This window comes from Cyprinodon tularosa, unplaced genomic scaffold, assembly GCF_016077235.1.
Source record: "Cyprinodon tularosa strain WSP-4 unplaced genomic scaffold, ASM1607723v1 ctg720, whole genome shotgun sequence".
NCBI classification, from domain to species: Eukaryota; Metazoa; Chordata; class Actinopteri; order Cyprinodontiformes; family Cyprinodontidae; genus Cyprinodon; species Cyprinodon tularosa.
Genome location: NW_024039475.1, coordinates 102420 through 246598, shown reverse-complemented (window position 1 = coordinate 246598; position 144179 = coordinate 102420). Strand labels below are relative to the sequence as shown.

The 144179-nt window shown below is 40.7% G+C and overlaps 2 protein-coding genes and 1 long non-coding RNA gene across 7 annotated transcripts; 1 reads left to right on the top strand and 2 right to left on the bottom strand.

Moving 5' to 3' along the window:
• Positions 1–31049: 31049 nt before the first annotated feature.
• On the bottom strand, positions 31050–81339 carry slco4a1 (solute carrier organic anion transporter family, member 4A1). Of its 4 annotated transcripts, none has more exons than XM_038269124.1 (12): positions 81270–81339; positions 58748–59767; positions 55221–55311; positions 53710–53831; positions 53515–53626; positions 49305–49459; positions 39790–40060; positions 36056–36218; positions 34786–34961; positions 33949–34013; positions 33729–33877; positions 31050–32306 (listed from the first exon to the last, which is right to left on the bottom strand). In XM_038269124.1, the coding sequence occupies exons 2-12, from the start codon at positions 59577–59579 to the stop codon at positions 32136–32138; spliced, it is 2307 nt and encodes a 768-aa protein (XP_038125052.1). In that variant the 5' UTR covers positions 59580–59767; positions 81270–81339; the 3' UTR covers positions 31050–32135. The 4 variants fall into 4 exon arrangements, with proteins under 4 accessions (XP_038125052.1, XP_038125048.1, XP_038125051.1 ...); XM_038269120.1 differs by lacking the exon at positions 81270–81339 and adding an exon at positions 78811–78981; XM_038269123.1 differs by lacking the exon at positions 81270–81339 and adding an exon at positions 64333–64503.
• Positions 81340–97673: 16334 nt separating this feature from the next.
• Positions 97674–99771, top strand: LOC119772635 (nuclear factor 7, brain-like). Of its 2 annotated transcripts, XM_038269118.1 has the most exons (3): positions 97674–97783; positions 97884–98037; positions 98140–99771. In XM_038269118.1, the coding sequence occupies exons 2-3, from the start codon at positions 97957–97959 to the stop codon at positions 99148–99150; spliced, it is 1092 nt and encodes a 363-aa protein (XP_038125046.1). In that variant the 5' UTR covers positions 97674–97783; positions 97884–97956; the 3' UTR covers positions 99151–99771. The 2 variants fall into 2 exon arrangements, with proteins under 2 accessions (XP_038125046.1, XP_038125045.1); XM_038269117.1 differs by having other exon boundaries at positions 97723–98037.
• LOC119772636 lies at positions 98039–100996 on the bottom strand. Its single transcript, XR_005279288.1, has 2 exons — positions 100691–100996; positions 98039–98445 (listed from the first exon to the last, which is right to left on the bottom strand). It is a non-coding gene; the product is annotated as an uncharacterized LOC119772636 (long non-coding RNA).
• Positions 100997–144179: the final 43183 nt, after the last annotated feature.

The following is a 144179-nucleotide window of genomic DNA, read 5'->3' as shown; positions in this document are numbered from 1 at the left end:
ATAATAGGATTAAGTTTAGTTTAGCAAACTTCAGATTCATTAGAAATTTTCTTTCAACTTAAGCTGCTAATGTCATGAAGCGGTGTTTGTATGGAGGACCCAAACGCAGAGACCAGTAGGCAGAGGTGAATTAAAGTCTGTTTATTTTGGTTCACAGGTCCAGAAGCAGGAATCAGAGTCCAACTGAAAATTACAAACGTACCAGAACCAAGGAGACATCAGGGATTAACCCAAACCAGAAGCCAGGGAGAGACGAGACAAGGCAGGCAGATGATAGACGGGAAGTAAGACGAGGATCCAGCAAACAGGAACTGAAGAGGGAGGGCTTTTAAAGGGGACAGAGACAAAGAGAGAGCTGACGAGGAAATTGACAACAGGTGCAGGCAAGACAGAGAAACAGAGCAAGGGAGGACACAAGAGGGCAGCAGAGGACAACAAATGGATAACCAAGAAAAACAGGAACAAACAGACCAAGACTCTGACAGCTAAATCATATTTTGTTTCCATGATTTTATCCCACACAACATATTGTCTAATAAGTTGGTCCAATACTCACTCTACTACAATAAAACCATTAGAAACATTATATAAACAAGCATTAAAAATACTGGATAAAAAAACATACCGTTACCACCACTGTAGTATTCTGAGGAAATATCATTTACTTACCTGGAACAATCTTATCAAGTTGAAAAACATCTGTTTAATTTATAAAATCAGACATGGTTTAGCACCACCTCCACTATGTGACTTTGTACAGTTCAGATCCAGTGAGGTCAGGGTAACCAGAGGGGCAGTGAGGGAAGACGGCATCGTCCCCCAGAGAAAAACAGCCTTTGGTCAGGCTGTCTTCTCCGTAAGAGCATCTCAGCAATGGAACACAGCGCCAGAAACCATCAGAGACTCTTTGTCATTCTCTTCATTCAAAAAGAATGCAAAAGAAATGGCTTGTAGAGAGACACATTTGTGGGCACTAAGGTTTTCTGTGTGTATTTAAATAATTTATAAGTATTTTACATGAATTGTATTTCTTAACCATAATGTTTTTTTATGTAATTGGTATTGTAATTTTATCTTGTGATTTTATACTTGTATTTATTTTTAAGGTTGCCTTTTTTATACCTGGCTGGGGGACAATCGATGAAAATTAGCACTCTTTAGCTAACTCGGGTATATTTACATTGTTTTAATATTGATTCATGTACACTGCCCCCTTTCAAATAAACAATAAATAAATTTAAAAAATATATAAATGACATGAAAATCACACTTGAATAAGTTTGTTGTAGCAATAACTTATTTGTTATAAAATTATGGTGTTCTATCTTTGTCCTACTATTTCCTGTAATCTTTTTTCCAGCAGTGAAAAAAAAAGCATAATTCATTTCAAATCAATCGATCTATGTGCCTAAACTCAACAGGATTAACATAACAGCGAATAAGACTTGATGATAAAACGTAATAAAAAACAGAACTGCAGCTGAAACCACTTTAAAGTGATATAAAAGTATTTCATTAACTTTAGTTTTGAGAATTTTAACAAGTCTACTGCAGCAGTGGTACCAGCAGGTATTATAGAAATATGATTTAGCAGAATTGCAGCAGCCAGCAGCTCTAGGTTGCTTCAGGCTTACAGTCCATCAAGCCAATTATCAGGAGTGCAGAAGAATAGATCACCATGTTCTGAATGTCCAGTGGACACCACAGCCTGCGACCTTTAAAATATCCTGTCCGCATCATCCTGCTCCCCCTGGAACGTCTACGCTTAGTCAGCGCTGCAACTCAATAACCTTTTTTCCAAAAAGAAGCTGACGAGGACAAAGCAGAAAGCTTTTTGCCGAATACTTCTATAGATTTATGTTTGCCAGTCATTTGACAATATTTTTCGACAAAATAAAAGTTTTAATTCATCAAAAATTATCTGCAAATAGACCAATACTGTGAAGACACAGACAGATTTGCAAACTGAATAAATGAGAAAACCAGATGGTAAGAAAATTTGTGTTAATCAAAATTCTATTCTATTCTAAGAGCTCTCCATCCTTTCCCAATTTGCACCATTTCTCCACTTTGAGATAAATAAAGTCAAACAATCAATTTCCGTTTCCATTAGCCCCAAAAAGCTAAAAATCATTTATACAGTTTGCAATTAAACGGTCTGAAAATCAGATGTTTAAACTTGATTTTTTCCTTCTGTTTTTTTGTTTTTTTGATGTGCTATTTACTGCTGGGATTCCGGCACTATGGCCTCTGGGGTTGGGCCCCTCAGGGACCGGGCCCCTGGGGGTTCAGGCTCCAGGTGCTCTCCTCTGCCCTCCTCTGGTGGGTGTGACCATCCCTATGTCTGCCCTCCTTGTGTCCCAGTGATCTGACGTGCCTCTGGATAATGGGACTCGCATCACCTCCTTTTCTGTCCTGTGCCCTGTAGGGCGAGTCTGGGGCCGCTCACACCCGCTATTAAGCATAATTAATCAGGCGGAGCCTTAAGGCAACAGTCATAATGGTCTGCTTGTGAGAACAAAGCTGTTGGGCTATCAGCATATATTGCCAGAGCCATATTGTCTAAATAGGACACAAAACAAAGAGAGAAAGAAAAGTCACTTTGATTGATTAACTTGTTGTTACGTCATTTACAGATCTGTGAACAATAAGATTATTTAGATCATATAAGAGCCCTATTTATCACGGCAACAATGGGGCTGTTGCACATCTCCAGTGTGCAGGTGGTAGGCAGGCAGGTGGATCAGATTCACTGCAGAGTTCTTCAACCTGGGCTGGAACGGAGAGGGAGACAGAAGCTAACTCGAGGACATCAAGCAAAGATTCGCTAGGTTCTTGCACAGGGACATGCATACGTTCAATGCAGGACGGTGGACAATCTGGTGAGGAGATTTGGTTGGTCTGCTCCTTAAATCTCCAGCAGCTAATGAGCAGATCTGGACCAGGTGGACCAGCTGTCAGCACACTGCTCCTCCTCCTGAAGCAAGAAACCAACCCTTAGATTATTACACTCGGCAAGCGACCCACATTAAAATCTCCTCTGCTCTGATTGTCATACTATCGGAACATCAGAGCCGGATTGACTTGCTAGATGAAGTGATACCATTGAACACAACGTACGGATATCAACAGCCAGTCGCTTCTGATCTAACAAGCAGAAACAACATTCGATAAACATTGAGCAGCTCTGGTGAGAAGGATTCAGACAGATAAGAGAGAGAAACAATAACTTCCAAACATGTTGCTCTCCATTGTTTACTTTCCTGATTCTGTGGCACTGGTGACATCCTGGATGCGAAACCAGCATGATGGTGTCAGCAGACACGCAGCGGTGGGGGAACAAGGGCCACACTGCTGCCAGCGGGGAGAGAGCCAAATACCGATTGTTAGCATAAAGAACCATGTTTGAAAAACACTCATTAACCTGCTATATTCAGTGGGAAAGAGTTTTAACAGTCATGTTTTTGGACCATAAGAGGACCTTTTCCTACAAGCAACAGTTCTACAAACTGTGCCACCGTGGAGCTGACTGTAGAACACTATTTTAACTTATTTATCAATTTGAAATGTTTATGCGCTTTAAAATGCACCCAAAAGGCCTTGGAGAAGCAATTAGCAAGTCCTTTTAGACTAATTATACTGGATTTACTTTGATTTTCAAACACATATTTTAAACCATGAAATTGTGTTGAAACAGATCATGCTGCCTTTGCAAACAAATCAAAAGAGTTTGAAAGGTTAGCAATAGTGAAGGACTTAAATCAGAGAGAAGGATTCAGAGAGCAGGTCTCCTATATGGACATATTTTAACCCACACACAAGAACTCGGCTGCTACATCCTTACAAAATTACTGTTATTATTCTTTTTTTTTTATTTCTTGCCTCCATGGGGTGAAATTACTTATGGTGGGAGCTCCAAAGGTTTCAGAGCACCTCTGAAAATCATGGTGGGGATTAAAATAAAGGGAAATAAAATAACATCTGAGACATTTCAACATAAAAGGAATCCAATATTACTTTTTCCCAATCTAACTGAATGCAGAGAATGAGTTTGTAATTATACTAAGTTTGCTAGAAAATGAAGAGAAATTGATGAGTAGCTCCAACCTAACAGCAAGTCTGACTTGATTTTTAAAGATGTGTTTATTGCAAACTAAAAGTAAATGGTCTTAGAGTTTGTACTGGGAGGAAAAAAACCTTAAACTTTTGTTTTACATTTAGGGAACGAAAAGTCCAGTTATATTCATAATTTTATGACATCCTGTTCAATAAATGATCAGTGTTTTTAATTAATAGTAATTTTCATGTGAATGTGCTTTACTGGAGGCATCCATGTTTGTCAAAGAACACTACTGCCACCTACTGGTTAGTGACATTGTCACGGTGCGGTATCGGCTGTTGATCAAGTCCCAGTGCTGTATCTGCTGTTTGTCACAACGCGCTATTATCCAAGTCATCTTGAAAACATTCTTCTTCCAAATGTTGGCTACATATTACGGGTTTTTTCTCTGGCCAGAAGTTCGATGGCAAATCCTCCCTCTTCAAGTTGGCGATCCAACGACCAACCCGTCCGTGGAGGATCAGGAATCAGAAAGGTGGAATAACTCTTTTTTTCCACTTTTACCCGATGTATTCCAGCATCCAGCTGCCATGCACGTGGGCATTGTCAGTTTCACTATAGCTCTGGTGAATTTCAATGGTGAAGTCCTCTGGAGTGTAATTTCATCAGCTTTTTTAAATTCAGTCTTAGTCTTAATCACAATGACAAAAATCAATTCTAGATTTAGTCATATTTAGACGTTGCCTTCACAATTTAGTTTTAGTCTTTGTCTGAATGACGAAAATAAATTTTAGTCTTAATCAAATTTAGGTCATTTTGGTCATTTTAGTCAACACTGCAGAATAAAACTTCTACACACACTGATTCTCTTTTTAACATATATCCCACTGCACACATTGAACCTTTTGTCGGCTGGTTTCATCATATCCACAAAGTCTTCATCCTTAATGGTCCTTGCAGGCAGGCCAGAACGCTCCCAACATCTCTGCAACAGACTTCCTCTCCTTCCTGAACGTCTGATTTGGCTGTGGCGTCACTGTGTCAGGTGTCTATTTGGGAGGAAGAAATTTAAACGATGAATATCCAGAGATCAGTAGAACATCTTTCTTCTATGACAGAGAGACAGACACAGAAAGGCACACACACAGACATCCACATGCACACACACACACACACACGCACATATATATGACCACCCCTACTCGTTCTTCTATGTGTAGTGAGAACCATGTTTTGACTTCCATTGAATTTCAGCCATTTTCAACCCTTTCTATGCCCTAACCCTAAAACTAACCCTAAACCTAATGCATACCTCACCGTAACCCTAACCCAATTAACACCTGAAAGCCTGGTTATCCTCCTGCAGCAGTGTATCACAGTTAGCTTCTTGCAGGTATGACGCAGATATCTTTGGTTTATGCCCAATTTTGAAGCATGGTCTGCGCTCTGTTATTCCAGGGCACAACGCAAGAGGGACACTCAGGAACTAGCTAGGATTGTGGGTGTCCCTATGTCGGTTTGACGAGCTTGTCCGCCGTCTTCAACCCTTTATTCAACGACGGATGACACACACTTTACCCGTGAGTGTTCCCCAAAGACTGTCACGCAGAGCTACAAACTAGCGTCCTGCACGGTGTCTGGGATAGTGTCCCCAGGCGTTGTGGACGGCACTACAGCCAGAGTTTCTTCCATTAGGAACCAAACAGGAAACATGCATAGTGTAGAGCGGATGTAGAAATGTAGAATTGACCAATCAGAAGACTGAGGGCTAGACAGATACACCAACATACTCTTCATCGCTGCCAGGTTATTTCCATCCCTGCAGGTCAGGCTGTCTTTTCATTGCAGAATGGATGGATGGCACAGATCATCATAAGCAATCAGTTTACTGACATTAGAACATCAGAGTCTGTACAGAAGTAGCCATTCAATATTTCCCCACTTCTTGATGGGTCCTTGGCTAAGAGAAGCATCATTTCCTGGTCAGACCCTGTAATTTAGTGAAAGGGTGGAGTCAGAGTAAAAATATGCAAGAGGGGGGTCATTGCAGTGGCTGGAAGTTGGAGGGGAGTGGGCTGCCATTTGGCTGGAATGAAACTTCCCTGTTAGCCTCGGGAGTTTCATTTCGATTGGCTGCTAGTCTAGGGTGACCATATTTTCATTTGGGAAAATCAGGACACCTCTGAGCGGGAGAAGCGGGGGGAGGGGGGGGATCTCTGTTCCCATGCATAGAGATGTCTGTGGTATGCACTCACTCAACATAGACCTACGTAATCCTACAATAACATGATATTTACAGTTGATTTATTAAAAATGCTTTTCAGTAAAAGTCAACAGCGATAACTCTAATAAATGATAATTTCATTTAAAATGTATTTATTAAAAATGCTTAACAATTCCTGTAATGAATGAAAAGCACAATGAAAGAAATAATGTCTCATCTAAACATCCCTCACTTAACAATAAAAGTTAACAATAACTCTCAACTCCCAATAACAGATGATACTCAGCCTCAGCAATGAACGAAATAATGTCTGTTCTTTAGGCTATTGGAAAAAATAAACAAATGAGCTAATTAACAAAAAAAACCTCTTTTGAAGCAAAGATAACTTAAAATGTACCAAAAACGAACAAACATATCAATAGACTACCTTTACTTTCGGAGTCCAGTTGGTTTTTCAGATCCATGCACCTCCTTTGGACACCGAGACATATGTGCCTGCTTTGCACACTGTGCACAAGGCCTCCCGTTTGTCTCAACCCGGTCTGAAAGCGGGGAAACTCTTTTGTAAACCGTCGGTAAACATACATTTGCGCTTTTGCATGTTGTTGGCGTACTGACAGCCACACTATCTATCTTCTGAACAGAGCTGCCCGCACTGACGCGGCTCAGGGATTACGTCACATGCAGCGCCGTGCGCTGTGCCCTAGTGCCTGCAAATTTAATGGTCCAGTGAAGGTAATTTAAAAAAATCAGGACATTTCATCACTTTCTAAAAAATACCCGGGACGCCCGGGACAGGACGTGGGAAATATGGACGTTTGGTCACCCTACAGTATGCTACTCTACCTATTAATACTATGCCCACCCCCCCACTCACCCCCACCCTATTGTCTCTGCAATGTTCCCTTCAGTTATTTGGATTTCCTAATCTACATGATCATGGTTGAGCTGTCGGCTGGCCAGAGCTTTGTCCCTAAAAGCAAAACTCCAACAGCTTCACAGAATTCATTAAAATGTGACTGAAATATTTCAGAGACATTAAAAGAATTGCTCTTCATACAAAGACAGGGAAGAAATTGGATAAAAATGTCGTTGACCTTCTACTTCTCAAACCACAGTGCGGAGAAAAACAAACCTGTCCTGCAAATCACTTTCCTGCCTCAGCAATATTTGAACCGTTGTTAGTGATTACTTTTTCACTGTGTCCACAAATGGAAGGAGAAGATTAGCTCCGCCGGAAACATGGAGGCCTGTAGATCACAAACAAAAGGTCAATTATTTTACTGTTTTTCCTTTAAAAAACTTTTTTTATTTTAAGGATGATAGAAAATAAAAGGTCACCTCACCTCTGAAAACCTGAGTGGTGCTGCAGAGAAAAAGGCGACTGTAGATCATCTGAGTAGAGTTCACTATCAGAGCTAATAGAGACGCTGGCATCGTAAATATAATAAAATAAACAATTGACCAGTTTTACCATCCTCAGCTACTAATTCTATTTCTACAGTTGTGCCTGAAAGTTCACTAACCTTCCTGTGAAAGAAAAGGATAAATTCATACTAGTAATTAAAAAAACGAAAACTGAAAAAGTAAATATTTTCTAAATTATAATTTTATAAAATCAAACTATCCCTGACTGAAAATTTGAACATGGAGAGACTCAACGCTGATCTCTATTTATTCTTTGGATTGCTGATAGTCAGAAAAAAGTGAAGTCGTCGTCCGCCATGTTGGTACTCCCCACTCCCAAAGAGTAGCGCAGTAAAAATGCCTCCCTGTGCAGCATTTGGCTGCTAAAACCAGCAGTTTTCTGTCTGCAGGAAGACGTTCCACTGGTAATTTCCCAGTCAGTGGATGAACTAAGCAATAAATCCATCTATAGCCGATGGATCCTATAGTTTAGTCTGCAGACTAACATTAGTCTGTAGACTAACATTAGTCTGGCTCTCTCAGACTGACTGGAAGACATTGACTGAGTTAGACGCTGACATTGGGTCTAACGTTAGAAAATAAAAGTAGAGGAAATAGACAGTCATTCACTGTGAAATGTTAATCTAGGAATTCTTAATTAAGTGGATCATGATGTCGTTTTTCTAGAGTTTGTTGTATTTCTCATTAGAAAAAGTAATGAGCTGAAATACACTATATTGCCAAAAGTATTTGCTCACCCATCCAAATTATTGGAATCAGGTGTTCCAATCACTTCCATGGCCACAGGTGTATAAATTCAAGCACCTAGGCATGCAGACTGTTTTTACAAACATTTGTGAAAGAATGGGTCGCTCTCAGGAGCTCAGTGAATTCCAGCGTGGAACTGTGATAGGATGCCACCTGTGCAACAAATCCAGTCGTGAAATTTCCTCGCTCCTAAATATTCCACAGTCAACTGTCAGCTGTATTATAAGAAAATGGAAGTGTTTGGGAACGACAGCAACTCAGCCACGAAGTGGTAGGCCACGTAAACTGACGGAGCGGGGTCAGCGGATGCTGACGCGCATAGTGCGAAGAGGTCGGCCAACTTTCTGCAGAGTCAATCACTACAGACCTCCAAACTTCATGTGGCCTTCAGATTAGCTCAAGAACAGTGCGCAGAGAGCTTCATGGAATGGGTTTCCATGGTCGAGCAGCTGCATCCAAGCCATACATCACCAAGTGCAATGCAAAGCGTCGGATGCGGTGGTGTAAAGCACGCCGCCACTGGACTCTAGAGCAGTGGAGACGCGTTCTCTGGAGTGACGAATCGCGCTTCTCCATCTGGCAATCTGATGGACGGGTCTGGGTTTGGCGGTTGCCAGGAGAACGGTACTTGTCTGACTGCATTGTGCCAAGTGTAAAGTTTGGTGGAGGGGGGATTATGGTGTGAGGTTGTTTTTCAGGAGCTGGGCTTGGCCCCTTAGTTCCAGTGAAAGGAACTCTGAATGCTTCAGCATACCAAGACATTTTGGACAATTCCATGCTCCCAACTTTGTGGGAACAGTTTGGAGCTGGCCCCTTCCTCTTCCAACATGACTGTGCACCAGTGCACAAAGCAAGGTCCATAAAGACATGGATGACAGAGTCTGGTGTGGATGAACTTGACTGGCCTGCACAGAGTCCTGACCTCAACCCGATAGAACACCTTTGGGATGAATTAGAGCGGAGACTGAGAGCCAGGCCTTCTCGTCCAACATCAGTGTGCAACCTCACAAATGCGCTTCTGGAAGAATGGTCAAAAATTCCCATAAACATACTCCTAAACCTTGTGGACAGCCTTCCCAGAAGAGTTGAAGCTGTTCTAGCTGCAAAGGGTGGACCGATGTCATATTGAACCCTATGGATTAGGAACGGGATGTCACTTAAGCTCATATGTGAGTCAAGGCAGGTGAGCAAATACTTTTGGCAATATAGTGTATATTGCAGGTTATTGTCATAATTGTACTAAAGTTCAGACCCAAACAGGGAGACCAGGTATAAGGTTTAACAGGTTTTATTGAAGAGATAATGCAGAGAGAAGTGTTGCTCTGAAGGCAGCTCAACCGGAACTGAAAAGTGAGGGCACAGCGATTAGTTCAGGCTCAGTGGGGAAATAGATTTGTGAACTTGGAGAAGAGGATTTGGTTGCTGACTCATGTTTCCAGAGAAGTGGTTGAATCTTTGATTCCAGTCTGTATGCTGTAGTTCAAGTGTTTGTCTGATTCGGTGGAGGGCGGAACAGGGTTTACCCAGAAAACTGTTGTTTGTAGGTGAACGGAGAAACTGACTGCCATTCAGATTTCCTGCGGTACTTGAACGGGTCGTGATGGAGATGAATCCCTTTCTCAGTGTAAAGCTCAAACAATCTCTGGGGGAAAGTGGATCCAAACCTCCTGTTTGAACCCCAGCTCAGTTTGTAGCTTAGTTGATCCTTCCAGGGAGAGAAGGTCCGACAAATCCAGTTTGCAGGATGACTTCCTGCCGAGAGGCAAAGACAAAAACAATGTTAAAACTCAGGTTGACTCAGCAAAACTCAGCTTGGCTAGAGTACCCTAAACTGGCAAAAACTCTGGCGTCGAGGTAGGGGCAATCAGCAGCTTAAGAGCACTCTCTTAACGAGGAAACCATCAGCAGGTGTGTGAGGAGGCGGACCAGAACCAGGCGCCTCCTGGTGGAGGAAGGGAGACAAACACAGAAACACAAACACACAGACAGGAGTCCTGACAGTTATATTGATGGAAAAAAAACAAACTCAAACATTTTTTAATGTTAATGAACAGACAGCATAAAAGTGTATGGCATCATTCATGCATAAGTTGGAAATAGGAAAATACTACAAATGGACAGACATGTACTAGTAATTCAGTCTTGATGTATCATTGACTATAACTATTGACTAAGAGGGAGTACCAGGTCTAAGTGGGAGTACAAATATGGCGGCTGGTGGCTTCACTTCAACCCCGTACTACCAACAGGCAATTAGCAATCCAGTGGATAAATAGACATCAGTGATTGACAAAGAGAAAAGCTGCAATTAGAAAATAATAAATTTTTATATAAATTTATAGTCGTAATGGAATCATATTCTTCAAAATATTTCTATCTAAGAGAAACCAGCTGATTGCATCGACTCATTTACACTCTGCGATCCCTCGCACTGAGCATGCATGTAGCAACAGTGGAGAGAAAAACTCCATTTGAACAGGAGGAAACCTCCATCTAAACCTATCTGCTGAGGACGACTGGGGTTCAAGGAGACAGAAGAAGATAAAGACATAGACCAAATAAGTTAGGCACTTCGGCAGTAGTCTTTGATACAGTGAATCAACATTAGCTGGATTAGAGTAGTCTTTTCCCGGGGCCCGGACACTGTTGATGGAATAAGCCAGAGGGTGAGTTGGACTGAGGGAAGGAGTAGATAGGGGGAGGTGGGTGAAAGTCTGCTTGATGCATGAGAGAGAAGCTAAGCTAGGAGCTAAATGAAGGGGATCTTGAAAGATGATTGGCTTCAGAGAAGATGCGTTCCCTGAGTTGATTGGCGGGAGCTGAACGAGGGACATGGCAGGTGGTTCAGGTGAAGCTAAGAGTCTTACAGACTGAATTTACACTGAATCTTTATTTCCTGAAATTGATAGAAAACACCTGATTTCAGGGATTATTGCCTCAAAGTTTTTAACAAGCCTGTCTATAAAAAAACTAAATGTTTGTAAAAATTTTCGTTCAAATTGATTCTCATTTCTACATTTTGTCAGACAACAAGAAAACATTTCATTTTTGCCAAAAACAGCTGAATGTCTGACGCCATGATTTCCATCCAAATGACGTCTACACTTAGTTGAGAAGTGAACGGAGAAAAGACGTAATTCAATGAAAAGATGTAGAAAACTCAGTTTTTATTTATTTATTAATTTTTTTTTTTTTTTTAATACAGTGTCCTGTCTGGCAATGTGGCAATTAGAATAATTGTCTTGATGCCAAAAAGAGCCCAACAGATTTTACTTTCACAAGTGGACCAGTATGGCAATAAAAAAACAAAAACTCGGTTTTTAAACGTCTTTTCAACATCTATTATTAGACTAAATTGGTATAAGCTGGTGAAGATTTTGTCATCCAGGTCATCGTCATTCCAAAAAAAAGTTAAAAACAAACCACTGGACTTTGTTATCCAAGTTTGAAGACATTTTGCTTCCCATCCAGGAAGCTTTCTTGTTTTTATTTTTGAAATAACTGAAGTAGGGTAAAATAAGACTGACCAAACAGCCAAATTTTCAACAACTATTTCATCAACATTATGAAGAACCAATGTTGCCTGGAAACCAACGTCTGAACGACATCTGCTATGTAGGGGGTTAGATTTAGAGCTGAAACAATTAATCGGATTAATCGTGATTAATTGATTACTGAAATAATCATCAAATATTAACAACCAACTAATTTAGTAATCGATTAATCATTAACTGGGGTAAAAAGCCTTGAGCTGTCAGAGGAACCCATTGTAGAAAAAACATCTAATCATATTGCATTTAAGACTTTAGTTTTTTATCTTTGCATTTGAGTTTCACCTTTTTAATTTCGTAAAAAATCTTCTTTAAGGAAGAAGATTATTAATTAATTGACATATTATTTGATTTGCAGAATAATTGCTAGTTGCAGCCCTACTTGGATTGTTTATAGTAGCAGTAGAGTCACAAATGGAAGTAAATTCAGACAAAAAACAACAAAAAAAAGAATCCATATAAAATGCTTTAAATGCAGACACCAAACATGCAGTTAGACTTAAAAACTGTCTTTTCTAATGAGCTGTAAGATGCTGCAAATAGATCAACAATTAGTTAAAACTGAATTATCTTATTACTGATCAACCCCATTAGCTTCAGAATAAAGTGGCAACATTTTGATTTGCCGCCATATAAAAGGGCAGATGTAGAAACAATAGCATGATTCCGTTTAGTGTTCCAGAATTTCAGTGAAGCACAAAAACTGGAGGCAGACCCTGTGCAGCCGTTACTGGAAGCTGCTACTGTGAAAGAGGGCTGTAATTATGGCAGCATATCCGTTAATCGGGGATGGGGGGGTGACGAGCAGATCAATCAGTCACTGGGATGATCGGACGCACAGGGACGCCTTTGGGATTCATTTCAATAAAGCAGCTGGATCAGAGTTTCTGCAGATGTGGCTGATCTATGTAACCCGCTTAATGTTGCACGGGTTTGATCACAGTGCAGCTGCAGTGTGAGGAATGTTCAGCATGGATGGCTTCTTTAAAAATGCAAATATTAAAGGAAAACTATGAATAAATAAACATTCATCTTTAACAGTTTTACAACTTTACAGTCCAACCAAAGCCAGATGGTTTAACCGAGGTAAAATGGACCCAAGGAGAGGAAGCTGAAAGGAAAAAAAGAAGAAATCTTAAATGTTTAAATGGGTTTATTTGTGACATGGCACACATTTCTTTCCACTGTGGGGACTGAAGCTCGTTATTGGTGCCCACTGAGCTTTGTTCAGAAGCTAAGTTCCAATTTCTTAAAGGCTAATGGTCAGAAGGGTTAAATAAAAGAAAGACAAAAGGAAAAAATGAGTAAAAGAGGTTTAAGTTACCCTAAAAAAAATACTTTTCTGCATTGAAAATGTTATATTCCTAACAAGGCCATTTAATTTTGTAGCTGCTGATTAAGTTAGACCAGCTGCATAACGAAGAGAAAAATAAATGACTTATTTTTGTCATGACTAACTTTTTGGTTCTGTTTAAGTTTTCCTTTTGAGTTTTTCAGTTTCCATTTGATTCATGTTTTCCTGGATTTTCTGGATGTATTTTAGATTTTATGCATTTGCCTATTGCCATCTTGTGTCAGTTTCTTTTCCCCTGGCTCCCTTCTAGATCCCTCTGTCCAAACCTGCTCCCAATCTGCTGATTAGCCTGGTTTTGGTTCAGTCTGCCATTTATACACCTTCTGCTCAGTCACTGTTTGCTGGTTGCTTGTCGTTTCTTTGCCCTTCATGTCTGTTTTCCTTGATTTAACTCTTTTATTAGTAGAATTTTTCTTCTGTTGCCCATTTGGACATTAAACTTGAAATAAACCACCTCAGCTTCTATGTCTGCATATGGATCCTTCAAATCTCCACTAAACCTGACAATTCTAAATACAATCATTGAATCTTATAAAAATAAAAAAATAGCAAAATAAAGTGGGTGAAAGTCTGCTTGATGCATGAGAGAGAAGCTAAGCTAGGAGCTAAATGAAGGGGATCTTGAAAGATGATTGGCTTCAGAGAAGATGCGTTCCCTGAGTTGATTGGCGGGAGCTGAACGAGGGACATGGCAGGTGGTTCAGGTGAAGCTAAGAGTCTTACAGACTGAATTTACACTGAATCTTTATTTCCTGAAATTGATAGAAAACACCTGATTTCAGGGATTATTGCCTCAAAGTTTTTAACAAGCCTGTCTATAAAAAAACTAAATGTTTGTAAAAATTTTCGTTCAAATTGATTCTCATTTCTACATTTTGTCAGACAACAAGAAAACATTTCATTTTTGCCAAAAACAGCTGAATGTCTGACGCCATGATTTCCATCCAAATGACGTCTACACTTAGTTGAGAAGTGAACGGAGAAAAGACGTAATTCAATGAAAAGATGTAGAAAACTCAGTTTTTATTTATTTATTAATTTTTTTTTTTTTTTTAATACAGTGTCCTGTCTGGCAATGTGGCAATTAGAATAATTGTCTTGATGCCAAAAAGAGCCCAACAGATTTTACTTTCACAAGTGGACCAGTATGGCAATAAAAAAACAAAAACTCGGTTTTTAAACGTCTTTTCAACATCTATTATTAGACTAAATTGGTATAAGCTGGTGAAGATTTTGTCATCCAGGTCATCGTCATTCCAAAAAAAAGTTAAAAACAAACCACTGGACTTTGTTATCCAAGTTTGAAGACATTTTGCTTCCCATCCAGGAAGCTTTCTTGTTTTTATTTTTGAAATAACTGAAGTAGGGTAAAATAAGACTGACCAAACAGCCAAATTTTCAACAACTATTTCATCAACATTATGAAGAACCAATGTTGCCTGGAAACCAACGTCTGAACGACATCTGCTATGTAGGGGGTTAGATTTAGAGCTGAAACAATTAATCGGATTAATCGTGATTAATTGATTACTGAAATAATCATCAAATATTAACAACCAACTAATTTAGTAATCGATTAATCATTAACTGGGGTAAAAAACCTTGAGCTGTCAGAGGAACCCATTGTAGAAAAAACATCTAATCATATTGCATTTAAGACTTTAGTTTTTTATCTTTGCATTTGAGTTTCACCTTTTTAATTTCGTAAAAAATCTTCTTTAAGGAAGAAGATTATTAATTAATTGACATATTATTTGATTTGCAGAATAATTGCTAGTTGCAGCCCTACTTGGATTGTTTATAGTAGCAGTAGAGTCACAAATGGAAGTAAATTCAGACAAAAAACAACAAAAAAAAGAATCCATATAAAATGCTTTAAATGCAGACACCAAACATGCAGTTAGACTTAAAAACTGTCTTTTCTAATGAGCTGTAAGATGCTGCAAATAGATCAACAATTAGTTAAAACTGAATTATCTTATTACTGATCAACCCCATTAGCTTCAGAATAAAGTGGCAACATTTTGATTTGCCGCCATATAAAAGGGCAGATGTAGAAACAATAGCATGATTCCGTTTAGTGTTCCAGAATTTCAGTGAAGCACAAAAACTGGAGGCAGACCCTGTGCAGCCGTTACTGGAAGCTGCTACTGTGAAAGAGGGCTGTAATTATGGCAGCATATCCGTTAATCGGGGATGGGGGGGTGACGAGCAGATCAATCAGTCACTGGGATGATCGGACGCACAGGGACGCCTTTGGGATTCATTTCAATAAAGCAGCTGGATCAGAGTTTCTGCAGATGTGGCTGATCTATGTAACCCGCTTAATGTTGCACGGGTTTGATCACAGTGCAGCTGCAGTGTGAGGAATGTTCAGCATGGATGGCTTCTTTAAAAATGCAAATATTAAAGGAAAACTATGAATAAATAAACATTCATCTTTAACAGTTTTACAACTTTACAGTCCAACCAAAGCCAGATGGTTTAACCGAGGTAAAATGGACCCAAGGAGAGGAAGCTGAAAGGAAAAAAAGAAGAAATCTTAAATGTTTAAATGGGTTTATTTGTGACATGGCACACATTTCTTTCCACTGTGGGGACTGAAGCTCGTTATTGGTGCCCACTGAGCTTTGTTCAGAAGCTAAGTTCCAATTTCTTAAAGGCTAATGGTCAGAAGGGTTAAATAAAAGAAAGACAAAAGGAAAAAATGAGTAAAAGAGGTTTAAGTTACCCTAAAAAAAATACTTTTCTGCATTGAAAATGTTATATTCCTAACAAGGCCATTTAATTTTGTAGCTGCTGATTAAGTTAGACCAGCTGCATAACGAAGAGAAAAATAAATGACTTATTTTTGTCATGACTAACTTTTTGGTTCTGTTTAAGTTTTCCTTTTGAGTTTTTCAGTTTCCATTTGATTCATGTTTTCCTGGATTTTCTGGATGTATTTTAGATTTTATGCATTTGCCTATTGCCATCTTGTGTCAGTTTCTTTTCCCCTGGCTCCCTTCTAGATCCCTCTGTCCAAACCTGCTCCCAATCTGCTGATTAGCCTGGTTTTGGTTCAGTCTGCCATTTATACACCTTCTGCTCAGTCACTGTTTGCTGGTTGCTTGTCGTTTCTTTGCCCTTCATGTCTGTTTTCCTTGATTTAACTCTTTTATTAGTAGAATTTTTCTTCTGTTGCCCATTTGGACATTAAACTTGAAATAAACCACCTCAGCTTCTATGTCTGCATATGGATCCTTCAAATCTCCACTAAACCTGACAATTCTAAATACAATCATTGAATCTTATAAAAATAAAAAAATAGCAAAATAAAGTTGCAATATAATAAATGTCAAAATATGAGGAGAAAAAAGAAGTAGCATATGTTATATACTCTTAGAAGAGGTCTTTTGCTTGGGCCATGATCGTATTGTTACTCTGTGGAAACTCCGATTTAGTTTTGTGAAAGTTTAGGAGGTATATTTTTGTATAAGTTTGTTTTTTGTTATCGCCTTTGTTTTAAAATAAAAAAAGGCAAAACGTGACGTCAGTGGTGGCTATTGTTTTGTTTTTTTGTTGGATCCTGGAACACGCTTCAGCCACAAAGCTCCAACTTAATACCGATTTAATTGAAACTCTTGGATTTACCCTACAGCTTCAAACCACACCTCCACTAAAGCCAGTAGGCATCCAGAGTTCATCTTAGAAGTGTCTCCAAATCCACATCTCAGTCTGCTACCCAAAGCGCACGCAGTGGTTGCTCTCTCAGATGACACCTTTTCAACCCCCCTCCATCCCCTCCATGTAGCTAAAGCTTCATCAGAGCGTCATTCCTCCCGGACTCTTACTGCCTTACCTGTCCCATCTAAACTGGCCAACAGAAGTCCGCCACGTTGAGCCTGGTTCTGCCAGAGGGTTCTTCCCAATGTGGGAGTATGGCGTTACATTTATGTCATAACCAACGTGAGCAAAATAAACATACTCGCATGTATGTTAGACTACTTCTGCGCATGGTTTATCTACCGCCGCGCGAGAAACTGCTGCTTCAAGAGGAGAAAATCTCTCTCCGGGCGGAGAGCTTCCGCGCAACGTTTTTCTGTTGTTTTACCATTTGCAGATGGTCCCTAAGCACTCGCCTGGCCCCTGCCTGTGCATAGAGATCAATGTAATACATCCAGCTCGGAGAACGGCTCGTTTTTCTCGAAAATAACGCTTTTTAATTCTTGTAGATCATAGTCTGTGCTATCAGGACATGAAAGATGCGTCATTTGTGTTTCAACAACGTTTCGTGTGAGAGTTATTGATCCCGGAAGTCCGAATCTGTCTTAACTGACGAGCTGTCAGTCAAATGCTTCCTGACACTACTTCCTGTAAGATCGTGTCTGCAAGGCCCAATCAGGAGGAGGCTTACAGTTGTCTCCGCCCAACCTGTCAAAACCACTTTTCCTCTGCGCGAGGAGAAAATCTGCCCGAGCGCCGAGACGCTTTCAAGAGGGCAGCCGTCTTCGAGCGTGGCCGCTGAATAGAAAATTGTGGCTGGCGCGCGCGGAGAGAGATTTTCTCCTCTTGAAGCAGCAGTTTCTCGCGCGGCGGTAGATAAACCATGCGCAGAAGTAGTCTAACATACATGCGAGTATGTTTATTTTGCTCACGTTGGTTATGACATAAATGTAACGCCATATGGGAGGGTTTCCTCTCCACTGTCGCTTCATGCTTGCTCATCAGGGACAGGTTAATTGAACCTGTGTTATCCAAGCTGGGCCTCAGTCTTCAGGTAATCAAGCACTAGTATCAGCTCACGCAGTCCACTGGGTCTCTCCAACCAGCAGTCTACAGACTGACCAACTACATCCTCTCCACTCCACCTCCAGTTTCAGGCCTGGGGGGGAAACATCCCTGTTCTTTACTCCTGTTCATGCATATCAGAGCAAGATTCAGCGCTAATCAGCGGATACTGAGATTTAGATTTACTGCTTCAATATTTCACTCCTGCTCCTCTTATTCCAGCCTTTGACATTTGGCTACCTCAGACTTTCTGGGATGGGCTGATATAAGACGTGAGCGGCCAGACAGTAACTGTCTGAACCCTGAGAACATCCTAGAGCTGCTTCTTTAGCTTCTGAGCCCTTCGCCCTCACCAATGTTTCACTGTTTTGAATGTATCGTAGACAACCACAGCTTTTTAGGATTCACTGCCAGTTTTTCTCCATATCTGCCAAAGAAGCTCAGCCTCTGAACCGTCAGCTATCACTTAGCCAGCTGCTACATTTACGCTGTTTTCATGGCAATTGCATCCAGTATCAGTCCCTATTCTGCCATCAGAAGCATTTTAGCTGCTGTTTCTTTGCAGTCAGAATAAAATCATCGACAAAAAGGTGATTTTAATGCAAAGTCGTTTAAACTGCAGGGTGGTTAGAAATAACAACCTCTAAGCTTAAAAATAGCTTTGATTATGCAGACATTTCTCTCCTGCGAATGTGTTTTGTTTTTCTATTCTAATCTAACATTTCAATATGGAATATTTATTTTTCATTCTCTGTGAACTGAAAATCATCCTGGTGAATAGAAATAAAGGCTCTTCATGTATTAAATCTTACTTTCTATGCAGGTCATTAGCAACAAAAGGCTTCATTCATTTATCTCACACAGTCTGTGTCCATTATCTAAATAGAATTCAGCTGATTGGAAAACACATCTTATGAATTTATCAAAGTTAATTTTATTGTCATCAGGAGATGTGATGCACTCAAACAGATTTAGTTTTTGCTGCTTTTTGGAGTCAAACCTCTCTGCCATTTTCTGGACTATGTGTTCTTGAGTCCAATAGTTATTTCCTGTAGATCACATCATTGAAGGTTGGCGTCTTTTTAATCTGATTTTCATCACTCACCGTGTGTCGTGGCCCAAGCAGCAGAAAACTAAAGATTGTTCCAGCTGTAAATAGGCTGATGTTGGATTCAGAGCTGAATTCCACTGAACAGTTTAGTGTTCTCAGGAGGAATGATGGTCCAAAAGAAGCCTAATGTGATGCAGATCTTTTTGGACCACTAATTAATATTTTGACCGCACCCTGCAGCCAAATGTGGCTCCTTATAATAATAATAATAAGAATAATAAATCCAATTTGTACCGCACTTTTCATTAAGAAAAATCTCAAAGTGCTACACAGTGCAAATAAAATCAAAGATAAAAATCAACAACATAAAAATCATGTGGAGGCAGAATAGGCTTGCTTAAATAAAAAAGTCTTCAAGCCTCTTTTAAAATCATTCAGTGGTTGTGGAGCTCTCAGATGATCTGGGAGAGAGTTCCAGAGACGGGGGGCAGCGACAGCGAAGGCCCGATCTCCTATGGACCTTAATCTGGAGCGAGGAAGGTGAAGGTTATGATACATTCAGATCACACTCAGCAGAAGCAGCAAAAACGTGCTGCTTCCTTTTTGATGCTTGTCCGAGTTTAGTTCTGATGCACGGCTGAAGCATCTTTGCAGCTCTAGCTGCGCGGTCGAAACTTTCCAAACACATTTCTTCCATCATGCAGCGCTGAAGGGCAGCTGCTTCACCCTGAGGCTGCCCTGCTGCATTATATCTGTTTCCTACAATCATATAATGTTTCTATTATAAAAGTGTTTTTTTAATAGTTAAGGATTAAATGTAACAACCTTTCATCATCTTACTGTCTGACTGTTTAAATAGCTCCTTATGTCTATTTTCTTTTTTAGTGGAATCATCTACAAACACAACACTAAGAATGAGTCTAAGTTTATTCAAATATAAAATCACTTTTAACAATTATAAAAGACAATTTAACACTATCTTATCTGTAATGTAATGATATCCACAATAAACAGCCAGATTCAAGCATTATTTACCAAAAATTAATGTTTGCACTAATTTACTTACGGACCATGTGGAAATCTAGAAAAATAGAATTAATGTAAATAGAATCCCTCTTTTTGTCTTTATCCTATTTCTAGAAGTAGAATCATTTAAATAGAAAAATTTTTATGTGGAAAATAAAACATAGCAGATCTTTAGCATCGTGTTGTTATGTTCTACAAAAGAAATAACAGCTGTTATTTATTTAAAAATGAAAACAGTAATAGCAAAGAAATATTGGTGAAAGGGAATCAGAAATGTTGATAGTTTACAGTCTTTGTTCATTTTAACAGCAGTTTGCTGAACTCGTCTGACTCAGAATATTTAGTTTTAGAAAATAAATCCTAACGGTTACTTTCATTTCTCAAGTTCCACAAATCCAAACTCTCTCCTGCTTCTTTACAGAACTGCAATCAGAAGCTTTCGTCTGTTTTAGCGTAGATAATATTTAGTTTTTTAATTGGGACTAGTTTTGTATCCTAATGTTAACTTTGGAAACTGTCATTTTTCTTTATTTCGCACTACAAGCACATGCAGACAGATACAGACTAGAAAACAAGCACTCAGAAAGAGTGAAGGCAGAACTTAAGGCAGAGTGGCGCTGCTACGTGAAAGTTAGAGGCAAGAGCCGGCAGCTGCAGCTACAAGGCAGAGGAGCTGCAAGAGGAAAAGAAGCCACTGCTGCAACAACGCTGGATAGTAAATTATAAACATGTTGCTCACATCCAATTATTGGTAGGGACAAGTAGGTCGATCCAAAATTTTGGTAGGGACATGTCCCTATGTTCCCCATGCAAACCTACGCCCATCCTTTCACAGACCTGTCATCCTGCAGTCTCACTGAACGCATTCGTCCACAAGGAGAAAATAAGAACTGTCACAATTTGGCCCCAGAATTAATTTTATTTAGCCTTTTCATTTACATACGCTCAATACCAGATACTGATATTAACCCTGAGGAAAAGAAAATGGCGGACCACACGCCTCATGTGGAAAATGCAATATTTTAAGGAAAGCGTCTGCAATTTATATGAATTTTGATGACATTTTTAATAATAATGAGGCGCTTTATGATCATATTCTTCCTTCAGGGAAAAAAAATAATTGCTTAATAACAGATTTTGCAAAAGATTTCTAGATCTACATTTAAAAAGAGGGAAAATCCAGAGGTCATTTCTTTTTTCTCTCCGTCACATCTTTTAGTTTTCAGAATCAGAATCAAACCAAGGACAAACGCAAATGGGCATTAAAGCAGAGCCACACTGTTTACCAAGGCAGACCTTGGTGAGAGCGCGTGTGCTGGCATGAAATTATTCATCTGCTTGGAGAAGTGGATGCTAAAAAGAGGGAGAAAAGTGACAGAATTAAATCAATCTTTATTGTCAAACAGAGTTAAAAGAAGACATTTAAAAGTAGCAATTAAATATCAAACATACAAGAAAAATAGGTTAGAGGAGCTGAACAAAAAGCAGCACAGATAAACACAAACACTCCCACACATGTGTTTATGCGGGAAAATGTCAGAGTAAGCAGGTTTGGATCAAAACTTGGTTCATACGCTCTATGATCCACCTTAATAAGAATTTCAATTCAATTCAGTTTATTTTTATAGCGCCAAATTCACAACACATGTCATCTCAAGGCACTTTACAGTTCAACCAGATCATACAGTCAAATTGATACAAAGTTTTCTATCTAAGGAAAACCAGTTGATTGCATTGACTCATTGACTCAAATACAATCCCCCACACTAAGCATGCTTGTAGCGACAGTGGAGAGGAAAAACTCCCTTTGAACAGGAAGAAACCTCCAGCAGAACCAGGCTCAGTGTGAGCGGCCATCTGCCGAGGCCCACTGGGGTTCAAGGAGACAGAAGCAGAGATACAAAAAGCAGCTGTAAAAGGCGGCCCCGTCCAGGAAACACACAGCCAGGCAGACGAGCTCCAAGGCAGCTCCCATGCCAGAGGACGAAGAGAGCACATCCACTCAGTCACGGTCAGAGAAACAGGACCACACTGGAAAACCGGCCGATCTCCAACATCTATAAACAAGGGTGTTGATAGAAGCAGCACAGCTGATGTTTCTTTCCAGGATGACGTCACAGCCAAACAGGAACAGACGAGGCAAAGCTACTCTGAGGAAAAGCAGAGAGAGCAGAAGGTTAGAGATTGAACTAACAGATTCTGCAGAATAGGAGAACAGAGAGAGAATGAAGCAGAATGATGAAATGGGGGTCCCTATGTCCTCCAAAAGTCTAAGCCTATAGCAGCAGAACTATAGAGATAGCTCAGGATAACCTGAGCCACCCTAACTATAAGCTTTATCAAAAAGGAAAGTTTTAAGCCTAGCCTTAAAAGTAGACAGGGTGTCTGCCTCACGGACTAAAACTGGTAGTTGGTTCCACAGGAGAGGAGCCTGAGAACTAAAAGATCTGCCTCCCATTCTACTTTTAGAAATTCTAGGAACCACTAGTAAACCTGCAGATTGAGAGCGAAGTGCTCTGTTAGGAACATCAGGAACAATCAGATCTCTGATATAAGATGGAGCTTGGCCATTTAAGGCTTTATATGTGAGAAGGAGGATTTTAAATTCTATTCTGGATTTAACAGGAAGCCAATGAAGAGAAGCCAGGATAGGAGAGATATGATCTCTCTTTTTCATTTTCATTAGAACTCTGGCTGCAGCATTTTGGATCAGCTGAAGGCTTTTAACTACAGTTTGTGGACTTCCTGATAGTAAAGAATTACAATAGTCCAGCCTTGAAGTAACAAATGCATGGACTAGTTTCTCAGCATCACCCCTGGACAGGATATTTCTAATTTTTGCAATGTTCCTCAGATGAAAGAAGGAAATTCTAGAAACCTCTTTGATCTGGGATTTAAATGACAGGTCCTGATCAAAAATAACACCAAGATTTTTTACTTTATTATCTGAAATCAGTTTAATCCCATCCAAATGAAGTGACTGGCTAATCAGTTTCTTTTTCAGAGACTCTGGTCCAAAGACTATAACTTCTGTTTTGTCTGCATTCAGAAGCAGAAAGTTAAGAGTCATCCAGGTTTTTATGTCTTCAAGACATGCCTGTAATCTATGTAATGGGTTAGCTTCATCTGGATTTATAGACAGATATAGCTGGGTATCATCAGCATAACAGTGGATATTAATCCCATGCTGTCTAATAATTCTACCAATTGGGAGCATGTATAAAGTAAAGAGAATTGGTCCTAGCACTGATCCCTGTGGTACTCCACAGGTAACCTTTGAGCGTGTTGAAGATCTATCATTAACATGAACAAACTGAATTCGATCAGATAGATAAGATTTAAACCAGTCTAGTGCTGTTCCTTTAATTCCAACAAAATATTCAAGTCTTTCTAAAAGAATATTATGGTCAACTGTATCAAATGCAGCACTAAGATCCAACAGGACGAGCACAGATACAAGTCCATTATCTGAGGCCATGAGAATATCATTAGTGACTTTCCCCAGAGCTGTTTCAGTGCTATGATGAGCTCTAAAGCCAGACTGAAACTCTTCAAAAAGTTCATTATGGTGGAAGTGATCGCACACTTGTTTGGCAACTACTTTCTCAAGAATTTTGGATAAGAAAGGAAGATTGGATATAGGTCTATAATTGACCAAGTCATCTGGGTCAAGAGACGGTTTCTTAAGCAGAGGTTTAATTCCAGCAACCTTAAAAGCTTTAGGTACATATCCCTGTAACAGAGATAGATTAATCACATCTAAAATGGAGGAGGAGATCAAAGGGAATACCTCCTTAAATAACCTGGTTGGAACTGGATCTAACATACAAGTTGAAGGCTTAGATGAAGACAATAATTTAGCTAATTCAGAGAGTTCAACTGGATCAAAGCAGTCTAAACCCGGTTCAGATTCCATGACTACCTCAGGTACAATCACGGATAGAGGAGTGCTTATGATCTTATTTTTAATAAGATCAATCTTATTTATAAAGAATCCCATAAAATCATTGCTGCTAAAAGCAGGTGGAATGGACGGTTCGATGTTTTTCATGTTTTCTCTTAAGATCTTTAAATAAATACCAGGCTGTTCTGGGTTTGTCTTAAACCTTTTCATTTCTCTTTATCACTTTAATTAGGGGTGTTTTCATCGATTTAAAACAACAAACTCAGATGAATACATGCAACCCAAATATATTTAATAATGTTATTGTTTCAATCATTTGGTCCTTAATAAATGATTTAATCAAATCTATTTAAATTCTAGCAGACAGAATGCATTCTGAAATCCATTTACATTAAGATTTAGAATTTAGACCTTAATAAGTTTTGATTTATATGTTCTTATTTTATTTCCTCATTTGAGATATTTTTAGTTTTGTGGAAATATTATGAAGTAGTGCTATTCTCACATCAATACAACTATTGGATACTTTACCCAGAGGCAGTGCCAGACCATAACTGAATGCAATAATAACAGGTGAACTGCTGGGAAATTGGAAAATGACAAATGGTTCGCATAATTTGTTGTCTTTCTTTATAAAAATAACACATCTGAAAAGAACGTCTGAACATCAACATCTAAAACACACTTTTGCTTCCGTTACAGCTGGAGGCATTTTGATGACAGAATAATGAAATAAAAACTGAAGAAGAACTCGACCCGACAACATTTCAGTTACCCAAAACAAACCAGCCAATGAGGAGCTGAGAACGAGTCAAACATAAAACAAACAGATAAAAGATGAAGGAAGTTCATCGCCCCTTAAAAAAAGAAACTGATCCACATTCAGAAACCAAAGAATTTTCTAATCTAAATCAGGTTTGATGGAAATGTTTATAAAATTATTTCACCCAAAGAAGAAAATGCAATAAAGACTTGAGGTGTCGGCAGAGCGAAACACAATGTCTACTTTTCTTCTTCTGAGTAATAAAAAATTACCCTTGTTCTTAAAGTGTATTTATATCCCGTTTAGTTCTAGAGATTATAAATTAGATTAGACATCAAGTGTTGATGTTTTATAATTAACAGATATGCAGTGCATCCACTCAGGTGTCCCATTTTTTTTTAGACTCATTTTAGATTTTAAATGTTTTCACAATTTTCTTCAACAGGCATGGGGGGTAACTCTTTCAAGCTGGGCACTGTTTCATTCACAACACCTGTCCCATCAACCAGGAATCAGAACCAGAAATAGGTCAATAATCCCAGGGAGAAATTACTTTAGTTACATTACTCCATCTGTAATAGAGTGACTATAGGAGCAGTTTGATAGAACATTATCTAATACTATATATATAAGTAGGGGGTCCCCGCTCCATCGCCATCAGTTTGTGGTCCTTGGCCTGGAAAACGTTGAAGATCCCTGTTTTATGCCGTTTTTCTTTGGACCAACCATCATCATTATCCTTTTGTGTTTTAATCTTCAATATTTTTTCTTCTGACAACAAAACTTACTCTTACTCTTCACCATGACTGGTTTCGATTGTGAGTCTCCAATGCATTACTCCATTCTTCCTTCTTCACGTCCTTCTCCCCTGTGATGACTTCTATCTTGTCTATCCACGTTGTGCGTCGTAGGCCTGGTCCCTGTTTGGCATGAGCTTGAGCCACGATCATTTTCAAGTCCAGACGAGATGAGGTCTGGCTGACATAATCGCAGTATAAGAACTTTCTTTGGATGATCTTGTCTAGCAGAGTCGGTCTTTCTGTTTCCATTCTTTTTAGCACCTCCTCGTTGCGTAAAATCTCCATCCAACTGATTTTGAGCATTCGCCGGTAGCACCAAAGCTCAAAGGACCTTATCTTCTTCTTGGTCTGCTTTGTCAGGGCAAAACACTCGGAGCCGTAGCAGACTAGTGAGAACACTAGGCTGTCGAGCATTTTCTTTTTGAGTTTCAGGGAACGGTTGGAGTTCTTTGTACTCCAGAATGCAGCCTTTGCTCTTCCAATCGCACAATTGATGTCAGTTTGGTGAAAAACAAAACGTGGCTTTTTATTTTAAAAACACCATTTGTGTGTAAATGTTACTGAACAACGTGACTGCTACCAGGACATTCCTAACCACGGCCCCAGCAATAGGACTTCCCAACAGCAACTAGAGATGATTACGTGTAAAATATGTAAAATAAAGAATCGGTAGATCAGAATCCATCGACAAACTCAAGAACCAAAAAAAAAAAAAAACTAGGAGAAACTAGAAAGGAATAAACCTAAAGAAAGACGATGATCCAGCAATGAGAGACTGAACCGGAGGTGAAACAATGGGAGGAATAATTGGCTAATAGGCAGCAGGTGTGGACAGAAGTAACTAAAAGGAGCTAAGGAAAGAAAAGGACACTAGGGGGCAGCAGAGAATAACCAAGGAGAAACAACAGGATCTAAAAAATAACTTAAATGAGGCTAAAGTGGAATAAAGTTAATGACTACAAAATAAGGAATGGCCAAGGGGGAAATTAGAGGATAAGAGAAGGAACTGAAGATAACTGAAGCCATGGAAAACCTGACCTAAAAATGAGAGAAAGAATAACTAAAACTAGACTAAGGAACAAATAATACGAAGAAAAAGAGAAAACTGTCAGGTTTCTGTTTCTGTTATGTTTTACTCCTTGTTTTCTAGTGTTTAGTTTTCTTTTTTCCATGTTTTATAGTCCTAGTAATTTAATTATCATTTTGTTGTTATTTCCAGTCTTCCAGGTTTCTATTTGTTGCTCTCTGCTGCCCTCTTGTGTTCTCCTTCTTCCCTAGCTCTTTCCCTCTCTTGTTCTGTGCACACCTGCTTCTAGTTTCCTCATTAGTCTCCTCTTTGTCTCAGTCTCCTTTAAAAGCCCTCTCTCTTCAGTTCCCCTTTGCTGGGTCCTCGTCAAACTTGCTCCAACTCCTTCTCTCTGTGCCTTCCTCCTTATGATTGTGATTCCTCTGATGTCTCCATGGTTTCTGGTACGTTTAGACTAGTTTTCATGTTTTTGGACTCCTGGTTTCATGTTTGTTTGGACTTTGTTTTCATTTTGGATTTTTGGATAACCTGCCTCTGTTTTCTGTTAAGTCATTATTAAATCCACAAGAGATTCACCCCTGCCTCTGCTTTTGGGTCAACTAACCATAGCCAAATCATGATAAAAACCAGGAAGAGCAAAACTAAGAATATAAAAATGATCGAAATCTAGAGAGCATAGAACAAAACAAAGCTAACTATAGAACCCAAAAAATAAGTTAAACTGATATAAAAGATCCAAAATGTAAGGTCATAACAGGAAAAGCCCTAAATTCAGTCCTGAAAATGTTGCTTTGTGTCAAGGTGATGTTTTAGAACAATCAAATGAAAAAGATGCTCTAATATTTTTACATTTCTATAAATTGACTGAACAAAGACAAAAACACTTCAGCTGCAACTTTAAGATGTTTCCCTTCTTTTATTTATTATAAAATCATTCACATTTTTTGTCATTCAATAAAAAAGTCACAGATTTGAAATTTGCAGCTTCCATAAAAAAACAAACAAAAAACAACATATTAAAAAATGTTTTAAACACTTGATATTATGAACCAGGAGACAAAGAGAAGAACATTCAGAAGGTTTTACCGAATGTTTGACAGACGGAAAAGATTTTCTCCATCACTTAACGGAAAATCAAACAACACCCATAACATCACAGGAAAATACAGTCACATACATCACATACGGGAGAATAAAAACTCTGGTGGGCCTAACGGACAAACAAGCAAAGAGCATCAATGCTTTAAAAATTACAATTCTAATTCAAACTTTAAGTGCAAAACATCATAAATAAATGATTTGCATGAACGAATAAAGCTGCTTTGGCACATTTGGAGAGCTAACTGCAGGGAAATAATGGGCCCACATGGAGATTAGAGTGTAGGAAATATTTCTCATTGATTTCCTTCACTTTTTTAGGTTTAATGTTTTATTGATTAAAGATGCAGCAATGATCCATTTGAGTTTAACATCAACCAAAGAAATCCGTCAAACTCTCAGAAGTTACACGACCGATGGAGCAAAAAGCATTGATCATCTGTCCGAACGGTCAGTTAACTGACTTCACTATAAAGTTCACTATAAAGTCTATATAGTTCCCATTGATTTAGCTTGTAAAGCGGGGAGAATGGCGCTAGGCTTACCGCACCGTGACGTCACTGCTGGAAGATGGCAGGAGGGAGGGGCTACTATATTTGGGCAAAAATGGCCGCTCCCAGACTCAGTGATCGCCATGAAAATTTTTTTACTGATTAAAGCTAAATACATTAAATCACTGCAAACATATTATTTTTAGGTATAAATAATGATCCACTGATTATTCCTCGCTGACTTTTCCTTTAAAGCCATTTCTTCAAAAGTACATAAGGATTCAGGCCAGTTAAAACAAAACAATCCTTTTTAAACAAGCATGTCTAAAGTCAGTCAAACTTAACTCTCAGACATGGCGACCGGGAAAAGGCTCATATTCATGCAGGCATTGATTTGGTTCAAGCTGAAGATAATCAGCAGATCTATTATATTTTTATCAGGTTTCAGGTCCAGATTTTCATCTATCAGAGACTTTGAAGCGTATCTGGAAGCATCTAGGTTCTCGTCACCCGTGATGTCACTGTGGTTGATAAAAGCTTTACACCTTTCCCCTAAACAGCAGTAAAAAAGAAGAGGGTGACATCACAGATTTATTCCTACATTTTGGATGAGCTCTTCATTTTCTTCACTGTTTAAAAACAGTTTTTTGCTCCATCTGCTTTTGTTGTTATTCTTTTTACACCAAAGAGAACCATGAGCTTCAGTCCTTCTTATTCATCATCCAAACACCTGAACCAGGGGAGGATCTAGGATCCTAGGAGATCAGGGGCTTAGCCCCGAGGGTGAAGATGAGAGAGTAGACTTTCTTCTAAATCCCGTTCTAATGTAAAATATGACAGATTACTGGATTAAAGTAATTTCTACTATACTACATGCTATCACACATAACAATCCCCCCTCCATTACATGGGAAGAAATGAATTCACCTGCAAGTCTTTAACTGTGTTTATCCCTCTCTTCATCAACAACTAACTCTGTGGATTTGGACACATTTGATCATTATTTGCCAAAGTTATCAGAGGGAAATCATATATTTTAGCCGCCTGATATAATCTGTTTCCCCATAACATGGGAAAAAAATAAACAAATCCTTTGAAACTGTCATTATTTTTTTATTAACATTTATTATTTTATATTTTAAAATCCAAAATAGTGTTGGTTTGATTATCTTTATTTAATGTATTTTAATTCTTAATTCAAAATGTCTGCAGTAGCATTGCTCCAGACATTTTGAATTGAGAAACATCTTCAAACTTGGAAAACAATGTCCAGTGGTTTTGGTTTGAACTTTTTTTTGGAATATATGTGAATTGTTAGATAAACATTTAAACAGAAAATATATTTCATAAAGATCATCAAAGGGGGAACGGATTCTATCAGGGGGCTAAAATATACGATTTCCCTCTCATAACTTTGGCAAATAATTATCAAATGTCACCAAATCCAGAGGAATATGAATAAATGAATAAACACAGTTAAAGTCCTGCAGGTAAATTAATTTCTTCCATGTTATGGAGGAGGAACGGATTATTTCAGGCAGCTGAAACATCAGGTCTCTCCTCCTCCCATATCTTTGGGAAGTAAAAAGCATCTGTTTCCAGATTCTCAAAAATCGTTTGTGTGATATCATGTAGTAAACTGGGAATGTCCTTAATCCAGTAATCTGTCATATTTTACATTAGAACGGGATAAATCAGAAAGTCTACACTCTCATCTTTTCAGGAATATTTGTGTCCTGCTATCAGCCGGTTTCCATCCTCTGATATCAGCAATGAAAAATGATAAATACTCACTACTTGTTGGAAAACTGTTTGGTGACTGACTTTTATTTCTGTCAGGTTTAAGTGACAGAAGTTGGAAAAAGACGATTTTCTTGGCGTTTAAAATAACCCAAAATAGCTTTAAAGCACCTCGTCTATTTATTTATTTTTACAATTTTGTAAATTAACCTGCTGATTAAACTGGATGTTACAACCGTGACATGATTATAGCTGATTTTAGCGAGAAATCGATCAGACGCGTCGTGAAAATGGTCCCATCCGCCATGTCCGCCTCTCTGGCTTCAATGCGCTTCCCGACACAAGGGGAACAGAATTCCATAGAACACCGGGACAAGAGCTTCACATCCCTGGAACATCAGTCTGTTTAGCAACAGCCATTGGTGAGAACTTCTTCCTCTGCACGGGAATGCTACAGGCTGCTTTGCTGTGCATGCTGCCACCATCTGGTGAATTCCAGTACTGCACATTTTACTAAGATCAGCTCAGAAGCGAGATCCGGGGCTCTTGGGGAAACATCCGGGGCTGCAGCCCAAGTAGCCGCCCCCTAGATCCGCCACTGACCTGAACCTTTGCATCCAGGCTCCCTGGGAGCCGACGCCCAGGATACTTGTGCTTCTCAGATGCTGCTGTGCTGCACTTGCTCAGAGTTCTTGAGCAGAATTTCCACAACCTCTGCAGCCCAACAGGACAAAAGGTCCAAACTACAGTAGCAGCCATTCAAAATGGGCCAAATGGCAGCCCACTTCCCTGCAACTCTCAGCAAAATCCCCTCCAAATTCCAGCCACCAGCCTTCTCCTTGGCGTGCATAGTTATTTCCTCTGACTCCACCCTTTCACTGAATTACAGGGTCTGACCAGGAGATGGCGCTTCTCTTTAGATCTTAATGTCCACAAATCATGATAAAAAGAATATTTTATGTTAGAAAATGTACTGTAGGGCAGTGGTCTCCAACCACCGGTCCGCGGCCCGGTGGTTGGAGACCACTGCAGTAGGGGACCAGCCAAGGGCCAGCCAAGGGCCCATTAAGGAAAGTTGGGAAATTTTGAATTGCTACTACTGTACCAAATCAGCTGAACAAATGAAATGACTGATAATTGGTGGAAATGATGGACTGAAGCCACTCTGACTAGAAAGGCACATGGCCGCCCGTCTGAAGACGCGCTTCATTTTGGACGCTTTTTTTCACACTTTTTGAGACCCAATATGGCCGATCAAGGCAAAGTGATGATGATGTTAACATAATCATCAGATTGTGTTTATAGCGCTGGGATGGAGCCTGAATTTGAGCCTAAAATGGCAGTTTTACTGATGAAGCAAAGGGGGGGGGGGGGGTAGAAACTAGTCCAGATTGAAGCCTAAACTCAAGATGAAGCTGGAGCTAAGGCAGGTCCAGGAACACCCTGAGAAGGAAGCATCTGTTCCACATTCACAATGTCATTAAAGGCCAGAAGAAGCCAAACCGCAGACCAGTTCACCCAGTGAGACAGAACCTGCCAGGAAGACTGGACCTAGTTCTGTAAAGTATTAGAACCGTTTCTGGATCAGACACTGTTGGAAAAAACAGTCCAGCAGCCTTTAAAAAGCCGTGAGCTAACTGGAATAACAGCAACATTATGAATTTGGCATCAGGCTGTTTGAACGCCTGCTTTTCTGCTGATATGATGAACATTTGGCTACATTTTCACTGGCTGTGCTTCAGCATCTTAAAACATGGCTTCATGGGTTCCCACAGAACAACGCATCCGGTTACATTAAGGACGTCATAAAACAACCGTACTTTTATTTATTTTTGTAAAGTCTGATTGGCTTTTAAAACCAGGTTTAAAAAATAAATCTAATCCTAGCATCCAGACGCAGACTTACTGAACTGATTGGATGTGAGTTCCCATTAGAGACGTTCGTAGGAGAACTTTGCTGATTCACTCAAACAGATCAGAAAATGTGCATGAAGCAGGATTTCCCTCCAGGGGAGCAGCAGATTGGAAGCGTCACACACTCCTCTCTGTGTGTTCTTGCTTTTGTGCCTGAAGGCATTCTAGGTTTGGCGGCTCTGTGATGTCACAACCTGGTGTGCAGGTTGACGATGACGCCATCTTCTGGCAGCTCTTTGATGGGCAGGCTGCTCATGTGTTCGGCCCCCTGCTCTGTGCTCTCACAGCTGCTGTGAGGCGACTCAGGGGGGGGCTTGTAGAGGACGCCGGCTAACAGGAAGAAGATGGTCCCCAAACCCTGAAACAGACGATGGCGTTAATGGCTGAGAAAGTCACACAAACAGAACAATCCTTAAAATGTGGTGAAATGGGCCTTTAATGAACCGTCAGTGCATCAGTTAGTGTTACTGGTTAGTTTAAATAATTAGTATTTCACTGTGATCAAAAAGAAAGTTATATTAAAAAAAAAATACTTTGTCAAAACTAAAATACATGAAGGAGAATAGAATAAAACAGAGCAGAATAGAAGAGAACGGAATAGATTAGATTAGAATAGAAATGTTGAGAAATATTGCCACAATGGAGCCAAATCAGTTTGATGAACCACATCAACCCCTGGAATCGCAGCAGGAAATACTTCTACGTCATTCAGGGTTTAAATCCAAACACTGATCTGCCTGTTTTTCACTGGGCTTAACCGCCTGTTAGGAGAGGAACATTTCATGTGGAATACCAAAGAAAGCTATCTGTAAATAGCTTTGGTTTTCCTGCGTCTAAAGTCACAGACCGCAGAGTATTTATCGTGCATAGCGCCCCCTTCTGAACTGGGTGAGGAACAGAGACTCCAAGGCTGAGCGCTGTGTGGATTTTACCCCCTTTGTGAGGACTAACTGGATGTGCTCTCTTCATCCTCTGACATGGGAGCTGGCTCGGAGCTCGTCTGCCTGGCTGTGTGTTTCCTGGACGGGGCCGCCTGTGGAGCTGGTTGACAGCTGCCTTTTGTATCTATGCTTCTTTTTCTATGTCTGCTTCTGTCTCCTTGAACCCCAGTGGGCCTCAGCAGATGGCCGCTCACACTGAGCCTGGTTCTGCTGGAGGTTTCTTCCTGTTCAAAGGGAGTTTTTCCTCTCCTCTGTTTGAATAAACAGAGATAAATATTTCTTTGATTGATGATTAATAGCTCTGCTGATAACCCAGCCTGGGTCACTAGATTGGTGAGGATAACTGGATTTTAACAGCCGGTCCTGGAACCATCGAGAGGTGAAAGGCATAAACACTGGTTAGTAAAAAAATTAGAGCTACAATTATTCAACTAAAAACACTAAACTGATTTCACCTCCGATTTTCAATAAGTTAAATAATTAACTATAACTCCAGTTCTAGTTAATCACTTATTCATTATCTGCAGGATATAATATTTCGTAACAGAAAAGAATATATTCTAACATAACAAAATATAATAGAACAGGACAGAATAGAACAGATTAGAACATAATAGAATATAACAGACTAGAATATGTAGAATAGAGTATAACAGAACAGAATAGGATATAACAATAGAACAGGTTGAAATAGAATAGAATATATCTAAACAGAATAGAACAGAATAGAATAAGCATTCATTGATCCACAGTGGGGACGATGTGGTGTGAAAGTAAAGCAGAAAGAACGTTTTCATGAAGGCAAAAGAAGAAGTGATGTTAAAAGCAAAAAGTATCACCTTATAAAGGACTCCAGCGATCAGCGTGTAGCGACTCATGGCAGAGTTCTGATAGATGTAGCAGGATCCTTGATCGCCACACTTATCCTCCCACAGCAAGCAGGAAATATCAATCAGGGATCCAAAGGCGATTGGTCCTGGAATGCTGCCTGGAAGAGGAAAAACGTCCTTCAGCTGCGGTTCTGAGATGGACGTAAACTCAGACTGTCTAAGGACCTACCCAGAGTACGCATCAGTATCCACTGGATGCCGAGTCCAAAGGACCTCTGACTGTCTGGAACGCATCTGTTTATGGGACAAAGTTCAGTCTGATGAGGAAAACTTTCTGGAAACTTTAATCCAAAGCTGTGATTTGAAAACATTTGCAGCAAATGAACCAGTTGGGGTTTATCTAAAGGTCTTTGCTGCCACCTAGTGGTCAGAATTGTGACTTGTTTGGATTTTTTTTATATTTAAATGAACCATTTATATGTTCCACGTGTCCCAAACAGACTTTAATTTAGTCAAAACTAACAGAAAATGCTACAAATCAAACATTTATAACAAATCCATAAGTTTTTATCTGCTTTTGTTAAAAAAAAAAAAAAAAAAGGTGCCTAAACGATGGGAATGTTAATTTCCGACTGAGTTAACAAATCAAACATTATACCAAAGTAACAACAACAGCTGGATAGAGATAAAGATAAAAATATGTATTATAAATGAAAAATAAAGTATTTATAATAAATAGAGACACACTAATCAACCTTAAACAGTTTGAAATCAGGCTTGATTAAAATGTTCTGATAACTTTATTCATTTCCTCCTTCCAGCATTTATTTAGTTTCCTCGAACTTAAGCATCTGTGAAGAATCTGAGCAGGATGGGATCAAAAAGAAGAAATATTCTAATTATTAATGTCGTACTCCATCAAACGCTCCTTCTGTAATAATTTGGCTTCAGAGATCAACCTGTTCAATCCTTAAAATGTCCATAATAAACTGACATTTAAACTCATCAGCTGTCTTCCTTGTTTCATCGCTCAGGTGAACCAGCTGTGCTGCTTGCTGCCGTTTACCTGAGGGTGGCAGTCAGAGCCGGGATGCTGCTGAGGAAAGTGAAGCAGATGCTGATGAAGAAGAAGCTGATGAAGAGCGCCATGTGGTTGCAGGAGCTGCTGCACTTCCCTGCCAGAGTGAAGCCGCCGTCTCCCCAGGATCCGTTCCCCAGCACACAGCTGCATGCAGAGTACACCTGGAACGCAGAAATAGGTGGATTAGAAGTGCTGCACGCCGCAGGCCGACCTCCTTATCAGAGCTGGTTATAAAAGTTTCCTTATTCTTCCTGTTTGTTTTAATCAATTCTATTCAGTTTATTTCTAAAGCGCCTACATGTCATCTCAAGTTCACCAGATCATCCAGTCACACTGATTCAAAGTTTTCTATCTTAGGAAAACCACCTGATTGCATCGACTCATTGACTCTTCAGCAATCCCTCACACTAAGCATGCTTGTAGCGACAGTGGAGAGGAAAAACTCCCTTTGAACAGGAAGAAACCTCCAGCAGAACCAGGCTCAGTGTGAGCGGCCATCTGCTGAGGCCCACTGGGGTTCAAGGAGACAGAAGCAGACATAGAAAAAGAAGCATAGATACAAAAAGCAGCTGTCAACCAGCTCCACAGGCGGCCCCGTCCAGGAAACACACAGCCAGGCAGACGAGCTCCGAGCCAGCTCCCATGTCAGAGGATGAAGAGAGCACATCCAGTTAGTCACAGTCAGAGAAACAGGACTACACTGGAAAACAGGCCAAGCTCCAACATCTAGAAACAAAGGTGTTGATGGAAGCAGAGAAAGCAGAACGTTAGAGATTGAACTAACAGATTCTGCAGAGTGGGAGAATAGAGATAGAATGAAGCAGAATGATGAAAAAGGGGTCCCTATGTCCTCCAGCAGTCTAAGCCTATAGCAGCAGAACTATAGAGGGCCAATCTCAGATTATGTGTCATTTTTTTCAGAGATCTGTGTAATCGAATTAAAAAAGATCAAAGGTGAATGATAAGAAAATAAAACATAAACAGGAAAATATCAAAATATCAGAACAGAGCAGAAGTTTAAAACCGAACTTTTGAACTTGTACCAGATTACTTTGGTCTACATCAAGGGCACCTGCTGCACACAAGAGGAAGTGCATATTTACTAACCCCCCCCCCCCCCCCCCCCCCCCCATTCAGCAACAGCTGAATGTTCAAACACAACAGAGGAAATATCAGTAAGCCTGCTGGCGATTCTGCAGCTCCTGCCGTTTTCTTTCTACGCTCCTGAAATAAGGAGGAACAGAGCGTTCTGTACCTGTCTGCCGGTGGAGGGGTCAGTGTGGTTGGTGGAGGAGCAGCCGGCATGGCAGGGGGAGTAATACATCAGCCCGTCCGCCCCACACACTGGGTTGTAGACTTGCCTGGCGCAGTTACAGGCTGCATTACAGCTGACTGTGAGGTTCAGGTCTGGAGAGGAGCTGCAGGCAGCAGGAGGAGGATGGAGACAGAAACAGGTTGTTAAAATCCACCTGGAACAATCAGTGCCTGCAGCTAAAGGCTGAAGAACCAACATTAAGAGTTTAAAAACCATGAGCCTCACAAACAGACATGAAGTTTCATTCACCGCATCTTTAAACAATTTAAATAAGTCATTGTTTCCTAAAATAAGTGAATTTTGTCTTGAACTGAGGAGGTTAGTGAGACACTTTGCCAATGGAACAAGACAATTGACATTTAAAAAAGGCAATCGAATTGTCTTATAGATCTACAAGCACATATTATCTAAATATCTTATTTTAAGAGTAAAAATATTAAATAAATTGGCAAATCATCTTATTTATACACTAAAATTTAGGGTAAATAAACTTGATTTAAGAAATGTTTGCAGTGTTTTATTCTGAATAAATTTAGCATTGATCAACACTGCAAAACCAATCTAGAAATAAATCAGCATTTCTTAAGTCAAGTTTATTTATCCTTAATTTGAGCAGATAAATGATTTGCCAATGGAATGAGTATTTTTTATCATTAGAATAAGATAAAGGTTTTGTTTGCTCAGGTTAAAACAGTCACCTTGTCTGTTTACCTTTGCTGAGAATAAATATTTCAGTTTCAGACCTTTAACAAACATTTCCTTTCAGGTTGTTTAAAGTTCAGCTCTGAATTCCAGAGAGAAGAAAAGCTTGAATAGCTGAACTTATTCAGGTTTTTTAGATAAACTTCTCCTTTCAGAGGGAGGAAGAGTAAAGTCAGACCTTCATCAGCTGAGGAGGACCTCCATGTTCATCTCCCAACTCCTTAAACTTTCTTTTATTGTCTCATTCCACTGCCGTCCCTTTAACTTTCTAATTAATGCAATGTTTCATATTTTTCTTTCTAATTAATTCATTATCTAATTCTATAATTTTAATGATGGAAAGTTATAAGCAGCTCAAGCTCATCTTAACAGCCAAACTCTGGTCCACCTTAAAGCATCAGCATCCTCCACCTGAAACCAGCAGTTTGTGACTTTGAACCCATCTTCAGGATTTCCTGCTGAAAAAAATCAGATAGATTGTATGCAGGCTAGAGAGGAAGAAGGAGAATCTTAGGCCGTTTCTCAATTCACGAGAACGCGAGTACGTACTCGGGTTCTCGTCAAGTCCGTTCTTGGCGAGAACGCAGGAAGATCGGACTTGACGAGAACGCGAGCACGTATGTGTATTGGAACAGAAGCGTACTCATGACGTCATCACAGGCAACGTTGTTTAGCATTTCTTTAACAGTCAAAACTATTTATTCCCTACACAAAACATTTTGAAAACAATATTTTTAATTTCTAAAGCTTAAAAAACATAAAAAAAAATTACTGAACCGCAAAAAACCGCCATCAGAACGAGCGGTAGTTCACACATAACTAGACCGAGAGAAGTGCACTACAGACGGCGTAACATTAGCCCTGGCTGCGGTTACCCTCGGAGGTCTGCTGGTCACTCTGGTCCGCTCAACGTTGGACTTTTTTTTTTTTATGTCGCACTAACTCTGTAAACAGACCACACAGGGAGGCTTCAATGTATAATGTTATCGCCTCAAACGATTTCAAAACGTACTTTTGAAGAACAGCAGCAGAAAAGGGAATGTTTAACTTAACACTGGGAGCGCTGTCTGGAATCAAGCTGCGGCCGCGGGGCATTCTGGGGAAGCGGTCAGTCTGAAGAACGCACAAGTCTGCTCTGATGCATGCTCGATAAAGAGGGCGGGGCCAGAACAACATCCGGGGATATGGTGTGTTCTCGATCTGGCGTTCTCCAGAATTGGAACGGTACTCGGGCTGAGGCTGATGACGTGTCACGAGCACACGAGAACGCTCAAGAACGCATATTGAGAAACGGCCCTAGTTTGCCCACGACCACCTTATGACGGCCATTTAATTTTCTCCTGACCTTATGATTCCTGATGGGGAGGTGGCCATGAGACGCTGATCGCCCCTCGTTACGCCCTGTACACGACATAACGCACCATCTGATTGAAAAATTCTCGCCATTGGAGAATTGGCCAGAAAAGGGAAGGAAATCCTGCAGTGTACGCCCGGCTTAGTCTCTGATTTGGAGATTCTTATTAGTGTTGCCTCGGTACCAGTATCGGATGGGGCCCCGATCCAGCACTAAGATGGTGGTTTTGGCGAGTACCAACCAATAGGGCACCAATACCCTTTTGAGAGCCAAACGTTTCCTCAACTATTGTCACCCCTTCCAGGTAGGGAATAAAAAGTTCTACTGGATTCACTTTGTTTTAGTCTTTTTCCTGCTTCACAAAGGAAGGCAGCAGCTTGACATGAAGCCATGATGGCAATTAGTTTACATCCAATTAGTCTGCAGTTCTTCATATATACACACACATCAATTTCAAATAGATGGTATCGATATCGGCTGACACTGCATAGCCAGGTGGGGGGGCCAAAACAAGTCATTGGCGCAACACTGGTTCTTATTATGTTTTAGTTATTTTCTTACCAAGACTGCTCTTCTGTTTTACTTCTTGTTTAGTATTTAGAATGTATGGGAGACATTATTTGAATTTGAGAAAATAATTTCATCTTCTTGCACTCAAAACTTATAACGCTCACACTCAAACCATGCACTCTCTCTCAAATATTTTCTCTTCTCTCTCAAATCTTTGTTTCTTCTCTCAGATTTAATGCTTCTTGCACAGATATTTTCTCCTCTCGCTTGCCTCCTTCACTTCGCGCACAAACCGCGCTCTGCTCGAGTCTCAGATACGCTCCCAAACCCGTAGGCTCTGCTTGCGGATTTTTTTTGCTCTCTCTCAGATTGGATCGGATCGTCGCCTAGCAACCTTTCCAGCCAATAGAACGACAGCCTCAGACAGGGTGCGCTTGTATAACTCTACTGAGTGTGTCTGTGATAAACCTTACTGACAATAAAATGGCTTTTTAATTTAAAAGCTATTAAAATAAGAAGCTGAAAAACAACAACAATCAGGAAAATAAAAAAAGGAAATAATAAAGGGCGATTCAAGAATCACCAATGAAAAGTAACTTAATTTCTGCTGGAGGCAGAATTAGCATCTGCCCTGACTAGCAAACTTTTTTTTAATTTTTTTTATTTCTGCCTCCAGCAGAAATTAAGCTGAGGCCGACTGGGCGTATCTGAGACTCGAGCAGAGCGCGGTTTGTGCGCGAAGAGAAGGAGGCAAGCGAGAGGAGAAAATATCTGTGTAAGAAGCATTAAATCTGAGAGAAGAAACAAAGATTTGACAGAGAAGAGAAAATATTTGATTTCAAGTTTTGAGTGCAAGAAGATGAAATTCTTTTCTCAAATTGAAATTATGTGCTCCTGCATCATGGCAGGATAATTCTCCCATAAGAATTTAGATTTTTATTGTTGACCTTTATTAGAGGCCTTTCCTTTTATTTCCCTTCCTTCCTTTAAAATGACAACCTACCGAAGCGAATAAGAGGCTCTTAGCTAACATGAAATGGGAATAAATGGAGATTACAGGATGTAACTCTTTATTTCAGCTTCCAGCTGTTTGGCGTTTAGAGCTCACCTGTTTCTGAGTCCTGATTGGCTGAGTTTGGCATACAGGTGTTTGTCCTGGTCCAGTCGGCGCTCTCCCATCAGCCCAGGCTGATAGGGGCCTGTCACGCCGGCCATGGGGACGTTGGGGCAGTGGATGAGGAAGATGAAAATGGCGAGCAGACTGACCAGCGCAGACATCATGCAGAAGCGGATGATCCCTCGGCAGCGCAGGTTCAACCTCTTCACGATGTAGCCCCCCAGGAAGGTACCGCCGCCCCCTGCTGGTACCACCATGAATCCTAACGGGTCAGAGACAGCGGGAGAAATCACCATGAAGAGGGAAATTTGTTTTAGCGTTGCATGTTGAGGCCTGGATGGAAGCGAGAATGGTGACAGGATCTCAGTCCCTCCAAGGCCTCAGGCTCTGATTGGCTTAGCAAGAACTAAAACAGCTTCCTGCTAATCAGATGTGTACTGATGGCTAAATGCTGTTAGCATTGAGTATCAGTAGGATGGGAGTCTGTTAGATGCTGGATAGGATCTTAAGAAATTTGTTTTCTTAGGTTGCTGATTTCACGTATGATCCTCTGATTATTGGCTGTTATGCTTTAAGGCCGTCCTACACATGACTCCCCATCAATTTCAAGATAAAAATATACATGTAAATAAATTACAAAAGGCAGAAATTATTTTTACAAATGTTTCCACTTAGAACAAATCAAATGCAAAGTAGAGGGCTAAATTATGGAAGCCCAGAGGAGTCGTTTCCCTCTGATACTTTTTCACTGTGGTTTTTCCGTGATAACCAGATGATAATTTTCTCATTAGTGTTTGTGATGATTGGTGTGCGCTAAAACTGATTCCATCCTTCAATACCACAAACAGTAACGGCAGCCTATGTGTCATTCTGTAAATAATCCTGTGTTTAACTTTTAGGTAACTAAACGACGTTGTTGGTTTGATGATTTGCTTCCATTTCTGATTCATGCCTCGGGCGCCTTAGTGCCGGGTGCTTTCTGAACAGCCCTGGTGTTACGCCTGTAACAGCTATAAGATGCTTTAACCCCCAAATGACTCCAGATTAAAGTTTCTCATTAAAAATCAGTGAGATTTCTTTCTACTGTGTTCCATGAAATCCAATCATCCACAACGACCCGAAAATGAGTGAAAGCAAAAAGAACGACTGGATGGACGGCTGTTATCCAGCCTCATTCATTACTCAGACAGGTTAATTCAATTCAATTTAAGCTTATTTAAAGGGACACTATGCAACATTTTTCAGTTAATTAATGTGTTCCATAACGTTTTGGATAATTAAATGAGTCATTTCAGGTTGAACAAAGGTATTCTCGGCCGCCCTGGTCGTCTGTGGGGGAAATACTGCACTTGCAACTGCAGGAGCACCGACCCGCACCCACAGGCTCAGAAGTCTCGTGAGAGTCAGTCTTGCTTTACGGCTAGAACTGCTACACCCCCCAGTTAAAAGCATTCTCGTTGCTAGCACAGTGGCGATCTTTGTGCAGTTATGCTACGATCACGCAGCAAAAGCAGCAAAATCACGTCTGCTGCTTCATTTTTGCTGCTTGTACCAGTTAGTTCTGACGCGCGGCTGAAGCAGCTTTGCTGCTCCGGCTGTGTCTGAGGCGCGTTGGGCGGAGCTTCACTATCCTTTCTCTGCCTTGCAGCTATATTTGCTGTGATCAGTGGGAATAAAGTAGTTTTAATATGTGTTTAAGTGAGAAAATACACCTGAAAACGTAATCAGTGCAGTCAGTTCATTCAGATTATTATCCTGCCTTTAATATTTTTTCTGTCGGAGCCGCTCAGACCCCCACATACCAGCGGGGCGCCGACAGTATGGATCCCTTCATCAGCAGCGGTTCACCGCGGCAGCTGGTAGGTGTTTTTCATCTAAATAATCCAAACTGCATATTCTGCCGGCAGATTTCTGCATTTTAAGTTAATTTAGGCGTCAATAAACTGTTTAAGAGGAGAGATCATCAGCGCTGTGTCTCTCTCCCTGCGTTAAACGCACCCGACGCGCTGCTTCAGCTGCTCAGACGTGCTGCGCCTGGTGCTCAAAACGCGCCGCTGGACCTTTTGCTGCGCCTTGACGCGCGTCAACCATTGACTTTGCATGTAAACTCGCTGCTTCTGTCGCGCCAGCTACGTCCAGTGTGAACGCAGCGTTAGTCATTCGCTGCTAAGCTGAAAACAACCGCGCCTGGCTTGACGGAGAAACCAGGAGAACAGCTGAGCATATTTACGACAGTGCACTTTTACTTTCGCCCTCTGGAGGGAGCCTCACTGGAAAATCAACACCGGTTGCATAGTGTACCTTTAATTCAGTTTATTTCTATAGCTCCAATTCACATCATGTCATCTCAGGTCACTTTATAGATCCAGATCAACCAGATCATCCAGTCAGATTGATTCAAAGTTTTCTATCTAAGGAAAACCAGTTGATTGCATCGACTCATTGACTCTTCAGCAATCCCTCACACTAAGCATGCTTGTAGCGACAATGGAGAGGAAAAAATCATCTTGTTATCTCAAGAGGTCAATAACTGTTTTCTTGTGATAACAACATACAGTAGAATCCATTCTAAATTTCCCCATTTTCCTTGATGTTGGCTAGTCCCCTACAATTCCTTTTTAAACGTCTAAAATATTCTTTTTGTCATGATTTGTGGACATTAAGATCTAAAGAGAAGCGTTATCTCCTGGTCAGACCCTGTAATTCAGTGAAAGGGTATGCAAAGAGTATGCACGCCCAGGAGAATGCTGGAAGTTGGAGGGGATTTTGCTGCCATTCCGCTGGCGTTTGAATGGGAAGCGCCATTTTGAATGTCTGCTACTGTAATTATCTTGTTATCTTGAGAAAACAATTAATGGTTTAAACTTGATAACGACATTATGTCATTATCTCGATAAGGCAAAAAAAAAGAGGTTGAGTAGCACAGCTCTCAGCCTCCGTACTAAAAAAAGTTTAGTTCAGTTTGTTTATTTAAGCCAGACTCTGTTTGGGTTCAGTGGCATCAATCTGTCTAAAATATGAAGTTAAAGACAATAATTATGTCAATATATACCCAGTTTGGATGAATGTATCTATTTGGTGAGTAAATCTGGGCTCAGGGGCATAATGTGTGGAGTACCGCAGGGCTCCATTTTGGGTCCAACGTTATTTATGATGTACATAAATGATATTTGCAATGTGTCTTCTGTTATGAAGTTTGTACTTTTCGCGAATTACACTAATATTGTATTCACTGGTGACAACTATGAGCAACCCTTGGTGCAAGTAACAATCAAAATGTTAAAGTTAAACAAATGGTTCAACAACAATGAATGATCATCATGAAAAAGACTAAACTAACGTTATTTGGTAAACGGGAAACTAATGTTCCAATTGAAATTATTATTGATAATGTAAGAATAGAGAAGGTTAAACAAAATACTTTTTTGGGTGTGATTATAGATGAGACATTGTCCTGGAAAGATCACATTAATTATTTGCGCACAAAAGTTGCTAAATCTGTGGGAGTGATGAACAGAGCACGTCCCTTCCTCAACTGAAATGCATTGTTCCTTGTGTATCGCTCAGTCTTTATGTCGTATTTGAATTAATTTATCAAAGTTTGGGGAAATAATTTTAAGTCCAATCTTCAGCCCCTGGTTACACTGCAAAAAAGAGCCATTCGAATCGTTCATAAAGTAAATTATTTACATCCCACAAATGTATTGTTTCTAAAATCCTCCAATTTAAAATTGTTTGATCTTGTAAACTTAAGAACTGCGCAAATAATGTTCAGAGCGTCAACTGGCGCTCTTCCAGAAAATGTCTTAAAACTCTTTCAGGAGCGGGAGGCACTTCGCACTTATAATCTTAGAGGCGAAAATTGATTCTACCAACCAAAAGTATAGCCTCGTGAGACCATCCTGATCTCGCGAGCTTCCAAGGTTTCACTCGCAGATCAGTCTGGAGACTCTCCGTTAAAGAAAATTTGGAGCCGTTGACCAAACGAATGTCCAATCAGCGTTGGCTTTGAGGCGGGTTGAGGTGTGACGCAACGAGAAGCGCTACAGTTCAGTCTAAAGAACATGGCGGCTTCAGCCGATGAAACTAGCGTTAGCGTGGCTATCGACCAAGTTTTATCGGAATTACAGAGTATTTATTCAGTGAAAGAAGCGCAAAACACTGCTCTGGAGGCTTTTCTCAGAGGAAAAGATGTTTTTGCTCTTCTCTCGACTGGTTTCGGCAAGAGTTTGCTCTATCAATTGGCTCCTCTTCGTCGTCGCTCTGTTAGTACGTCATATGCTTCGTTGATCTGATTGGTTTATTTGGCCCGTCTATCACCAACATAGGCCAATCAGCTAACCAGTATTTTCGCCCCTTCGCAAAATTACTTCAACGGAAGGTTTCCAGATGGATATGCGGAGCAAATCCATCTGGCGGAGTCAGGTTACCAAAAGTAAGAACTACCTTGAAATCAATGTGCATCTCAAGTTGTGGTGTTGCCCTCTGGAATAGTTTAGCGGAGGAACAAAACATAAACCGTTTCAAAATAATATTTAAGCGGGATGTCCTGAGAAAATACCTGGAAGAGAGTGAGTGATGTTCTATGAGGGTGGTGTACTGTAGGGAGGGGGTTGCAGGGACGGGGAGCGTTGGGCCAGTGTGTTGTCTTGTCGTTTGCAGGAGTGTCCCTGGGATGAGCGGGAGGGGATTGGATATGTTTAAGCTTTTGCTTCTTCCATCCCCTTTTCAAGCCATGCATATGTATTGTATGTATTGTCATTATATGTATTGTAAAATGTGTGCAGGTTTGAAATGAGATTACAAATTTGGATGCAGATAAAATTGGAATTAACTTTCCGCTCTGTGTTAATCAGATAAAATGCTAAATGTTTGTACTGGTGCTAACGGCTTCGCCAAACTGACACCCAACATAAAAAGAAGGTAGAAGAGTCCAGAGAGGCTGCAATATAAAATATTACTTCAGATTAGTTTATTTTAGCCACTGGATGTTGGATTGATTGTTTGCCTTTAAAGGCATATTTAATGCGTGTTAAACAGCAATGTCACGTCGCTGGGCCCTGGATCCAGAAGGACATGGAGGAAAGTGATATTACAGGTGGAGACAAACAAGGAAGAAAGAAGCAGAAGCTCCAGAGGGCGTGAAGTAAAACTGGGAACAAAGAGAGAAAACATTCGACACCAGTTCTATGTAAGAACAATCAGACACGGTGAAATCTGATCCTGCGTTTTCATTGGCTGAGGGATAACGGTTAGTTTTGAACCATGGCGGTGAAACACAAACCAGTTTCACAGCTTTCTGACCTATTTCCTTCAACAAAGGGAAAACGATCCAGTAAAGTTCCTCTTTAGAACAAACAGATCTGCTGGAGGGTGAAAAGAAACAAGAGGCTTTAAAAAGTGAACGTCTTCTAACTGTTGAAAAATCGATGGTTTTATTTTTTATTTTCCAGCTTCCAGCCTTTCCTTCATTCATCTTTTCTCAGACAAAGTTTGCGTCTGGAAGTTGTTTTCTGTATTATTTGGTTATGATGAAAAAGATCACTTTTTTTTTTACATTTTCTTACAGATCTAAAGGCTTTGGTTCAGAGGTGACAAACCGGCAGCAAACGAAGAACATCTGAGGCTGTCGCTAGTTTACTGTTAGCTTCCTTCATCAGGGGAGCAGCTGATTTAATCCTCAGCAGCTGAAGGCGGGTGTGTTTATTAGCGTTGCACCAATACCAATACTAGTATCAGGTGGAGCTCCGATCCAGCACTAAATAGTGCTATCAGTATCGTCAAGTACCAACAAATTGGGCACCAAGACCATTTTGAACCAAAGGTTTATTCAACTATAGTGTATATAAACGCATCAGATTGTAAAGGTGATCATTCATTCAGCTCACATGCTATGGAAGGCCTTTTGGCATTTAATAGGTTGACTGAATATGTAATCCAGATGTCTTAAATGCATTTCTTCCTATTCAAAATAAACATTTCCGATTTCTAAAATGTAATTCTTACAAGTATAAATTATGTCACTTTTCCCCATCCATGTGTATTGGGCTTTTACTTCCAGATATCTAAAATAAACATTATTTTTATCTAAAAATGAATTGTGATGAGGATGAACTCTAATTTCAGATCTCAATAATAGATTTAGTCCTAGTGAAAATTACTATTTCAGATATCAAAAATGAATATAGCATTACAGAATATCTAATTCTTGACTTCAATAATATATTTCTGCTAGTAGAAATACAATTACAGATCAACTACTTATTTTAGGACTAGTTTCATAAGATTTCCAGATAGCTAAAATTAGTTTTAGATACTTGAAAAATAATAATACGGTTCCGTTAAAATAGGCTGGCCCCATTTCTATTAGAGAGAGCACTAAAGCATCCTAGCTAGCCACAATTACAATGTTCCTAGTCAGGATTTTATTTTAGATATCACTAATTACATTTATAACAACAGAAATTGAATTTTAATTACTCTGGAATCAAATTTGTTCTAGTAAAAACTACATTTCAGATATCTATATACACCTTGATAGACATTGTTAAAACTTAAATATCTGAAATTCCAATGTAACGAGTCTAAAATAGCAATGGTTGATATCTGTAATTATATTTCTACAACCAGAAATATATCTCTGATGTCAAGAATCGGATTTCTGTATATTCTGTAATGTTATATTCATTTTTGAAACCTGAAATAGTAATTTTCACGAGCACATACTCTATTATTAGGATCTGAAACTAGATAGTAGTTCGTCCTCGCCAGAATTAATTTTTAGATAGGAAGAATGTTTATTTTAGATATCTGAAACATTCATTTATACTAGAAAAGCATTTGAGACATCCGGGTTACATATTCAGTCAAGCTAATAAATGTCAAAGGGGCATCTTAAGATGTGTTTAGATTTGAAGGTATTGGAAAGTTTATTCTTACTAGTACCACTATATTTTTGTAGCCTGGGTGCCATTCCGAACTTAGTCCCGCCCACAAAGTTTGAGGTCGGGGAAGTTCGGTCTGGCTCTGCTCCATAGTAGCGCGAGTATTATCGCCCACTGTCAGGCGATCCAATCAAATTGTCAGGGCGGGCTTTATACGATGATGGACAGATGACCAACAGTCACGTAATCAACCACGTGACCAATGTGCGCTTGGGTGACAACAACAATGGCTGCCGCTGGAGAGTTTAGGTGAGTAGATTCTGCTATTAGGTCTGTTCTAGAAGATATCGACAGCAAATTAATTTTAAAAGAGGAACAGAGAAACGCGATCAAGTATCATCTTCTTATTATACTTCTTATTATACTTTTGGAGGACATAGGGACCCCCATTTCATCATTCTGCTTCATTCTCTCTCTATTTTCCTATTCTGCAGAATCTGTTAGTTCAATCTCTAACCTTCTGCTCTCTCTGCTTTTCCTCAGAGTAGCTTTGCCTCGTCTGTTCCTGTTTGGCTGTGACGTCATCCTGGAAAGAAACATCAGCTGTGCTGCTTCCATCAACACCCTTGTTTATAGATGTTGGAGATCGGCCTGTTTTCCAGTGTGGTCCTGTTTCTCTGACCGTGACTGAGTGGATGTGCTCTCTTCATCCTCTGGCATGGGAGCTGCCTTGGAGCTCGTCTGCCTGGCTGTGTGTTTCCTGGACGGGGCCGCCTTTTACAGCTGCTTTTTGTATCTCTGCTTCTGTCTCCTTGAACCCCAGTGGGCCTCGGCAGATGGCCGCTCACACTGAGCCTGGTTCTGCTGGAGGTTTCTTCCTGTTAAAAGGGAGTTTTTCCTCTCCACTGTCGCTACAAGCATGCTTAGTGTGGGGGATTGTATTTGAGTCAATGAGTCAATGCAATCAACTGGTTTTCCTTAGATAGAAAACTTTGTATCAATTTGACTGTATGATCTGGTTGAACTGTAAAGTGCCTTGAGATGACATGTGTTGTGAATTTGGCGCTATATAAATAAACTGAATTGAATTGAATTGAATTATAGGCGTGCAACTGCACGCTTTGATTTTTGTGGACAACAACTATGCCTCGCTTAAAGGAGAAGTTCACTTTTTAACACTTTAAGCCCATTTTCTGTAGTGTCCAGGATGAAATCGAATGATCGACACCAAAATTTTGACAATTGGTCCTGTCTCTGCTTTTTGGCTCATGCAGAATCCACCCCTGGCTGCTTCATAATGGCTGCCATAGTGCATGTCCGATAATGTCCTTAAAACAACCTTAAACGTTCTTTTTTTTAAATATGCTACTCACCGGGTCGTCAGCGCTGTTCAATGATGTTCCAAAAAAAGTTTCGTGAAGAAAAAACGTTCCTGCAGTGTTTTATTTAGCATTTTGTAAATCCCATTGAGTTCTGTTGGAATAGTCAATATCCCTCCGCCACCGGAAACGGAAATGGGGCCTGTTTACGCTTAGTTGTAGTCTTTTCGCTTCACTCTGTGTACTCCGATGTCGAGAATCAAGAATCCACCTTTCGTATTCCATTTTCAGAGTTTTTTAAAGTGTTTAACAGAGACGTTAGCACCTCGACGTCGGAGGACACAGAGTGAAGCGAAAAGACTACAACTAAGCGTAAACAGGCCCCATTTCCGTTTCCGGTGGCGGAGGGATATTGACTATTCCAACAGAACTCAATGGGATTTACAAAATGCTAAATAAAACACTACAGGAACGTTTTTTCTTTACGAAACTTTTTTTGGAACGTCATTGAACAGCGCTGACGACCCGGTGAGTAGCATATTTAAAAAAAGAACGTTTAAGGTTGTTTTAAGGACATTATCGGACATGCTCTATGCTAGCCATTCTAAAGCAGCCAGGGGGGGATTCTGCATGAGCCAAAAAGCAGAGACAGGACCAATTGTCAAAATTTTGGTGTCGATCATTCGATTTCATCCTGGACACTACAGAAAATGGGCTTAAAGTGTTAAAAAGTGAACTTCTCCTTTAACATACGTCACGCACTCCGTTGCTCTTATTGGTTGTAGGTCTATCCAATTGAGTGCAGAGGCATTTTTTTCCCTGGTTCGTTCGAAACACGCCCCATAATCACAGCTCTATGGAGCAGCATCAGACTCATATTCTGACTAGAATTGAGTCGGACTACGTCAGGCTAATATTTTTGGCGATCTGAAATGAAATTTTTGCTGGCAAAAATCTAACTTAGGATATCTTTATGTAAAGTTCTGACTCATAGTTTTGACCAGAAAGAATCTTATTTTAAAGAATTACAAATGGAACAATAGAGCTTCTATTAAATGTCAATCGGCTTGCCATATTTTACAGCTCAAAGCTTTGGGAAGAAGAAATTGTGACAGGAAAGATTTGACTAACTGTACTTGATTCTTGCCACTTTTTTTGTAACATATTTTCTTGACCTTAATAAACCAGGAAAGCTTAGTAAACCGTTTAAAAGCACGGCCGCTGTACTAACAGGTTGTTGTAGCCTATTATTTTTTCTCCTGTAAGTTTCCCTGGTTTTCGGTCTGTCGGCTCGGTGTCGTACCAAACAAGGTGGCGGCTTCAGAAGCGCTCAGACTGAACTGGGACTCCAGGTACTTTGGGCCGAAGGTGGACATGCTGGCGATGAGCGTAGCCTCAGTGGCTCCGGCTAAACACAGGAAGAGGAAGGTGGGGTTCTTCAGGAGGAGCAGCACAGACCTGGAAGCAGACGGAGAAAGTTCAGTCAATGTGAAGATGTGGTTGTTTGTTTGTGAGCAAACCGAGCTCAGCTTCGTTTTCTAATTAAAGCCGTCTGCAGAAATGGCTGCTGTAGAGATTATCACTGCCGCTGACCTAAAGATAGATAATCTCCTTATGTAATGTTTTAGGTAATCCTGTGCTAATCCCAAAAGGATGACGTCATTCTGGGGGCAGGGGCGGTTTTAGGAATTTTGGGGCCCTAGGCAAAGACAGGACGGGCCCCTCTGAATGGAGAAGACAACACATAAAAGAGACCCGTTCTCCAGATAGAGAAATGTTAATAGAGTAGACATCCATTATCTGTTCTAGGTTGTGTCCCTCTCTTCTTGTCCCTTTTCTTCCTGTTTTCCTCTCTATGTTTTGTACTCAGCTGACTTTTCATGCTGTCTCTAAAGGAATGAAAGATTTTTTCCAAGCACTAAGCTCACTTAGCTGATTGCTCCTTCCTGTGTTTCCAAAAAGGCCAAAGTAAATAACCCAGTCCTTCTTTTCACTGTAGACAAGCCATGATCTGCTTATCTGTTCTCCATTTTTCATTTGGATGAAAAAATAGCTGCATGAATCATGACAGCAGACAAGATAGAGGAGAGCAGGAGGCGGGGTTACCAATCTACTCGCTCTGGAGAGCAGAGTTCGCTGCTTTTAGATGTTGTCTCCAAAGTCTCCAGTAGCTGAAAAAAGTCTCTAGATTTGGCGCTAGGAGCTTTTTAGAAATCAAAGTGCTAGAGGGGTCAGTGTTGCCAACTCCTCAGTAAGGAAAGTAGCTATTGGCTGTGCTAAAAGTCGCTAGAAGTCGCTAAATGATGTCATCGCCTAATTTGCATAATCTGCCACAGGAAGTGATATACATGTTATTGATGCTGTGGGAGAAATAATGTTGTTACAGACCAAATAACATTTTACATTTACATCCCGCTCGCTCCCGCCTTGAATGTGAGTCAGGGCGGAGCGGCACCGCGTGATCAATTTGCGCCGTCAATCCCGGCGCATGCGCGCTTCATTTGCAGTCTGGACGCTGAGGGTAAACATCCTGCGGCTCTGACTGCAGCACTGAGAGGGACTCAGCGCTGCGGGAGAACGGGTTTGGGATGGGGGAGGCGCCCCACAGCAGAGTAGGAACGATACATGCTTTCACGTAAGAGTCTCCAAAAGCCGCCAGTGACACCGTAAAAAGTCGCCAGATTTGTCGCTAGGAGCTTTTTTGAAAAATAGTCGCTGGAGGGGTCTGAAAAGTGGCTAAATATAGCGACTAAAGCGCTAAGTTGGCAGCACTGCTCTTTGCATGGTTTGTTTTCAAATGGTTTGCTGCTGTCTGTTTGGACCTTTCTGAACATGTGCAGCAAATGGACTGATCCAATATGAAGGGGGGGGGGGCTGAGACACACTTAATATTATCAGCGTTCTGATGGCATTTTAGTGAAAGGATTTTTATCAAAAACATAATTTATGTGAATAAATAAGTAAAAGTTGTATAAACATACATGTAAACAGAGTTTTATGGGGCCCCCAGGGACTTGGGGCCCTCGTGAAGTGCCTAGTATTGCCTAATGGTAAATCCCCCACAGACACCTAACCGTCGCTCACCTGCGACGTCCTGCTTTCATGACCGTTACCGAGGTGACAGCTAATATCCAGCCTTTAAATGAGTGGTTTATATACAACATTCAAAACTCCACAAATTTAGAAGATCTTCTCATTTATCTACATCTTTTACTTTATTTCTAGGTTCTAAGGCTTTAGGATAAAACGAAGGATATCTGGAATTTAAAAGTCCATAGAATATACGACAGATTCAAAGCTGGTATTATTGATTAGATGCAAGCAGAGTGTGAAAAATGAGTCAGTAATTGTAACACATGATTTAAAGGCACACCGCAGACTTTGTGACCTTTTTCATGTCTATGAGTTACTTTAAATGATTCCTCAGGCTAATATACAGCGATTGTCAACGCTACCAGCGGGGCTCCCCTCTTGAAGTACCGACTATGTCAGATGGGAGAGGGTGCGCCGCCGTTTGGCCAGGTCATGTGACCTTGAAGAACGTATGGCTTTACCACCGCAGGCTCTTCTATAGCCATGGAGCTAACGCTTCAGCTCTACTATTTCTCTGCCTGCTTGTCTGCCTCGTGGCTGAGGGAAGGCAAAACTTTAAACCTTTTGAGCCAAAAAAGACAAAAGGTGAAAGCGAGTGAAAGGAGTTTGTTCGTTGGCGCAGAATGACAGAAAATGAAACAAATTCTCTTTACTCAACTTTATTATTAGACTAATAAGTTAATACTTTGCTCCTAGTATATAGTCATATATCTTTGTTATTATTTTTGATGTTTAGTAGAAGCAAAATATGGGCAGTTACAGGTCTAGCGCCCCTAGTGGCCAAACGTTACACAGTGTGCCTTTAAAGCCAAGAGTGAACTTATGATTCTTTTGCCCTTTTCAGGACGATTTTTCAGTCATGCGAGAATTTTTCGATGGGGTCGACTTTCAGCCTGATGGTGCGTGGTGTCGTGTTATTTAACCAACTTTTTTAACCATAACAGAATTGTTTTAAAGAAAAATAACCTGAGTTATGTTATTAAATACTGACAAAGAATAAACTAAAGTGACCAGAAAAGTGACCAAAATAAATATAACAAATAAATAAATAGAATCCCCTATTTGGTTGGGAATAGTCCACCACCAGCTTGTGGTAATTAAAAGATTGTAGGACTAGGCTACCATGGAAACTCCACTCAACAAGAACAAAAACCCAAATCAACTCACCCTTTAGCCTAGCATTTCTATGGGGGATGTTTTCTCACCCCTATTCTTCTAGAGGTGCTGCTGGCACCTCGTTTTGGTTCAGCTTAGCTTCCTGCTTTAACCTGAGTTATTACTTTGAAGTTTCTGGCCCCTTAGCACTTTTCTCTCAATTGTTAGAACTACGTGGGAAACTGCCCAGAACTGAATTTATATATATATATATATATATATATATATATATATATATATATATATTTTATTTATTTTTTCTTTTTCCCGAAATTCCTGAAGATTCCTCGGAGGAGAGCCGCGCCGGGGCCTCCACAGCTCGTACTCCTGCGGATGTGAGTGACTGAGATGATAAAAAAAAGGTGGTTGTGTTACCAGACTGGTTTCACTGGTTCCCTACACATTTTCCAGATGACTGTGGTTTGTTTTTGGTCCGACTTGCCATGACCGAAATACTGCCAAACTGGCGAACTACAAAAACCCTTCTTTGAAACAATTTCCTCCGCCTCTCCTTGCTGCGACATCTTCATGTGCTCTGTGTTGGGGTTTGAGAGGGCGGCGCTTGGTGACGGCGTGCCTGGGTCCGCGATTGCGATTGGTTGGGAGGAAGCAGTGACTAGCATAAACCTACATGCTAGGCTACAATGAGAAGGAAGGAAAACTGTGTTTCTTTATCGAACTTTTATCGACTCTCTTTTTTCTATTGCGCTACACGTCTATCGATCGATATATATCGTTATTGAATTACTACCCTAGGTTAAACTAATAAAATGTTAAAAACATAAATAGCTACAACTTCAACTCAGGCCAAAGCATCTTGGATGTAATTGTTGATTAAATTTATTTAAAAAAAGGACTGGCATCAGCTTCTCTTCACCTTTTCTATAAAATCAACACAGCAGCAGGAAATACTGTGTTTTAAAGCCGTGTCAGAAACTCCATTTACTACACATCTATTCAACAGTTTGGAGTCTGATTGGAAAACCTGGAGTTTTATTACTCGCACTGATGACGGCCGCTGGTCTAACAGGAAGACTTAGACAACTTTTACTGTCATTTTGTACACAGAGTGCACTGAAAAACAAGATGCTTTTTAGCACAGCTTTCCACACAGTAAATTAACATTTCCATCCCCTAAAGAGCAGCAGTGATCAAAAGGGATTCAGTTTTAGCTTTATTGTACTTTATTTGGTGCATCAGATGAAAACTCTAAAAAGCTTTAAATGTTAATTTAGAGACTTGGCTCGTTTTGATCAGACTCCTACCTCGGCATGTCTTTGACTGATTTTCCAAACTGAGGGTCCGATGCTTCAGCGTGGCTCCCATCCTTCAGCTGGTGGGCCTCAGAGACCCGTCCCGCCTGGTGCTTTTGCGACCCTGCATGAACCCAGGACATGACGTGAGATGAACATTAGAATGGCTGTGATGCTGATGCCACAGCGACAGCGTTTCCATGGTACCTGGCAGTTGCTGCGGGTAGCCCAGCACGGGGAAAGCTACCAGCAGAGCAGCTGCTCCTCCTCCCAGGAAGCCAACCCACCAGGCCCCCACCCAGTGAGGGTTATCTGGAGTCATCTCTGTTCTGCAACACACAGACCACGACTTTCTGTGAGACACTGACCTTTGACCCGCTTACTGCTCCTGATGTCAGTTACTCCCTCAAATAAAAGCAAACAATCACTAACATTATAGTGTCGCCGTTATGGAGGCTGTAAAATCAGAAGTTTAAAGACGATCTTTGGCTTTTATTTGCTACATCAGTGTCAGTATCTCCATTCATCTCTGATTATTTGTTCCAAACAACTCAGCTTATCTGCAACAAATTGAAGATTTACAGTTTTTAATATTTATTTCAACCTTAGAAACTCTCAAAAGTATTATAATATTAGTAATATTCTAGGACTTTGGTGCTCAGGCCTCAGCCCTGAAGAATGGGAGCAGGGATGAAAGGCCTGGCAGTGGAATGGAGATGGATGCTAGCTGGGGCAAGGTGTAGGTTGAACCTCCATGATGAAGAAATGTAGAGCGACAGTGGAGAGAATTTTTTTGTCAGAACCAGGCTCTACATAAACGGATCTGTTGACGTTCAGTAAATAGAGAAAGTTGAGAAGGAAAGTTGGACCAGATGGAGGAGAGATGGATGGAGAAGGGGTTGAATGAGGGTCATCAGAATCAAAGTCTGACACGGATCCATCTCAGACGTTGGTTGTTGGCGGCTGGAGCTGTTAGTTGAAGTCTTTTAAACTCTGGATGCTGATTGGTTTAAGAGGAGATGCATTTGAATCTTTATTGGCTGCTTCACAGATGGATAAGCCTCTGATTGGATGAGCATTAATGATGCTGTTTATTCAGCTGAACTTTTATCAAGACTTTATTTAGTTAACCAATGAATATCTCTCATAAAATGTAATTCCAACAGCAAACCTGTCCTAGAAGGAGCAGGAGAAGCCTGAGTACTGAAAGAGGCAAGACACGCCTTAGTGAACCTCTAAGGCAACAAAACATGGAGGAAGTTTTAGGTTTAATGATTAATCGTGTTGTTTGACATCTATCTTGTTGTTGATTGAGGATATTAATGTTTAGAAAACACTTTAAGCTGCTTCTGCTTTATTTTGTACGCAGGTCAGGGGGTTGGCTCAGCTGGGGCTGCTTCTAACTGCTTGGTAGGGGGTTTAGCTATGAGGGCTTTAATCTGCACTCATCTTGGGACGCCTCCAAAGCACAGAAGTTTATCTCTGTCTGTAAATTAATTCTAAAGGAAATTAATAAGCAGTGTGGCATGAAAAGGAGGAAAACGTATGAGTATTAATGCTTTCTGCCATACGGCACAGAGGATTTTTTTCCCGTCATTCTCACGTCTCTAACAAAGTGAAATCTAAAAGATTCCACACAGTCTGAACTATTCCAGGTGGGATCTCTGTATGTCCCTCTCATCCTGTGGATCTCTGTATGTCGTTCCCACTGGACTCACGTCAGGTGGACCTCTGTGTAGATGTCCAGGAAGTAACCTCCCAGCAGGTATCCTGCAGCAGGACCCACAACCGCTGCTGTGTAGAAGATCCCTGGAGAGAGAGAGACCAAAGAGGGTCAAGGCGTGTCAGCACAACTAGTTAATATGAGGGTCATCGATCAGTTTTACAGTGTACATCTCATTTGGTTGTGGGGTGGACTGTGTTTCTTTAACTCGTGGCGAGTTGGCTTAAGGAGGAGATCGCATGAATCTTATCGCTTCACAATGGATAAGTCGATGAAGAACATTAAATATTTTTATTATAAATTTTAAAACTTTTAATATGTAAAATAATATCTTTCTGATGTAATTAAACAAACCTTCATCTAGTAAGGTAGGGAAGAGCCTGGTATGCAAAGCAAGCAACGAACCACAACCAAGAAGTTTTAGGTTGTATAGTGTTTTGTGGAAGCATCTTTTTGTTTAAATAGTTTAGAAACATAAGTGCTTTTTGACGCAGGTTCCCATGGGCGCAATTGCTTTGGGACAGGGGGTTAAGCACTAATTGGGACTAGAAACGAAGCTTGTCAGAAATTCATTCTAATGGAAAAGAAACATGCATAAAAGGAGGAGATGTTTATGTTTCGTAGGCACGAGGATATATATATATATATATATATATATAGTATATTAGTGCTGTCAATCGATTAAATTTTTTTAATCGCGATTAATCGCATCAATGCCTGAGTTAACTCGCGATTAATCGCATTTTAACTGCAAATTTTTTTTCTGATTGAAAATCATTTAAATACTCTCGATAACATACAAAAAATACATACAGGCTAGGTTTGTGCCAATGTTCTTTTTTTAAAATGAAAACAGGTCACAGATACTGATTTATGCCATAGAAACATATGGCAAGAAGATGGGGAGGCATGTAGCAAAAAATAACAAATATGTAGCCAAAAAAAAGGCCCTGAAAACAGGCTGATGTAAAAGACAGTCTTTACAGTTAATACAGTCTTTTGAACAAAGACAAGCATTTTACCCTACTGCTATAAAATGCAGTACAGTTAACATTAGATGTTAATTAACCAAGGTAATAATGAACAATTTTCAATCAATACATCAAAATCAATAGACCGACATCACTAGATGGAGGTAGTCTATGCTCTAGAAAGTTACTTTTCAGCCTCTTAACAAAAATGAGAACACACACACAGACACGATACCGACCTGTGGCGTACACAGACAGCAAGAGTGCCGTAGCAGATTCCATTTCACCTCAGTAATCTGTTTTCTCAGCGTATTTCAGGTTGCTACTAGTTACCAGACACTCAACTTGTTTGTTGGTGGTGGGGCTTAAAGAAAAGGCACTAGCGCCACCCAGTGTATGAGCGTCTTTTTCCTTGAGGAGCTCCGCTCTCGAAGCCTATGAGAAATGCATACACTGGGGGAAAATAGCCCCGCCTTCTCGCAGGCTGCAGCGGGATGTACTTGGAAAATTGTACCATAAAACCACATAGCGTTAATCTCACGTTAAAAAAATTATCGCCGTTAAAATGGCCTCGCGTTAACGCGATAATAACGCGATAATTTTGACAGCACTAATATATATATATATATATATATATATATATATATATATATATATATATATATATATATGTATATATTGTCATATAACCTGTTTCTGAATTAGTTTTGGTTTAAATGAGCTTCATCAATAAAATTGCTGTGAAATTAGTTAGAGGAAGCTCTGACATGAATGGAAATTATTTCAGGTCTGAATAAGTGAGAAGAATGACGCTGGGAGAAACGTCTCGGTAAAAGAAATAACTTTCAAAGGTTCCTCTTTGGAGGCACGTTTCTTCAAAACTTTCAAGTTAAATGTTAAATTCCCATCTAAACACTTCCACGTACTGAAGTTCAGCACATGTTAGTTTGGGTCGTGACTAGGGCTGGGAAATTAATTGTATTTTCAATATAATCTCAAAATAGAAAAATAAAATTTTCAAATCGCATTAAATTTTAGTCACAACACATTTAACCAAAAAAAGACACAAAATTTCTCCCTTGGATGGCGGTAATACTAGGGATGCACGATATTGGGATTTTGGCCGATATCCGATATGCCGATATTTTAAAACTCGTGTAGCCGATAACCGATATCGATACCGATGTTAAAGCTGGACAAAAATAAGTAGTCATTGAAAATAGCAGTTTTGTTATCCATTTCTTACACTTTGAAAAATAATATACTTAAATATATTTTCATATGCTGATATCAAATTGATTTTTAAAAATGCGGTATCGATCTATTTTACTTTGAAGATCTTGTGAAATTTCATCGTTCTGTTACAAACTCTCGTGATATTTTGCTAATTTTTGTGAGATTTTGTTAGTAAAATAGATCGATACCGCGTCAATATATCAACATATAAAAATATGGCAACATTTGGTGAATTTTCGGGGGATTTCGTAGCATAACGATGACATATAGCAATATTTCATTAGTAAAAGAGATTGATATGGTGTTTTTAAATGGCAATATATCAGCATATGAAGATATTGGGATATTTTAATGTATCAATATTTTTTCCCTCGTCTTTAGAAGTTTTTAAGTCTGTAAAAAATAAGTTTTTGAGGAAGAAGAAGAAGTAGTATTTTTTTTTTTTTTTAGAATTTAGAAACTCAGAAGCTGATCAAATATCGGGTTAAATATCGGTGGGGGGGCCGATGTCCGATATTCAGTTTTAAGGCCGATACCGATAGGGGGCCGATTATATCGTGCATCCCTAAGTAATACAGTTAAAGTGGGAATGCTGTCACACAGCAGGGAACAGAGAGTTGTAGCCAGCACCTAGATCTATGCTTTATAGCAGAAGTAAGAACTTTTTCATGCAAATGTTACAGCAAAGTACTGCAGTAATAGAATCTGGAAAAGCAGGCTTTCAAGGTTATGGAAAAGATAAAACACTGGAATAAAACATTGGCTAAGGCTGTGTCCTATCGTCCATCCTAAATCCCTCCATCACTATATAGAGCAGGGACTCTATAGTGCACTCTATAGTGAACTCAGTTAACTGGCTTTTCAGACAGATGATTCATACTTTTCACTTGCTGTTGGAAACGTGACTCCACCTCCCCGCCTTCTTTGTTATTTGTTGCCTCAGATAAATTCCATAATGGTTGCTGAGGAAAGCTGTCGTAAAGCAGTTGGGGATATAGCTGCCCGTCTAGTGAGCGTAGATGATCACTGCTTTTCCAGGTGCATTGTGGGAAATTTCGAGTCCCCTACTTTTTTATCCACTAGATGTTCGGATACTCATCTAAAATCTCGTAATCGCTATATAGTGCACTATATAGGGGTTAGGGCGGCCATTTGAACACAGCTATGGTTATGCTTAGTGCAAATGAAAATTTGCTATAAAATCACAATTGCAATATAGGTTAAAAAAAATAAATGTAACTTTGAAATTTGGTGAAATTGATCAGTTGTGACTTTAGGTAAATGAGAAGTTTTCTGCAGACTTGTTGGCACTGACCTATGTAAACGGGTCCGTACTTGGAGCTGACGTTCTCGTCCAGGTAAGTGACCCCCAGCGTGTACAGAGGCGTGGCTCCGATGCCGTGCAGAAACTGGCCCAGCATGAACACGAAGCGATAGTTTGACAGCACCTCGCCGTCCTTCTCCTGGCACTGGTAGGTCACGTTGGCAGAGCACATCCCGATTTGCTCCTGCACATTGACCAAGTAGGCGGGAGTGGTAAAATGAGGCAAGGCGAACACCAGGGAACCCAGCCCCATGATGAGGACCCCCCACCCCAGCCAGCGGGGCTTGTGCCCGCTGCCGCCAAAGTAGCTGACGAAGGACAGACAGATGCAGGCGGCGATGTCGTAGGAGCTGACAATGAGACCGGCCTGGGAGCTGGGCAGGTCGAAGCGTCGCTCGATGGAGGTGACCACAGAGTTGATGAATCCGTTGATGATCATTCCCTGGAGAAAAGAGGCCACGCACAGGAAGAACAGCACCCAGCGCGGAGTGTTGAACACTTGGAGGAATTTGGGCTTCAGAGCTCCCCAACCACACAGTTGATCAGAGGGTGTTAGCGTTAGCTCCAAAGGAACCTCTGTGTCAGGCCGACTGCCGTCTTCATAAAACTGTCCTGGCAGCTTTGAAGCCCTTGTGAAAATAAGGGGCCCATTTCGGCCCCCGGCTCCTGGTGTGCCGGGGCTTTCAGCACCAGACCCAACGGGGCTTCCTGTCTGGGAATCCAATGGACTAGGCGTGTCCAACAGGGGACCTCCATCGTCCTGCAGATCCAGGAGCTCCTGCCTGGAGCTGAACGATACGTCGGCATTTAGCAACACTGGCATCCCCCCTTAGAGGGGTTCTCAGAGGTCCTGAACGGCTCTGTGAGTAGAAATGGTCAATCTGCAGATTCTCCTGCTCCTAATCACATCCACTGTTCAACACAATCATCCAGAGAGATGCAGAGACTCAGAGGTTTGTCTGTGTCACACGATGGAGGGGGGACCCTGGAACGGGGCAGCGTTAACACATCCTGTTAGAGAAAAGAGGAGGAATTAAACACAAACAAACTAAGGAATAAAAAAAAGACAATTAAACATTTGACAGGCTGACAATTTAAAGATCATTTAACTCAGAACTTGATCTGATCAATCAATGCAAACTTAAATAGTTAAATCGTCTGTGTGTGGACAGTTTCCCTGGAACCAATGGATCAGGTTAGAAAGGATCCCTGGTGCTTCAGATGCTGCAGGTCTGGGTTTTAGTTCTGTATACAAGGAGGGTTGTTTTCTTAATGAGTGTCTGAAACAGAAAAACTCAACAATCTGCAAGATCTGATCAAACAGCATCCTCAGTGTCGCCTTATTACATAAAGGAACGTCACCGGATGGATGAACCGTTTCTGTAGAACCAGAAAAAAAGAAGCAGAATGTGATGCTTGGTTCTGAGAACTAAACTCAGTTCCTCCACCTACTATCATGAATCCAACCCTCCTCTCCTTTCTGTGATGAAATACCTTTAAATTCTCTCTTCAAACACAGAGGTCTGCTGCATCAAATCAAAAAACACAATAAAAATGACTTTTATTAGCATTTTTTCAATAAATATAGACTTTAATGACCTACCACTGAGTAACTACAACATTTCCAAGAACATTAGAGACTAAAGATCTTCCTGAAACACTCCCATCATGCATCGGATTTCTTCTCACCTGCAAAGACTCAGCTCAGGTTTTCGTCTCTTATACAAAGTGGAAAACAATAACCGCCGTGTGCAAAATGATGCTTCTGCCACAGATGCATAAAAACTAAGAAAAATAAATAACTCATAATAGGCGGATGGTAGGTTCACCTGCAGCAGAACATGCCTGAATGGAAATGTGCTTTTCTACAGTTAAAACCAGCAGGAGGTGCGCTGTGAGAGATAATTACTGACTGGAGCCACTTAAACATTGACAACCTTGGAGAAGGAAGTAAATCATAAAGTGAAATATTAAGAAGAAAAAGTGGATTCATGAAGTTTAGTCTCATGCTAAAATAAATGACCATATGTTCAAATCAACAACACAAAGCTAGAAGAGCTGCTTGTGCTAAACACAAGAGGTGATTTGAGCTGAATGGCTGGAATGTTAAAGAACAACTGACCTGAAAAGCGGAACATTTAACGGCTTCATTATTTTCCATAATGAACTGCTCGTTACAACACCCCAAAAACAAACATGTTGCTCATCATCTTATCACTGTGCAGCTGAAAGGACTTAATGAAATGTTTTCAGAGATAAACCTAAATGTGTTTATGTGAACTACACAAACTTTCACAGTATTTTTAAGTAGAATGCATCATTTTTTTGATAAGTTTATGCAATAAAAGACAGAAGCTGCTTTCATTCATTACAAACATCCTGCTGAAGCAAATGAAAACAAAGCTTCACAATGTGAGAGAAAACATAAAGAGATCCAGTCTCCTACCTCCAGTTCTGACCGAGATAAACGGATCTGTTGACGTTCAGTAAATAGAGAAAGTTGAGAGTGAAAGCTGGAAAGCAAAGCCTCCATGCCAGGTGGAAAGCTTGTCTCCCAAAGCCTCTTATATGTCTAACGCTGAGGAAGCACAGCGCCCGTCCCACTGAGCCGTCCTCAGGGTGGGAGGAGTCCAGCTGGATGCTCTGCATAATTCGCTCACCTAAGCATGTCCTGATTCTGGGAGCCTGACAGCTGAACCACAGCGTGCGCTGAGGTGGAGAAACACAACGGGCCGTACTGAACGACTCCACACTGCAGAAATGATCTAGAAATAAGTCATTATTTAATTCAAGGGTATTTCCCCTCAATCTGAGCAGGTAAAGAAGATGATCTGCCAATGGAATCAGTATTTTCACTCTAAAAATAAGATAATTAGATCATATGCACTTGAAAAAGGACAATGCAGTTGTTGTTTTTTTCTTATTTTAAATATAAATGCTCTTGTTCTATTGGCAAAGTGAATCATTTACCTCCTCAATTCAAGAAAAAATCCATTTATTAAAAAAAAAAGACTTATTTGGATTTATATTTTTTGCAGTGCAGCTGTTTAAACGTACGCTTCCCTCTCAAAAGGAAAGTAGGAGGTAACGCCTCTAAAGCCTTGTAGAAGAGATGCAAACCGATCCGATAAAACGCTACAATGAATGGCTGCTGCTCTTCACAACAAAGCTATGAATAAAAAACGAGGAAATGAAGGTTTAACTGTTCTGGAGGTGAAGATAGGCTGGATGAGGAGAAATGGACGATGTTCAGGTCTCTGCTGAGGTCTGAATAAGAGGACTTTCATTTCTCCCCACCTTTTCCTGTTAGGTTTGTTTCCTTGCTTGACCTTTGATGTAAATCAACCTTTTGTATAAGCCTTGGTACGAGCAGGGCAGCTGCCTAGGGCCCCAACTTCCTGGAGCCCCCCCGCCCTTCAGTGTCCACCATATTGTATCAGTCCATTTGCTGCACATGTTCAGAAAGGTCCAAACAGTTTGGTTAATTTAATCTACAGGTGATCATCTAGTTTCACATATGAGCTGAATCAGTTTATTCATTTATCACCAATTTACAGCAAATCCCCCTGAAGGCATCTTAGAGTCTATCTGCTGAAGTCAGATTATTTTTAATCCACCTCTTTGTTTTCTATCAGATTGAATTGATTGGTTGACCTGCAGAATTCACTCCCTGCAGAAGTAATCCGGTCTAATCTGAGCCAGATAAAAACGAAAGAACCTGAACTAAACCAGAACTAAAGCTCTGTCAACTGGACTCTAACTAAGCAAACCTGAAAATCTAAAAAAACAAACAAATCCTTTTTGTTTCTGTGGTTTTGTTATTAAGGTTATTTTGAAATATGCAGTTTGATTGAGTGGGAGGGAAGATGCATGACTGGGATGGTGTCAGGTTAACAAACATGACTAATGTTGATTCATTCTTTTTAAAATGAGGTCATTAGTGGGAGAAGAAGATGAGCAGTGACCTGATCCACGTCTCTAGAAACTAAACTTCTTCATCCTATCGGCCGTTCCTCTGCCTCGTCCCTGGTGTTGATCACTATCTTCATGCCCTTCCTTTTCCTTGTTTGTCTCCTTCTTCTCCTCTTACTGGAATAAAAATGTCCTCCATGTCTGTCTGGATCCAGGGCCCAACGACGAGACGTCACTTTTTAACATGCATTAAAAATGCCTTTAAAGGCAAACAATCAATCCAACATCCAGTGGATACAATAAACTGATCTAAAGTACTATTTTCTATGCAGCCTCTCTGCACTCTTCTATCTTTTTAAGTCAGGTGCAATTCAGCCAAGCTGTTAGCGGGGGGGATTTACCATTAGGCAATACTGACAGTTGCCGAGGGCCCCAAGCTCCTGGGGGCCCCATAAAACTCTGTTTCCATGTATGGTTAATACAACTATTCCTTATTTCTGCACATTAATTATGTTTTTGATAAAAATCCTTTGGCTAAAATGCCATCAGAACGCTGATAATATTAAGTGTGTCTCAGCCCCCCCCTTCAGCGTCCACCATATTGGATCAGTCCATTTGCTGCACATGTTCAGAAAGGTCCAAACAGACAGCAGCAAACCATTTGAAAACAAACCATGCAAAGAGCAGTGTTGCCAACTTAGCGCTTTAGTCGCTATATTTAGTGGATAAATATAGCGACTTATCTGGATAAATATAGTGCTTATCTGTTCTCCATTTAAATGGAGAACAGATAAGCAGATCATGGCTTGTCTACAGTGAAAAGAAGGACTGGGTTATTTACTTTGGCCTTTTTGGAAACACAGGAAGGAGCAATCAGCTAAGTGAGCTTAGTGCTTGGAAAAAATCTTTCATTCCTTTAGAGACAGCATGAAAAGTCAGCTGAGTACAAAACATAGAGAGGAAAACAAGAAGAAAAGGGACAAGAAGAGAGGGACACAACCTAGAACAGAGAATGGATGTCTATTCTATTAACATTTCTCTATCTGGAGAATGGGTGTTTTATGTGTTCTTCTCTATTCAGAGGGCCCCCTGCCTGTCTTTGCCTAAGGCCCCACATTTCATAAATCCGCCCCTGCCTGCAGCGCTTCTGAGGCCCAGTTCGCAGCCTTATAATCTTCCTTTCTGTCTCTCAGACAGTAATTGGTACCATAGAGCTCAGTAAAAGGGAATCCCTCAGTGACTCCATGCATGCTCAGGTTTGCCCATCTGCGCGCGCACCTTCCGCAGACCAGCCAAAGCGCAGACTGCAGCGGTACCTGCAGGAGGATGCTGTAAATAATCAGCTCCTCTGTTTGCCTGTCGAGTCAACAAATGTTCCCTGTTTACAGACAATCAGCTCAATTTAACCCGACAGGAAAAAACGCGGACAGTAGGTTTGATATATTCATCCTAAAATACACCGACATTCAAACGGATTTCCACCAAACTAACCAACAAAGCCTGCAGGTTTTAAATCAGATGAAGCTGTTTAGATCAGAAACTGATGATTATTTTATGATCCTGCAGCTCAGTGAAAGCAGCCCTGCTGGTTGGGTCTGAACGAGCAGCTGTGGATCTGATGCAGTGAGGAGCTCATCCTCCACCGCGTCTCTAATAAAACTCACCTTCATGTCGCCCCGCATCAGCCCCGCTGCTTCCCGCACAAAGCTCTGTCCATCAGAGGCATCAGCTCTGTCTGCGGAGCGGCTGGAGACGCGCTATCAGCTGTGGACCAATCAGAGAGCAGAGCTCTGCTCCCACTTTGAGCAGGTGCTCAGAACCAGAACCCACGGTGGATGTATAGCTGTGACGTAAGCAGAGTGGGATGCGTTTCTGGTAAATGACTAGTGAGTCAGAATACTTTTATTTTGGGACAGAGTGCTTAAAAAAGCCGCAGATACATTTGGAGAACAGATAAGCAGATCATGGCTTGTCTACAGTGAAAAGAAGGACTGGGTTATTTACTTTGGCCTTTTTGGAAACACAGGAAGGAGCAATCAGCTAAGTGAGCTTAGTGCTTGGAAAAAATCTTTCATTCCTTTAGAGACAGCATGAAAAGTCAGCTGAGTACAAAACATAGAGAGGAAAACAAGAAGAAAAGGGACAAGAAGAGAGGGACACAACCTAGAACAGAGAATGGATGTCTATTCTATTAACATTTCTCTATCTGGAGAATGGGGCTGTTCTATGTGTTCTTCTCCATTCAGAGGGGCCCCTGCCTGTCTTTGCCTAGGGCCCCACATTTCCTAAATCCGCCCCTGTGTAGGAGCCTGGAACCTGTTCAGGGCTGACTCCGCCTCCTACTGATGGAGATCGGTTCAGTGCCGTAAAGAAGGCGGATGGAGGGAATATTATTATATATCAGAGCTAAACAGAGGATGAAGCCGTGGAGACGACAGGAAGTGAATCTGACCATAAAAATGAATTGTTATAATCCTCCTTTCCCTGACTGTTCCTAACTGATCCAGTAGCCATGCTCACCTGTTCAGTCTAATTATCTACACCTGAGCTCTGCAGCTCTGGACCAAGTCAATGAAATCATGTTTCTGCCCTCTGGTCCATCTCTCTGACCCTCCTTTGGGATTTCCTTCACTGTCAGTTTTAATGGTTTTCACCTTCTGCTACTTTCTGGCTCCTCTCAGCCCAACAGATTTGTGTTTGTGACCCAACTTTGATCCCGATAGAGAAGAACTGGATCTGCTGAACTTTTCCTGTTTCCTCTGGATTCATCCAGTTAAACTAGACTCTGTTACTGTTCCGTGACACCGTCTCTGTTCGCCTCCATCTGCTCCAGATCCTCCAACGTGTCCTGAGCTGCTGGCTTCCTGATTCCTAAATTAAGCCCAAATTCTTTATAAAGAATACCTTTGCCAGTTATATGAACTTTGTATCAAATTAATTTAGGATAAATCATTTCTCACTGTCTCTGTCCGCCCTGTATCTTCACACGCTAACATGTTGTTTGTAAATATGCTGCAGACATTTGAGCTGAACAATGAAACAGTGATTAAAGAGACGATAAAAACAGCAGTGGGCAGATTAGATGTCATAAAAGCTGTTGATCGGCTGTAAACATCTCAATAAAGCAGAGATGCACCGATTGTTTAAAGCAGCAGAGATTAGTGGCTGCAGGGCCCTGCAGAAATGACCCCAGCTTTGCCAGGTCAGCTATACGATCAGCAATACCTGCCGGGATACGAGAAGCACAGCTTCACATGGAGGCACCAAAACAATACAGAAGGTGCTCATCTCACAGACCAGGAGGAGAACAGAGAAGATAAACTATATGAAATATTTCTACTTTTTTTCCATTATGGTTTTATGACATTATGGGAGTTTCTTTCTGTTTCACTCCTACAGACTCTCCAGATCAGCTCCTGATTTCAGCCTGAACTTCAGAAAAGGCAGCAGTGTTGAAAATCCGATTCAATCAGAACAGGAGTCTGGCTTTCCTGCGCATGAAGGTACGACAGCAGCAGGCCGACGATCCCTGGGAGGAAAGTTACAGGTTGGGATTGGATGGGGTGGGTGTTTAAGGAGTGGATTAATATCAGCTGATGATAGGGTGATGAGTGGGAGGGTCCTGAAAGTGGAACCAGTTCATTCCTCAAACAATGCACTAATACGACCAGCACCTTCCTGTCACCCTGTTTGTTGTTCTGAAAAGTTCTCACAGGCTAATTTTGGGTCCAAACCTCCAGATCAGAGTAGAGAGCTGTAATATAATTACCCCCCCCACCAGCTCCTTTATCTTCCCACATGAACCTTATTTGCTTTGGAATCAGGAGTTTTTCCTCTGAGCTTCAAAAAGGTTTTTGAAGCTTGGAGAAAGAAAACTTTCCATGAATTCAAACATTCAGCTGAAGTTAGAAATCTATCTGAGGGTAACGGTCAGCCTGACTCTGATCAGATGGATATGAGGAGACGCCATAAAACAGCAGCAGACGTTTCTCTATCTGAGCTGGCTGGGATTATTTCATTCCATCTAACAGAGGGTTACCCAAACGTAGAAAAGTTTTCTCACAAATGAGGCAGCATCTATTTCACCTGCTGATCTCATTTATCTCACAGGAATCTGGTTTAAAGGATTTACAGCTTTAAGTTTGTCTCTCTGCGTTTTTAGTGTCTGTTTGTAACATATAGAAAGTTTAGTTAACATTATCCAGAACTGCTCTTGTTGATTTGGAGAAAAATGGATGTTTATTAATAAACTAAAGTCCAGATTATTCTAGACCACTGATGTTCAGAGCTCTACTGGCCCGTCTAAAATAGAACAACTCAAAAAAAGAGATTCATCCTTTGTTTCTGTTAAATATCCTTAAAGCAAAAGTCCAGTCAGCAGGAAATAATCAGTGGATCATTATTTATACCTAAAACTAAAATGTTTGCGGTAATTTAATGAATTTAGTGTTAATCTGTAAGAAAATATATACATTTTTATTCCAAGGTCACAGAGTCTGGGAGCGGCCATTTTTGCCCAAATCTAGTAGCCCCTCCCTCCTGCCATCTTCCAGCAGTGACGTCACGGTGCGGTAAGCCTAGCGCCATTCTCCCCGCTTTCCAAGCTAAATCAATGGGAACTACTAGACACATCTGCAATCAACAACAATTATTGAAGATTTCCAGAGGACTTCACCATTGAAATTCACCAGAGCTATAGTGAAACTGACAATGCCCACGTGCATGGCAGCTGGATGCTGGAATACATCGGGTAAAAGTGAAAAAAAGAGTTATTCCACCTTTCTGATTCCTGATCCTCCACGGACGGGTTGGTCGTTGGATCGCCAACTTGAAGAGGGAGGATTTGCCATCGAACTTCTGGCCAGAGAAAAAACCCGTAATATGTAGCCAACATTTGGAAGAAGAATGTTTTCAAGATGACTTGGATAATAGCGCGTTGTGACAAACACCAGATACAGCACTGGGACTTGATCAACAGCCGATACCGCACCGTGACAATGTCACTAACCAGTAGGTGGCAGTAGTGTTCTTTGACAAACATGGATGCCTCCAGTAAAGCACATTCACATGAAAATTACTCTGAATTATTATCATTAAGATCATCATTATCATTTCAAAATAATAGCAACAGCAGCAAAGAAAATATATTGTTAGTGTGGAATAACTCTATACAGCAGCAGCCATTGAAAATGGTCCTTCCCAGTCAAACGGCAGCCGAATGGAAGCCCACTTCCCTGCTAACCTGACTCCGCCAGATGGATTTACTCCGCATATCCATCTGGAAACCTCTGTTGAAGAAATTTTGGGAAGGGGCGAAAATACTGGTTAGCTGATTGGCCTATGTTGGTGATAGACGGGCCAAATAAACCAGATCAGATCAACCAAGCACAAGCCAGGCTACTCTTGGCGAAACCAGTCGGGAGAAGAGCAAAAACATCTTTTCCTCTGAGAAAAGCCTCCAGAGCAGTGTTTTGCTCTTCTTTCAGTGAAGAAATACTCTGTAATTCCGATAAAACTTGCTCGATAGCCACGCTAACGCTAGTTTCATCGGCTGAAGCCGCCATGTTCTTTAGACTGAACTGTCGCGCTTCTCGTTGCGTCACACCTCAACCCGCCTCAAAGCCAACGCTGATTGGACGTTCGTTTGGTGAACGGCTCCAAATGTTCTTTAACGGAGAGTCTCCAGACTGATCTGCGAATAAAACCTTGAAAGCTCGCGAGATCAGGATGGTCTCACGAGGCTACTTCCCTGCAACTCCCAGCAGAATCCCGCCCATCTTGCAGCCACTGCAGTGACCTCCTCTTGCATATTTTTTTACTCTGACTCCATCCTTTCACTGAATTACAGCATCTGCCCAGGAGATGGCGCTTCTCTTTAGATCTTCATTTCCACAAATCATGACAAAAAATATATTTGGTACAAAGATTGATGTTTAAAAAGGAATTTTAGAGAACCAGCCAAGAATCCATCAATAAATGAATTTAGCAATCTGCTGGTGTTTTCAATCGTTCCTGCTTTAAAGCTCACCAACAAGATTCTGTAAACAAACAGGCCCCGAGCATCATAGATCATCTGCCGGGACCGTGCTTTATTTAAAGTCTCAGTAAAGTTGATCTGTATATTTTATTGTTGTCATTTCTGTTCTCTAATGTTGTTAGAAAAACCTGCTGCAGTTTGGAGAGTTTTTACCTTCGTTCCTATTTTCTGTCAGCATGGTGGCAGGATGAACTCCTGCTGTGTAGGACACCTTTCACTGCATCAGGCCCAAAAAGCAGCAATAAAACTGGCTGGATAAAAATGCAGGTCTGATATTGGATTCTGCATTGCTAATCGGTGCTGTTCTGTCACTAACAGGACAGACGGTGACGGCGATTTGTACATGGAGCAGACAGCCATGTTGGAGCAGCCAGATTTCAGGAGGCACTGACCCACTAATGTTCTTCCGCTTGGCTTCAGCTCAGAGAGTAAATAGCAGCCATCGCCACAGGCTGCAGACAGCCCTGCTGGTTCAGCCCTCGTCTCGCCTTACCTTCCTCTTTCTGTGTCAGATTACATCTTTCTCTGAAGCCAATAAACTGCTCAAATAAATCAACAAGATAAAAACCACAGGAATATTATAGAAGTTCAGTAAAAGTTTGTTTAGAACTAAATAATCTGAACATTTTAGCAGCAGGACTTGTTACCTAAAGACCATCAACACTGCATAGATATGACCCACATAGATCTGCCGGCTAAACACTGCCTCCTGTTGGTCAATTTAGAAAAAAGATGATTTGTGACTGAATTAAAAAAAAAACTATTTTGAGTTTTTTTTTTCATAGTAGGTTCTTTATCAGTGTTCCTGTAATCTAATAACTTTTGAAACTCATAAAAAAAAAACAAAAAAAAAAACAGATGTATAATCTTAATTCATCCCTTAGTTGACGTAATGGTTTCCTCATGGGATTTATTCGGACGTCTAAGGATCAAAGTTCCACTTTAATAACTAAATACTAACCTGGAAATAGAGCAAAGTGGACTGATCCAGTAAAAATGAAAGGTTGACTTTACAGAGAAACCAAGATTTTGCTTTTATTTCAAACAGTTCATGAGAAAAATCTAAATAACTTTTGTTGGGCTTTTTTGAAGGGTGTCAAAGGTTAAAAAAACACTGAAAATAAGGTCAGATTTAAACCAACTAGCATAGAAACCGGTTTCTCTCTTTTCAAGTTAATACAACAAAGATTTAAAAAAAAATCTTCGGGTTTAGAAAGAACTAATCAGGGACGGATTTAGGAATTTTGGGGCCCTAGGCAAAGACAGACAGGGGCCCCTCTGAATGGAGAACACATCAAACAGCCCCATTCTCCAGATATAGAAATGTTAATAGAATAGACATCCATTATCTGTTCTAGGTTGTGTCCCTCTCTTCTTGTCCCTTTTCTTCTTGTTTTCCTCTCTATGTTTTGTACTCAGCTGACTTTTCATGCTGTCTCTAAAGGAATGAAAGATTTTTTCCAAGCACTAAGCTCACTTAGCTGATTGCTCCTTCCTGTGTTTCCAAAAAGGCCAAAGTAAATAACCCAGTCCTTCTTTTCACTGTAGACAAGCCATGATCTGCTTATCTGTTCTCCATTTTTCATTTGGATGAAATAATAGCTGCATGAATCATGACAGCAGACAAGATAGAGGAGAGCAGGAGGCGGGGTTACCAATCTACTCGCTCTGGAGAGCAGAGTTCGCTGCTTTTAGATGTTGTCTCCAAAGTCTCCAGTAGCAGAAAAAAGTCTCTAGATTTGGCGCTAGGAGCTTTTTAGAAATCAAAGTGCTAGAGGGGTCTGAAAAGTGGCTAAATATAGCGACTAAAGCGCTAAGTTGGCAACACTGCTCTTTGCATGGTTTGTTTTCAAATGGTTTGCTGCTGTCTGTTTGGACCTTTCTGAACATGTGCAGCAAATGGACTGATCCAATATGGTGGACACTGAAGGGGGGGGCTGAGACACACTTAATATTATCAGCGTTCTGATGGCATTTTAGAGAAAGGGTTTTTATCAAAAACATAATTAATGTGATCAAATAAGGAATAGTTGTATTAACTATACATGGAAACAGAGCTTTACAGTATGGGGCCCTCAGGAACTTGGGGCCCTAGGAAACTGCCTACCATTGCCTAATGATAATCCCCCCCCTGCTAACAGCTTGGCTGAACTGACACCTGACTTAAAAAGGTAGAAGAGTGCAGAGAGGATGCATAGAAAATAGTACTTTAGATCAGTTTATTTCAGCCACTGGATGTTTGATCGATTGTTTGCCTTTAAATTTTAATGCATGTTAAAAAGTGACGTCTCATCTTTGGGCCCTGGATCCAGACAGACATGGAGGACATTTTTATTGCAGTAAGAGGAGAAGGAGACAAACAAGGAAAAGGAAGGGGATGAAAATAGTGATCAACACCAGGGACGAGGCAGAGGAAGGGCCAATAGGAGCACTTTGTGCACGTTCACGTGAACACGTGCTAATCAGTGACACGAACACGAGCGGTTCTGCCCCTCTGTGCCTGACTTTAAAGTTTAGTTTCTAGAGACGTGGATCAGGTCACTGCTCATCTTCTTCTCCCACTAATGACCTCATTTTAAAAAGAATGAATCAACATTAGTCATGTTTGTTAACCTGACACCATCCCAGTCATGCATCTTCCCTCCCACTCAATCAAACTTCATATTTCAAAATAACCTTGATAACAAAACCACAGAAACAAAAATGATTTGTTTGTTTTTTTAGTTTTTCAGGTTTGATTAGTTAGAGTCCAGTTGACAGAGCTTTAGTTCTGGTTTAGTTCAGGTTCTTTCGTTTTTATCTGGCTCAGATTAGACCGGATTACTTCTGCAGGGAGTGAATTCTGCAGGTCAACCAATCAGTTCAATCTGATAGAAAACAAAGAGGTGGATTAAAAATAATCTGACTTCAGCAGATAGACTCTAAGATGCCTTCAGGGTGATTTGCTGTAAATTGGAGATAAACGAATAAACTGATTCAGCTCATATAAACTAGATAATCACCTGTAGATTAAATTAATCAATAATTAATGTCAGATTTGAGGCTTTAAACACTTTATTTGCTTCTCTTTATGTTAAAATGAATGACATTTATTTGGAACTGAACATTTTAATCCAATTTAATGTTCAGCCTGTAATCAATCGGTTTTTTTTCTGGTACATGATTGTTAGTTTGAAATATTTTCTGAATTTTTTTGATATATCATGATTATTTTTTATTATTTGTCTGAAATAAATTCCTTCCATTAGTTCTTTGATAAATAATCTGAACCATGCAGGAGGACAATGATCACGGTCTTTTTAGCAATTTTTTCTTTTTCTTTTTACAATCAAAAACAGTAAAATGGTTTCATTAGACTCATTTTAAGCCTGAATCAGAATCAGAAATACTTTAACAATCCCAGAGGGAAATTACTTTTGTTACACGCTCTAGTTACAGTTTTACATGATATATACACACATCCAACTATACAATATAATAAAGATAAAAAATAAGAATAAAAAGAGATAAAATATATATACACATATAGCTCTTCTGTATATATATCTGTACGTATATCTATGTTTATGTAAAAACTAAATCCAAATAAAGTGAAAAGTCCCATTAAAGTGAAAATAGTGCATAAATGTCAATTACGGGGGGGGGGGTGGGGGGTGGGGGGGGTGAATCACTTGAGGGAGGCGTTATATAGGTTGATGAGCACAGGTAGGAATGATTTCCTGTGGCGCTCTGTGGTGCATTAAAGGCATACCTGTATAAACAATGCATTTAATTGTATTTTATTTTGGTCCACAGACCCTCAGTAACATAATGTTCAGAAATATCTGTTCTATATATTTATTACTTCCCTCTAACCCCAAACCGTCTCTGTAATTAGTAATGATGAAAACAGCGTCGTCAATAAATAAATCCATTACAGAGGGAAACACTTAAACAGGCTTTAATGATCAAACCAATTAAAAAGAACAGAACTAGATTGAGATTTTTTTAGACAAGTTGACTGTTTTTATATAAACAGAAGCAGCATAAAGGTTTTCTTTTGATCACAAACCAATTTCTAAAAGAACGTAAAACAACTTTAGATTATCCCAGTAAAGTTGAAAGAGTCTATTTCTTTTTAAGGAGACTTTTGCTTCTGAAGCACGAAGCCCAGATCAGCATTATCCTTCCTGCAGTCGTCCTTGTTTGAGCTTTTCTACTTTTCTTCATTTGTTGTGATATTTAGATTCAGCAGAGATGCGTAACGCTCCATCGCTGACAGACAGAAGAATCTGCCTACATGGATGCATATCGACTGGAAACCAGCGCTGAGCTGGTGATGAAACAGGTTTCCTCTGTCTCACTTCTGGATTCAATATAAACAGCTCCTCTATGCCCCGCCCTCTTTATAGCAACACAAACACCCTGCTTGCATGTAAATGGACTCCAATAGACTCAGAGAAGGGTTCAGAAATATGTGCGTGATGTTCAGTTAATCTGGATCGAATTAAATGATGTCAGAAGATCTGATAGATTGATCCTGATTATCTTATCAGTGAAAGAAAGATTAAATGTTGGATTCTTTCACACTTTCCAGCGATGCTGATATGTTATCAACAGATAAGGAGACCTTTGTCTATGTTGCATGTTTTTCATGTAGCAACTGCTTAGATGTTTGATCTTTTCCAGATTGTTAAATAAAAGTTGATGAACATAAAAGTTTGACTTTGTTGTTTCCAGCGTAACATTTCTACAAAGAAATAAGTTTGATAAATTATTCCATTTTTTATTATTAATAGTTAACCAGTCAAGACTTCATCATATTGTTGACTGACACCTGCTCATGTTTATCTATTTATAGAAATGGTAAAAACAGAGTCACATGGTGTTTCATCCACACGCCTTTCAAATGGGGCTTTAAAATTTCTAAAACGTGTTTCAAAATTATTTTTTCACAAATACTTTTTGTTTTATAGCTGTGTAACCAACAGCTACAGCAGACCTTTCCAAGGAGGGGTCAGAGGTCATGGTGCGACCATTTCAGCTGATGTAACCTGCATGCGTTCCATCAGCTGCTCTGTTATTCTTATTTTCTATCCAGTTTGCTGATATTATTGGTAAATTTCAATGAAACGACTAAATCTGAGGATCAAAGGCTTTGCTTTATGCAGAAAGTCTCAAATACACTGAAAAAAAATAAAGCAACTATTTCTGACATTTACTCAATCATATTTAGTTACTTTAACACATTTTTTTCATGTTAAAATGGTAGGACATAAAACAATTGTGTAAAAGTAACTTAATATGATAAAGTAGATACCAAAACGGATGCGTTATTTTTATTTTTTTCTTACTTTTATGAGTGGAAAAATGCATTTTTCCACTTTTGGGCCTTGTTTTAAATCACCTTTCCTCCCAGAACTCTGCCCACTAAAACCTTCATGGAACAAACATGCTTCAACTGATTCAGTCCAGATCAGCTGGACTTCTAGTCTAGATGTGGATCAATAAAGTTTGAGGTTCATCCAGAGCTTCTAATGGGCTTTCATGGCATTTTGCAGTGTTTAATTTGGCGAGGATAAATATTTTTCATTTTTTCTGTGTTTAATCACCTATAAATCAGGCATGCTGACATTTAAAATACTGGCTCCACCTGAAAAATATTCCTCTATTCCTTTCCATCATACAAACACAAACAATCGTATCATCAACTTATAGTTTGGAAGCTAAACTTGCTTAATTAATATATCTAATTTTAGGCGGAATTTGCTCCTATGACCCTCTGGGCTTAAGGGGTTAAAAAACCTTAGTGTCTTCACTCTAAGACAGTCAGCATTTTTCTTTGTTTAGGATCTGGTTAACAGTGTATTGGAGGAAAGTAGGAGTCAAAATAAGGGATGCAGATCTAGGTCATGAAACTCTAAACACACACTTTCATATCTGGGCGTCATGAAAAGCTCAGAGTTGATTGGAAGCAACAGTTCTGTCTGTTAACATGTTACTCCTTCTTTTACTTTGTTTGATCACAAAAACAATCCTTTGATTGTCCGAAGCTCAGGAAACATCCAGCTGTTTAAAAAGTCCAATCCCTGAAAGATCTTCTTTGATGAACGTCCTGGACCTCCTGATTGGTTGGATGTAGTTAATGGTCTGATTCTGGTTGATCGGTCTGAACCATTAATCAACAGAATCCGTTGCTAACTGGGTCATCTGTGAGCTTCTCCCAGCTCTGCTTCCACCCCCATAGCAGATAAGAGTACAAAACAGAATGCTAATAAAAACAGACAGTTTGAAGAACCAGTCCGTTCACAAACTGGTTTTCATAATGTTCTAATCTGGAAAATGTTTTCTATAAATACCTCAGCTGCTGGTTGAACCGAGCAGAAATCTGACCACATTTTGAGAGATTGCAAAGAAGGAAGCCTTGCAGCGTCAGACCGATCAGCAGTTCGTAAAGCTGACTTTGTTAAACCAAAGTTACTCAAACTAAGGAAAATAAAATGTTCTGAACTGTCCAGAGACGTTCACAGATATCTGTGTCTCAGTCACTTTCCAGATATTCAAATAACGGTTTAGCACTCTAAAGGATATTTGTCAAATGATGATTACATTTATTATGGGCTATATGAATCCAAACCAACAGGATCTCATGAAAATAGTTAAATATTCTCTTTTTTTCTGACAACACAAAGTAGGATATAAAACAAAACAAAAGGAAGACATGTTGCATTGTTAATTAAAAACAGATGCAAATCAGATCAACTGCATTTAGGTCTGCAGAGGATTTATGGTTTGACATTGATCATCAGTTATCTAACCAGATAAACCTTCATAGAGATCTAAAATATCAGAAAGCTATCAGCTAACAGCTATCAGATAACTGATAGCTGATAACTGATATCTGCGTTTATAATGAGAAAAGATTCGGTATCTTTAGTGGAGGTCGAAGGTGAAAACCCCTTCAGACCGATAGCCACACAAAAGTACCGACTGTCCATAGTTATTAACACGGCTTTACAGCAAAAATTGGAAGTTTTATTAGGTTTGACTTCTGTTAAACTATCAAGAATCTAAAGAAAGAGCTTCACACCTGTTAGACCAAAACAGGAATCATAGAGTTAACATCTGGTTCTGCTTTACTGCCAGACAATCTGAGGGGAAAGGTCCGGCTATCCGTTTCTGACTTTCACATGCAAGAAAAACTCTTCTAGATCCTCAAAGAAAGAAATTAAGTTCTTGTTACTGCAACGGTCAACCAGAAATCATCCCAACAGCTTAATTCTATTCAGTTTATTTCTATAGATCCAATTCCCATCATGTCATCTCAGGTCACTTTCCAGTTCAACCAGATCATCCAGTCAGATTGATTCAAAGTTTTCTATCTAAGGAAAACCAGCTGATTGCATCGACTCATTGACTCTTCAGCAATCCCTCACACTAAGCATGCTTGTAGCGACAGTGGAGAGGAAAAACTCCCTTTGAACAGGAAGAAACCTCCAGCAGAACCAGGCTCAGTGTGAGCGGCCATCTGCCGAGGCCCACTGGGGTTCAAGGAGACAGAAGCAGACATAGAAAAAGAAGCATAGATACAAAAGGCAGCTGTCAACCAGCTCCACAGGCGGCCCCGTCCAGGAAACACACAGCCAGGCAGACGAGCTCCAACTATTAAGTGTGTCTCAGCCCCCCCCCTTCAGTGTCCACCATATTGGATCAGTCCATTTGCTGCACATGTTCAGAAAGGTCCAAACAGACAGCAGCAAACCATTTGAAAACAAACCATGCAAAGAGCAGTGTTGCCAACTTAGCGCTTTAGTCGCTATATTTAGCCACTTTTCAGACCCCTCTAGCACTTTGATTTCTAAAAAGCTCCTAGCGCCAAATCTAGAGACTTTTTTCTGCTACTGGAGACTTTGGAGACAACATCTAAAAGCAGCGAACTCTGCTCTCCAGAGCGAGTAGATTGGTAACCCCGCCTCCTGCTCTCCTCTATCTTGTCTGCTGTCATGATTCATGCAGCTATTATTTCATCCAAATGAAAAATGGAGAACAGATAAGCAGATCATGGCTTGTCTACAGTGAAAAGAAGGACTGGGTTATTTACTTTGGCCTTTTTGGAAACACAGGAAGGAGCAATCAGCTAAGTGAGCTTAGTGCTTGGAGAAAATCTTTCATTCCTTTAGAGACAGCATGAAAAGTCAGCTGAGTACAAAACATAGAGAGGAAAACAAGAAGAAAAGGGACAAGAAGAGAGGGACACAACCTAGAACAGATAATGGATGTCTATTCTATTAACATTTCTATATCTGGAGAATGGGTCTGTTTGATGTGTTGTCTTCTCCATTCAGAGGGCCCCCTGCCTGCAGCGCATCTGAGGCCCAGTTCGCAGCCTTATAATCTTCCTTTCTGTCTCTCAGACAGTAATTGGTACCATAGAGCTCAGTAAAAGGGAATCCCTCAGTGACTCCATGCATGCTCAGGTTTGCCCATCTGCGCGCGCACCTTCCGCAGACCAGACAAGTGCTCTGTTTGAAAACCTAGGACGCATCCTTAGAAGACCGGATTCGAAGGCCGATTACGTCATAGCGCGGCGCCGAGGTCTGGTCGGATTCCAAGAGTCCTCGTTATGCGGCCTTAAAATGCGTCCTCCTTTTTGCCCGATTTGAAGGACGGGTCCGATGTATCCTCGGTATTCTTGGACATCCCAGGATTCATTGCGAGACCAAGCAAGCCGTGATCAGAGTAAAGGTTACTTGGCGCCGAACAGTGGTGAAAATTGGAAGTTCAGTTTAATATAATACAAGTCTGTGAATAGTTCCGTCTGAAATGAATGAAAATAGTTGTTTTAATGGTTATAGAGTCAGATATGTGGCGGTAATGTTTGGTTTATCTAAAGGTTTTAATCCCTTACTGTGTAAATGGGTTTGGCTGGAATTTAAGGACAGATTCTAATATATTTGCAGGGTGGGGACTATAAATCTGATAGGATTTTTATCTTTTTATTGCTGTTTTGCACAATATGCTTAACTTCCTATTTTTTGTTGTTGAATATTAGAGATTTTGCAGATATATTTTTTATACATATATTGTTTAGATTTACTTATATCTTTCTACCCCTTTTATAGAATAGAATAGAAAATCTCTTTATTTTCCCACAATGGGCAAATTTACAGCAGCAGAAAGATTATTGAAAATGGTCACACAAATGTGGACCTTAGAAAAATGTATAAGAATAACATAATAGGGAAGAGTTAAAATATAAACAATACAATACTGTAAAGTGTTTTATCAATATAAAACTGGGGAATAAATAACCAATATGCAGCTATGGACATTTTTACAGTAATGGATATTTGAAAATAGCAGCAGCATCAGAGATGTGCAGAATGACAGCAGCAGGTTATTTAACTGACTAAGGTTTCTATCATTACATTTGATTTGATTTGTTCCTGCTCCCGGTGGTTGGAACCTTTATTCCACTCTGGATTCTTGTTAATGTAGTCTTTGTTCACTTCACAATAAAAAAGAAATAAATAAACAGTTTTAAAAACTTCTGTATTCATTCTTTTCCTGCTTTGTGTGTCAACGTTCACGGTTGCTCAGCAACAGAGCATACGGCGGTAAAACCCGCCAAAGGGTAGACCTGGTCGAATTTACAGCCAAAACTCTTCCGGTCTCCTTATTTTCAAGGACTTCGAAGGATCCAGTCTAGGTAGACCGCGTCCTTGGAGGACCCGTCCTAGGTTTTCGAACAGAGCCAAAGCGCAGACTGCAGCGGTACCTGCAGGAGGATGCTGTAAATAATCAGCTCCTCTGTTTGCCTGTCGAGTCAACAAATGTTCCCTGTTTACAGACAATCAGCTCAATTTAACCCGACAGGAAAAAACGCGGACAGTAGGTTTGATATATTCATCCTGAAATACACCGACATTCAAACGGATTTCCACCAAACTAACCAACAAAGCCTGCAGGTTTTAAATCAGATGAAGCTGTTTAGATCAGAAACTGATGATTATTTTATGATCCTGCAGCTCAGTGAAAGCAGCCCTGCTGGTTGGGTCTGAACGAGCAGCTGTGGATCTGATGCAGTGAGGAGCTCATCCTCCACCGCGTCTCTATTAAAGCTCACCTTCATGTCGCCCCGCATCAGCCCCGCTGCTTCCCGCACAAAGCTCTGTCCATCAGAGGCATCAGCTCTGTCTGCGGAGCGGCTGGAGACGCGCTATCAGCTGTGGACCAATCAGAGAGCAGAGCTCTGCTCCCACTTTGAGCAGGTGCTCAGAACCAGAACCCACGGTGGATGTATAGCTGTGACGTAAGCAGAGTGGGATGCGTTTCTGGTAAATGACTAGTGAGTCAGAATACTTTTATTTTGGGACAAAGTGCTTAAAAAAGATACATTTAATGATTCAATCTTAACTCGGGTTTAAATGAGGAAATTTTTTTTAAAATATATATTAAGCTGGAATCCAGATGCATGCAATCAGGGGCGGATATATGAAAATTGGGGCCCTAGGGAAAAACAGGCAGGGGCCCATCTGAATAGAGAACACATAAACAGCCCCATTCTCCAGATAGAGAAATGTTAATAGAATAGACATCCATTATCTGTTCTAGGTTGTGTCCCTCTCTTCTTGTCCCTTTTCTTCTTGTTTTCCTCTCTATGTTTTGTACTCAGCTGACTTTTCATGCTGTCTCTAAAGGAATGAAAGATTTTCTCCAAGCACTAAGCTCACTTAGCTGATTGCTCCTTCCTGTGTTTCCAAAAAGGCCAAAGTAAATAACCCAGTCCTTCTTTTCACTGTAGACAAGCCATGATCTGCTTATCTGTTCTCCATTTTTCATTTGGATGAAATAATAGCTGCATGAATCATGACAGCAGACAAGATAGAGGAGAGCAGGAGGCGGGGTTACCAATCTACTCGCTCTGGAGAGCAGAGTTCGCTGCTTTTAGATGTTGTCTCCAAAGTCTCCAGTAGCAGAAAAAAGTCTCTACATTTGGCGCTAGGAGCTTTTTAGAAATCAAAGTGCTAGAGGGGTCTGAAAAGTGGCTAAATATAGCGACTAAAGCGCTAAGTTGGCAACACTGCTCTTTGCATGGTTTGTTTTCAAATGGTTTGCTGCTGTCTGTTTGGACCTTTCTGAACATGTGCAGCAAATGGACTGATCCAATATGGTGGACACTGAAGGGGGGGGGGCTGAGACACACTTAATATTATCAGCGTTCTGATGGCATTTTAGCTAAAGGATTTTGTTAAAAAACATAATTAATAAGCACAAATAAGTTATAGCTGTATTAACCATATATGTAAACCATACATGGGGCCCCCAGGAACTTGGGGCCCTAGGCAACTGCCCAGTATTGCCTAATGATAAATCCCCCCGGGCTGCATGTTGCCTTGTATGAAGACGTCACTAAGCGACCCGTTGAATCCACCCTGAGCTCTATCCCAGTGGATCATGATGACCTCACAGATCCATCTTTGAGCATCAAACATATGATTATATCAAAGTAACAGATTATCATCATTGGTTAGCAAAAAATGTAGTTTTAAAACGATTGTTTAATGTCCAGGACTAATAGGATTAACAGATAAAAGTCAAGCTCTTATCTGAAAAATGAAGTAGACCTAAAAAGTTAAAAATATGCTTCTAAAAAATCTGCAACACATGAATTGGTTCAGAAAAGGTTCCAAGGATTTTCTAAGGTTTCCAGACTCCAGATAAGCAGAATGAGCAGCTTGATCCCAAAAAAGTTTCCAAGTTTGAAGACGTTTTTCTTCCATCCAGGAAGATTTTTCAGTTCAAAATGTCAGAAATAGCGTTTAGTTCCAGGTTTTATCAGCAGCCCAACAAAGCCTGGTTTTAGTTTAGAAAACATGCAAATAGAAACGGATGAACAGGTCCCCCCCTTTGGAATGGGGGCTCGTTTGGCTTCTTAGTTAGCCTGCAATGCCCCATACCTGTCTATGTCTCTGAAAGTCAGTGAAAAGCTTCCTGGATGGGAAGCAAAACATCTTGAAACTTGGAAACAAACTCCAGTGGATTGTTTTGTAACTTTTTTTTGAATGACTAACATGGATGACTGAGAATCTTCACCAGCACAATGAGGAGCTTTACATGTTTTCCCTAATTATGGAAAAAAAAAATATGGCGTTCTTAGCAGGAAATTAGAACTTGAATCAACTTCTGCTGAACAGGCCACAGAGTCTTCCTGCCAATCCTGCCTTTACCTGAAGCAGAGCAAGCATCCATGAATAACTGAGGAGGTTTGCATTTGTCAAAGCTTTGGATGCAAAACTATTCTTTTATTAGATTTTCAGCAACTTTGCAACTGAATTCCAAAATTGGAACTTTAAATATGTACATCTATATATATTAGCATCATAACTGTAAACGATGCAAGGTTGAAAATGTACAGATATCAGCTACGCAAAATCTGAACAGACATAAAGCTGAACAACTTATTTATTGAAGAACAAAGAAATGAACCACGTTGATGTAAGGAACTCGATATGCAGTTAATTTCATGAAAAATTTGTTAGAATACAGGATTGTTAGGCGTTAAAAAGTGAATGTGTACCTTACCCTCAAAGAGTCGGAGATGTTGTGAGAAAATGTGGATTGTTTCCTCTGATATGGCTGAACGTCACACAATGCTATTGAAAAACCGCTTGATAACAAACTGGATAACAAAACCTGAGGTTTTATTACTAACAGCCTTGAATCATGTTTATTGCTAAACATAAAGTCTTTGTCATAAAATGTGTCATAAAGCTAAATAATTCACAGACATGTTTCATAAGAATTCATGAGTTCAAGGTGTAGATTTTTTAGAGGGGTAATAAGCAGGTCATATCCCTCATTGGGCCGAACCCTCAAAAGGTTTGCATGTATAGAAACACATGCAAACATGATGGCCTGTGCAGTGCTGATCTACTAATCAGAAGCAAACAAAAGTGCATTCTTAGAAACACTGAAACTGCTTTGTGAATATGAAAAACATCAGCTGTTGACAAAATATGCAGCAGGGAGGAGGAAATGCAAATGTACAAACTTACCTCCTGCAAAGACACACCCAATCTAAAACTGACGGCAGGGGAAGTTTCTGAGACTTTATTCAGCCTGTTTAAAAGAAACTAGAGATGACAGAAAATGAAAATCAATCAAATCTATCCTGCAATGTCTTCTTAGAGCTTTGGGATTAGAATTTCAAAGCATCATCACTCTTCACTGAGTCAACTTTTATGGTAACACCTGATGCTCAGATTAGAGCTGAAATAATTAATTATGATAAATTGTGATAAATCGATTATTGAAATAATCATCAACTGGCCTATAGAGACTCTAAAACATGCTTTTTAGCTGATAGAGCAAACCTCTTAGAGCAGGAATTATACCAAAATTGTAAAAAAAAAAGAAGAAAATATGCAAATATTTTGCATTTAATTTAAAAAAATCTGTTTTGTCTTTCAATCTGCTCTAACCAGAACTCCTCAAGTGGAAACGGACTAGTTTTCCCTGGTTATATTTCATAAAAAGTATTCTTTGAGAAACCTTTTTCTACCCGATTATTCATCGAAAAAATTACTGACAGATTATTCCATTTGCAAAATAATCGTTGCAGCCTTAGTTCCAGCAACCCGGTAAAATTGCAGCAGTTTGTAAATATCTGCAGCAAAACATGTGAACGAAAACGACGCCTGTGTGGGACAGAATAATGAGAAGGGACCAAGACTGAATGAGATATTGTGACATTTAAAAAAAAAACATATAAAAATAGACATTAACAGCCACCAGAGAATGAGAAACCATCATGGAGCCTGTAAGGTAAAGTAGCGGTGAAAGATGATGGGCACCTAACAGTGCTCAGTCCTGTTGTTGCGCCATATGCCATGATCAGACTTTTTGGACATTGGGATCCAGTGTCCATATTTCATCTTGACATGATGATGTGGAATCAGCTGTGGAATCTCTGCAACAACCCACGTTTAAGCCAAGGCCTCCAAAGGCAAGTCACATGGCAAGTCACAGAGGTGTGACCAACCACCACCCCCCTCTGTGTGAGGACAGACAAAACCACAGAGCACAAAAGATTCTCCCCTCTTCTGCTCCTGATCTCTTCTGCTCCTGTGCTCAAAGCTGGGGTCCGCCTCGGCTGGATCTCCACCACAGTGGAGATGCGGGCCCCAGGGGAGCCAGATCTCCCCGAACCATCAAGGATAAGTCAGGACCTTTCAGAACCAAACTGCTGCAAAACAGACCTTTTGCAGCACATTTATCTTGAGTTTCAGAACTTACAGAGCCAGACTAGAGAGAAGGACTTCCCTGCTTTGATGAACGGCTGAGACAAAGGACCCCTGTCTTACTGTCCTGACAGCTGAGCTGCAACTGGATGGAACTCCAGCTTTCCAAATGGACATGGAAAAAGGTTTGCAGGTCTGGCATGATTAGGGACAGAACAAACAATATGTCTTTTGATGATGCTAATCATTTCACATGTTTACTGCTGAGTAAAGACAACGCTAATTGACGCTAAAGAATAGACTGCATGCTGTGCTATGCTACAGGAATATGTGTTGAGCTGTTGCTGAAGCTTGGACAAGCTTTATGTCACTAAGGGTTTGTGCCATTAAATGTGTATCACTGGTTAGAAAGATGAGAACATCTGCTGCAGAAAAATCTACAGAACGTTAATCTGGAAATTATTTAGTGCGTTTGTGGTCTTCATTTGTAATTCAATTCTTCACATTCCTTGATGGCTGTTATGTGTGTGCTCTCAAAAACATAGTGGTGTTCAAACAACGTAAGAAAGGGGAGTTCCCATTTTGTCATTAATGAAACAATCATTAAATTCAATTCAGTTTATTTCTATAGCTCCAATTCACATCATGTCATTTCAGGTCACTTTCCAGTTCAACCAGATCATCCAGTCAGATTGATTCAAAGTTTTCTATCTAAGGAAAACCAGCTGATTGCATCGACTCATTGACTCTTCAGCAATCCCTCACACTAAGCATGCTTGTAGCGACAGTGGAGAGGAAAAACTCCCTTTGAACAGGAAGAAACCTCCAGCAGAACCAGGCTCAGTGTGAGCGGCCATCTGCTGAGGCCCACTGGGGTTCAAGGAGACAGAAGCAGACATAGAAAAAGAAGCATAGATACAAAAGGCAACTGTCAACCAGCTCCACAGGCGGCCCCGTCCAGGAAACACACAGCCAGGCAGACGAGCTCCGAGCCAGCTCCCATGTCAGAGGATGAAGAGAGCACATCCAGTTAGTCACAGTCAGAGAAACAGGACTACACTGGAAAACAGGCCAAGCTCCAACATCTAGAAACAAAGGTGTTGATGGCAGCAGCACAGCTGATATTTCTCTCCAGGATGGAGTCACAGCCAAACAGGAACAGACCAGATGAAGCTACTATGAGGAAAAGCAGAGAGAGCAGAACGTTAGAGATTGAACTAACAGATTCTGCAGAGTGGGAGAATAGAGATAGAATGAAGCAGAATGATGAAAAAGGGGTCCCTATGTCCTCCAGCAGTCTAAGCCTATAGCAGCAGAACTATAGAGATAGCTCAGGATAACCTGAGCCACTCTAACTAGAAGCTTTATCAAAAAGGAAAGCTGTGCTGCTGCCATCAACACCTTTGTTTCTAGATGTTGGAGATCGGCCTGTTTTCCAGTGTAGTCCTATTTCTGTGACTGTGACTAACTGGATGCGCTCTCTTCATCTTCTGACATGGGAACCACCTCAAAGCTTTTCTGCCTGGCTGTATGTTTCCTTGACAGGGTCTGCTTCCTCTCTATCTCTGCTTATGTCTCCTTGAACCCCAGTGGGCCTCAGCAGATGGCCGATCACACTAAGCATGGTTCTGCTGGAGGTTTCTTCCTTTTTTCCTCTCCACTGTCACTACAAGCATGCTTAGTGTGAGGGATTGCTGAAGAGTCAATGAGTTGATGCAATCAGCTGGTTTTCCTTAGATAGAAAACTTTGTATCAATTTGACTGTATGATCTGGTAAACTGCAAAGTGACCTGAGATGACATGTGTTCTGAATTGGCGCTGTAGAAATAAACTGAATTTAATTTTGAAGTCCCCTTGTAGCTCAAAGAACAGACTTTAAAATCCTGAAGTCACTATTCGGTTTGGGCAGCTGCTGGATGACAACACACCACATGGGAGAGTCACGTCGAGTTTTCATCAGCTGGACTTCAGAGTCTGAAAAGCTGATCCCTGGGAGCTGCTGCGTTAAACTGCAGTTAAAACAACTTGAAAATTTTTTTCCAAAATAAACCAGATAAAACGGTCAGAACAATCAGCAGCACATGGTTGGTTGAATAATAAAGGGGCGCTTTGCTTCTGAATTAGCTTCTTAATTAGGCCACCAGTGGTTGCATAACACAGAATAAACTGAAGCTTTATTTATCCGTTACAGGATCTAGGAGATCAAGCAGCTACCAGCACATTTTCCAGTTTCATTGTTTTCATCTTTAGGTCAGCAGATTTTTTAACATTCTGTAAAAATCATGTTTTCTTTGATTGTCTTTCTTTTAAGGCAGACACTAATGTGTTTAAAACAGCCATTTTTATTTATCCCCTTAATACAATTTTGTGTCTACTGACTAATTAATGTTATGTCTGGTTCTGACTCGGTTTATCCTCAAAGCTCGTTACCCCTTAATGTATCCCAGTACTGTCATTACCGCAGCTTAAAAACCATAAGATCTTATTGGACTTAATAACTTGGTTTTACCAGGTCTAAGAAACGTAAAGTTGTGCTGTATTTGGTATCAGTATTTTTTATTTTTTCAGATCTGTTTTCCAGCTCATACTGTCTAACCATTTGAGTTTGTAGGTCTTCACCACTAGATGGCAGTGTTACACCGCTTCTGGATAAACTTTACATCTTTTTTATTGTTCAAAAAAGAATCACCAATATAAGAACAGAACAGTAGGAACCATTTTTTTCCCCGACTATCAGACATGTTCAGTCTGTCTAACAATTTTCAGATTCAGAAACCATTGTGTTTGCATGACATCTATCAAATGTTTTCTAATAATAATAATAATAATAATTAAACTTTATTAATCCCACACTTGAGAAATTCCCTCTCTGAATTTAACCCATCCCCTTGGGGAGCAGTGTGGGGTTAAGGGTCTTGCTCAGGGACCCAGAGTGGCAGTCTGTGGGAGTGGAGCTTGGAACTCAGAACCTCTGGGGGCAATGTGCAATGCCCCTAACTACTAGGCAACCACTCCCCCAATTCTGAAATAACTGATTTACTCTTAACCAGATCAAACAAGGGTATTACAAACACTACATCTAAAAACAATAATCAAGGCTCTAATGGTGTGAATTATTTTTGTGTCATATCAGTAATTTGCAGAATGGCAACAGGACATCAGATGACACACTGTGGCTTTAAACAAAGAAAAATAATGATAAGGGAACACAGAGGACACTAAAGCCCCCTTAGAGCTATTTTCCATCCCAAAGCAGCGGTTGGATCATGTGCATGTGGAGTTAGTGGGTCCCCTGCCCCCTCACAGGGTTCACCCATCTCCTGACCGTGTTCAATCATGATGTGGTCCCCCTGCCATCCATAATGTCATGTCAAAAAAAAAGCACAGGAAAAAAGAGGAATGAACTTGTGTTGGGGGTTGGGACTTCCTGTTTGGGACTTCCTATGATTAAAACACATTCACACCCATGTGTGGCAGTTTTGGCAGACAAAGGAAGAGACTGGCTCCCAGCAAGCATGTTTCAGCTCATGGTTTAAACACAACTGGTAAGAAGAAAATAAAGTTAGCTATTATTATTATTATTGTTTATAAAAAAAAAAGAGAAAAAGTTGAAGTTGAGTTAGAAGATATTGTAGTATGGCTTGTGGCCTGGTAATATTCAGTTTGTTTGTGCTTATGGGTGAGCCACAGTGAAAATGTTTGTTTTGAACTAATTCAGTTTCCTAGATAAATAAAAAAACAAACTGGAAAAGGATTTGAGTTGTGCCACGGTCCTCCTTGGTGATGACCAGCCGTTTTCAAGTTTGGGCAGGAGCTGAAGCTGAAAACCCCACATAACTTGACACATAATGTCAGCAGCAGGGACCCAAGCCTTTCTGACAAGCCCCTCCCCCAGACATTTCTTCTGACAGGGGCCCACAGCATGTTTCAGAGCTGTGGTCCAACATGGCTGATGGTCTGGGGATCAAGATCTACTGCACCACTGAGCCGTTTCACAGCTCATTAAAAACTGGGATCCGTGCTTCTTTGACTGATGGCAACTGGGTTTGCCGCCTACCATGGGTCATGCTGTGTTTACGTTCAGCCGCTAAAGAGGACCTTGGCTCTTCCCCAGCTCAGCTGGTTTTGGGTCAGCCCTGCATGTCCTTGAGTCGGTGCAATGTTTGTTTTTTTTTCCTCAGGTTGACTCCTTTCATGTTTCAACCCTGTTCCCCATTTTCTGCCCCACTTAATTGTTCCAAAGACAGGATGCACACTGAACACCACTACAGCCTTTGTATGAAGGCCCTGTCAGAGTCCTTGAAACAGGTCCTAAACATCTTCCTTTAGATTTGGAGGAAGGTGGAAAGAAACTAACTGCATTGACAGGCTCAAATAGTTTCATGTTGTGGCGGATCATCAGATTATAATGGCCCAGGCACTTTGCAGATGAAAACATTCCTCCACTAAACTAATGGACCTTTGTCTCCATGGTGTCGTCTGTTGGAGCATGACTCTGCTTCAGCCTCTCCTTGTTGCCCTCATCCTCAATAAAGGATTTTGCAACATTGTTCTACTGGCTCCAAATTCAGCTGTTTTGAGCCTTTGTTTTAGCTCAAGGTTCTGGACTAGTCATTGACCCACAAGGTGACCCTACTCTCACTCATTTGAGATGTTTTCTTTTGAAATATGTTTTATTCTAAGGTAAGAAATAAGTGTTCTAACCTAGGTCCTTTGTGTCGTCCTTTCAGCTGCTGCACACTATTTTTTCATTTTTTTAAAAACAATAGCTTCCCACATTAGTGTCCTATTTTGCTGGTGGCTTTGTGCTACTAAAAAGCTGGGTAAAGTGCTTCCAGCTGAAGGCTACGTTATGTAGCAACCATATTCCTCCAGGGAAGTCTGCGCTTGTTGGACTGAGTCAGACTGTCTTTTTCCTGCGATTCAGAAGGAGCTGAAGGCAGTGTTTTTATTCTTCCTGCGGTGCAAACCAAGTGAAGACAGTGTATCCTGGATCCTGCTGCCACAGAGACAAAAGAGCTAATCCAGCTCTGCTAACCACCCAAGGTGGGCAGGTGGGCTCTCCTCACCCTCCGCAGGAAGTCCAAGCGCTTCTGGGCCCTTTTGACCAGTGAGGTGGTGTTTCCAGTCCAAGTGAGGGTGTCTGTAATGTGCACCCCAAGGAATTTGGTGCTGCTTAGAGGAAATCATGCAGCAGCTAAGTTCCTCCTCCTGCTGCCTTGATGTTCTACCCACAGCTTTCTTTAAGAAAGTTTTGCCTGTCATGGCATCTGATTTGACTCAGATAATAAACACGTCCCTTCTGTCAGGTGTTTTCCTGCAGTCCCCAAAAACAGCAAATATCAAACCACTGCTGAAAAAGAACAATTTAGACAAACTACTACTCCAGAACTACAGGCCCATATCAAACCTCCCCTTTATCAGTAAGATTATTGAAAAAGCTGTGTTTCAACAATTAAACACTGTCTTAGATATGACCAGCCGCTTTGACGTGTTCCAGTCAGGTTTCCGTGCTCACCACAGTACAGAGACCGCCCTTATCAAGGTGTTTAATGACATCCGTATAAATACAGACTGTGGAAGAACCACAGTGCTGGTACTATTGGACCTCAGTGCAGCATTCGATACTGTAGAGTCCTGCACGGGTCGAGTTTTACCAACCCCCACCCACCCGAACCCGTTAGGATGACTACCGAACCCGACCCGTCACCCGCGGATATCTTCAATTCAAATCCAAACCCGACCCGACCCGTTGATATTTAACCCGCAACCCGACCCGTTAACACATCAAGTAATAGGCTATAGTACACTGCATTGCAGAACAGCGCCATTAACACTGCAGCAGACATGTATGCACTGACTGTGGCCTTTTTGGAGGGAAGCCCACACTGCCGGCAGGGCTTTAAGCTACAACAAGGGTGACCCCAGTGCCTGATTAATAGAACATTTCTGATGTCCATAACAACACACACGCATAAAAAAAAATCACCAACTACCCGCCCGCACTAAAAAAATATCCGCCCGACCCCCGCCCCTTTTATTTTTATTTATGTATTTTTCACCCGCAAAAGAGCTTTTTAGCGGGTGAACCGTCGGGGACCCGCGGGTACCCGACCCGTTGCAGGACTCTACTGTCGATCACTCCATCCTGTTAGAGCGCCTGGAAAACTGGGTCGGCCTGTCTGGTACACCTCTCAACTGGTTTAAATCCTACTTAAAGGACAGGGACTTTTTTGTATCAGTAGGCAACTTTACATCAGAGATGACAAAAATCACATGTGGGGTTCCCCAAGGGTCCATCCTGGGTCCCCTCCTATTCAATATCTACATGCTCCCTCTCGCTCAGTTAATAAAAAACAACATCAGCTACCATAACTATGCAGACGACACACAGCTTTACATCACCATGTCACCAGGTGACTATGAACCAATTCAAGCACTGAGGAAATGCTTAGAAGAAATCAATGCCTGGATGTGCCATCATTTTCTTCAACTGAATACAAACAAAACTGAAGTAATAATCTTTGGACCAATAGAGGAGAGATCTAAAGTTAGCACACAGCTTCAGTCGCTTCAGCTAGTAACCACTGATCAGGCCCCAAATCTAGGTGTAGTGCTGGATTCAGACTTGAACCTCCAAAAGCATTTAAAGACAATTACAATGTCGGCTTTCTATCACCTGAAGAACATTTCCAGGATTAAAGGACTAATGTCTCAGGATGATCTGGAAAAACTAATCCATGCATTTATTTTTTGGCGAATTGATCACTGCAACGGTGTTTTCACAAGTCTGCCTAACAAGTGGATCAGACAGCTGCAGCTGATCCAGAATTTTGCTGCCCGTGTCCTCACTAAGACTAAGAAAGTAGAGCACATCACCCCAGTTCTAAAGTCCTTCCACTGGCTCCCTGTATCTCAGAGAATAGACTTTAAAATACTTCTGTTAGTCTATAAATCTCTGAATGGCTTAGCACCTAAATACATCACAGTGTCATGTTGGGTTCAAGGCGTCTAACCCACATGCAGAAAAACACTCTTAAGACAGGGAAAAAGTTCAAAGATTTATTTACAATATTTACAAAGGGAATAATGCACTGGTTCTGAGGTCTGGTCACGGGAGGAACACCACTGAGGAGGACAGAGCAGTTAGAATGGATCTAGGAAATTTGCAGTTACTGATGGCAGGAATAAATACCTGCTCAGAGAGGATTCTGGTCAGCAGGGGGGGGGGACCTTGTGAGTCCAGAGGCTAGTCGGCAGGCAGAGGGCTGAGGGCAGAGGCAGAGACTGAGACTGAGTGCAGGCAGGCAGATTCCAGGCAGAGATTTCTATCTCCAGAGTTTCAGGTTTCCAGGCAAGTCAGGATCTGTGAGGCAGGGAGAAACAGGGTTAGACAGGTTCAGAAAATCAAGGTCTAGATCAGTCAGGCTGGCTCAGGTTTGCTAACCATTACTGGCAAACACTCTGGCAGGGAAGTGTCAGCCTCCTCCTCCTTAAATAGGTCTTCTTGATGAGGAGACAGGAAACAGGTGTGTAGGAGCAGCTCATGCCCTCAAGAAGAAAGATCTCTTGCGCCCTCTGGTGGAGAAAGAGGACAAGCCTTCAGATCCCAACAGTACCCCCCCCTCAATGACCGTCACCTGGCGGTCCAAAGGAACAGGAGGGTAGAGAGGAATGGTAGTCAGAAATTAAAGCAGGGTCTAAAATAAATGAACCAGGAACCCAGGTTCGGCCCTCCGGACCGTAGTCCTCCCAGTCGTCCAGGTACTGCCAACCTCGGCCCCAACGACGGGAGTCTACGATCCGGTGAACGGTGTAAGCAGGATGCCCATCAATGTCACGGGGGGGAGGAGGGGAGTCGGAAGGAGGGCAAAGCGGACTGGTCAGGACGGGTTTGATCATTGAAAGTGGGATGGATCCGGAGAAGGGGAGGGAGATGCAGGCGGACAGCAGAGGGATTAATGACAGATTCGATCTTGTAAGGGCCAATGTAACGGGGGACAACTTTTTAGACATGGATTTTAATGGGATATCTCTGGTGGAGAGCCAAACCTGCTGCCCTGGTGAGTAGGTGGGAGCTGGACGTCTTCGCCGGTCAGCGAATCGGCGGTTCAGATCGGATGAACGGTTCAGAGCTGCAACAGTGTTGCTCCAGATCTTGCGGCATCGGCGGATGTGGTGTCGGACAGAAGGAACTGAGATTTCCTTCTCATCAGCAGGGAATAACGGAGGCTGATATCCTAAGGAGATTTCAAAGGGAGAGAGACCGGTAGCAGATGAGACATGAGTGTTGTGTGCATACTCCACCCAATTCAGGTACTGACTCCAGTCGGCAGGGTTGGTGGAAGTGAAGCACCTGAGGGTGGACTCCAGTTTCTGATTCATGCGTTCGGTTTGGCCGTTAGACTGAGGATGGTAACCAGAAGTTAATTATACAGTATCTTGGCTTCGAGGGCAGAACAAAAATGTTTCCATACCTGAGCTGTAAATTGCGGTCCTCGGTCTGACAGAATCTCCTGTGGGATGCCGTGTAACCTGAAAACGTGTTTGATTGGAAGAAGAGCTGTCTGAAAAGCGGTGGGAAGTTTTCTCAAAGGGATGAGATGGCAGGACTTGGAGAACCTATCGATGACTGTGAAAATGGTGGTCATACCCTTGGATGCCTGTAATCCAGTAACAAAGTCTATGGCTATGTGTGACCAAGGGCGTTTGGGAATAGGCAGGGGATGAAGGAGACCAGAGGGAGGCTGATGAGATGGTTTATTTCGTGCAAAAACAGGGCAGGCTAGAACAAACTCCTTAATGTACTTGTGGAGTGAAGGCCACCAAAACCAACGGGAAATCAAGGCAACGGTTCTACTGACCCCAGGGTGAGCTGATAACTCTGAGGAATGCATCCAATGAATCAATCTGGACCTGACTGAAGAGGGAACGTACGTTTTGTTAGGCGGACCTGTGCCGGGATCTGGTTCAGAAGTTTGCGCCTGTCTAATCAGGTCAGATATTTCCCAGGAGACTGTGGCGACAGTACAGCTAGCCGGTAAAATACTAGCAGGAATTTCAGGTTCATCAGGAGCGTAGAGGCGGGACAGAGCGTCAGGTTTAGTGTTTTTAGAGCCAGGCCGGTAGGAGATGATCAGGTTGAATCGAGAGAAAAACAGTGACCAACGGGACTGACGGGGATTAGATCTTTTGGCTGATTGAATGTATGAAAGATTTTTATGATCTGTCCATACCAAAATGGGATGCTCTGCGCCCTCCAGCCAATGCCAACATTCTTCCAAAGCCAGTTTTATGGGGAGAAGTTCTCTGTCACTGACGTCGTAATTACGTTCAGCAGGGGTGAGTCTGCGGGAGAAAAATGCACATGGATGAGTTCTCTGGTCAGAATCAGAAACTTGGGACAGAACAGCCCCCACCCCAGAGTCAGATGCATCCACCTCCAGAATGAACTGTTTGGAGGGGTCCGGCTGAATGAGGATTGGTGCTTTGGAAAACAGAGTTTTGAGTTTCTTGAAGGCTGCTTCAGCCTCAGTGGACCAGTGAAAGGTTCTCTTGACTGAGGTTAAGGCAGTTAGTGGTTGGGCTGTTTGGCTGTAGTTTCTGATGATTCTACGATAAAAGTTAGCGAATCCCAGAAACCTTTGAAGTTGTCTCCTATTTTCAGGAGTGGGCCAGTCCAGAACCGCCTTGATTTTATCCTCCGATGAGCTCACCTGCCTCGCCCTCGAGCACAAATCCTAGAAAAGTAACAGATGGGTGATGAAACTCACATTTTTCAGCCTTCACAAACAGTTTGTTTTCCAGAAGTCTTTGCAGGACCAAACGGACATGTTTTTGATGCTCAGAGATAGTCTTGGAGTAAATCAAGATGTCATCTAAGTAGACAAACACAAAAACTTTCAAAAAATCTCTCAAAACGTCATTCACCAGAGCCTGAAAACAAGCAGGGGCATTAGTCAGACCAAAAGGCATAACTAGGTACTCGAAATGTCCTAGAGGTGTTTTGAAGGCTGTTTTCCTTTCATCTCCTTCACGGATTCTGAGAAGGTGGTAAGCATTTCTCAGGTCTAGCTTGGTGAATACAGTGGCACCCTGAACTGGTTCAAAGGCAGAGGCTAACAGAGGCAACGGATATTTGTTCTTGATTATTTGTTTTAACCCACGGTAATCAATACAGGGTCGCAGCGATCCGGCTTTCTCTCCGACGAAGAAAAACACGGCTCCGAGTGGAGAATAAGATGGTCGGATTATTCCAGCGGCTAGGGATTAATCGATATCTCTCTCCATTGTTTCCCTCTCAGATTTGGAGATGTTATAAAGCCGACTGTTAGGGAGTGGGGCCCCAGGGACTTGCTATCAGTATATCAACCCTCCAGACCACTTAGGTCTTCTGGCTCCAGCCTGCTCTGCATATCTAGAACCAGAACTAAACATGGGGAAGCAGCATTTAGTTCCTATGCTCCACTTAAAGCCTTAAATGGCCAAGCTGAGTTCCTTTAAATCAAGACTAAAAACACATTTGTTTAGGATTGCCTTCGGCTGTTCTAGTTAAACAGTACAACTGATACATTATTAGTTCAACTTTTTTATTTTCTTTAGTCTAACTGTTTTTAAATTATTTTTTTGTCTCTGCATTTTTTTCCTTCTTGCTTTGATTCTGTTTTATTATCCTATATGTTAATCATGTAAAGTACTTTGCATTGTCTTTGTACTGAATTGTGCTATACAAATAAATTTGCCTTGCCTTGCTGACCACCTCTACAGCTGAGCTGTTGATGAGCAGTGGAGCGTGGTTAGGCCGCTTCTTCCTGAAGTCCACCATGATCTCCTTGGTCTTCTCCACCTTCAGGATCAGGCTGTTATCTCTGCTCCACCAGCTGCTCCACCTCCTCTCTGTAGTCCAGGTCGTTGTCGTCTCTGATGAGGCCCACCACCGTGGTGTCGTCTGCAAACTTCACCATGTGATCGGTGGTGAACCTGGGGACGCGGTCGTGTGTCATCAGGGTGAACGGCAGAGGGCTCAGGACGCAACCCTGAGGGGAGGGGCTTAGACTGATGACATCAGAGGCGTTCTGTCCGACCCGGACTGACTGAGGTCTGTTGGTGAGGAAGTCTAGCAGCCAATAGCAGAGGGGTGTATTGAAGCCCAGCTGTTCCAGTTTGCCCATCAGATGCTGTGGGATGATGGTGTTGAAAGCGGAACTGAAGTCCAGGAACAGCATCCGCATGTGGGTGTTCTTCTCCTCCAGGTGTGCCAGGCTCAGGTGGAGAGCAGCAGAGATGGCGTCCTCAATGGAGCGGTTGCATCGGTAGGCGAACTGGAACGGGTGGAATGTTGGCGGCAGACTGGAGACGATGTGTTCTTTAAATTGTCTGAAATAAATTAATTTTTTTTCATATATGCCCTTCGTTGTGAATGGGTCTGTTTTATGTCTTGTCTTCTCAATCAGAGGGCCCCCTGCCTGTCTTTGCCTAGGGCCCCACATTTCCTAAATCCACCACTGATGAAATGTTAAGACTGATTTAAGCCACTCCTACTCAGTAAATGTTGCAGTGTTGAAGTGTACTCAAGAGTACATAGTCCCACTATGAATTAGTTAATTATTAATTTGTTGATTTATTATACTGCAACGTTTACTGTGTCTATTTTTTAGTCTCATGTTTTGGATGAATGGTGAGCAGCTAGGTCTCATCATTTTGAAGAAAAGGCATTAAAAACTCTGAAAACCAGTGTGTAATTTTTATTCAAACACTTATTTTCTAGACTTACACTAAGTTTTTTATAACCGTACAAGAGTTAAGAAAAGAGTTAGCTACCTATGTGCTGATTGGCCTCTAGGCTCAATGTTATATAAAATTGTCACGAGGGAAACGTGATGATGTTTAAACATTAACATGATATTTTATAACATAGATTACAGGCATGTCTGAAGACAGAAACATCTGGATGACTCTTAACTTTCTGCTTCTGAATGCAGACAAAACAGAAGTTATAGTCTTTGGACCAGAGTCTCTGAAAAAGAAGCTGATTAGCCAGTCACTTCATTTGGATGGGATTAAACTGATTTCAGATAATAAAGTAAAAAATCTTGGTGTTATTTTTGATCAGGACCTGTCATTTAAATCCCATATCAAAGAGGTTTCTAGAATTCCCTTCTTTCATCTGAGGAATATTGCAAAAATGAGCAATCTCCTGTCCAGGGGTGATGCTGAGAAACTAGTCCATTCATTTGTTACTTCAAGGCTGGACTATTGTAATTCTTTACTATCAGGAAGTCCACAAACTGTAGTTAAAAGCCTTCAGCTGATCCAAAATGCTGCAGCCAGAGTTCTGATGAAAATTAAAAAGAGAGATCATATCTCTCCTATCCTGGCTTCTCTTCATTGGCTTCCTGTTAAATCCAGAATAGAATTTAAAATCCTCCTTCTCACATATAAAGCCTTAAATGGCCAAGCTCCATCTGATATCAGAGATCTGATTGTTCCTGATGTTCCTAACAGAGCACTTCGCTCTCAATCTGCAGGTTTACTAGTGGTTCCTAGAATTTCTAAAAGTAGAATGGGAGGCAGATCTTTTAGTTCTCAGGCTCCTCTCCTGTGGAACCAACTACCAGTTTTAGTCCGTGAGGCAGACACCCTGTCTACTTTTAAGGCTAGGCTTAAAACTTTCCTTTTTGATAAAGCTTCTAGTTAGAGTGGCTCAGGTTATCCTGAGCTATCTCTATAGTTATGCTGCTATAGGGTTAGACTGCTGGAGGACATAGGGGACCCCTTTTCATCATTCTGCTTCATTTTTTTTTTTTTTTTTTTCTTTTTTTAACAGTGTCCTGTCTGGCAAGGTGGCAATAAGAATAATTGTCTTGATGCCAAAAGGAGCCCAACAGATTTTACTTTCACAAGTGTAGCGGTATCGCAATTGCCATACTGCTCCACTTGTTTCATGTATACAAATTGCTTTATTATAATTATGCAGGGAGTTTTACAGTTCATATGGACAGTGCAATGTAAGTAGAGCAGAAAAACAGAAGAAGAAGAAGAAGGAAAAAGAAAAAGAAAAAAAAAGGACAAAAGATGAAAGATAGAGGAGATAGGAAGGAGACAATGATAAAACATTTTCAGTCTGCCTTATCACCTGCAATGAGATGAAAAAAAAAAGAACAGCACAACCAAAAGACATGGTATGAGATATACAATAAAGCAAACACCTTGAAACTATCATTCTGCTTCATTCTATCTCTATTCTCCCACTCTGCAGAATCTGTTAGTTCAATCTCTAACGTTCTGCTCTCTCTGCTTTTTCTCATAGTAGCTTCATCTGGTCTGTTCCTGTTTGGCTGTGACTCCATCCTGGAGAGAAATATCAGCTGTGCTGCTGCCATCAACACCTTTGTTTCTAGATGTTGGAGCTTGGCCTGTTTTCCAGTGTAGTCCTGTTTCTCTGACTGTGACTAACTGGATGTGCTCTCTTCATCCTCTGACATGGGAGCTGGCTCGGAGCTCGTCTGCCTGGCTGTGTGTTTCCTGGACGGGGCCGCCTGTGGAGCTGGTTGACAGTTGCCTTTTGTATCTATGCTTCTTTTTCTATGTCTGCTTCTGTCTCCTTGAACCCCAGTGGGCCTCAGCAGATGGCCGCTCACACTGAGCCTGGTTCTGCTGGAGGTTTCTTCCTGTTCAAAGGGAGTTTTTCCTCTCCACTGTCGCTACTAGCATGCTTAGTGTGAGGGATTGCTGAAGAGTCAATGAGTCGATGCAATCAGCTGGTTTTCCTTAGATAGAAAACTTTGAATCAGTATGACCTGACCAAAGATGACATGTTGTGAATTGGAGCTATAGAAATACACTCAATTGAATTTAATGATTGTTTCATTAATTACAAAATGGAAACTCCCCTTTCTTACGTTGTTTGAACACCACTATGTTTTTGAGAGCACACATATAACAGCCATCAAGGAATGTGAAGAAACAAATGTGTTGAATCTTGAAATTAAATAATTTCCGGATTAACGTACTGTAGACTTTTCTGCAGCAGATGTTCTCATCTTTTTAACCAGTGATACACATTTAATGGCACACACTCATAAAAGACTTACTGCAGAAATGAAATAAAAACTGTGGGTTGAAGGAACGAGATGGAAAGAAAGCACTAAATAATAATTAATCCTTAATTATGTTATCATTGTGAACAACTTTAGAAATTTTGCATTACAATGATTCTTAAAAATCTGGCTTAAAAAGTTTGTTAAAATTATTTATTTTTTATCATACCCATAAATAAAGAAAGAAATGAAATATATACCAGGTAGATGTCAAATAAGTGTAATCAGAATCAGAATTACTTTACTACTACTACTTTAATTGATCAATATAAACCTTTATTTCATGTGATATTTCATTGTGTTTCTGTAGTGACTTTGTTAGAGGGATAATATTCTAAAACTGTATGAAACCAAAAAATGATCATCAAAATGTAAAAATACTAGAGTGTGTACCTTTGATATTATACAACTGACATACATAAAGATTTTTGGAGAAACATTTAATTTAAAGACATTTTATTAAATATTTCTATTTTTGATCTGGTAACAAATGTGTAGAATGGCCTTGTTTTTTTATATATATTTTTTAAACATTTCAAATTATGGGAAAGCTTTTTTTTTCTTCTTTCTACATCGGTTTCCATGAAGATAGAAGGTTTACAGCAGAAACTGGGACTTCAGCAGAAATGAAACTCGCAGAGGTCGATGGAACATTGGACAGGGTGGAGCTGTTCCAGATAATAAAAGTTATCTCCTGAAAGCACAGAAACCAGCAGATCGAAGCAGAGAGGAGAGAAGCAGAGAAAAGCAGAGAGAAGTATGGCATCCTGCTCTTTATCTAAAGATCTGACATGTTCAGTCTGTCTGAGTATCTTCACGGATCCGGTGACCCTTTCCTGTGGACATTCTTTCTGCAGAGAATGCATCACACTTTCTCTGAAATCACTGAATCAGTGTCCAGAATGTAGGACGACTGTTCCTACAGACCGGATGGATTTCACAACAAATCACATCTTAAAAAATCTTTCTGAAAAAGCAAAACAAGACAAGGAATCTGGGAAACACTCTGAGGTAAGGTTTTGATTATTTATGATTTTTAATAGCCGACGTTGCAGTTAACCAGAGGCTAGAGGTAAATGTTTTTGACTGTTGATTGTTTTATTGACTTTAAAGGCTCCTGTGGGGTTTTGCTCTGAACACGACGAAAGGCTGAAGCTGTTCTGCGTCACCGATCAGCAGCTAACGTGTCTCATATGCAGGGATTGTGAAAAACATCAAGGACACAAGTTTAAACCAATCAAAGAAGCTGCTGCATCAATCAGAAAGGAGGTAGAGGCATTTTTGGGAAAAGATTTCCATGATTTCAGCAAGATAGAAAATCTTGCCAAGTCACAGAATGAAGAAATAAGAAAAACCGAAGAAAAGTCTCAGCAGCTGAGGACCCAGATCAGTGGTCAGTTCCAGGAGATGCACCAGTTCCTGAGAAGGAGAGAAGATGAAATAATGAATGAACTAAATCAAAAAGAGGCTGATGAGCTTAAGAAGATGAGGGACGGGTTGGAGCTGGGGGAAAAGATGAAAGCTATTCTGGAGATTACAGAGCCTGAGATTTTACTGAAGTGTTGGTCAGGTGACAACAGTATGAAAGCTCAAAATCCCTTAAATCTCCAGGTGGTGAATTCGTCTTTGTCATTGGGACTCTATGAGAGCCACCTTCAGCTCTTTATGTGGAAAGAAATGCTTCAGTTGATCCAGCCTAAAGCAAAGAAGCTTTCTTTAAAGAGAGAAGATCCACCTGTTGGGCGACAACGAAGCTGTAGCTACAATCAGTCAAGTGGTTATGGACAAAGGTATTCTATATGTGACTGTCATCATAACTACACCAGCTTACTGTCTCAATACCAGAAATACTGTAACCCAGGTCAAAACGACTATTACCTTAGAATAGATAAGATAGAGCGAGGGCCAAATTACTGGGAGATAGATGTTAAGGATAAGAGCAGTTGGACAATACATATACAAAATCATTCTTTGACATTTATTAATGACAAATACACCAAAAAAACTAATAATAGAACTGAGTACCTGAACTTTGAAAATAGACCTGAAACAATTGGCATTTATTTTAACAGCATCACCAATCAGCTCCAGTTCTTTGATGTAGACAATATGAAACACTTTTAAGGCATTAACAGCCGTGCAAGAGTAGGATAAAATCTCCTCATGCAAGAGCCTTACCACCAAAAGCAAACATTCAAAGACTGTTGTTTCCTCTAATGGTGACAAAGGAAGTGGTTTAGGGGTCAGTTTCATTTTCACATAGAGCCAGGCTGCTTGGGAGAGATTGTTTTTCATTAAAGAGCAAAATCATGTAAAAATGCATTATATGTAAATAAAGCCTAAATTTTCCTATTAAGGTTTGCGTCAATGTTCTGAGACTGAAAGCAAAAAAAAAAAAAAATAAAACTCTGTTAGCAGGCAAATTAAATAAAATAAAATGTATACTTCTCTTCTCAATCTTTTATTTTTATTTTTTCTGTGGTTTTGTGATGATCTGGAGTTAAAATTAATGCATGCATTGCCTCAGCTTTGCTGTAGATAAATAGTGAGTCCTTTGATTTTTTTTCCATTCCTATGGAAAGTAGAAGCATTTATGCATTACTGAGCCTGAAAACTATTTTTCAGTTTATGAGCTAAATTTGGAGGAAAACTCTTTGTCTGAAATTATCACATAAAATAATCTGTTATTAATCTGTATTGGTTGCTGTTGTAAGAATGTGGAATTAAAACATTAAATCTAAACTATTCTATCTTTTGTCATGAAATCTTTTAATTCCTGAGTAAAGTAAATCAATAAATGCCCTCATTTATTGGGGGGGTGGGTGGGGGGTGGGTGGGGGGGGGGGGGGGGGGGGGGGTTGGGTGAAGGCTGGTTCAGAGCTCCATGAGTCCAGCAGAAAGCTCAGGCAGTCACACTAAGATGGAGACAGGCAGGCTCAGTGGTTGAGGGACAGAGACAAGACATGGTACCAGGGAATCCACAATACTTTAAACTAGTCTCCACCTAGGAGCCAGGACACGATCAGGAGACAAGACAAATACCAAACCCACTCAACCCACTGGCCTCAAGGAAACGAGGACATGAACCTTGGAAATAACTCAAACAAACAAAACAAACATACAACATACATCAAAACAATAATCTGGCCCTGATAGCTGGGCTGAGACGTATATGAAGCAGCAGGTGGAAGTGGATAGGATGGGTGATAATTACAAATCGGGCAGAGTTAGGCAGGTTAGTGAAACGAACTAAAAAAGGATTAACAGCGTTGTCCTAAAACCAGTTATTGCAGTTAGATAATGGTGATAAGTTCGGCAAACAGACTGTCTTCATTGGGGTTTAGGCCTATGACTACCTTGTTCAAGTTAAACAGTTCTGAATTGGAATATATTAGTCACCATCACTGGTCTCCGAACAATCTGTCATGATGGGATTTAAGGTTCTAACCAACATGCAGAGACACACTCAGAAAACCAAGGGTAAAAGTTAACTGGTTTATTTGTAGGTTAACAAAAACAGAGTGAGAGGTTATACAGCAGGGTAAACTCAGTTGAACCTCAGCGGACTGGTGAACCGGAAACTCTGAAGGGGAGATCACTATGATCAGTTCAAGGCCCATAGGAAATATGACTGAGACTTATAATATGCAGGAATGGGACTCACGTTTGGGGGGCTCTTGGTATTCCTTAGGATCCAGTTTGTGGGATTTTATCCAGAGATGAATGAACTCATTTGAGGGCGGACAGGCAGACTACCGTTGGGTCCAGAGGAGCAATGGAGCGGACTGTCACCGGGTTTTCCTGAAGCAGACTTGAACGGATCTGGTGGAGGTTTCCCCTTGCTCAATGTGACTTAAATAAAACCTTCCAGGGGGGGTAGAAGGTCCAGGCTTATCCAGTGGATCAGGAAGGCATCCTACCGGAGAACAACGGCGAAGGCAAAGGTTAGACTCAGAGAGACAAGGCAATAATTTGCCTCAGCTAAACTCAGTTTAGCTAGAGTACCCAATGCTGGCAAACACTCTGGCATTGAGGTAGTGACAGCCCGCTGCTGAAATACTCCTCTGGTGATGACCCAACGAGCTGCAGGTGTGCGAGGAGGCCCAAATGAGGAGAGGGCACCCTCTAATGGTGGAAAGGGAGAACAAAAGAAAACACAAAAACAACCCACACAAACTGGAATCCTAACACAGTCCTTTATTTGGTGAATGTTGCACACTGATATTATGAGGGTGGTACTGCATGCTGGTGATATAATGCTATGTTGCAAAGGAGTCTAATGCTGTGATCTGATGAAATAAAAACATCTTTGATACTATTTGCATATACATTTTAATAACAATAATAATATAATGCATCTTTATGTTGAACAAGATTTTGAAATTCCTCAACATTTCAGTCATAAAATCCTAAATATGAATCAATATGGGTGTGGTTAATCAGGAAGTTAAAGCTGCCAAGCCTTTCTCTGGCAGAACAGGCGAAGAGAAGAGCAGCAGCTGTGGCGTCTGTTTCATACTTGGAGTATCTGACCTGCTCTGTCTGTCTGAACATCTTTACTGATCCAGTCAACCTCCCCTGTGGACACTCCTTCTGCAGCCAGTATATTGCAGGAGTGCTGCTTTCACTGCAGCAGTGTCCAGAGTGTGGAACAGCTGTTATATCAGAAGCAGCAAGTCTGCCAGCAAGCCTCATTTTGAAAAGCCTTTGAAAAGGAATATACTGTGACAACAGCTCTCAGTGACGCTCAGGCTGGGAGCAAAGGTTGAGAAAGGAGCAAGAAGAATTGAATTAAGAATGCAGGAAAAGCAGCGCGTCTGACGTCAGCAAGGCCTCAGAGACGGTTCTGAAACGGAAATATTTGACTTCAGCCGGATATCAGAGGATTAACAGAGCAGTGGACTGATGCCAAATTAACTACAGTGAAGCAGGTAGACGTTAGCTCGGTGGTCAGAAACTCGCAGCTACAGAGCTGCATCCGGCTCTTTACCACTCTGCAGCTCACTGGAGCTTTTTCAAAGCAAAGGCAAATGGGAAAAAAATGATTTTTGTTTTTGTCTGGCTTATTTTCATTCACATAGCATAATCGTATCAAAAGGCTGCTGTTGCAGGCTGCATTTTATTGCACTGATCCCCAGATAAGGAGGGGAAAAAGAGGATTGCACCTTTCCCGTGGTCTGAAGTGAACTGCATCATATTTCCATGTGGATTTTGAAATTACAGGAGTCCTACACTGAAAAAAAAATGCAACCGCTTTTGGCATTTACTTAATCATATTTAGTTACTTTAACACAATTGTTTTATGTCCTACCCTGCTAACATGAATCAATTGTGTTAAAATAACAAAATATGAAAATGCCAAAAACAGTTGCATTATTTCTTTCAGTGTATTTCTTTTAGTATGCATATTTCATATATTAAGTCCTCAAAATACAGATTAGACCAAAAATCTGATGAATTTCATGGAGATTAAACTTTAAGTATATCATGCAGCAGATTAGTCAAATGGTGTCGTTTTCTCTAGGATGTGCAGCAGGGAAAATAAATATTTAATCATGAATGCTTTTTATGTATTTAAGCCTAATTATTTTTTTGATAGTGGGCTAATATGGAGCCTAGGCAGGAATTCAAATGAAGAAACTTGTTGCTTTCCTTCATCCACCTGCGTCACAGCCAATCAGCTTTGAACCACAAATCCACGAAAGCCAATCGGCATCCAAAGCTCATCTTAAAAGGCCTCCGATACGCACCTGTCTGCTCCTGTGGGCAGGCGGCGGATGCGCTGTGAATTCATTCAGATGACCCCGTTTCAACCCCCCTCCAGCCCCTCCTCCACCATCGTAGCTAAAGCTTCGTCAGAGCGTCATTCCTCCTGGACTCTTACTGCGTTCCCTGTCCCATCTTAACCGGTCCGGCAGAAGGCCGCCATGTTGAGCCTGGCTCTGCCAGAGGTTTCTTCTGAACGGGGAGTTTTTCCTCTCCACTGTCGCTTCATGCTTGCTCATCATGGACAGGTTCTCTCAACCTGTGTTATCCAGCTGGACTTCCATCTTCCAGGTCCCTGAGTGAAGCTCTAGTATCAGCTCACGCAGTCCACTGGATCTCCCCATAAAGCTCAGCAGACCGTCTCTCCAACCAGCAGTCTACAGACTGACCAACTCCATCTATCTCCACTCCACCACCAGTTTCAGGCCTGGGGGGAAACAGCCCCGTTCTTTGCTCCTGTTCATGATCATCTTCATTTGAACTTCCGCCTAGGCTCCATATGCAGAGATGGTGAAGACATGAAGGACAGCGGGGCTGGACAGAGGAGAAGAAAACCGGGGCTCCAGAAGACATGTTCAGGCCCAGAGGGAATGAGCTCCAGCTGGTAAAATCTTCACTCTCCCTGGAGTCCTATGGAAGCCACCTGCAGTTCTTTGTGTGGAAGGAGATGTTTTGGGTCGTGCATCCATGTGCAGAGCTCCAACAGTTAGGATGTGGTTGTAGCTGATGATGGGAGAAGTTTGTTCTTTTAACCCAGAACCAACCAAGCCTGAGGATTTAACTTTGGTTCCTCCTCAGCCCAGCGTTCTCCTTCGGTTCAACTTCAGCTTTTGATTCCTCACTATATGTAGGATCTGCTCCTGGACTTTTTGGCAACAACACAAACCCCACTAACACTAAACCTAGAGTGGACTTACACACTGCATGCAGTGCTGGAGAGTTTGGGGCAGGACAATATTACTGGGAAATTGTGTTTGGGAGCAGAGACTACTGGGAGCTGTAGATAATGCACAACTTCCTGAAATATTACGGAGAAACATACGCTGCCTGTGACCCAAATGTCACCACAGCACTGGAGATAAAAAAAACAGACCCAGAAAGATTGGGCTCATCTAATAGCTCTGCTTCTATGATGGAGACACTATGAAGAGCATTCACGCTGGGACTGTTGTCTTTGTGGACAAACCGCCATCTGCAGTAATTAGCATCACCTGCAGGCAGCCAGATTATAATCTGTGAGGGTTTGTTGGTACTGAACATCACTGTGGAAAGATGAGCTACAGAACAGGCTGAAAAATACGGAAGAATCAAGAATTAATTAATGATACTATTTGTTTTCCCAAATATGCAATTAAAATTGGCTAAAAGTATTATTAACTTTAATCGTCATGTACATTGAACAGCAGGGGTTTATTTTCTTCTTGCTTTTTTAGCTCATCTAACATTATAACTCTTATGCCTGACTAAAAATAAACATCTTCCAAAAACCCTTCTAACTAATACGCCATGTAAGATAATATGATTTCAAAAGTCTGACATAAAAGCTTGGGTTTTCTTTCTTTTTTTCTTTATTATTATTATTATTATTATTATTATTATTATTATTATTATTATTATTATTATTATTATTAATATTATTATTATTATTATTATTATTATTATTATTATTATTATTATTATTATTATTATTATTATTATTATTATTATTATTATTTCCCGTGTCTGGATGAGAGTACAGAAATAAATAAATCAGGTCTGGAAAAACGTTTGATTCTTGATTTTCCTAAATGATAAATCATTTAATCATGCAGTGCTGCATAATGCAATGGATTGATTGATTTTAAAACTAGATACAAGATAAATTGATTATAAAATCATACTTATAATATTTATTCATTTTAATACATCTTTTAGACAACTTTAAATCTAGCTTAATTTCAAACTTAAACCCAGAACAGTCCATCTTTAAGAGAAACGGTCTTTAGGTCAAGTGGCAAATGTATTTATTTCTATTTTGTAACTAAAACATCTCTAAAATAAATACACAATAAACTCAATCAAGCTCAGTTTAATTAAAAAACTATTTAATTAATGTTTCTGCTGCATACCTGCAGTTTTGTGATTCCGGCAGTTAAATATGAATGCAGTTATTATTAAGGAAAGAAGTTGATAAAAGCAAAGAAAAATAAGTCTGGCATTGTGGACCTTTATCAACTTAAAAATGAGAAGAGAAAAAATCTTCTGTTTGAATTCATCAGCCAAAATTCTCCCAAAAAAACAAATGAATGAATATTTGTGAATTTTTGTTTAGTTAAGATATTTCCGCCGACTCACTTAGATTTGGTAGGAAAATAGTTTTTTTCTTTTTATCCACTTAGAGGCTTTTGTAAATAAATTCTAAATTAGATTATAATGAAATTCTAAGAAAAAGCTGTTTTTCATTTACAAGTAAAAAAAAAAAATCAATAACCACGACTTTTTCTGGCCTTTAGTAAAATCATTGATCAGTATTAAAAGAGTTTATAATGTTGCCGATCAAAAGAGCTAACAAACCCCATCATGGCCGCGCAGCTAAATACCTGTAATCATTAATGCCAAATATCCATCCATCCATTTTCTGACACGCTTTATCCCTGCTGGGGTCGCTGGGGGTGCTGGTGCCTATGTCCAGCTGTCTATGTGTGAGAGGAGGGTCCACCTTGGACCTTGCAACACAGAGACAAACAACCATTCACACTCACACCTAAGGAGAATTTAGAGAAGCCAATTAACCTAACAGTCATGTTTTTGGACTCTGGGAGGAAGCCGGAGTACCTGGAGAGAACTCATGCATGCACAGGGAGAACATGCAAACTCCATGCAGAAAGACTCCGGGCCAGGAATCGAACCTGGAACCTTCTTCCTGCAAGTCAGCAGTGCTACTTACTGCTTCATTACTGTGCCATTATTGGAAAAATGTTACCTAGAATATTTACTATTAAAGAATGATTTTTTTAATGTTACTACTAGACTCCTGCAACATAGAGTTATGTTCAAATATACTTATTTCCACTAGAGGTGGTAGTTTACTCTGTTCTATCCATAATTTATCTGCTATTAAAAGTTCTTTTCAAAACTTTTATCTAAAATGGATTTGCAGAAATGTTCGTTTTGCCAAAAAAATAGTTTATAATCATTTTATTATTAAGAAAAGAATAGAAAATCCCTTTATTATCCCACAGTGGGCTAATTGTAGCATTAAAGCAGCAGATTATGGACTTTAAGGTGTATAAAAATAACATATTTTTATTAATTACTTTCATTTAGTCATCATTTTAAGTAGCCTTTTTATGAAACATGATTTAATCGTATTGTGTAATTTCTGTGACAGTTTTACTTTCACTGTGGTAAAAGTACTGCCACAGTATATAAAAATGTATCGGCTCCCTTTACATTTTAGCCACCAGGGGGCAGCAAACCCCAGTATATCTATACCTACTGTGCTCTAGTGTAAATGGGACTCAGCAAAAAGAAAGAATTGATTAAAATATTACAATGACCAAATATCTTGGTGTCTTGAAATATATTGGCCTGGGATTTTAGAATATTCCAAAAAATTCTACAATGATTTTTACCTTCTTTTCTCAGTGCACGCAGAACTTTGACATTGGTTTGTTTTTTGACTAGGTGTATTTTTTACACGGTTTGTGATGGACTGGCAACCTTTCCAGGTTTCCTCTAAATTAATGATCATTGGCGATAAGTAACAGGTTAATTCTACATGTTTTAAATTTTCAGCACTTTTTTCAAATATTGATTTGCATACAGTAGATTGCTCACTCTTTTGTCAACAATAACAGCGGTTTGACCAAAAAAACTATACATATATTGATCCTGTTACATTCGGTTTCATGACACCTGGTAAAAAGAGTAGAGACGCCCTACAGAGGAAAGATCAGCTTTTTCCTTTGCTAAAATAATATGGGGCTCTATGTACATACTTCTTTGTGGAGGGGTCTCATTGTAACTTGATGTATGCGGTAAGCTATTTCATTTGTTAATCAAGGAATTGTTGCCTGGTAAACCCTGATTAATACCCACTGAGCAGCTATCTAAGGTGGATGGTCCATGGGTGTGAGCCAGCAGCACCATCTACTCATTAATCAAAGCTAAGGCTGCTGTCTAGTTAGCATTCATCATAGACTGTATTATGATATTCTATGATATTCTGGTGATTCAGTGTGAGCCAATGTGTGCTCTGGTGTGTGTATGTGTGCTGCGCTGGCCTGGACAGAAAGGGAATGGGTCTGAAAGGGTTAGATGAATCGATGTGTGCTGAGGGGAAAGGCTGTTCTCAGCAGTAAGGGGTCCTAGGCTCAGTAATCAAGTCTTTCTCTGCAGAATTAATGAGAGGGCATTCCGTGCCATCAGGAGATCTGTTGATTTCTGGCCTAACAACAGACCAAACAACGATGTAACGCTGGAACCGGGGGTCCAAAGGTGACATCATTAGTATGATTAGCTGGTGACAGTCAGGTGGCCTCTTTTGTTGTAAGAAAAACTGAAAATAAATATGTTTAAAACATTTACTGTAAATGAAATATATTTGTGTTTAGAAGCATTGCCTGGTGTTCTGCCTTTATGTGTTTCCTGTTTCAGTTGAGGAGTTTTAAGCTGCTTTATGCAGCACAAGGAGATCTGAGCTTAACTCAGAGTCGTCTTTAACCAGCATGATCCAACATTTAGGATAGTACCATGGTCACAGTATGGCATTCAGAGCATGGCCAGAGAAGCAGGGGTTTGCAGCTGCCCCTTATGGACACCAGAAGTAACACATTCCACCAAAGTTCTTTTGAATGGAACAGTTTTGTTCATATTATCTAGAATTAGGGGCTGCTCAGTGGCGCAGCGGGTTCGATTCCCGGCCCAGGGTTTTTCTGCATGGAGTTTGTATGTTCTCCCTGAGCATGCGTGAGTTCTCTCCAGGTACTCTGGCTTCCTCCCATAGTCCAAAAACATGACTGTTAGGTTAATTGGCTTCTCTAAATTCTCCTTAGGTGTGAGTGAGTGTGAATGGTTGTGTCTCTGATGGACTGGCGACCTGTCCAGGGTGAACCCTGCCTCTTGCCCATTGACTGCTGGAGATAGACACCATCACACCTCGTGACCCCACTCGGGACAAGCGTGTCAGATAATGGATGGATCTAGATTTAGTTAGATTACAGTTAAAATCTATGTTAGTAGCTATAGATAGACAATGCTTTAAAAAAGAAACTGACTATTAAACTGGATATCAGATGATCTATGAAAAATACTAGAACTCTAAAAGTATTCACACTTCTTTATTTATAACAAAATGAAACAGAATCAATATTCAATTCAATTCAGTTTATTTATATAGCGCCAAATTCACAACACATGTCATCTCAAGGCACTTTACAGTTCAACCAGATCATTCATTCAAATTGATACAAAGTTTTCTATCTAAGGAAAACCAGCTGATTGCATTGACTCATTAACTCAAATACAATCCCTCACACTAAGCATGCTTGTAGCGACAGTGGAGAGGAAAAACTCCCTTTGAACAGGAAGAAACCTCCAGCAGAACCAGGCTCAGTGTGAGCGGCCATCTGCCGAGGCCGACTGGGGTTCAAGGAGACAGAAGCAGACATAGAAAAAGAAGCATAGATACAAAAGGCAACTGTCAACCAGCTCCACAGGCGGCCCCGTCCAGGAAACACACAGCCAGGCAGACGAGCTCCGAGCCAGCTCCCATGTCAGAGGATGAAGAGAGCACATCCAGTTAGTCACAGTCAGAGAAACAGGACTACACTGGAAAACAGGCCAAGCTCCAACATCTAGAAACAAAGGTGTTGATGGCAGCAGCACAGCTGATATTTCTCTCCAGGATGGAGTCACAGCCAAACAGGAACAGACCAGATGAAGCTACTCTGAGAAAAAGCAGAGAGAGCAGAACGTTAGAGATTGAACTAACAGATTCTGCAGAGTGGGAGAATAGAGATAGAATGAAGCAGAATGATGAAAAAGGGGTCCCTATGTCCTCCAGCAGTTTAAGCCTATAGCAGCAGAACTATAGAGATAGCTCAGGATAACCTGAGTCACCCTAACTATAAGCGTTATCAAAAAGGAAAGTTTTAAGCCTAGCCTTAAAAGTAGACAGGGTGTCTGCCTCACGGACTAAATCTGGTAGTTGGTTCCACAGGAGAGGAGCCTGATAACTAAAAGATCTGCCTCCCATTCTACTTTTAGAAATTCTAGGAACAAATTTGCTCCTGTCTGGACTCCAGGTCTTTTTTAACCCTTTGGTTGTTCCCTCATTGGAGCCCCTTTTTCCAGAATCTACTGGTCTTTCAATGGGATCATGTAGGTGCCACAGCAGTGGCTATACTAATACTAACCTATCACAGCAGCATATTTATATGAATGCCAACAACAATAAACAACATCCTAAAATGTTCTGCAAACTGCTTTAAATCAGTCCTAGCTGTCTTTATCCATGCTGGTTCAGATCCTGGCGTTTGAAAAAGGAGGCAGGAAAGCAGGATAAAGCCTTAGCCTCGCTGCATGCAGTTAGCCTAGCCTTGTTGCTAAATAATTCTATAAAGCTGTCAATCAGAAGCACTTTCTAACAGACGGCTGTGACGTCAGCGCTGTGGAGGGAGGTGGTGAGGAAATAAAGCTGCTTTCAGCTCTGGGTGCAGCAGAGCTGCTCCTCAGGATGCTCCTGTCTTTAGCATTGAAGAGGAGCTGCTGCTCATGGACAACTTTAACCAGAGTCTATGGAGAAGATTTATGGAAATACGTCACCAATCCGAAGACAAACGAAACAGCTTTACTCCTCATTAAAGATTCAATGTTTCATTTAATTTATTTTGTATTTATCTTGCACATCTAGAAAATGTATTATTTATTTAGAAATATTCAAATTTAATAATCTAATCTTTTTATTTTTATTTTCTATTTTATGTCTTAATCAAGGTCATTGGGTGAGTGGGGTGGTGCCCTCTATTGGCCAGTCACCACTGTTCCACAGTTTAAATGACTCTTAAAGGAAAAGTCTTTTCAGATTCAGAATTCAAACTTCTGAAAGTATTTTAAATATGGAATTATTACATCCTGTTGAATAAATGTTTTAATGTGCTTTACTGGAGGCATCCATGTTTGTCAAAGAACACTACTGCCACCTACTGGTTAGTGACATTGTCACGGTGCGGTATCGGCTGTTGATCAAGTCCCAGTGCTGTATCTGGTGTTTGTCACAACGCGCTATTATCCAAGTCATCTTGAAAACATTCTTCTTCCAAATGTTGGCTACATATTACGGGTTTTTTCTCTGGCCAGAAGTTCAATGGCAAATCCTCCCTCTTCAAGTTGGCGATCCAACGACCAACCCGTCCGTGGAGGATCAGGAATCAGAAAGGTGGAATAACTCTTTTTTTCACTTTTCCCCGATGTATTCCAGCATCCAGCTGCCATGCACGTGGGCATTGTCAGTTTCACTATAGCTCTGGTGAATTTCAATGGTGAAGTCCTCTGGAAATCTTCAATAATTGTTGTTGATTGCAGATGTGTCTAGTAGTTCCCATTGATTTAGCTTGTAAAGCGGGGAGAATGGCGCTAGGCTTACCGCACCGTGACGTCACTGCTGGAAGATGGCAGGAGGGAGGGGCTACTATATTTGGGCAAAAATGGCCGCTCCCAGACTCAGTGATCACCACGAAAAATATTTTTTTATTTATTTACTGATTAACGCTAAATTCATTAAATGATGGCGAACATATTAGTTTTCGGCATAAATAATGACTCATTGATTATTTCTTGCTGAACTGACTTTTCCTTTAAAAAACACCTAAAAAATTAGTTTAACTTAATTTGCTATTTTCATTGTTTTTCACTCATTTTATGTAGTTTTTAGTCTTTTATCTTTGATGTGATGTGGATAAAAATTGCCGCCTTAACTCAATAATCCAACTGGTTCTCATTGCAGCTTCATTGTAGCAGCTGGAAGTCCACTCAGGTGATTCTCTGCCTTCAGAAGGAGGACCTGAGGAGGCTGGAGAAATCTTTTCATTGTTTCTTTATGAGCCCAGGCACTCATGTGCCTCATGTACAGGGTGTGGATAAGGTGCCACGTAAAATGAAGGATTGCTTACAGCAGAATGATGTAATGCCCCACAAATAACGCTGCTGAGTCTGACAGATATCACAATCTGAATCCTTCCCAGGCATCCATCTGCTTTATTGGGCAGCTGCTGGAGGAGAACAGCCATGTGATAATATTGACAATATTAAAGCGAGATGCTATATTTTTAGCGGGTAAGTAGAAGAGGGGGGAAAAAGTCCTTCTTACATGATGACAAGTTCCAGACTTGATTGCATCTGATGGGTGAGCATCTTTCACACTGATGAGCCGAGCTGTTCACACCAGCTTTTCCACGTTGAACACTAGAGGTCCCACTCGGCTCTTTAGATCGGCCTTCTCAGTCAGTCACTGTGAGTATGAGATATTAGCTGCTCCACTGGAAACTGCAAACGATTTCCCCTGTTTGTAGTAATTAAAAAGCTATTACTCAGACCAAAACAGAGGGCAGGACTTTATGTATTTGTGCGATCTGCTTGTATCACTGCTTTACACAGTTGCCTGTCATCTAGTGCTGCAAATTGTTTTTTTTAGCATTCATCTTTATGACAGATAACAGGAAATAATGGTAAAGTGAGACAATATGCTCGGCCTCCTGGAGGAAAACTCAGCAATAGATTACCTGGATTGAAAGAAGAATCTTTTAACATCTTGATGGTAAAAGCATCTTCCTCTGTCTGTAGAAAGAATGATAACGTATCTTTCTTCGATACACAAATAGCATGTTTGCAATAAATGCTTCTTGAGACAGTCATAATTATCAAGGCTATGAGCTGCAAAAAATGCATTAAAGCTTAGTTTAAAACCTTAAATATAAAGGGAAGAAATTTAAACCCAAATGAAGGTTTAATACTAAGGAGGGTGGAGTGGGCTTTGATTTTAATTCCAGTCTGCGTTCTCTAAAACTATCATCATTTCCATATTGTTTTATAATGACCAAAAAGATTCTTGATTGATCTTTAATTCTTAGGAAAATCATCCATTAAAACATCTATAATTCACTGGTTTTGCAGTCAAAAAAATATGTTTGATACTAGTGGTTCCTAGAGTTTCTAAAAGTAGAATGGGAGGCAGATCTTTTAGTTCTCAGGCTCCTCTCCTGTGGAACCAACTACCAGTTTTAGTCCGTGAGGCAGACACCCTGTCTACTTTTAAGGCTAGGCTTAAAGCTTTCCTTGTTGATAAAGCTTCTAGTTAGAGTGGCTCAGGTTATCCTGAGCTATCTCTATAGTTCTGCTGCTATAGGCTTAGACTGCTGGAGGACATAGGGACCCCTTTTTCATCACTGTGTTTACTTTTATCTCTATTCTTCTATTTTGCAGTGTCTGCAATATCCCTGCCTGTGCAGTCGTGGCCTAGTGGTCAATGGACTGCCACTTTGGGTCCTGAAGCAAGACGCTTAAGCCCAAACTGCTCCCCAGTCACACACAGTAGAAGCCCACTGCTTCCCAAGGGGATAGGCAGAGAGAATAAAATGCATTTATGTTAGTTCAATCACTAACGTTCTGCTCTCTCTGCTTTTTCTCATAGTAGCTTCATCTGGTCTGTTCCTGTTTGGCTGTGACTCCATCCTGGAGAGAAATATCAGCTGTGCTGCTGCCATCAACACCTTTGTTTCTAGATGTTGGAGCTTGGCCTGTTTTCCAGTGTAGTCCTGTTTCTCTGACTGTGACTAACTGGATGTGCTCTCTTCATCCTCTGACATGGGAGCTGGCTCGGAGCTCGTCTGCCTGGCTGTGTGTTTCCTGGACGGGGCCGCCTGTGGAGCTGGTTGACAGTTGCCTTTTGTATCTATGCTTCTTTTTCTATCTCTGCTTCTGTCTCCTTGAACCCCAGTGGGCCTCAGCAGATGGCCGCTCACACTGAGCCTGGTTCTGCTGGAGGTTTCTTCCTGTTCAAAGGGAGTTTTTCCTCTCCACTGTCGCTACAAGCATGCTTAGTGTGAGGGATTGCTGAAGAGTCAATGAGTGGATGCAATCAGCTGGTTTTCCTTAGATAGAAAACTTTGAATCAATCTGACTGGATGATCTGGTTGATTTGTCTCTTGAAAGAGCTTTGAGATAAACTGAACTGAATCAATTTAAGTTGCAAAGCAAGACTTAAGACTTTGTTCTGGAACTTTAAATTCATTTTACACTTTTACTTGAGTAATAAGCTTAAGTTGATATCTTACCTTCTCCAAAAGTGTTTTTAAACGATAGGATTTTTACTTCTACTGGAGTAATAAACATTCGTGCTTTTGACACCTTTGAGGATTGAACGGCTACAGTCCTGTTGCCCTAATATCTGTGTTCTTTTTAAATTCTTTAGGGCAACAGTTAATGATACATTCTAAGAACATAACAGGCCTCCAGTTGGACCCCAATCAGTTTATTGGACAGATATTCCAGTCAACACCTCCTCCTACATCATCCCAACCACCAGGGGGCATATGTATAATCCTGTACGAACCTTCTTTCTGGTGGCAGCCTAGTGGTTAGGGCATAGAGCTTGGAATCCAGAGGTTCTGATTTTGAGCCTCACTCCCACAGCATGACACTCCGGGTCCCTGAGCAAGACCCTTAACCCCACACTGCTCCGTGCTCCCTGGGTGCCCCACGATGGCAGCCCACTCCTCCCCAAGGGGAGGGGTTAAATGTGGAGGGTGAATTTTGTTGCTTTGTACTTGTGACAGTGGAATGCCAATATAAAAGCTGGGGAGAAAGGACAATAATAAAGTATTGAATGTACAGCAATAAAAGAAGTAAGAAAAAAAAAGACCAAATCAACCAAAAAAATAAAAATAAAATGTATATAAGGGAAACAACAGCTGTTTCAAAAACATAAAAAAAAAAGGAATGTTCAAGACTGGAAAAAAAATACCACATGAAAAAAATGTGCAAACAACAAAATTGATGTAGAAAACAATTTTGGGGCTGAAAAAAAACTGCAAATTAAAATTGCCTTGCAGGTAGGGATCTATTCTCTAGCAAAGGTTTTCTGAATGTCTTAGTCAACAAGCTACACAACCGAAATGATTCATGGGAAGAAGCTAATATAGCTATCAGGGGTTGCCCTTTGGGCAAGTGACTTTCACATTTCATTTGCCCAGAAACAATTTTTACTTGCCCAGTATAATTTTTGATAAATATAGTTCCTAATATTAATTTTTGTATATATATCAATGAAACATGTTTGTTTTTAAAATGTTTTTTGTAATTCAGTATTTTTTAAGTTTCCAGGTTCCTGGTGTGTATCTGCATGCGTCAGATAATGAACTCCAGCCTACATTACCGTGTTAACATGCTTTTCAATCCTTCCTGCACATTCTTTTCAAACTAAACTTTGCTTTAAACTGTTGTGTGCTTGGAAAAATATAAATTATAATGTTAAAATCTAAAAAAAAAACTTGACAGGTTAAAAACTTAAGATAAATCACAGACAGAAGTCAATGTCACAAATGAATAACTTTTATTTTAAAGTCACGGTATGTTTATACGAGATAATACTATTAATATAATGTGACTTTTCTAGAGAGTCATTATACATAGTTATTTTATTCAGGGTTTCCACAGTCTGACATCATTTCAGAATTACCTGATTTTTAACTGAATCAGGATTAGTTTTCCCTGACAAAATAAATGCAGCAACAAGACAATAATAATAACATAACAGGTCACCAATCTAACATGTTTAGCTCTATAACATTTAAATGCACCTCTCCAATGTCTGAGAGAAAAACATTTAATGACCATTTTTGTATGACCTGCATCACTGTACAGAAGACTGCCATATGATAGTGCTTTCTGGCTTGTTTATCGTTTTGGTAACTACATCAAAATTACTGCTAGGTGGACAAAAATCACGCCATCTGGCGGAAAATCACCCGGCTTTTTCTAATCACGCGAGAATGTGTACAAAACAACAAAAATGGCGGCGGCAACGTTTCTGGGTTGTTTTTATCGAATGTCGTGATTTTAAAGTAATTTTGAGTGATGAATTATCTTTTTTTGCGATCATTGCAATTTGTACTCTCCCAACAATAAAAGCTACTTTCCCAGGGAGATGGGGCGATGGTTAACATCGAGCCCTGGCTATGGCTAATATAGCTGCTGATATTCTGCTGCATCCAAGTACATTCAAGACACACTGGCAATGACCATTTAAGAATATTTGGACGCACTTTTCTTTTTTAGGAAGCTCTTTTCAGATTAATGTAAACTGTGAAATTCATTTGGAAATAAAAGTTCCCAAGTCTGAAGAAAGACTTGAGGCACAGAATCCATGTTTCTTGAAATGCTGTTATGATCCTATATTTTGGACCTTTTGTTTATGTTTAAGTTATTTTTTTGCTGTGATGAAGACTCTGATAGCTGGCCTAATTGCTAATTTCACTCACCTGCCTAACTCCGCCCGCTTTCTAATTACCACTCATCTCATCCACCTGCTCCTGTTTCACTATATACAGCTCATTCCCAGCTATCGGGTCCATATCGTTGAGTTTGTTTCTGAGTTTTGAATTAAGGATTGTGTGGCTGAGTTTACCACTGGTGAGACAGTTTTTTTAGTATGTTCTTAGTGTTCTTGTTCATGTCTGGTCTCTTATCCAATGAGCTTGCCCTGTTCTGTTCTCGGCTCAGTGGAGGGAGTGAATTTTAACGTACCGTAGTTTTCCTGATATCGAGCCTTGTTCTGCCTCTCAAGTACTGAGCTTGCCTGTTCCCATGTGAACGGTTTGCCTGAACTCTCTGCAGGAGTTTGGGGCCCACAATGAAAGACAGAGATAGTGTCTTTGAAAAAAAAAAAATTATGAAAGCTTTTAAGCATAAAAGTGCATTGAAGAGTGTAATTTACATTGTCAAAGTAATTTTATTGTAATATTTCTACAAACGAAAATTATCAGAATGTGAAAAAGTAAATTAAAAAACGTAACTTTAAACTTTACATTTGTATCGTATCGAAATAATAACAGCTTATTACAAAAAAAATTAAATAAAAAATACACAGCTGTATCTATGTACACATGAATAGAAAATAGGTTTAGGAGGGTGAAAATATATTTCTATTAGGTTTCACTATAACTCTATTAGAGGACAGATTTATTTTTATTTTTTTCTGTGCCTGCTTCAGGCTTTCGGTCTTTTAAAGGTTGTAATTTAATTGGAATATAAAAATCTAACCAAACTGAGTTAATATGGACACAGATTTTAATCCAATCTGCTGGAGGCGACCCAATGCACTGCAGCTGTCCAGGATATACATACAGTATACATATATACATATATATGAAATCAATCTTTTCATGATATACATTTTTTTTACATGTTGCTCTAAAAGTTATGCACAGGAAATTCATGCTTCATTATAAAATTTCACAAAATCTGGTGCTCAGATGTTGTTGATCGTAGATAAAAACCATTGCAGGCCATTAAATCAAATATTCCTCCAAAAATCTTCTCCTATTTTCCTGAAGATCTTTGTAGAGATACTGCAAGAATCTACCTGAGCTTCCTGAGGATTTTGGAAAAAAGATCCACGATGGTCCCTCCTGCAGGTACAAAGAGCCTCCTGCTGCTTGCAGGGACTGTGAAGCTAATGCTTGAGAAAAATAAGTGCAGCCTAAGATTGCAGGTTTTATCTTCATACTTGAGAGGGCCAACCAACGTGCCAAATGTGTGATGTGATATTTTTGGCAGGCAGAAATCAGACTGATGGATGAGATGTTTAACAGGCTTTAATGTCTGTTCGCCGTGAATGAGATCAGGCATCACACCTCTGATGAAGATGTCCTGGGATGAGCCCATAGCTGGGACATCGATCAGAAGAACCAGACTTAAGTGACACATTTACAGAGAATGGGCATGGCCACAGAGTGGAAGAATTCAATCATTAGAACCAGCCCAATGACTTCACTCTGTTTGGAAGGTATCTGCTCCTGTGATCTGTCTCTATCCTCTCACTCTGCCTTTGTGAGCGTTGGTGTGTGTGCATGTGGCGGAAAGGAGGATGTTGTCCTTAAACGTATTAGAGCAGGTGCACGGCATTGAAAATCCATTCAGTGCTGCTGTCACAGCAGTTCTCTTCCACAGAATTAAGAGGGGTCAATCCCACAAATCAAGAGATTACACTACAGGGAGGTGGTGGAGTGGAGCACAGACAACATGCATGCACTGTGTTTTAATATTCACATAGGTTGTAAGGAGACTACACAGTATAAAAAAAAAAACACACAGCAAGACTCTTCAAGGCGAACACATTGACTAATCCCTGTCTTGCGTGACCATGCAGTGATTCCCCTTCCAGACCTGTGGGCAGCTAAGGTTGGTGCAATTGTGCTGAATGGAACAATCTTGGGTTTGGGGACCTTGGCATTCATCACACACTCCCATAAGCAAACGCTGCAGCAGAAGCCCTGAGGCTGAGACCGCTGTAATTATTACACAGCTTCCTAATCAATAGTAAAGAAGCTAATCCTATTTCATCCCTTCATATCTATTTATGCTGCCGTTGTCATAATGCTTAGGTGTTTGAATCTTATATATGTGTATGTTTATCTTTCTTCCCGTTTTGTTTTTCTAGTTATTAGCATTTTACTTTACTCAGTTATGGATTAATTTTTTATTTGTTTTTAGTTCCATGTTAATTTTGTATGATTATTTTTTTTTTTTGTATTCCTCTCTGTTCTGGTCTCTTGCTCACCGTCCCCAGAATATATGAGTTCTCTGGCTTCTCTTTGCTGGATTCTTCAGTTACTTTGCTTATAACTCCGCCCCTTTCTGTACATCCTCATTTTTAATTTTAAGTTTTCTATGTTTTACAACTTCAAACTATTTTTACTCAACCCGTCGTTCCTTTTGGTCCAGCTCAACCCTCACAGCTTATGGCAGAAGGATCCTGTTTGAAACTGGACCAAGCAGAAGATCCTGTGCTTTCTGAAAGTGTTGTTTTCAGCTGCAGCTGGAGGAAAATGACTTATATATGGACAGACTTTTACCTTGGAAAATCTCATATATTAAAAAAAGTGCAACATGTTGCTGTTCATTCAAACTAATGTAATTTAAACTAATGTATCTGTAAACTGGATAAAATTATTGATTTGATTGTGTAATTCATTTTTCTTGATTTGAGACGTCAAGTTTGATTCAACCTAAATTAAATACATGTACAAACGACCCAAAACAAAGTTTTTGATTTCTCTCAATATGTATATATTTATTCATGACCTGCAGGTCGTTGTTGTTTGAGTCACATGTGAATTGTGCTTTGCACGCTGCAGTCAGAGCATGTGATCAAGTCCAAGTCCCAAACAGTGAGAGAGCGCCATTTTCGTCGTCATTTCATCCTGGGTGGATTTCGCCCATAAATAAACAAAAGTAGCAAAGCAGTTGCATATAATCAATGTTAAAGCTGGCTAGTTAACAGGTTAATATTAGCTAGCTGGCGTCTGGAGGGGGTTTACGCATTTACCTATAACGTTATGACAATGAATCGCTAACATAAGCTAGCCAAAGCCCTCGCTCGTTCAACCGGGCTACATCCAGAGCTAAACAAACATTGCTTGAGTCAGGATTTTCTTAAGAAATCTGACCCACATGCAGTAAACCACTCAGAGAAACAGGGTAAAGGTTTGAACAGGTTTATTGATGAAACCAGCAGGGTTGGATTCAGGAAACACAGTGAACTGGTTAGTGGAGAAAACTTTCCTCCCAGAATCCAGTCGTTGTGGGTTTATCCAGAGGTAGAGACTTGTTGCAGGGCGGACAGGTTTAGACTTGGTTAGACCCAGAGGAGCTATAGAGCGGACTGTCACTTGGAAATCCAGGAGGACTTGAACGAAACTTGTGGAGGTTAATTCCCTGCTCAGTGTGAGACTCAAACAATCCTTCCAGGGGAAGAAGGCCAAACATCCAGCTTGCAGCTTCCAGCTTGCAGAAACAAGGTTAGGCTCAGCGAAAAACAAAGACTCAGTTAGACTCAGCTAAACTCAGCTTGGCTAGAGTACCCCAAACTGGCAAACACTCTGGTGCCGAGGTAGTGACAGTCCATGGCTCAAATAGTCCTCAGTGATGAGTCAACCAACCGCAGGTGTGTGAGAGAACCAACAAGAACAGGGCGCCACCTGGTGGTGGAGGGAGAAAACACAAAAACACAACCCACACAAACTAGATTCCTAACAGCTTGAAGGTACAGTGTGTCATGTTCACATTTAATCTTCTGACTCACATGCAGAATAAACTCAGTTTAAATGTGGAAAAAAGTATGTATTAGCAAACAAAGAGAAACAGACAGTTCTTGTTCCTTTAGGAGGGTGAGGAGGTTCCGTGAACGGTGGTGTGTGGAATGAGAGAGGAATTCATTGTGGAATTCATTGTGTGAGTGGGTGAACTGAATCCTCTTGAAACCAAGCGAGAGAAAAACCTAGAGACAACAAGCACAGGGATTCAGGGATACCCGGCCTACACTGACAGAGGGAGCCTCCAGGTGAGCATGTTAGCGACGGATGCTAACTGCTACCTATTGCCGAGGTTAGTAGGGCCAATTTACACCACCTGGATTTACAGCATTTAAGGTTATGTTAACAATTAATAAATACATTTAAATTAATCGGTTGGACGGGTATTTGTTTTTATAGAATTTGTAATATGGGAAGTAAATTAAAATGAAATGTAAAATTATAATTTGTTTATATTTAAATTAATTAACCGGTGTCAAGACAAACATTAATTGATGTTAATTTTGTTAAGCACCATTACATCTGCAAAGAGACGTCCTAGTCCACAATTGCATAGGGGGCCTTCCAGGAGTCAGTGACGGGGCCCCTAAGAGACTACAGTCTCTGCTGACGGATATTTATGCCATTGCTCTGAAATACTATTTCCTGCATTTTACGGTGGGATGGCATGGAAAGAATAAGCATGGGGCGGATAATTTAGGTAATAATCCCTGCTGGTCTTGAAATTGTAAACTGTCAGAGTTGGAATTAAATTCTTTCAAACACACGCACAAAAAAATAGTACCGTATTTTCTAGAATATAAGCTGCAGCTTTTCCCCCACGCATTGAATCATGCAGCTTATCAGAAGGTGCAGCTTTTCTGTGTTTTTTTTTTTTTAACCACCAGAGGGGGAAGTCAAAGTTGGAAATGAAAGAATAAGGGGCTAATTTTCATTTTGCACAACAAAATCCTAGCGCGAATGTTGCGAATTAACACATTTTGACATTTATTTGTCGCATTAAAGCTGCCAAACCTATGAAGAGGCTGAGCTTAACTCCTGCAGAGCTGAAATAAGGAGCTGATGAAGCCCCATCTTTCAGCAGAAGCTGAAGCTAACAGGAGATTCCCAGTAATTCCAGGTCGAAACCAGTGATTAATATTTCAATGTTGTTAATCTTTAACACAAACTTTTTTATATTTCTTACCTGGTTACTCCTGAAGAAGCTGGAGATTGCTCTCTCTGTGGTTCTTCTTTTTTTCCTCTTTTCATTTTCCCCAAGTTCACACTCCTATAGAGTTATCTGTAAAATAATGTATACCTTTAGCGATATAATGGCATGTGAAAGTTACTGTTATGGAAAAAAATTATCTCCAAAACAGTTTGGTTCAGTTCAAGAAAAAGAACAATTGTAAATTTCCAGAGGGAAAAAAAAATGATCCATTTACCAGAACCATGAGCAGTCGCTCATAGTGAGTCATTGACATTTGCAAATTAATAAATAAATTCTTCTGAGCTAAGCTGTACTGAACAGAAGCAACCGGTCGCCTGTCTCATTCTTTTTCCTGTCCTGCATGAATCTTATCCGTGTCCAGGTTTTCTGCCTGGGACCTGTTTAAATAATGTAAGATTATTTGAGAGGAATCCTAGATGGAGGATTGGTGAAGACCAGATTGGCAAATTTTGAACTTTTAAGCAACGTCTCTGGGGATAATTAGGGCGTACCAAAGCTATACATCCCAAAAACAGGGCGTACAAGTTCTAATATTTTTAGTAAAGCGTGTAGAATGTAAACCCGTATATTTTGCTATCTAAAAGCCATTTTATTGATTATATTAATAGAGCATATTTTCAACACTTTTCTGCTGGAATCCATACCGAGACCTCATGCTCTCTCTGCCTGGGTAAGCAGGGTTACCTGCCTCAGTCAAAGCTTCAACAATAAACAACACACTAAGTTGCTGGTTGAATAAAGGTAACAAAATCTGCATAGCAGCATGAACAAATTTGAGCATTTCTTAACGCTTTACAACTGGTTTGCTCTCCATGACCACTCCTCACTGTGCAAATAAACGGTAGTGCAGAAAGCAGCCCCTCCTCCAGACTGCAGCATCTCAAAGGACATTAGCACCGTCTGTCTCAGCTCCCCGAGCTTCCCATAATATTTCTTTAGGCACGTCTGATGAAGTCAGGGTTTCAATTTACTGTAGGCCGAGCTCTCCGTTGTGATGGAATACAGTGCTCAGCTGTCAACAGGGAAATTTTAATCTGAAGTAGCTTTGTCAGACTTTCTCTGTTGGTTTTTACTGTGAAATTGAATTGCTGTCATTACAGCAGGCAGGGTGCTAACTACAGAGGGAATAATGGATGTTAATACCAGTCATCCTTCTGCTTTCAGTCAATGTGTTTGTTGATCTTTGAAAGTGGGTATTTCTGAAGATGTAGACAATGTTTAACACATTTTGTACATTGTATTTGGGCCACAGCCTGCAGCCTTTTAATGCAGGCATTCCTCACTGTTTTGTAGCACTAACTTCAAGCTCCCTTCCAACAAACTAATATATGCAAAAGTACTTAACAGTGGTCAAAAAAAGTACTCAACAGCAGTACTAGAGTAAAAGTATTGATACTAATATAGTGAAATGTTACTCAACGACAAGTAAAACTTACTCAGTCAAACATCTACTCAAGTGAAGTATTGAAGAACTCACTTTTAAAAATATTTAAGTATTCAAAAACTACAAATAAAATGTTCTATTTTCTAAATATATTTTTCAGTGCATTTCAATATAATTTTCAGAGTAATTCTAAAGAACCTTTAGCTTTCAAAAACCTTCTGATGTATTGTTGCGTAGAATCACCTGCTCCAGATTCTAGACCACCTGGATAAAACTTCAGTGTAATAATGTGAATAGTGTAGCAGAAAAAAGGAACCAGTTTAAACAATGGTCCAAAATTGCATTGATATTTAAAGGTTCAGTGCAGTGAAAAAATAATCATGATGAAAATGCAGTGGAACATTTGAGTTGTGTCCTATTGAAAAGGATTTTAAAAGTTCAACACATTGGTGGTGCAAAATAATCTGATGCAGAGTCCAGTTTAGAGTTCATCAGAGTGATGGCGGAGGGGAAGAAGCTGCTGCAGAACCTGCAGCAGCTGGGGGGGTGGGGGGTGGGGTGGGGGTGGGGTGGGGGGGGGGGGGGGGGGGGTGCTCTCCTCATCCTCCACAGGAAATCCAAAGTCAAAGCTCTTCTGGGCCCTTTGGACCAGTGAGGTGGTGTTTCCAGTCCAGGTGAGGGTGTCTGTGATGAATGTGGTGCTGCTGACCACCTCTACAGCTGAGCTGTTGATGAGCAGTGGAGCGTGGTTAGGACGGTTCTTCCTGAAGTCCACCATGATCTCCTTGGTCTTCTCCACCTTCAGGATCAGGCTGTTATCTCTGCTCCACCAGCTGCTCCACCTCCTCTCTGTAGTCCAGGTCGTTGTCGTCTCTGATGAGGCCCACCACTGTGGTGTCGTCTGCAAACTTCACCATGTGATCGGTGGTGAACCTGGGGACGCAGTCGTGTGTCATCAGGGTGAACGGCAGGGGGCTCAGGACAAAAACACTGCTTGGATCAGGAAATCCCTGATTATGAATCAATGAAAGGATCAGAATGAAGAATCTCTGGGCAGACATGATCCCAAAATTGTATTTATAGTATTCTTTTCAGACCAAACATTCAAATCAGGCCAAAGGAACCTTTAAACTGGTACAGAAGAGGATTAGGGCCACTGGAAAAAAAAGGAAAAAAAAAACTGATTCTTTATTTCATTTCAGTTTAATATAGTATAAAGCGGTGTTGCGCTGATACCAGTATCGGGCGAGGCCCCGATCCAGCTCTAAAATGTTGGTATCGTTATCGGCGAGTACCAACCAATAGGGCACAAATATCATTTAAAGAGCCAAAAGTTTCTTCAACTATTGTCAGCCATTCCAGGTAGGCAACAAAAAGTTCTACTGGATTCACTTAGTTTTAGTCTTTTTCCTGCTTCACAAAGGAAGGCAGCAGCTTGACATGAAGCCATGATGGCGATTATTTTACATCTAAGTAGTCTGCAGTTCTTCATAGATACACACACATCAATTTCTAACAGATGGTATCGGTATCGGCCAATACTGCACAGCTAGGTTGTCATGATGTTATCTAAAGCTCGGACCCACATGCAGTGAAGCCAAACAGAGAGACACAGAGTAAAGGTTTGAAGGGGTTTTATTGAAAGGTATCTTAAAGTTCAGTGCAGAGTTCCTCCGAACTCTGCTCGGCTGGAAAATGGAAAGATTCAGGCTCAGTGGGGAATTGGAGTTGTTAATCTTGAAGGAGAGGATTTGTTGTCACTCACGTTTCCAGAGAAGAAGAGACACGTAGACTCCAGTCTGTGTGTTGGTATTCCAGGGTTTGTTTGATTCGGTGGAGGGCGGAACAGGGTTTACCCAGAACTGAGACGGAGTGGAATGATGCAGCCGCTGGTTGCAACTCAGTTTTCCGGTGGTACTTGAACGGGTCGTGGTGAAGATGACTTCCTTACTCAGAGAGTGATCTCAGCGTGCTCAAAGGTGGCTGGATCCAAACCTCCTGTTTGGAATCCGTCGCTCAGTGTAAGACTCAGCTGATCCCACTTGGGAGAAGGCGGTCCGGAAAGGTCCAGCTTGCAGGAAGGCTTCCTGCCGAAAGGCAAAGAACAAACAAAGCTGAGACTCAGGGAGAAACAAGCGCTCAGTTAAACTCAATAAACTCAGCTTGGCTAGAGTACCCCAAACTGGCAAACACTCTGGCGTCGAGGTAGTGGCAGGCAGCAGCTTAAGAGCAGTCCGGTGATGAGGCAACAGCTTGCAGGTGTGTGAGGAGGCAAACCGGAGCCAGGCGCCTCCTGGTGGTGGAAGGGAGAAACACAAAAGACAAGACAAACAGACGAACACAAAAACTGGGATCCTGACACAGGTATCGGTATCGGGGCCAAAAATGGCATCGGTATGACAATATATAAAAGTCATAATTCAGGCTTTTTCCTCTATTAAACACAAATGAAACAAAAATTTATCCAGTGGCTCTAATCCTCCTGTAAGAATCCGTGGACCGATATGAAGAAAAATAGAACATGGTTTTCCTTTTCAGACCAAATATGCAAATCCGCTCAAAGGAACCTCTAAGAGGATAAACTGATCATTTTTCCCTTTAATCTTAATGCAATAAAGTAAAGAAAATATCTGTGTGTTGAGAATGAAAATTGGTGATCAGTGCAATAGAAGCAATCTGCACACCGTTACAATTTGCTTAGCCTCCAAGGGGCAGTTCAACATTCATCCTCCCGAGGCAGCGCTGGCTGTGTGGAAATAAAAGATTCTGCTGCCTGTAAATTCACCTGACGTATGTGCTTTGTGAAGCATCTTTGAATGGGACATGCTTATACCTATTCTGCAATGACTTTAACATAATGTGCAGTCATCATTAGGTAGCTGCTGAGTTACTGAAAGCTGTGTAATTTATTAGGTTTCACAACGGTGATCATTTCAGATTGAAATAGATCCTGAATTGTTCTGCTCTGGTGCTTGGTGTGAAATGAATAACGAGCCCGCATACTGGGGGTGGAGCAGCCTCGACGGACAGGACAGAGTAATGAAGTCAAGGAGCCATAGTGGAGAGACAATGCTGCAGTGAATATGTACTTTAGCTTGGCAATAGCAGTGCGGTAAATTGAGTTATTGTCCAGGAGGTTTCCTAACAATAAATCCACCTAGAGAAGGCCTCTTGTTCCTTTCATGTCTCAAAGCAGGGGTGAATCATAAAGTAGGAGAAATCCGTTCATTCAGGGTTTTAATGTATGTACAGCAAAGATGGGAAAGTTTAAAAAGAAACAGTGTTTCCAGTTTTTCCTTGCTTTAGGAGTGGATGTGGGCGTGAACAGTTCACTGCTGCTGCACCCTGGCCACCGACATGCAGGCAGAGAGAAGGGAAACAGGAAAAGTAATGGGCACGGATTCTTCAATTTAACTCTCTATCGATTCCTCTTGTCTCCACATCGCTGGTGTCCCGGTCCATCTGCTGCCACAGACCTGACGGACAGAGAGAAACTGTGTCTCAGCTGTAGCTGAGAGGACAGGATTAGTGAGCTAGAAAGTCAGTGGCAGCCTGTGTGTCTGCTGGTGGACTGCCATATTATAACAAACAACTTAGATAGCAGCAATAAAATGTGTATTAAAGCAGGAAATTTTTTTCTTTAAGGAGTTTCAGGTTTATCTTTAAAGGGAACGTTTTAAGTTCAGACTCATTTAGATGCTAAAGGTTAAATGTCCCCGAACTGATCCCTTGATCTAAAAGGAAGTTTAAAGTGTTAAAGCCAAATCCCATATTTGATTTCATACAGGCATAAACCAACGCTGCCTATAACCTGCCTCAGAAGCAGGTCCTACAGCGGGACGTTTTTAAAAAGTCTTGGTGCGTAACTTACCCTGAATTTAGGGCCATTTTTAATGGTGGACCAATTCAGGTAGATTATGAATGTCCTCAAGTTCTTAAACGGATTTAGGTCTGATTCGCTTGTGGATTCTATTCTAACACAGGGATAAACTTTAATTTAAACTGTAATGGTTTAGCTCTCGCGGTATGTTTAACGATTTTCAGAACTTGATTTTGTGTTTTATGGAGTAAAGAGAAAGTTATGTGTCTTTATGTCCCGTAGGAGTCTTTACAGAAATCATAAATAAACTATTTTAATAGAAACGTATTAAATAATCAATTTACGTTGATACTAGAATTTTTAAATATCAATTTTATGCAGAATGATTATTGATAAAAGTAGATAAGTAATGACATTGGAAAAGATGTTTGCCCAAGAACTCAAACCTAAAAGGATTTTATCCACTTTACATTTTGTCTAGAAATTACTGATGTTTAAATAAATACGTCTATTTGTTAACAAAGGCTGTAGGAAAGTATATTTTGTCTTTTTTAGAAAATACAGATGTTGTGTTTGTTCATTTTCCTGTTGAAATAACGTAGATTGACCCAGAGGTTCTGCCGCTGGTCCACTTTCGGCCCCCCCTCAGTGTACATTGGTTATTGCCAGGACACCCTGATTAAAATGTTCTGGTTATGCCTTTGCTGCTGCAGAGATGAGTTATTGTAGGTTTAATGGAGAAAAACTGAAGAAAACAACCAAAAACACTAAAATATTGAGAACCAGAAACCAGCAAACATCAGGGTAACTCGCATGGGGAGCCAGATACAGCAATCCATAAGGAACCAGCACTGAAGAACTGCACAGGGAGAATATGGGCTGCATCCTCCAAGGACGCGGTCTACCTAGACTGGATCCTTCAAAGTCCGCGAAAATAAGGAGACTGGAAGAGTTTTGGCTGTGGATTCAAACAGGTCTACCCTTCGGCAGTAAAAGTATGCTCTGTTGCTTAGCAACCGTTGACACACAAAGCAGGAAAAGAAGGAATAGGCCTACCGAAGTTTTCAAAGCTGTTTGTTTATTTATTCTTTTTTTTTTTTTATAGTAAATAAGAACTACATTAATAAAAATCCAGAGTGGAATAAAGGTTCCAACCACCGGGAGCAGGAACAAATCAAATCAAATGTAATGATAGAAACCTTAGTCAGTTAAATAACCTGCTGCTGTCATTCTGCACATCTCTGATGTTGCTGCTATTTTCAAATATCCATCACTGGAAAAATGTCCATAGCTGCATATTGGTTATTTATTCTCCAGTTTTATATTGTTAAAACACTTTACAGTATTTTATTGTTTATATTTTAACTCTTCCCTATTATGTTATTCTTATACATTTTTCTAAGGTCCTCATTTGTGTGACCATTTTCAATAATCTTTCTGCTGCTGTAAATTTGCCCATTGTGGGACAATAAAGGGATTTTCTAATCTATTCTATAAAAGGGTTAGAAATACATAAGTAAATCTAAACAATATATGTATAAAAACATATCTGCCAAATCCCTAATATTCAACAACAAAAAATACTTATTTAGGCATATTGTGCAAAACAGCTATGAAAAAATTAAACTCCTATCAGATTTATAGTCCCCACCCTGCAGATATATTAGAATCTGTCCTTAAATTCCAGCCAAACCCATTTACACAGTAAGGGATTAAAACCTCTAGATAAATCAAACATTACCGCCACATATCTGACTCTATAACCATTAAAACAACTATTTTCATTCATTTCAGACGGAACTATTCACAGACTGGATTATATTAAACTGAACTTCCAATTTTCACCACTGTTCGGCGCCAAGTAACCTTTCCTCTGATCACGGCTTGCTTGGTCTCGCAATGAATCCTGGGATATCCAAGAATACCGAGGATACATCAGACCCGTCCTTCAAATCGGGCAAAAAGAAGGACACATTTTAAGGCCGCATAACAAGGATTCTTGGAATCCGACCAGAGCTCAGCGCTGCGCTATGACATAATCGTCCTTCAAATCTGGCCTTCTGAGGACGCGTCCCATGAATTTGAACAGGTCCTCTATATGGGAAACAGAATAAACACTGGGGTAATTAACTGATATGGAGCAGGTGTGGATGGAAGTGACTAGAAGGGAGCCAGGGGAAAGGAGACAGCCACAAGGGGGCAGCAGAGAGTAACTGGCTTAAATAAAACACAAACTGGAAAATAAACCAAAGAACAACAAAACAGAATAACTGATAACTTAAAACTAAAAACTCAGAGTCTCAAAAGGGGAGAACTATGACATCAATAGACTTTCTGACATAAATCTCCTAACTAAGATCTGAAACATCTTTTTTTCTAGTTTTACATGATTGCACGAAATTTATTAATTGCAGAAGAGAAGTTTGTTTGCTTCATTATGCAAAGCAATTGACTGCTGCTCTCGATGGACTTCAAAGCATCATATTAGAGTGTTTCAGCCAATACAAATATTTGTTTTTATTGATCAGTAGAGATTGTGTTATCTCACTAAACAATTTTAATTCTCACACTGTGTTGCTCAATAAGCCGTCCTTGACATAGATCTTCAAATACCAAACATTCTTGTGATGTCATTAATTAAAATCTTCTTCATCCAAGCCATCAGGCCCTAAGTGGAGGAGTTATCATTTATTCCAAACAGAAAATGTGAATAAAATGTTGTCCTCAGTCTGTCAACCCTGTCTCTGGTCCAGATGTACGACTAGTTTTGCAGACAGAAGATCTCCCTCTGTGTCTAAGGTTGGGATGCCAGAGGTATTGTCCAACTGCTGCTGTGAAACAGGTGTTAGGAAGTGTAGCCACAGTGGGGAGTTTTGGCGTAATCCCTCAGCCCAACTCAAAGAGTCGACAAAAGACAGCGGCACAGTCCTGCTGAAACAGCTGCTGAAGATTTCCTAATCCTTTTCCATCCACTTTCCCTTGTCTCACTTTTGGGCTCATGGCTGGTCTTTGGTTAGTCCCCAACAATTCCATTTGAAAAATATTCTTTCTGTCATGATTTGTGGACATTAAGATCTAAAGAGAAGCTTCATCTCCTGGTCAGACCCTGAAATTCAGTGAAAGGATGGAGTCAGAGTAAAAAAGAATGGACGCCCAGGAGAAGGCCAGGTTGCTGCCATGCAGCTGCCATTTGGATGGCTTCTGACTGGGAAGGCCCATTTCCAATAGCTGCTACTGTATGTTCTCCTTTTTTTGGAGAACAGTGAACCGATCAGTTTTGAAGAAATGAACGTGGATGAAAGAGATGTTCACTCTGAGAAGAATGAGCGACACACACAGCTCACGTTGGTGTTCAATTGATAACGACACTTTTCATTGGATAACGTCAAGGTTTTACAGCATTTATTACGGTAAACAGCCTGACAGAGCAGCAGGTCTGCTGCTAGTACCAGTCTGCTCCATTCAGACTCACCTGCTGGTTTTTCTGATGCCAGTTTAGCAGAGCGCTTGGCAGAGTTTGATCAACTAACACATACAGACTGGGACGGAAATAAAACTGTTCCCACCGGGATTTAACAAACAAGTCTGTACGTCAGCCACTTCCCATTCAAAGCCACGCTTGGAGTTAAAGCATTCAATCTATCTTGGGAAATATCTGCTAAACCATTTTAAATCCAGATCTTTTTGGCAGAACCTGAAAGCTTCTGAAGTCCTTTGGCTAAATAAAGGCTTCACTGCACATCCAGGATATCTTGACTGCATCCAGAATTTGCCAATTCCATTTCTTTATATATGATCAAACATTTAAAGGTGAGGTTCTGTTAAAGAGGATTGTGGTTTCATTTACCAAATAAACCTAAACAAGTTCATTTATAGGTTTGAAACTTATGCTATGTTCCCAGCACAAGAAGCAGAGGCAGCTAGTTTAGATGCAAAGTCAATGGTTGACAAGCATCGTGGTGCAGCAAAAGGTCCTGCAGCACATTTTGAGCAGCTGAAACAGCGTCACACGCTTTTGTTGCGTCAACCAATCAGAGAAGCTGATCTGGGAGCTGGCAGGGAGACAGACACAGCACTGCTGATGCGGATCGCTATAATCACTGTTGACACTCTGAAACATTTTATTAACGCTTAAAGTAACTTAAAATGTCAAAACCTGCCGGCAAAATGTGATCGATTTTATTAATCTGGTGCCTGCAGTTTGGATTATGTACGTAGAAAACACCTTCCTGCCGGCGGGAACAGTAGCAAAAAACCCGCGAAGAGGCGACCGCGCCAAATCCTGCTGAACAGGATTCCCAGTGACAGCGCACCGCCAGTCTGAGCGGAAATAATATTTGGAGGCAGGATGGTAATCTGGATTAACTGACTTTAACTGTTTTCAGATTGACTTTCTCAGTTAAAAACATATTTAAACTACGGGCGTTTCTCAATATGCGTTCTTGAGCGTTCTCGTGTACTCGTGACACGTCATCAGCCTCAGCCCAAGTACCGTTCCAATTCTCGAGAACGCCAGATCGAGAACGCACCAAATCCCCGGATGTTGTTCTGGCCCCGCCCTCTTTATCGAGCATGCATCAGAGCAGACTTGCGCGTTCTTCAGACTGACGGCTTCCCCTGAATGCCCCGCGGCCGCAGCTTGATTCCAGACAGCGCTCACAGTGGTAAGGTAAACATTCCCTTTTCTGCTGCTGTTGTTCTTCAAAAGTACGTTTTGAAATCGTTTGAGGCGATAACATTATACATTGAAGCCTCCCTGTGTGGCCTGTTTACAGAGTTAGTGCGAAAAAAAAAAAAAAAAGTCCGACGTTGAGCGGACCAGAGTGACCAGCAGACCTCCGAGGGTAACCGCAGCCAGGGCTAAATTTACCCCGTCTGTAGTGCACTTCTCTCGGTCTAGTTATGTGTGAACTACCGCTCGTTCTGATGGCGGTTTTTTGCGGTTCGGTAATTTTTTTTAATGTTTTTTAAGCTTTAGAAATTAAAAATATTGTTTTCAAAATGTTTTGTGTAGGGAATAAATAGTTTTGACTGTTAAAGAAATGCTAAAGAACGATGCATGTGATGACGTCACGAGTACGCTTCTGTTCCAATACACATACGTGCTTGCGTGCTCGCGTTCTCGTCAAGTCCGATCTTCCTGCGTTCTCGCCAAGAACGGACTTCACGAGAACGCGAGTACGTACTCGCATTCTCGTGAATTGAGAAACCCCCTACTTTTTACCCACTGATCACAGCAAATTTAGCTGCCATTGTTCCAGGCAAAGAAAGAGTAGCTCCGCCCAACGCGCATCAGATCCACTTTTTCCCCCGCACAACTAGAGCAGCAAAGATGCTTCAGCCGCGCCTCAGAACTAAACCTGTAAAAGCATCAAAAATGAAGCAGCACATGCGTTTTTGCTGCTCCTGCTGCTTGAGCTAGATCATTTTCATCTGTGTGAACTGAACTTTGAGCTCCCTCTATTAAACTCTGAACTGGGATAACATTGATAGGGTGTTTGTCCAACTTTAGGAGGTCAATAAAACAGTAATTCAACCCCAGCCTTTGTTTATGTGGCTAAAAATCTAAGGCATTCACAAAAGAATAAAAGCAGCATCTCTAGACGTGGTTTATACTTTCAAAGATGAAGAAGAGTTCTCACTACCTCAGCAGACTGTCTTGCTCTTAATCCCCCCCTCCATCCCTTTTGAGGTTGTGCCCACCAATCAGTTTCGTTGATTGCAGTGCAGCAGTTAGGAACCCTGCATGGCTCACATTATCTTTATTTACCGGCCTAATTGTCACACTGATGGCCGCCTTGACGGAAGCTATGCAGCAGTGAAGACGGATGACTCCCTCAATTGAAACACAAGGAGTCAGAGTTGCACAATTGTACAGAGGCATGCAGGGCAGCAAATTACAAAGGAACATAATGGAAATAATAAATTCCATAGAATTTATAGACTAATTGGGAGATCACTGCAATGAGAAAGGCTAAACGTAAAAGATGATGATTGCCATTTTTCCATACGATGGACAAAGAAAATGTTACTGGGGTAGAGAAATGATGTATTGGGACTTGAGGGGAACAAGGAGAAGTAAGTCGAACTGTATGGAGTCACTGGAGAATTAAGAAGTGAGAGCTGAAGCAGCTGACAACGAGGAAAAGGCAGCTGACGGCCACCACTTATGACTTCAATATTAATCTTCTCCTGAAGGAGTAGAATTCATATTTGTCTGCTGAACAGCCCTATAACAGAACTATAGGTCTCTATAGCACCACACACACACCCATCCCACACACACAACTGCATATCCTCATAAACTTTAAGTACCTTTGATTCCAGTCCTTTGTCCCACTGCTAATTTCAAGGGGCTTTGTCTCCCTCCTCGTATAGATTAGGGTGTAAGGCGGAGCAGCTTTTAAGACGCACTTAAAGTAATATAATGCTTCCTATAATTATATAAAGAAAGGCTGAGGAGAGATGATGGAGAAAACTTTTATAGCACTTATTCATCAAAATGTTTCCAATCCTTTAAATATTATCTAACACTCTGGGATCAAGAAAAACATTTCATAACTTATGATTACACACAAAGTGGAAAGAAAATCCTAATCTAATTAAAATAAGATAGACATAATGATGACTAATAAACAAGCTTATAAAAGGTTACTTTCGATTTTTAGTTCATTATTAATTTTTGTAATACAAATTTGCCTGAATAAAGGAGAAAGGACTGTTACATATCTTACATATCAACTATTTTACAGTAAAGTCCTGGAGACTTGTTTCATGTTAAACATGACTTTGACAACTGGTGTCAAAACAAATGTGATACTTCAGGCTTTGGGTGGATTGAAGCTGATAAAATTTTTATTTTTTTTTTCTCCAGCTATTATTGTCATTACACTGTTACATGTACAGAAATTTCTGCATTTAAAGGAAAAGTCGCTCATATTCAGAATAAAAACTTCTGAAAGTTCTTTAAATCTGAAATGATTCCATCCTGTTCAATAAATGATCAGTGTTTTTAATTCAGAGTAATTTTCATGTGAATGTGCTTTACTGGAGGCATCCATGTTTGTCAAAGAACACTACTGCCACCTACTGGTTAGTGACATTGTCACGGTGCGGTATCGGCTGTTGATCAAGTCCCAGTGCTGTATCTGGTGTTTGTCACAACGCGCTATTATCCAAGTCATCTTGAAAACATTCTTCTTCCAAATGTCGGCTACATATTACGGGTTTTTTCTCTGGCCAGAAGTTCGATGGCAAATCCTCCCTCTTCAAGTTGGCGATCCAACGACCAACCCGTCCGTGGAGGATCAGGAATCAGAAAGGTGGAATAACTCTTTTTTTCCCACTTTTACCCGATGTATTCCAGCATCCAGCTGCCATGCACGTGGGCATTGTCAGTTTCACTATAGCTCTGGTGAATTTCAATGGTGAAGTCCTCTGGAAATCTTCAATATTGTTGTTGATTGCAGATGTGTCTAGTAGTTCCCATTGATTTCGCTTGGAAAGCGGGGAGAATGGCGCTAGGCTTACCGCACCGTGACGTCACTGCTGGAAGATGGCAGGAGGGAGGGGTTACTAGATTTGGACAAAAATGGCCGCTCCCAGACTCAGTGATCATGACAAAAAATATTGTTTTATGTTTTTACTGATTAACGCTAAATTCATTAAATCACTGCAAATGTATTAGTTTTAGGTATAAATAATGATCCACTGGTTATTCCTTGCTGACCAGATTTCATTTTACCCATACCCCCTTGGGGAGCAGTGGGCCGCCATTGTGTGGCGCCCAGATAGCAGTGTGTGGTTAAGAATCTTTTGCACAGGCACCCAGAGTGCCAGCCTGTGGGAGTGGGGCTCGAATTCCGAACCTCTGGATTCCAAGGTCTATTCCCTAACCACTTGGCCGCCACTCCCCAACACAAAGAAATGTTTCTATCAAACAAAAACAACAAAAAACACCAAACATAAAAAAAAAAAAGCCGGGCATACACTGTATGATATTAGGGTTTAAAAGTTCACAGCTCAAAAGTCCATGTTTATTCTACTTTAAGAACAATTAACCTGCTCACACTGTACGCCCAAAAACCACATGTTGGACTCAGCGCTGAGAGATGGCGCTGGTTGACTCGTCAATACAGCGGAAGAAGAAAAAGAACTCCCTTGTTTGCACATGCGCAGTGCGTGAGGTTCTGGTAAATCGGCCCGTAGCTTTGCTTCAACAGCAGGATTTGCTCACCAACATCGCACAAGGGCCAACTAAATTTCTTTCTCCCGACATTACGATTCCTGATGGAGAGGCGGTCGTGAGAGGCTAATCTCCCCTCGTTACCTCATGTATACTATAGGACGCAGGATGCACCATGAGGCTGAAACTTGGCCCAGTCCAAAAAATCTTGCACAACTGGAGAATCGATGTGAAAAAGACAACAACTTGTACTGTTAATGCCCGGGCTAAGGGATCGTTTAAACACTAAAGACCTCATTGGTAAATTACCTTTGCTAGTAAAGCATTTATCGAGTTTAACAACTCCAATGCACTTTTTGGAGTTGCAGCAACACACATGGAGGTACACAGAAACCTACTTCAAATGGCAGAAGGTCACCATAACAAAGGTTCCTCTAATATCTATAAAACATCCCTAATCTGATTCTGGATTGAATTTAAGACCAGATGTTTAGATATTAGTCTTGAACAGCAAAACTGCAAATAAACAGGCAACCATCTGCTACATATGGTATAACTGAAAAGCCGAAAAACAAGATATGTTTACATGACTCCATTCCTAATAAAAACAGGAATAATAAGTAATAACTAATATTTTACATAAAAAGGAATGAAGCATCTTGGTGTGAAGAGCCGAAATCCCTCAATCCTCAAATAGAGTTGGGACTATATAGTGAACTCAGTTAATTGACCATTTGATGATTACTACTTTTCGCTTGCCGTTGGTCACGTAACTCTCAACTCCCCGCACGCTGCATGCAACATCTTCATTATTTGTCGCCACCACAACAAATCCCATGATGCTTTGCAAGGAGATTCTGGGATATATCTGCTGGTCTAGTGACCATGGATGCTCACTACTATTCAAGATGCATTGTGGGAAACTTTGAGACTACTACTTTTTCATCCAATAGATGTTCGGACGCTAATCGAAAATGGTGGAACGACTATAAAGTGCCCTATTTAGGGCGTATGTTTGGACACAGCCACCATGTTGTTCTCCTGTCTCATGTTCTTAAGCGTCGGCAGTGCGTGCTTTTGCACGATGGAGTGTGATTTTGTTATAATAAAATTTATTTACAACTCTTGTTTTTTCTGAAAGTCATTGGGAATTTCCTTGGCTGACTTTCTGTTGACATTTTGAAACGAGGAAACAGCGAGAAAAGGAAGAAGACGATCGGAACGTTCAGGAAAATTAAACCAGACTTGAAGATTCGTATCCTGTTTAGCTTAGTATTTGTTCTAGGTTTTTATTTCACCACCAGAGAAGAACAGATGCTGTTTCACATATAATAGGCTTTTTCTTTCTGAAGCACCACTCTGAGCCTGCAGTAAATATTTATTCTTCTAGCTTATTTCACACTGGATGGAATCCATCTGTGACACGGACTAGGTGTTTTCTGTCACTCAGGCTTTCTCTGAAGACATCCTCATTGCATGTCTCCTCGTATCTCAGTCTGACTTGTAACAAGCCGCATGAGTGACCACACACCCGTTACTCTGCTAACTGCCTCCTCTGAAGCCCTGTGCAGCAAACAAATGCCGGTAGCTTATGAGCATTTCAGAGCGTGTTAGTTAATGTTATAACAACCCCATTGTGTGCCACGGTGCCGACTCTACCCTGTTCCCTGCGTCGTCTTCACCAGTAGCAGAAAGATCCCCTTTGCACTCTTTTTCGCTCTTTCTCTCCCCCCTCCTTCTCTGCCCTTACTAAATGCACCTATGAGGCTTACAGTTATTGTGACTTCCTCAAAGGTGGGTGTTTTCCTCTGGATTGCGTGTGAGAGGCAGTGGCAACCACTCTGGGGGTTTTCACACTTATGAAAAGAGCCACACAATCTCCCGCTCACACACATCAGAGCGTGTGACAGAGCTGCCGGCTCCCTCCTGTCGCCTCATTTGTTTCTGCATCAGGCTGCTCTCTAAGGAGGCCTTGCTTCTGCCCTTGTCAGCAAACATCAGCCAGCCTGCTCTCGCCGCTCCTCTCAGTCTCTCTCCTACTTTGTCATCCTCTCCTTTATTTCCCCTCCTTCCATCTTTTCACACGTCGTCATTCATTTTCCGCTATCTTCCCTCTCATCCGTTCCAGTCCCTTCACTCTGTCTTTTCTCTGTTCAGATACAGTATATCTCTTCCTTATTAATCTCCTTCTCTTGCTATCTCTCTTCCCCACTCTTGACTTTGTCTTCGATGGTGTCGAAGCCGGTGATGGACAAACATTCTGATAAACCTCCAGTGCGTGTAAAGGTACATCAGAACTGTTTTTTTTTTTCAATGTTGTGTATATCTGAGGCATGCTGGAAGTTGTTCGACTGTGAAGGAGGGTCAAACCCAAACAGACTGTCATGAAAGCTACAAGACCAGGATGTCTGGGTGTAATTGAGTGATGGTATGGGAAGTGTACACCGAGCCACATGGAGAAGCAGGAAATTTCTACATTTTTTGAATCCATGAGTCTGATAAATATCACTGCCATTCAAAACATAAGTACTCATGCTCTCAATAAGAAACACACTTTTAATATAATAAATGGGATTTTATCTAAAAGACCAACACAAATAAGAACATCACCATTATTTCAAATGGAAATGAAAGTCCTATTTAGGTACGTTTTACTTCAGAATGTTTTCCTGTTTTCCCACAGATTCTCCACGGGAGTTCAGTCTAGTCTTCAGCACATGAACATGCAATTAGCTAAACAACTGGTCCTCAAGTACCACCGCCCTACGTGTTTTAGATGTCCCTCAGTTCCAGCACACCTGATTTAAATGATTACATAAAGTCCTCAGCAGCCATTAAGGTGGCAGATCCATCTGGCTGTGACGTCATCCTGGAAAGAAACATCAGCTGTGCTGCTTCCATCAACACCCTTGTTTATAGATGCTGGAGATTGGCCTGTTTTCCAGTGTGGTCCTGTTTCTCTGACTGTGACTAACTGGATGTGCTCTCTTCATCCTCTGACATGGGAGCTGGCTCGGAGCTCGTCTGCCTGGCTGTGTGTTTCCTGGACGGGGCCGCCTGTGGAGCTGGTTGACAGTTGCCTTTTGTATCTATGCTTCTTTTTCTATGTCTGCTTCTGTCTCCTTGAACCCCAGTGGGCCTCAGCAGATGGCCGCTCACACTGAGCCTGGTTCTGCTGGAGGTTTCTTCCTGTTCAAAGGGAGTTTTTCCTCTCCACTGTCGCTACAAGCATGCTTAGTGTGAGGGATTGCTGAAGAGTCAATGAATCGATGCAATCAACTGGTTTTCCTTAGATAGAAAACTTTGTATCAATAATACTGGATGATCTGGTTGAACTGTAAAATGCCTTGAGATGACATGTGTTGTGAATTTGGCGCTATATAAATAAACTGAATTGAATTGAATTGAAGTCAGGTGTGTGGCAGCCGGAATACACCTTAAACATGAAGGGCAGCAGTACCTGAAGAGCTGGATGGAGAACCACTGACATAGAACCTCCATTGTTTTCATAAGCTCAGAATGTAGGACCCAGAAGTCAAGGCGACAGAGACAGTGGGAAAGTTCAAAACGTCTGTTAAATTAAACAGCAGAACGCAGAGCTGTGGATTTGCAGCCTTCACAGGCACTCTGCTTTAATAGTTCAGTCCATCCTCTCTAGGGAGGCAGGATCCAGCCGATGGACTGCCAACTAGATGCTGCCCAGAGTGTCCTGTCCAGCAGCCCCAGTGAAAAGGCAGGAGTCCAAGCCAGTTCAGAAGAGGACGGTTCTGACGTTCAGGAGTCCGTAACCTGGTCAGGGGTTCCGATCAAAAGAGGAGCAGACAGATCCAGGGGTCCATGAATCCAACAGCCAGTTCAGGCAGAAACGATCAGATCCAAACAGGCAGGCTCAGTAGTTGAGAGGCAGAACAAGACACGACACCAGGAAAACCACAGGAGTTTGATCTAGCCCCCTCTACTGAGCCAAAACAGGAACAGGGCACGGTCAGTGGATAAGAGCCAGGCCATGATCAGGAAACTCCAAGACAAGAATAAAAAGCCTCTCTAACCACTGCCCTCTAAGAACGAGCTAATGAACCATGAAAATCTGCCATGAACTTCAACTAAAAACTAAAACTCAATAAAAAAAAAACTAACATACAAAATCTTGCCCCGATGGCTGGGCTGAGCCATATAAAAAGCAGCAGAATTAAAAAATAATAAGTGGAAAAATATATGAAAACACGGATAAAAATAGTGAACAAATTTTTTAATCCGATGTAAACGCTAAAATATGAACAACATTGATGATAATGAATTTAAGAAGATACTGTTTGAGTTTACAGCTACAGACCTTAGATTTTATTTTAATTGTGTTTTCAGTAAAATATTGTCAAGGGTTAAGTACTTTATGAAGACTTAAAATGTTTGATCTAAAAACAACAAAATGTGAATCATTATGAATTAACTGATCAAATGAATTACACACCTTAAACACCAAACCTAATTATTTTTGGCATTTTATAACTTTGCACATATTTCTGTTTGTCCATAAAAAAAAGGAAACCTATTTATTTGTATGTTGTGACAAAATCTGAAACCCTTAAAGGTGTATGAAGCAAAGCTCTGGTCATAATAATCATTACAATCACACATTTGCATTAACTTGCACGGCAGCATCACCCTCCCAATACAGAGCAAAAAGACAGCAATCTCTTTTTCTCAAAGAACTCATTCATCATTATTATATTACATCACTGTCAAAGTCCAAAACAAAGGTGTTCATATGCTGTAGTTCTGTCCATTAATTCATCCTTCTCTTCTCTAAATGAGGGTTAGAGTGCAGGACAGTAAAGATTGGATGCAAATAAACCGAACTGGAACAGAGATCAATGCACAGCTGAAACAGGAGAAACAAAAAAGTACAGGTTAATCACAACAGCAGCTCCGGGGCTTTGTTTGGGTTTGAAAGGGCAGCATTTAGGTTATGCGCTAACTTCTGGGTCATCTTACATGACTAGATCAATTTGTTCATGCATTTCAAACAGCGCGTTTTACACCAGTACTTGATTTAGTCTGTAACAAAGATTTTACTCAGCTACATTGCAATAAAACATTTAATTTCTGATTTCAAAGCCTGAAGATTCTGTTGCAAACAAACACGGGTGTGCAGGCTGGTCCCAAGGTGATTCTTTGGCCCCAATGGGAGCCCACACTACAAACAACCACAACAACCAGTGCACAGGCGACCTAATTAGGTTACATTGATACCTTGTTGATATAGGAAAATATACAAACACAGTGACCCCGTAGACAGAAAGGTTAAGGAGAACAACTTACAGAATTGTGGGTACAGTAACCAATTATGATCCCTCAATGCCAACCTCCATCTCCACAACTGCAAACCCTAAAGAAAGCTTAGATACCACCTTTAAAATGCATTATAGATGGAGCAAGCAGTGAGATCAGGGAAGAGGAAGGAGAGAGGGCCTGAGAACAAGGTGAACTGTAAGAGCAAGACCAGGACAGTGACACCTGCATTCAAGCACCACCAGTATCTGGGAACAAGGTACTGAAGGTCAGACAGAGGGAGGAGAAATAAAGGATGTGAGTTAAATTGGTCCAGAGCATCAGTGCAGATAGCCCTGGGGTGCCATGCATGCAAAGGATGGAAGATGCTCCTATGTACCCAAGGCCAGAGAAAAATTTTGGTATCGTTTGTGTGAACTAATTATATAGAAGATAAACATGAGATCATGGGAATGGCTATTATCGGCAAATGAGCAAATACTCTTATGATGCCATCCTCCCCTAACTTGATCGTACACCCAATTTAAATGATCTCCAGATGTAAGTTGAATCTTTTTCTCTTTTTCTGCCCTACTATGAGCAAGGGCACCAAGTAAGTTCAGCCAGAAGGTGCCAGTCAACCCACAGAAACACTTCACTCCAATGGCGCCAAAAGGATCATACAACAGATCCCAAAATCAGCTGAACACACCTCAGTGTAGAAGCAGAAAATCTCATCTTCCCACCAGATGAGTATGGCAAAGTATCTGCCCTCAGTGAATCCTGAGTGGTTGGGACCACAGCTTCCCACATGGGAAAGCGCTTCTGCATGGTCTGCGGTCCAGAACAATGAGTTCTATAATATATGACACAGGAGGATTTGGGGTCTACTGCATCTTCCAGAAGGGGTGGCTGGATTGCTGAACACACTCAAAAACCCAAGCTCCACACATAAAGTACATATTTTTAATATTATACTGAATATTCAATATATCTGGAATAGAATTGCTAATCATTTGGGATCCTAATTATTTGGAACCACTACAAGGCATCCATCAAAAATGTCTTTGGAAGTCATAAGGACCACTTCCCCCTTGGTGTCAATGAAATGTTGCATAGCATTAGTGCAATCCTGAGTGTGCTGCAACAATACCACAAAACTGCTGTTGGTTGGGATTTACTGACAGAGTTCTACCTGTTCCCCACATCTAGGCTCTGTTCGAATTCATGGGCTGCATCCTCCAAGGACGCCGCCTACCTAGACTGGATCCTTCAAAGTCCATGAAAATAAGGAGACCGGAAGAGTTTTGGCTGTGAATTCAAACAGGCCTACCCTTTGGCGGGTTTACAGCCATAGGCTATGTTGCCTATTAACCGTGACAGTTGACACACAAAGCAGGAAAAGAAGGAATACTGAAGTTTTCAAAACTGTTTATTTATTTTTTATTATAAAGTGGACAAAGACTACACTTACGAGAATCCAGAGTGGAATAAAGGTTCCAACAACCGGGAGCATGATCAAATAAAAGCCAATTTAATGATAGAAACCTTAGTCATTTAAATAACCTGCTGCTGTCATTCTGCACATCTCTAATGTTGCTGCTATTTTCAAATATCCATTACTGAAAAAATGTCCATAGCTGCATATTGGTTATTAATTCTCCTGGGTACGTCCATGGCCATCACCATTAATTTTCTCTGATGTTGTGGTTCTGGAACTGACATGTTTTGATAATGCCCTCATCTGGGGTACTACAGTTGGACATTTGCCCTTCTGTAGCGGAGGCAGAGCAAGCTGTATGTTTTCTACTGGGGCTCATATTAGCCGTCACAGTCTGATTCTATAGGTTAGATGACTAGTCTGGATGCTTCTGAATCGTAGGGTGTGATGCCTCCATCTTCCTCAGTATCACTACCTTCTCCTGAGCTGGAACTGGCTCATGGTTTAACCACACAAACCAATTCCAGACTAGAGTTTCTGGAACAATTATCAGTGTTCCCATCTCGATTATAGAACATTGAGCAAACTCCAAAAGTGTTCTCCTTCTGCTGTCACTACATGGAGATGGGTTATTGAAAGTGCTGCTGTTGAGCTGCTAAAAGTAGGATATTTGTGTTAAAAATAAGCCCGCTTTATTCATAATAACTATGAACCACTTGTTATGTCCTGCTGCATGATTCTAATGCAAATTACATTAAATCAATATCATGTCATCAACAATTTAAGTTGTAAACAACATCCTTGAGGCTTTTAGGCTCTTAAACCGTATTGAACCCAAGAAACAATTGCCAATATATGAGGATAAGAGTCACCTTAAGGTTATTCTATACATGTTGTAGCCTAAGGTATGTATAGCATTCTATGTTACCCTAAAATTGTTCTATGTAGCAGTTTCAACAAACCAAAGGTTACTCCTTGCTACATTTGGGCTGGTTATAAGATTCACACTGTATTGTGGGTTGCTGTTGCCCGCCCCCCTGGCCTGCCCGCTTCCTTCCCCAATCATAAAACATGACTTTTAGGTTAATCGGTGTCTAAAAATTGTCTTTAGGGTTGTGTGTGTGTGTGTGTGTGTGTGAGTGTGTATGGTTGTATGTATCTGTGTGTCTCTGTGACAAACTGGTCACCTGTCCAGGTTGTACCCACCTTTCGCCCATAGACTGCCTGAGAGAGGCACCAGCCGAACCACGACCCTGAAAGGAAAAGTCCGCTCATATTCAGGATTCAAACTTTTGAAACTACTTTAGAAATAAAATTATTCCATCCTGTTCAATAAATGATCAGTGTTTTAAATTAAGTAATTGAGTAATTTTCATGTGAATGTGCTTTACTGGAGGCATCCATGTTTGTCAAAGAACACTGCTGCCACCTACTGGTTAGTGACGTCACGGTGCGGTATCGGCTGTTGATCAAGTCAATTTTACCCGATGTATTCCAGCATCCAGCTGCCTTGCACGTGGGCATTGTCAGTTTCACTATAGCTCTGTTGAATTTCAATGGTGAAGTCCTCTGGAAATCTTCAATAATTGTTGTTGATTGCAGATGTGTCTAGTAGTTCCCATTGATTTAGCTTGGAAAGCGGGGAGAATGGCGCTAGGCTTACCGCACCGTGACGTCACTGCTGGAAGATGGCAGGAGGGAGGGGCTTATATATTTGGGCAAAAATGGCCGCTCCCAGACTCAGTGATCGTGATGAAAAACAATATATTCATTTTCTTACTGATTAAGGCTAAATTCATTAAATCACTGCAAATGTTTTAGTTTTAGGTATAAATAATGATCCACTGGTTATTCCTTGCTGACCAGACTTCATTTAACATATACCACCTTGGGGAGCAGTGGGCTGCCATTGTGTGGCGCCCAGGTAGCAGTGTGGGGTTAAGAATCTTTTGCACAGGGACCCAGAGTGCCAGTCTGTGGTAGTGGGGCTCGAATTCAGAACCTCTGGATTCCAAGATCTATTCCCTAACCACTTGGCCGCCACTCCCCAACACAAAGAAATGTTTCTATCAAACAAAAACAACAAAAAAAGCCGGGCATACACTGTATGATATCTATCATATCATTGCACACAGCTACAACTCCAACTGTACAGTCAAGCCGCAGGTTTTAAAAGTTCACAGCTTTAAAGTTCATGTTTATTCCACTGTAAGAACAATTTTCCTGCTCACACTGTACGCCCAAAAACCACATGTTGGACTCAGCGCTGAGAGATGGCCTGATCATGACGAAAATTATTATTTTTATTTTTTTTACTGATTAACACTGAATTTGTTAAATCACCACAAATGTATTAGGTTAAAGTATAAATAATGATCCATTGATTATTCTTTGCAGAGCGGACTCTTCCTTGAAGAAACAAGAAGCAGAACGTAGATTGATTGACGTAACAGTACATTTCCCGTGTAATTATTTAGTATATCAAAATTTCTTTGTGACTTTCTAAAAAATGGTATATCTAAAAAAAAAATATTTCAATGTACTCTTCAAATAATGCTTTAGTTAGCACAACCTAAAATACTATATTTACTATACATATTTTTGTCATTCTAACAGGTTTACATGCTTTGAAGCAATTTAACTAATTTAATTTTAAAGGATAAGAAACATAAGATACAATTTGTTGCTGAGTCATTTTTTCACAATCTTAGCTTTGCAAGGTAGCCTCTCATTCTATTTGTGAATGGACAATTTATATAGACCATTGCCTTGTTGGAAAATCATAATCACTTTTCTTCAGCTCAGAAACCAGGTCCTGTATTGGTTGTTTAACCGCTTTCCCTAAATAAATGTGCAGTCGCAGGGGGTGTGATGAACAAAAGTGACAGGAATCTGCTCTTGTTTCAATTCTAGTTTGGTTTAGCCTTTCTTCATTTTCATGAACATGACAATTAGCAAGGAGGAGTGAATAGACTCATTTGGAGAGTGGATGGGGGCTTGCAGGAACACCTAAAATCCCTTGGAGAAGCAAGGTCTCCGGAATACTGAGAGTGAAAGCAATCCTTCTTGTCTTTAAGAGAAGAAGCATTGTACATGTTCAAAATATAACAGGTTACAAGTCATTTGAGGAAAAAGACCAGTCCAGCGATTTTCAATAACCTAGCTGCAATAAGTTTTTCTATTATGATTAACTGTAAAAAATGCAAAGAATAACAGAAACCTAAATACTTCACATGGTCGTTAGATGGCCATGGTTACAGTAGATGGACTCAATAAGCTGTCCAAACCAAACACACTTTCCAAACTCGACATCCATCATCTCCTCTAACCCACTCCTCCCCTACTGCTCTGATTGGCCTGGTTTAAACTGCTGGATGCATCCTAAAGAGGGGGGAGGTCCCAGCAGGCCTGCATATAATGAATGTCCTCTATCTCTCCTAAAGAGCCAGAGCTACAAGGGAAAAGTGGTAGAAAGTCATAGAGAGAGAAAGAAAATGGCTATGAAGTGTTGTCAACTGATGTTGCAGTGTAGACAGATACTCTCTGCCATTCCCTCATTACCTACGGTTTCATTCAAACATTCACATACATAAGGGACTGATCTCACTGACCCTCTGCTGCAATAACCCTAAAATCTACTCATATATGTCCAAGGTGACCTACACCAACTGTACAAAACAACTGTAAAGAAATAAATGTGAAGAAGGGAGCCTTTAATCTATTG

Coding starts and splice junctions, on each gene's coding strand:
- slco4a1 (XM_038269124.1), bottom strand. CDS start 59,579: ATGCCAGTGTTGCTAAATGCCGACGTATCGTTCAGCTCCAGGCAGGAG. Junction 49,460..53,514: donor TCAGTCAAAGACATGCCGAG/GTAGGAGTCTGA, acceptor GTCTGCTTCCAG/GTCTGTGCTGCTCCTCCTGA. Junction 36,219..39,789: donor CAATCAGGACTCAGAAACAG/GTGAGCTCTAAA, acceptor TGCTGCCTGCAG/CTCCTCTCCAGACCTGAACC.
- LOC119772635 (XM_038269117.1), top strand. CDS start 97,786: ATGGCATCCTGCTCTTTATCTAAAGATCTGACATGTTCAGTCTGTCTG. Junction 98,038..98,139: donor AATCTGGGAAACACTCTGAG/GTAAGGTTTTGA, acceptor TTGACTTTAAAG/GCTCCTGTGGGGTTTTGCTC.